This window comes from Platalea leucorodia (assembly GCF_965183815.1).
Source record: "Platalea leucorodia genome assembly, chromosome: 2".
Lineage (NCBI taxonomy): Eukaryota > Metazoa > Chordata > Aves > Pelecaniformes > Threskiornithidae > Platalea > Platalea leucorodia.
This window is the reverse complement of record NC_138824.1, coordinates 75888652-76032830: the sequence shown is the minus strand read 5'-3', so window position 1 is coordinate 76032830 and position 144179 is coordinate 75888652. Positions and strand designations below refer to the sequence as shown.

Here is a 144179-nt window from a genome sequence, read left to right as displayed (position 1 = left end):
GTCTCTCTCCCTGAAATTTTCAGTGGTGTGAGCTGTCTGCTATAGCTTGACACCTTATCAAGCGGATATGTTACTGCTGTTGTAAGAGCCATTCAAACACGTGTGGGCTGCTTTTACAGGGTGGCCAAATATTGCAACTGACAGTGGATCTTTGCAACACTTTTGTGGCTGCGCTTGAGGTAGCTGTCAGAACTAGCATTAAAGCTAGGTTAATGATTCTGCAAGAAAATAGCCAAAAGTCGCCAAAAATCAAAAATTATTTCTAAGCTACTATTAACAAGACTATAAGGAAATTCTTGCAGTAGAATTAACTTCCTGAAATAAACTTTGCATTCTTCAGCAATCTGAGGTCAGTTATAGTAATAAGAAAGCAGCACTGGAACTATCACAAGTATCCCTGAAGAAAAAATCTCCAAACAAGTTGAACTTTTAAACTGCTAAGTATTACTCACAATAAAATTGACTAATTCTGCCCAGCTGGAAGACTAGCTATGAAAGTGCATCTTTTGTTAATACTGTTCACTAAGGTTTTGTGGTTTTTTTCCTGTGTAACATTTAATATTAATCATATTTTCCATAATACCTATTTTAAACCTTACTCTCAATTAAAGACCTAGAGAAGATGGGTTAAAACAAAAAGTACTCCCAGGGCTTGCAAAATAGGGCTTTGTGGAATCATAAGGAAAACAGATAGATCTGACTGATATAGTCAGGAAAACAAAAAGCTTGGGAGTGCCTAGGTACTGCCACAAGACTGTGCTAAAAGGGTGCTTAGGATCAGACTTACTTAGCTAATCGCCAACGTAGTCTCGGGATCAGAGAGAAGCTGGACAACATTTAACAGTGCATTCAAAAAGCAGTTCGCTTGGAGATCTCAAACCAGAGCAGAATGAATCCGAAGGAAGGGTTTTTTTCCTGCTGGCATAGAGTGGGGTGGAGGCAGGAGGGCCAGCCTTACACCCTTGCAGTCTGTGGCTGCTGCAAGCCCTAGTGAAATGAGGCCCCTTGATGCCACCTTTGCAACAGCACATGGCTCCGTTTATCAATTAGGAGGTCTGTGCTCAAAATACAAAGTTTAATGCATGGAAGAGTTTCCTAAGAGCAGAAACACGTTCTAAACATGGACCCATTTCAAACAAAGAAACTGTGCGTATTAAAACACCGAAAAGATCATAGAATCGTAGAATCGTAGAATCATAGAACCGTTAAGGTTGGAAAAGACCCTTAAGATCACCAAGTCCAACCATTAACCTAAGACTGCCAAGTCCACCACTAAACCATGTCCCTAACAGATGAGTGGTCAAAGAACACTTTAGGCAGAAGGGCCTGTGCTGCTCCAACAAAACCATGAAAAATTAGAATGAAATGGAAGTGACGTTTTAGATATGAATCCCATCACCCTCTGATTGTATGATACATGCAGTTTGGATGTCAAACTCAGGAGATACTCCATTCCTCTTGACTTAAGCTCGGGGGGGGGGGGGGGGGGGCGGAAAAGAGGAGAGTGAAATTTAAGCCTATTTTGAGCAATATGCCCATCTGGGTTTAATTAGACCAAACTGCTATATAAATTCATCACTGCTGCTCTGCTTTCCTTCCTTCCTGCTGTCCTGTATCAGGCTCCCCATTCCTCTCTTCCTTTCTGTAGCACCCATTTCATTGAACTCCAGTGCTTGCTTTCTTCCTCGGATGCTTGGCTGTCTAAGGACTGGGAACATTTATGAACTTCTTGCTTTAAGAGCATGTCATCTGCTTGCTACCATTTTTCAAAAAAGCACATGACTGCCAGTTTCTCTTCATGACTATTCTTATTATTGCTTCTTTGTAGGCTTTTGCAAAGCAGTGTTCCCGTTCCTAAGTACCGTTAGTTAAACAAGACAAGCATAAGAAATTAATGCAAGAACTGAATGCCATTTGCAGACACGAGTGAGCCAAGACAAAGCATTCATTACATACCTTTCTTTAAAAGAGGGTTAAAATGAGCAAGGGAAAAGGAATACTTCAGAAACAAATTGTGAAACATAACTCTTCCAAGTAACCAAAAGAAAATATTTTCAGGCTTTAATCAATTCACTTTTCCATGGAGATACTAATTATCACTGTCCCTTCTTCCTATATCTCATTTTATATTAATGAGTTACCCTCAAACACCCAAAGACTGAATTCCTATGAGATCAAAACCTCAACCTAATGTGAGGATTTGGCCTATACTTTTAAGCCAGCATTATGGAGAACTTTTTGCATTTTTTACTTAGAGACCTTGTGAGCAATCAGTGCATCATGGACAGATTTGGTACTGGCAAAGCAGATACCCTAGTCTCTTCATATGCTTCTAAAGCATTTATCATGTCTTTGCTAATTCATAATCTTCTAGTAAGTGATTCTTACTAGTTTGTCTGACCTGGGTAACTTTAAATTGAGAGTTAACTAGCATAACAGTACTGAATTTGGGAACGTGTATGTGTGCATGTCATTACCTAGCATGCCCTTTCAGCTCATGTCTATAACCATTTTCCAGTAGTGCTCATGTTGTCAGAGAAAGCTGGAAAACATACTTGCAAAAATATGTGGAGAAATAAAAAAAGAGATGAAGTCTAAAAAGTGCCAGCTAATTCAAACTTTTAAAAAGTTTCGTTACACCAATACATAGAGCTGCTCCAAAAATAACACCTCATTTGACAGATATACATGCTGGACAGAAAACTGGGAAAGAGGAGCTCAGTCTAAACGCTTAATGCATCCCAGCTTGGCAGGTAGCACATGCCAGTTCTACAGGCTGTTCAGAGTTTTCTGTCTTGTGCTTGAGATGCATTTCCTCACACTCCTCTTTTCATGGACAAAATGACCTTGTCCTACTTTCAGTCTTTTCCATTACCATAAATAGATATTCATACACTTCACTTTTCCATTCCATTTTAACAAGACGAAGGTCAGATCTTTCTGACCATTGGAATGGGATATATTAACAACAACAACATACTAGTTCAGTCTGGTTCTGTCCTGCAGCTCTTCGATATAATATTCAGAGCTGAGAGATTTTTATGGGCAGAATATCCGTCATAGTAATGGGTATTCCACTACTGACATGACAACTGTCATTGTTTTCCCATAAAATGATAGACATCTGGCATAAGAAGGAAATGATCAGAAAGCACTTCAGATGGAATAAATATATTTTTTTAATCATCAGTTTTAAATCCAAAACCATGGTGGTGGTAGGTGGCGGATTTATAGTTTTTCTGTTGAAAAGGTAGCAATGGGAGGGGGTTTTAAACTATTTCATTCCTCCTACAGCTTTAGCTAGAAATGTAAGTAAGTCTAGCATGAAAATCTCCAGTTTGTAACATTTACTCCTGATGATTTGCTTAAAATAAGCTTATCTCATCTTTTTAAAGGCTGCTAAAGATTGCCCTGATAGAAAAAAAAAAATGAATAATAGCTCTCTAAGTGGTATTTTAAAGTAGGTAATTGATTTATGACAACACAATAGTCAAAATGTTGTTTCATTCATTGCACAGGTTTTCAAATTCTGCAGTGATCATTACATAAATCAGCAAATGCATGAAGAAAAAAATGTTGTCATCTTTAAAGAACATCTTATTTCTAGCTGTATAATTTCCCATTTTATTATAGAAAATCATACTGAATTGTTTGAGGTGTCTGAATTTTTTTGGTTAATACTGTTTTTTACCCAAGTATTTCCTAGAGTTTGATTAATATGCTAAATTAAGTGCTTCCATTTTCCTTGGACAAATCCACATTTATTGAAAAGCTAGAGAACATAAAAGTTTTTGGCTAAATCACTAAAGTATTTGATATTCCTGTGACAACATTTCCAAATTTGTATTTTTGCATTTTTTCTGTATTTATACTGACATGGCTTGGACAGATGTACTCTTTGCTGGGTGAAAATCTGTCTGGAAGGCTGGGCCCAAAGAGTTGTGGTGAATGGAGTTCAATCCAGTTGGCAGCCAGTCAGAAGTGGTGTTCCCCAGGGCTCAGTGTTGGGGCCAGGTCTGTTTAATATCTTTATCAATGATCTGGATGAGGGGATTGAGTGCACCCTCAGTAAGCTTGCAGGCAACACCAAGCGGGGCAGGAGTGTCGATCTGCTGGAGGGAAGGAAGGCCCTACAGAGGGATCTGGACAGGCTGGATCGATGGGCTGAGGCTGACTGTATGAGGTTCAACAAGGCTAAGTGCTGGGTCCTGCACTTGGGTCACAACAACCCCATGCAATGCTACAGGCTTGGGGAAGAGTGGCTGGGGAGATGCCTGGCAGAAAAGGACCTGGGGGTTGTTGGTCTTCAGCCAGCTGAATATGAGCCAGTGTGCCTAGGGTGGCCAAGACGACCAACAGCATCCTGGCTTGTATCAGGAATAGTGTGGCCAGCAGGACCAGGGTGGTGATAGTGCCCCTGTACTCGGCACTGGTGAGGCCGTACCTCGAGTACTGTGTTCAGTTTTGGGCCCCTCACTACATGAAGAACATTGAGGTGCTGGAGCGTGTCTAAAGAAGCACAACGAAGCTGGTGAAGGGTCTGGAGCACAAGTGTTATGAGGAGCGGCTGAGGGAGCTGGGGTTGTTTAGCCTGGAGAAAAGGAGGCTGAGGGGAGACCTTATTGTTTTCTACAACTACCTGAAAGGAGGTTGTAGCGAGGTGGGGGTCAGTCTCTTCTCCCAAGTAGCAAGCAATAGGACAAGAGGAAATGGCCTCAAGCTGCGCTAGGGGAGGTTTAGATTGGACATTAGGAAAAACTTCTTCACTGAAAGGGTGGTCAAGCATGGGAACAGGCTACCCAGGGAAACGGTTGAGTCCCCATCCTTGGGGGTATTTTAAAAATGTGTAGATGTGGCACTTATGGACACGGTTTAGTGGTGGACTTGGCAGTGTTAAGTTAATGGTTGGACTTGATGATCTTAAAGGTCTTTTCCAACCTAAACTATTCTATGATTCTGTTCTATGTTTTATTTCAGTACAACTTGACAGTGATCACCCATATTTCTGATATATTGTACTGACAGAAGAGTTGCCTTATTTATCCAATTAACTGAGTTCAAACTCTGATTTGGTTATCTTGAGCAGCTTACCTGAGTTGGAGGCATGAACGTTCATGTCTGATTCATAAACAAAATATTTTCACCTTCACTAGGACAAACTGCAAGACTTTTGCATCATGATGATGATTCTGATATTCTTATTTATAATGTTTTAGAAAAACAAGCAAAACAAACTACAATATGTCACAAATAAATGAAACAACATAAAATGCTTGTACCTGCCATACAATACCAGCATAGTCCTAGTACACTGAAAATCAGAAGACTTGATTTCTGCTTCAGATTTTTGCATCTGAGCCCTGTCTGCAAGAGAGACTTAGAAGGTTTGGGAGGCTCAAGTCAAATATTAGAATAAAAAATTTCATTCACGTGAATGAAATGTGCAGCATTGGAAGAGGATATCCGAAGAGACAGAGGAATCTCCAACACTGGTGATTTTCAAGATTTCATTAGACAAAGCTATGGCTAACCTCATGTAGTGCTGGAGCTAGGTTTGTGGTAGGTTGGACTAGGTGACCTCCAAGGTTTCGTTCCAACTGACTCTACAATTAATTGATTTCAGCAAGATCAGCTGCTCTTGCTCAAATGCATGTTGAAAGAACTGCAGGCGCACTTACAAAGTCTGATATCATACAACAGCTTACACTGATTTTCATGCAGATGCAATTTACAGCGACTATGTGCACTTTGTAGAACAATGTCCTTCCTCAAACTCCTGGCTGACCCCAGGCTTTTAATACCCAGTTCAGTTGATTAGATTCAAATAAGAACAATATTATGGCTTGCTATTCAGTTAGATGAAACACTATACGTGAATATTAATATTAGGTATTCTGCACTCCTTTTTGTATTTTACTCAAATACTTAAGTTGAATGAGATTTTTGTACTCTTGGCTAATGCAGCGGATTACAAATCCAAGTATAAAATACACATATGGCTAAGACACCAACAACATCTGATTAGATCATTAATATGGCTGTAGACAATAACAAGGCTTTTCAAACCAAATTACAAAGCACTGCTATCAATTATAGGATTTAAAATATAATGAATTCAACACTATTTTACCAAAGAGACAGGGGAAAAAAAAGGTGAAACTCATCATAACAGAGCTCTATTTTGAAACACATGCTTGCTTCCAGTTTCTTATACGATACAGGTTCAGGAAATTATTTTATGACCTAATTTCCCCCGACAGCATTTGTTCTGAGGCTGAGCCATAAGGAGCACTGCAGTGCCCCATACTTTGCTGATTGCAGCCCTGGTGCTCTGCAACTAATGGGGCCCAGATGGGGCCAAAAACAAACAAAATGAGCTGGGTGGGAAGGGACTGATTTACAGTCCTACTCATTCTCCTCCCCTTCCAAAATAAACAAACCTGAGAAAAGGCAAATCCACCCAGCTGTCAGAGGAATCTTCAGCCCACATGACATGTGTACACTCTTAGAGGTCTCAAAATGGAGCAAGAAAATGAGACCATCAGATGCGTTCTTCCTGACAGGGTAGGCTAATCTGTAACTACTATAACTGCTGTATCCTTTTTGGAGTCATTTCCTTGGAGGAACCTCTGGCCTAAGAGGGATAGTAAAGAGTCAGGTAAGCTATGTGTGGTATTTCAACCAAATGGTATGTATTTTCTGTGTATGGTAGGGCTTAGGCTCTCCAAGGACTATTGTATCTGAAAAGTCTGGTATAGCAGGAGGCCAGCCTGTTTGTGAGTGCCTGCCTGCTTATACAAACTATCTACATAAATATTTCATTCTAGGTGTATGATGAATTACCAGATAATGCATAAAACGAAGTATGTTTCCTTTAAAATAAATACATTCTAGAGGTACAAATAAATCTTTCATTCATGCATGAAATCTTTCACATATATTTTTTGCCCTTTCCACAACTGCTTTCTTTTTACACAAAAGAAAAATAGATTTTCTCACTGGTGGATAAGACTCTTTTGTGTAAGTCAATTTTTATAGGGTATGTTATTTCATCTGGCCTTCTTCATGTTTGTTGTAAAGTCTAGCAGTGATCCAAGAGCAATCTCATGCAGATAAAATTGTTTTATGAGGTAACAACACAGCATGATTACTTTACTACCACTCCACCTACAAATTAGGATATAGGATTAAATAGCATTTTAAAATTGGGCAGGATGGTAAGTAAAAAAGGATAGTGAGCTGTCTTGAGAAGAATTATACATATAATGTCATACCTCCTGACACCCCTTGGTTAATCATAATAAATATTGATCTTCAGTAATATTTCCAAGTTTTCAAAAAATGGTTATGATTTGGAAAGCAAATGCACATTTTAAATATTATTATAGTCTCAAAAGCAGAACTCTGAAAATGGTGCCATCGGACCTGCTATCTCCAATTCTGGCAGTATGTGGGAAAAAACATCTCTGAGGTTGCTGAAGCTGGGTATGTGGTAGGGTGGCTATGATTTCACCAACATAATGCCACACGGCTCTCGGGCAGTGATGGCTGTGAACCCCCAGCTCTAGGCTGAAGCTGGCCTCCTAATTGTTTGCAGAAACCACTGACATGTTAGACAAGTAAGAAGTGCTTGTGAATGCACGCTGGAGTGTCAACTTCAATGTGTTAACAACATTTAACTGTCTTTCATGCACAATGTAGTCTCATGTTGTTTATGTACTTTTGTGTACTGTCTTCATGTTGTTTTGTTCAACTTTTTGATCTACCCATGAGTCTTTGCAACAAGCAACAGGAATCAACCATGGCTTCATGGTAGTGTTCCAGCAAAGAAGTGTAAAGATACCGCAAGGGTATTCATATTGCCCTTCTGTGACAGTGGACTGACTGGTAACAGAAGACCAATTCCAGTGCAGGAAGAAAGAAAGGAAGGGAAGACTCGGTTCTCCAAGAACCTCTCCAATTCACCAAAATCATCCATTTGAGGATAGCATCTCGCATTGCTATACGCATAAAACAGCAGTGATTATTTCGTAACTTAACTGTGCATTCTTGTCACTAAATTAGAATATGAAATCTTAGGGTTTGTATTTCCCTACTCAGAGAAGGGGGAGATGCTCTCTAAATGAAAGAAAAAGCTTCACTGAAGGTAAGCCCTGCAGCACTGGTTCCCATCTAAGGTGCTACTAACCTCACCAGCCTGAGGCGGCTGACATGAAAAGTGGGACCTGAGCCAGCAACGTGGCAAGGTGACTGCTGCAGAGCCTGAGGAGTGACAGGAGTGACCTGGGGACTGGGGAGGAAAAGGGGTTGCATGTGAGGCTGAGAGGGGAGAGAAAGCCACAGCAGTGAGACCCACCTAACCTGGGAAGCACTGTGTTTCAGCCTAAAAGTGTGTACAGATTTACGTGGCACTTAGGGGCATGGTTTAGTGGTGGACTTAGTAGTGTTAGGTTAACAGTTGGAATCGATGATCTTAAGGGTCTTTTCCAACCTAAATGATTCTATGATTCTATGAACAAAATAATTAAAAGCAGATGTGTACATCTTATAAAAGAAGAGTGTAACATGTTGCATTTCTACTGACCTCTTGTTTCCTTTATTAATACCCTGTGACAGAAAATCACAGCTGTCCTCCAAATTTAAAACAGCAAGCCACCAGACTAAGAGTGACAAGTTATTTTCACTGCAGGAGCATCAGGGTTTTTACGCACATGTCCCATTCTGTGGGGGATCTTTAATAATCTTTAATTTACATTGACTACTTTGCAAATGAAGCCAGCTACAGGGTTTGATGGCTTCTCCTTGCCCTTCTACTGCTACCAGCAGCAGTCAGTGTAACATTTCATTTTGCCCTGAGCTGGTTTCATTTGTGGCACAAATGTGAAACAGTATTATTAAGGATGAGCGACCTAGCACGACACTGCTCATCAAAACATTTTCACACTCTATAGGCTATAAATCTATTGATGTTCCTGAGTTTTGTGAATGATTGCTGTGAAAGTGAAGAATGTCCACATAATTTTATTTGACATGTAAACTGCACTGTGTGTTCCAAATCTGTCATCGCAGTGCTGAAATCCATCCTTGACACTAATTTGTACAAACGGCAGGTCACTCGAGGAAGAAAATATTTTTTTCTGGAAAGCAGTGCAGTTTGGTTTTATAGGAGACAAATCGTTGAAGGGCTCTTTGCCAGTCATTAAGCTACGGCTGTCAGCTAGATCTGTTTCCCATGTAAATAAAACTCTCTCCACAGTGTAGTTTTCCTCCTGGAAGTGCTTTGTTTAAATACAAATGAATGCAAGCAGTGATCACATTTCTTTAAAGCAAAGAAGGAGAAGCTCATGAAGATTGACGGGGAGGAGGGTTGGCTTTCAAGAATTTTGAAGTTTCAGACAAACTTTTTAAAAGCATGAAACTTGGCTTTTTTATTTTCTTCTAATAGAATTTGGGGGTGAAATTTCATTGCTCTATTCATAGTATTCAGAAATAAACAAGCACTTAAAGATAAAGCCAATCCGAAACCTGGATACCTTCTGTATTTTTTTTTAAACATCAGCCCATGCCATGATTCATTTCCTTAGAAAGGGACTCTAGTAAAAATTAATGCTTTACATGTGGAATATAACAAAGAAAACACTGTACCTTAAATAATTTTTGAGGCACTGCATAATTCCAGGGATGCCAAACATTCACCACTCTCACTGATTTCAAAACCTCACAGCATTAGGCCCTGAGTATTTTAAAATGGGTCCTAAGCTATCCAATAGTTTCGTGTCCTTTTCTAATGAAAACCCAACTCACTTGTAAACCAACTTAGTGCCAAGGATATCAAAATCTGAATGAGTTCCTGTAAGATTTTTGCTCCAAAATGGAAAGAAATGTCTTTTCTGTCATCCACACCAAGGTTTTGAGTGGCAGTTCTCACAGCCTTAACCGTGAAAACAGTTGGAAAATCTGATTTCTATAATCCAAATATCTTTAACTCAGTCCCCAGGCACGCAAAGTGAGTTAATACAGTGAGCACCTCAGCACTGACTCTACCCTGAAGATTATTTTACTGTAATTATACAGTGATGGTGGAATGGAAAACAGGCCAGATAATAAGCAAAATTTTGAATCGTGCTCCCTGACACACACACACACACACACACACATACTTTAGGCTCCAGAATATCAAACCTTTGTGCCTAATATAGTTTAAAAAAGGCAAGCTGTCCCACGTAGCTCCTTTCATTTTGTTCATAAATAGAAGTATTGCATAGCTGGGTTATATGCACAATTATCTTTTAATTCTGAATTAAGATCATCCTTCATTAGCTGTAAGGCTGGGATGTCACTGAGACTCATGTTCATGTACCACCATACATGAAAAGGGACTTATTTTTCCAAGGGCTGTGCCTGTTGTTCGGCTCTTCCTGGGTGGCTGGGATAACAACAGGCATGGTCAAACAGAAATCCTAAATTTCTCACCCTTGCAAACTGCTTGAGTGCTTCCTCAGTTTGCTGCAAAACCTGCTTTTCATTGTGCTCTCACACCACGAAGTCAATAGGAAAAAGGTTTGAAAAGCAGACAGCATTGTTTCATCTTCAAAGACTCAGAAGACTTTTTTTTTTGGTAACTCCAAAACACCATTATGGGACACTGGACTCCTGCTGACACGGCAGATCTGCTTAGGTCAAACATGAAGGGACTGTGCTTGGCTGACAAAGCCAAGTAATAGTAACAGTAAAATTATTTGTTTATATTCACATTACTTGTTTAAATGTGTTTATTTGTGTACAGTTCTGCAAGTTGGATGGTAGTTATCTGTACTGAGGCTGAATCCTGACATCTCCTCTCTGTTTTTTCTGGCTTACAACTTCCCCAAACAAGTTCTTTTTTGACCTAATTTTTTACACAAATGTCAGTCAAAGGATACTTAGAAAGCAGAAGGAAAATTACTTTAAAAATCCCCAAGCATTGCATTCTTCTTCTGTATACAAGAAATTGCTATGGGATGTTATAAGTGGCTGCTGCCTTTGGCAACGCTGGAGCCTGGGAGCCCCTATCCTGCCCGGGGACCCAGGGTCTCTGCCCATGCTGAGGGACACAGCTGCTGCTTTTCCCTTTGCAGGTTCATCCAGTAGCGAAGCTGAGCGTGTATCCCAGAGGCACACAGACACCTTCCAGAGTCACATTTCACAGATCCCCTGAATACCGCCCCCCTGGTGCCCCTGCCTGGACCCAGGGCCTCTTGCTCGTCAGTGGGTCCAGCATGGAGTTTGCTGCGACTGGCACATGCACACCCCACGCACACTCAGTTTGGGAGAGATATGGACACTCACCCCCCAGCAGCTGGCACCAGGCACACGGGCTGAGACTGCAGCCCCACTCCAGCCACCAGCATGGAGCCCATCACTCGTCTCATTCACCTGGTCCCCCCATAGTTGTTTTTTGGGACGCACACTGTTCCTGCCCTACGAGCTGCGGTTGAGTCCCCCACCTGCTCCGGTTGGTGCCCTTGAGACCCCACAAGATGCGGCTGCTGAAATCACCAGCATGGGACATCTGCACCCCCATCTGACTCCAGTGGCTGGCCCCAAATCCACTCATGCCCCTCCAGCAGCCGTCACCTCATCCCTACAGCACTCACACCCGCATGGGACAGCGAGTGAGGAGGTGCAGGGAGAGTTACCACAGGATTTAAGAAGAAGACAGGCCAGACTGGGGTGGTGAGGCGCAGGCTGGGTCAGACAAGCCTGCTGACCAGCCATGGTCTGCAGACAGCCAGACCATCTTATGCACACCCCTGTCCCTTTCTTCTCCCTTTGCTCCTCCCCATCCCTTATGCACTCCCTCATCAGTTTTGCATAGTGCCACTGACACCCCACTCACCCCAAATATCTGGGACATCCAGCTTTGCATCCTTGTCAGTGGGAAAGCCTGCAATTTCTTGATGGCCCATCAGTCAGTGTGGCCGAAGAGGTTTGTTTCTTCCCACTGTCTCCATTATCTTTGTCATCCAGGCTCATGTCTCTGTATCATCTCATCACTTCCCCTTTACATGTTATCCCCTTTTCCATTGAAAAGGCCCTTGATCAGATCACCTTACTGAAGCTGGGGGTCTCGTCTCCCACGTGCCCTTGCAGAAGGAACATGGCAGAAACTGCTGAAACTTAGGCAACATTGAGTGCTGAAGTGGAAAATGGACCATCCCGGTAATACTGTTGAGATCTAAAAATCAAGGGACATTCAAATGCAAATGGTTGGAAAAAGTAGTTGGTGGGTTCTGGAAACTGAGATGTCTACAGGCAAGATTTCAGAAGTAGGGATGAAAGTGTTCCACTTGTGTGCTCCACCCAGTCAGAGCTGCTCATCTCTTTTTCATACAAAGTATTTTGTGTTTAATCATTACGTATCAGAAATAAATGCTTTAGAAATCACAATCTGTCAGCTGAGTTCCTGCATTTCCCATGATCAATTATGCTGGTATACAGATAATAAAGAAGAAAGTAGCACTTTCTCCTTAGGCCTATATTTGCAAACCAGACCACCATGTACTCTAATGGAAAAGAGATAAGAAGTCGACGATCTTGGACCTCCTGCACCTGTAAAGAAAACCAGTATTTCCCTAAGGAGAAGACAGAACTCTTGTTCCTCTTCCCCAAAATGTATGTTTTATTAATTTCTCCATTCACTTCTTAGCAGTTTAAGCGGTAAATAAAACTTAACATTTTTCAGCTCATCCAAGCAAATCTAAAACAGGGTTTCACTAATAGACAGCTTTTGGCATCCAACAAAGCCAAGAGGCCTTTTCATTGTGGTGTCATATTGAGCATAAAGTTATTCTTTAGAGTGTTAGCTTTGTTACAACGCAATCATCAATGTTTCGTTATGAAAAAACTGTCAGTGGAACCTCCCTGGGCAGAGCCCTCCTGATGTAAGGAAAGAGAGGTGAGAGTGTACCCAAAATTAAGAAGAAAAGGATGTGGGTGTTTTCATCACTACCTCAGCCAGCTAAAGAAAATCCTCTCTGTCTAATTTTAGTCATATTAGTCTAGCAATAAAGCTTTGGAAAATGAGCTTTGGAAAAGAAAATGTAACACATACCTCAGATGAAAACCTGTCCAATATTAGGAATAATGGGTCTTTCACTCATCAAAATAATAATGACAAAAAACCCAGATTAATTCCTCCAAAATATGATTGTTGAAATGTGGTGAAATAGGTAGTGACAGATCTCTAGTAGTCTTCCCTTCCTACTTCCCTACCTTGGAGCATCCTGATCCAAAGCAAGTTTGCCATTAAACTGCCTGTATCCCCTCCATTAATGCATGGTCATGAGCAGTAGCATTTGAGAGCCATCGGCAACTGGAAAAGTCTACCTTAAGGACTACTGTTTCCATTTGTGGAAAAGGCAGGGTTTGTTATCAGGTTCTCTGGTATCAGTACTCTTGGTTAAAACTGAATTTTACAGTTTATTCTTTTTAGTTCATAAAATTAACATTTTTCTTATCTGTAACTTTAACCAAAAGAATTTTCCCACTGCTGCTACTGCAAGGCTATTTGCAAGTGTCATGCAACAAGCCCATTCTTTATATATGACCCACACAGAGAAATGGAAGTGATTGATTGCTTTGAAATCCTAGAGCCTTCTAATGAAAAACCAGCAAGGGTCTTCTGCCAGACAACAAATTCCATGTTTCTCCTCCAGCTATTAGGGAACTTAGAGCTCCAGGGTTTCTTGCAAGGGCCAGACACAGGACTTGGGACCAGAATAATTAAACTTCTCAGAGAATTTACCAACATGCTCCCCCTGACCTTAGACTCCTAAGAATTAAAAAGAAAGTCTTGACAAATTTCCATCCAGTTGCCACAGGGCTGTCTTATGCTGGAATTCAATAGAGCCACTTTATTCTAAACAACAGCATTTAGAGACTGAGCAGAAAAGCAGGAGCACACTACAAACGAAGTGAGCTTATGCTCTATCTATTCTTCATGTCTGCCAGAGACAGCTCACTTTCTGATACCTTTCCAGTGAAAGGCCCGGCAGCTGAATAAGGCAGCTAAAGGTGTTTCTCCATTCAGACTGCCTCCCAAACAGTTTCTTCCTTTGTCTGCCTTAGACGTTCCTTTATTTCTTTTATCAGGAACGCCCCATAATATTCTGCTAAATAAGATCCATGCCCTCGTGCACTCTGCTGCTCATAGGCAAACTGACAGGTAGCTCACAGGCACTGGAGCAGATGGTTGAAAGCTGGAGGTGCAGCAACCCATGCTAAGCCTTTTCAGTCCTGAGATCTTGCAACACAGTCATGCTACCTCTCATGTTGCTCTGCCTTTAAGAAATTTCTCTTGAAGGAAACTATAGTGATGAAAGCTCTAAAATTTGCTTGTATCAACAAGCACTTAGAGGTGTATTTCAACTAAAAGGTGTGAACTTTTTTCTTCTAATCTTCACCTTAAGAACCTCAACTAGTTGCACATTCTTTTTCAGTTTTTTCAACAGTAGGAGCTACTTGTCTTGCAAAAGTTAAACACATACATTACAAAAATGTACTGTAGACTACGTATGTTTCATTAGTGCCACATATCCTTCTCATTCCAGATGAAGCACATATTCATATCTTTAAAAAGAATTAGTGAAATGAAAATTAATATACTGTGCCAATTACTGGTAAGAAAATGAAACTAATTGGACAGTCAAAAGCCACAATGTTTCAGTCCTTCAGTATCAATTAACTATGGAAATAATCAATATGCTGCTTCTAGGAAAAATCTATTTGCAAACAGTCATTGTGAATTAAACTAAGCTTTATGACACATAATTAACATTGTATTATAAAAATTCCCTTTTTCTGGCAATAAGTGAGTAATAAATCCAGAATCTTTCATATTAATGAGTCTAATTTAGGTCAACTGACTAGTCACAAAAAAGGTAACTGGTCACAAACCTAAAATTAGTTTATTAAATCCTTCCAGTGCTCTGTTTCAACCTTGCTATTTGTTTTCTGCTTCCAATTTATATACTGTTCTTTCTTTCTTCCTCTTTAATAAAGTAATTTCCAAGCAATGTGCTGGGCATGACAAAAGCACAAAATACACTCCCTGATCCAAAAGCCTTACAGTCAACAAAAGTTTATATAATATTCATTCATCATATTGCATTCATGTTCTCTGCTCTCCAGAAAAGAAACTTAGCATCTTGACAGAGTAATCTGAAGTAATCTAAAGGAGGAAAGAGTCAGAAATAAATTATTTTCTTCATTATCAGGTAATCATCTCTGTCTTGGATGTTAATCTTGCCTGTGAAGAATTCCAGTGTGAAGGACAGAAGCTTGCATATAGTGTAAGCTAATTTTAAAATAACACACACTGAACTCAAACTGGGTATAACCAAAGAACTTTAAAAAAAAATCCTTCCTATTCTACACAGGGAATGAAACAAATCTTTCAAAGATTTTCAAAACAGGAAAAACTCTCTCTCTCCCCTTCTTTTCACCTTTTTTTTCTCCCTTCACTCTCATATTAGCCACCACAAAAAAGTCAAGGCTTTATTCAGGATGTAGAATAGGTAAATTAAAAACCTGGTTCTTCCCAAATGGATTTCTTGGAAACTGATGTCTCCATGCTTGACTTCACTTTTGTGAGTCAAAAAATTAACACTGTAGTGTTGGGCAATTCTGTGAAAGTTATCTGGTGAAATTTTGCCTTTGCCTTCTAGTCCTGTGTGAAATACTGTAAACTCTTCGATGATCTCAGAGGTCCTTTCCAACCTTAACGATTCTATGATTCTATGACATTCACACACTTCCACTATCATTCTTACTATGCCAGAAGTGGAAAAATACTGTAATTTGGTTCTGGAAAAAAGATTTATAAAAAAGAAAGTTGTTAGTTTGTATGTACTTTTTTGTACTTTTAGGTAGAATAGGCCTGTCGATCTCTAAACGTCCTTGGCATATGATCATTTACACTCAATGGAAATCTGGCCTTTGGCTTTTAATTTCCACAGGGGCACAATAAATAGTACAGCATCATTGAGAAAAATAAAGATCAAACTAGTAGTCTTCCTAACCTACTGGAAATGATAATAATAAATCTGCAGTGACTTTAATATGTTTTATAGTAAGATAGAAAAATCCTATGGTTCCCTATAGGAAGGTGGGAAATAGGTTAATGGAATTGGAAGATAAAAAGAAGTGACTGGCTGGCTGGACAGTTACACAAACAATGACTGTAGATATGGTATTAAACAAATTAAGGCTTTTTTTTTTTGAAAGATATTGAGATGCTTAGCATGAACCACTTCCTATCAAGTAATAAAAGATACTGTATACCCCAGAACTGCTGAAGAAGATGCTCAGTATGTCTTTTTAGTTGGTTTACTGCTTCTGCTCTGGAAAATATTACTTGGAAAACCCAATCTCCAGACAGTTTGGAAACACAAGAATATTGGAAGGGAGGCAGAAGAGCAGGTCAGCTCTACGTGCTGAGTACATGCTAGAGTTTAATCATGCTCTGAGGTTTTGCCTCTGCTAACTGCAAGCAGCTGACTCTTCGGCAGCTCTTCTTTGAAAAGGGTCTTTAGTACCATAGCACCAGCAACAGAGTTGTTCATCGTGATCAAAACAGCAATAGTAAAAATTTGACTAAAGGTCACAAAGGAGACAAGTGCAGATCCTCTGTGCTGGTTGAGGAAAGGAAAAAGGAGGGAAAGTAAATTTGCTGTCACCTCTGTATAACTCGGTCAGAAAGTATTAAGTGACTTATCTCTAGCTTTACCTCTTGCACCTCTGTTTTAAATTGTTACATTTTTTAAAACTAATTTCAATATAATACTACATTGGCAGTGTCATAACACAGCTAGGATTTAGTCAAATTTTCCATTGTAAGGATTTATTTTCAGATGTCTAAACTAGAACTTAGTGGGGTGAAAAAACTTTCTGGGGCATAAAGGGATAAAATTCGACTTACAAACTCTTCAGTTCTGGAGAGCCTATTTTTTCCTAACTATTTCTTAAACGTAGAGACAGAAAAAATGAGTTTAAAGACTAGATAGACAGACAATTTATCATTCCACTGTCTCAACTGTGTTAACTCCTCCTGTCAAGTAAAAGCAATAGATTTTCGTATAATCAATAAGCACAGTTATTTGGCATATAGAGCATTTTTAATGTATTTTGGGCTCAGTTTTTTGAGGTAATGGAATTTGGGTTTCCCAGAGAGCTGGAGTGGGATCTGATCCAACACATTCAGATTCATTAGCCGTGATTTTGTATCCCAAGGTAACTCTTTGGAAGAAAACAAATACATCTGGATTTCACATAGATTGTAATGGAAAGCTGCAAAAGGAAATGCTAAAGCAACTGTTTCATTGCTAATGCAATAGACCCAAAGTCTAACCAAAGTCAAATAGAGTCTAATGCAACTTGAGGAATTTAGGTAACAACCAGACTGTCCAGAATATATTACAGTGAAAAGCTTATTATTCTTTTTTAAAATAATGCTACAGGTCATGAGATAATAAGAACCATATAGCCTTTTCCAGACACAGAACCTGTGTATCTTTTCTTTAAAAATAGCTTTTCTTTAAAAAATTTTCTTTAAAAATGTCTTTTTTTTTTTTCCCCACAGAACCACAGAGGAATCAAATGGAGTGAAAAATGCTTATTTTTTATCCAGAATTGCTCTATTCAAAGTTGAAAGTCAAAGTTTACAACCAACAAAACAGTAGCATCTCTGTGTGGAAAGGTCATGATGTTGTGCAGCCATGTATGAAATAAAAGCTTTTCAATGAATGATTCATAATTATCCAAATCTATAAGGTTTTCTGAGCAGACCTCAGAAGAAAAATAAATATGTCTATTTCTCTTTAGTGTTATTTTGTAAATGTGTGGCCTCTAAAGTCTGTCTCCAAGGGATGAAGTTTGAAGTACTTTTCCTTTAAATTAGCAGTGGTAAAATGGCCTTTTAATTCTTAGGGCAGGGGGAAAAATCACTCTTTCACTGTATAGCATTTATTGGCATACAGCTTTGGTAGTCAAAGTCTTCAGTTGCCTTGGATCAGGGGTAACACATCCCATTTTTAATTTGTAGGATCTATAGCCAGTATAGAGTCCAGGAATAACAGCTGCTACACAGGTGTGATAGGTGAGGAGCCTGGCCAGAGTTAGCCGTCTCACTGCCACCTGTGTCTTACAGGAGCAGGACTGATTTGGGCCTGACAGAGAGGATAGCTTTCCAGGACCTGGCAAAACCAGCACCCAGGCTCCCCGGGCTTGGCAGGAAACGTGCCGTAGCCCCTAGGCATTTATACACGTGTCAATGTGTGAGATCCACAAGGCCTTCTGGCACACACTCTTGTATTTTGGATCTTTTCCCTCCAAACAGGTAATATAGTCTAATTCCTCATCTTTGCCTGGCCGCAGTTCTATCATACAAGTGCATGGATAAAGAATAATACAGCATACTCAAGCAAACACAAGGTTAAACTCTCATTATAAAGTTGGAAATGGCTTAGAAAAAGAACACAAATTCCCTTAAAAACAGCTAGATTTATCTATGAAAATCCCATTTTTGGCTGTGTACCTTTCACTCAGGATATTTAAGAAATGCCTCAGCTGTTAGATCTGCAGAAACAGCTCATAGGGCAACATCCCCTTTCTGCTCAACAGACTTGAAACTTTTCAATTTCTAGATCAAAAGTTATACCTGGGAGGCAGAGACTTAGCGCCACTCCTTCACACTGCAACTTGCACAATCATTTTTCTGATCCACTCTCTCCCTTTTTCACTGTAACACAACATCTGTAACTGTGACTGTTGCCACCTCTGCATTAGCTTCTACATCAGCTGTTTATCAGCATCAGAGATCAGCCAATGCTGCAATTGGATTGTTTGTGGACTCATTTTACACGAGTACCAGTGAGCACGGGCATTCTTTTATCCCATCTATGATTACATTTACATTGATCTGCATTACATTAATAGGCAGAAGACATTAATATTCATCATAATAATATTAACAATTAATACCATTACAATGCAAATATAGCAAGGTTCACTACCTGTATCTATAGTATTTAATAAAATGAAATAAATTTCTGTTGCTTCTTTGTAGTTTGTAGTCTATTATTTACTATACTGATTTGTATATTGTGTAAAAGAGACTCTTCTTTTTCATGGGTTCTTCTTCTACACAATCTTCAAAGTCAGTTCTTAATGCTGAAAACTAAACTTCCCCAAAATAGTAATGAAGTAAATTAAGGAGTAAAGTCATATAGCATAGAATCATAGAATGGTTTGGATTGGAAGGGACCTTCAAAGATCATCTAGCCCAACACCCCTGCCATGGGCAGGGACATCTTTCACTAGATCAGGTTGCTCAAAGCACCATGCAACCTGACCTTGAACACTTCCAATGATGGGGCATCCACAACCTCTCTGGGCAACCTGTTCCAGTGCTTCACCACCCTCATATAAAAAATTTCTTCCTTATGTCCAATCTAAACTTACCCTTTTTCAGTTTTAAACTGTTGGCCCTTGTCCTGTCACTACAGGCCCTGGTAAAACGTCTCTCTCCACATTTCTTATAAGCCCCCTTTATGTATTGAAAGGCCACAATAAGGCCTCCCCAGAGCCTTCTCTTCTCCAACCCCAACTCTCTCAGCCTTTCTTCAGAGGAGAGGTGTTCAAGCCCTCTGACCAGTTTCATGGTCATTCTCTCACCCATTCTAACAGGTCCATGTATTTCTTGTCCTGGGGACCCCAGGTGGAGGTCTCACAAGAGTGGAGTAGAGGGGCCTATCACCTCCCTCGACCTGCTGGCCATGTTTCTTTTTATGCAGCCCAGGCTGCATGCATTGCTGGCTCATGTCCTATTTTTCATCCACCAGTACCCCCAAGTCCTTCTCCTCAGGGCTGCTCTCAACCCCTTCATCCCCTCATTGGGGATTGCCCTCACCCAGCTGCAGGACCTTGTACTTGGCCTTGTTGAATTCCACGAGGATCACATGGGCCCACTCCTCAATCCTATCAACATCATGATCCTTTATTTTATTGCTTCTTATCTGAGTTGTAGATACTTCACCGATCATCACAGGTACAGCATTCACTGGGCATTCTTAAAATAAAGCAGAACGATGATCCCCCTCCCTGGTCCCATGCTCTGATTTCACTGGCATCAGACAGTGCTAGAGCACATAAAACAGCAGGGAAGGACAAACAGTAAGCGTGTCCGTTCTCAAAATTACAGCATTTCTTTTTTGAGTATGATTTTTCCTCTGCCACAAGAGGTTACTAATTTGCTCCGGTACTGCTATGAGTAATTGTAGCCTTCTTTAGGTAGCATGTAATGTCCTTCAGCCATAGCCCCTCAGCACACAGGGGAGCTTCCTCTTGTTTGGGCTGAGGCTGCCTCTCACTCTCCAGGCCAAGGCCCAGGCTTTCAGAGCTCACTGTTTCCCTTCAGCAACTCTTCTCCAACAGCAACTCTATCTTCCAAACAGAGGAAAGCCCACAGCAAGGAGAGAGAACTTTTTCTACAAGGGAAATCTTTTAGTCATTCTCTGTACGCTTCCAGAATAAGGGTCCCTCTTTTTACTTTGCTTTGGAGAGACAAAGAAAAGAGAAAAATGGTGCAATGCTCTGTGCCTAAAAGCACATTAAGAATTGTTAAGCTGATTTTAAATCCATGGGAATGCATGTTAATTTGAAATTGACTGGGCATTTTTAGAGGTATCAAAACCCTTTTACTTTTCTGGCCAGTTACACACATTTGTAAAAACTAAAAGCACAAATTGCACATACATTTTTGCATGTGTCCTTCACCAAAGGAAGATCCACAAGTAGCTCCTTTCGGTACCTCTGGTAGCTGCTGTCAGTTGGTCTATGGAACAAGTTTCCTTCTGTTGTGTCATGCTGTAGAAACAGGACGCTCTGCAGATAGATAAATCTTCTCCCTTAAGTTTTTCAGTGCCGTGTACTTGGACATATGCTAGAGAAATTATTGTAATTTTTTGCTGCTAGGCAGTATTCACAGTTGACTTAAATTTTTAGCTCTGACTTTTTAATAGCTCTGAATATGACTTTAAAATATATGATAGTCTTAATAATATATTAGCTAACTTTTCACATGAGAATGGAAAGAACTTGCTGAGTCCTAGAGTCTGATTCTCTGTCTTTATAGGCAGATATGTGATACAATTCTTTTTAAAAATAAATAAAATTATCTAAATATATTTTTAAAGTACTCATAGGTCTCATTATTGTGGGAAGGTTGTTCTAGAAGCTACCCTCCTAAAGCCAGCTTGTAACTGTTCAGTCCTGGGACATCACTGACCTTAAATCAGAAATTCTTTTTCACTGTTTACCTACACGAAATATATATAGACAAGATTTATGAATGATGTCACTCTTTGTTTCATCATCTTCATTGTAAGTTCTAGAAGTTCAGCTGACCTAGTAATGAGTCCACCTCCTATCGCATATCATTTTCTGCCAATTTATAGATGGGAAGAGAAATGGTCTCCTCTGGACAGAGGAAACACAAAGTGCTGGTCATACATTACGGAATACAGCATATCACACTGATAAAGTTTCACAAACACAGAACCATAGAAGAGCCCGGGTTTGGAGAGGACGCTCCTTTGCCCTCCATGGATGCTTCTCATGGAACTCTGAGCATATTGAAGCTGGCTTTTCTAAAATCCAGGGACTTTGTCCTACTACTGGTCTTCAGAGTGCTCAGCAGGATCTTAAACTCCCCAATGTTGTAATCGCTGTATCCAAGGCTAACATTGGCAGTTATGTTGTCAAGTAAGTCTTCTTGGTTTGTGAGCAGTAAATTGAGCAATGTGTTGTTCCTTGTCGGCACGTCCAGCATCTGTAGCAGGAAGCAGTCCTCAATGCGTTCCAGGAACCTGACGGATGACTTGTGCACTACCGTGTCATTTTCCCAACAAGTGTCTGGGTAATTGAAGTCACCCATGAGGACCAGGTTCTGTCGGCCCAAGGCTTCCTTGAGCAGCCAATATAAGATTTTGTCAGCCTTGTCATCCTGATCCTGAACAAAAATATTTTCATTTAAAACTTCAACCACACTTTATCTATGGACAAACATTGCCCAGACATAAGCATTTCAGTTCTGAATAAATATTAAAATTACCTATCTCCCACTTTCATTATCTTCACATACCTTGCAGAGTAACAGAAAATAGTGGTTTGTGCAACTTGTTTGTGTTTTTCTATAGTTGCACAGAGATTCTGCATATGTCTAACTGCTATATGAAATAACTTATTGTAAACTTGAGATGTTTGATGCTTTGACTCTAGAGTTACTCATCACTTTATGTATTTTTTTAAGAGCTTAATGAAAACTCTGGTGTAGAAATAATGAATTACAGGAATTTAAATAAAAAAATCCTAGAGAACTGCATAGAGACACTCTCTGTAAGTTCAAATAATGAATGTGAACTGTTTATATAGTTATTTAATAACACAGACTGTTTTAATTCTCCTTAGGTAATCAATCTTGATTAGGTAATCTACCTTGATTATCATAAAATCTTTTTTTGTGCAACAACATTGCACAGATTAGGACAATGGGTTTCCTTTTAAGAAGCAAACTCCAGACGAGTTAAAACAGCTGTCATTCAAATATCCTTGTTCACTCTAAAGAATCCCAAAGCTATTTACAAATATTCCGTATGCAGGAAAGACTTCATCATTGATGCGTATTTTTCTGGGAATAAGGGAGGGTAGGAGTGTTGTAAAACAGGTTAAGACTTGCAGCAAAACAAGACAGCTGAGGTTAGAGGGGGAGAATGAAAGGCGTGCCCGTAAGATTACTAGGACTACCACAAATCCCCTTCCAAATGGGGATCGTACTGTGCACTTGTAGCGCGCAAGTGAAATGCTGAAGCATACTGCCCTCACTTTCCTGCACTTTGGTTTCATTGCTCAGTGAAACACCAGCCCAAATTCTGCTTTAGGGACTGCAGGAGAATTTAAACTGATTTGACTCCTACAGCCACTGTACATATATATCTCAGTGCACCATCATTTACAGTTATCCGTCAAGATTCAAAAAGGGAATAACACACAGCTTGTGAATAAATCATTAAATTCACATGAAAGACACTTTAAGAATATTAAGAAATATAGTCAATATTATGCATACTTGTCACCAGAACCTATTAGCCTACTATTGTCCATTAGATATTTCTATATTTTGTTGCTGTTGCATATTTGTCTGCGAGAGTCCAACAACATATTTACAATGTCATATTTAGATGTTGCACATACGCACACACACATATATGTATCTCCTCCCCTGACCTTCGTTCAGAGTTGTTGGGTCCACAGTCACAACACAAAGTACTACGTTGCCTGAGCTCTCCTGAGCTTTAGCTAAACGGCAGCATCTCAACCCTGTCCAAACTTCATCGCTGTGTTAGCAAAGATATTCTCGCCTGGGTGAAGAGGTGACCGTTTCCTTAGTCCTTTGTTACATCACTGGCCACAGCATCCAAAATTCAGAAGGCACACGTTCCGGGCATGTTAGCATTAACCAAGTTAGTTCACACACTCCAGCCTTGTTCTCTGAGCGGTTCAGCCCACAGCGAGCACCTTGAGCTGCTCACAAGTAAACCTTCTTCTGAACCACTGAAAGAAAAGACTTTATACACCTGCGGTCTCGTGCACTCTATTTTCTGTTTGTTTCTGCCTTTTACAGTCACCGTCGGGCTCCACACTCAGCATGCATGCAGAGATGGGGACACATGCAGGACTACAGCCCTTTCCTATTATTTTTTTACCTTTCAATGAGTTGAAGGACAGTATTTAATGTCTATTTAAAGCCTGTGATTTGAAAATATTATCCAGAACTACAAAGCATTTTACCACCACTGTCAGGACCCTGTGGGGGTCAGGGGCTCCCTGGGAGCAGTGGGGGCTCCCCATGGTGGGTCAGGGCAAGGCCTGGCAGCCAGGGCCCATCCCGGCCCCAGCCAGGTGCAGGGCAGCCAGGGGGCACTGGGGCAGCTCCAGCCCCAGGCATCAGGCACCTCCGTGGGGACAGACGAAGGCCAGACCAGGACATGGGCCCACGGGTGGGCCCGGGTCAGTGGGGCCCACGGCCAGGCAGGGCAGGGCTGTGGGGAGTTGGAGACGGGCCCTGCTGCGGCATCGCTGGGGCAGGGGCTGATGGCACCGGGGCGCTGACATGGGGTCCTGGGCCCTGAGCGGGGTTGGGGGGGAACCCTGGGGGCTGGGCAGGGACAGTCAGGGCAGTGGGGGCCCTCAGGGACATGGCAACCACAACATAGCCTTTGTTCAGAGGAAAAAAAAACTCTAATCTACTAACAGAGCTGCCTTTGCAAACTAGTTTTTCGTTGGTAGTTTTGGGAATCCTGATCCGCTGGCTGGGCATGCCCATGCCTAGGAGCGTACCTACTCACCCGGGTGCAGATAAGCCCTAACGCACCCTGCCCATCCCACGCTCCGAGGCTGTTGCACTTGCACCAGTTTTGATCCAAAGGCTGCACAGTTCAGCAGAGGTTTGTGACCGGCCAAAAAACTCATGTTGAAGGAGCACGGACCCGCCAGAGCCCAGCACCATGTCGAGGAAGCCATCTGCCTCCCATGTGGGTGTGTGGCAGCCTGGAGTGCAAGCAGGACAAGCTGGAGTTCGTCAAGCCCCACCTAAGCACACCTGACATAAATTATGGCCTGAAGTTGGATAGCTCAGCATTTAGCTGATTTTTAGATACTTCTGAGCTAATATATTTCAGAGACAAGCGCATTTTACTGAAGCTCGTTGTTTTAATTAGCATTACAAAAAGCAATTCTGTAACTGACAGAAGAATTGACAGCATAAGACTGCAATCCTTAACAACTCTTTTCCACATAGCCCCTGGCCACTAAATGTACACATCAGAAGTTGTAAGTATGTTGTAGCTCTGAAATCATAATGTTTGGCATTGATTTAGAAATGCCTCCTGCACATTAAAGGATATAGGGTTTTGCTACTTGCAAGTACTACATTCCCCTGTATTGTAGTCATAAATGGATCAAGTCATGCTTTGGCTTTTAATGGGTACATCTACTCTTTTGAAGCAATTCTCCCTGTACTTTCATGTACATGGCACATTTGTTTGTATCATGGAGTTAGTGGAGCTGGCATGCACAAACGATTTCTTTCAGGTGAAATTAAACTGAAAGATGAACTGCAGGACCACACCTAATGTACTCCAGCAGCTCCAGCATTCAGTCTCTGGGACCACTCTGAAGTTAGTCTGAAGTAAAAAAAAAAATCCCTCAAGTGTGTTGTGATGTTGCAGCACCAACTGCCTCAAGCTGCAGATCCAGCAAGCAGTGTGTGCACTGGTGCCTGCTCCTTGCTAATGCAGACTGAGCTTATACGACTTTATCGTTGGGGTTTTGACTAAATTTCACCCTTTACTTTAATGATGCAAAGATACTTTTCATACAGAAGCATGTAACGTGATATATTTAAAATGCATATTTCCACACAGGATATTGCAGGTTGTGTATAATTTTTTTCTCTTCCACCATGCTATATGCCATGTCATATGACTGTTTTAAAGAACACAATTCATGTCCTCTTATTTCCCATTTTAGGTCCCTGTCTGTATTTATTTTTTATCTCTTTCAGTATTCCTCATAGTATTTCTAGAATGACAAACAAGAAACCACCAAGCAACTACTATATTACTTTCATCAGTAAGGAAGCATGTAAAATTTGGTAGATAACTTCCTGAAGAAGGTGGGATGAACATTCTGTAAGCCCTTTGGCACCACAGACCGGTTGAGCTGAGAGTTTAGGGTGACGTAATACATTTTTCCATGTAAATGCACGGAAGAAAAAAACACAAAGGAATCTAGGTTTCATCCATGTTGTCACAAAGTCTGGTAAATGCATTAGCTAAGGGCAGTGATTAATTCAGCACTCATGTGAATGAAATGTGCTGTCAAAGTAATTTTTAGTCTTAGTCCAAGTATAACTTCATCATCAGCTGTTGGTAACATGTCACTTCCTAACTTTGGTTCTCATCCATATGCTCACTAACATATTAACTACTCTGCATTATCACAATAATGCATCTTTTAATACAAATGCATCAGTGTTTTCATAACACCACCAGAACATTTTCCAGTGGCAATGTACTTCTCTTCAGATATGATCTCATGACTAAATTATTTCTGACTTGCTGCCACATACACCCCTAGGTCATATTCTTAATGGGTGAACATAAATTCTACCGTATGGAGAGAAGTAAAATATGCCTAATAGGGAGGAAAACACATCCCTTGATGGGACTGAGGCAGGAAAAAGAAATGTTGCTCAATTACTGCCGTCTCTCCCCTGCCTCTCATTTGTCTTTGCTCTTTTTTCATTTAAGTGTATGTGACAGGCAAATGAAGTACAGCATTTCTAAGCAACACATATTGCACCAGCATATAGGAGGAACAAAATAAGGGACACCATTTCCATGATTGATACTTAAAAACAAGAGCTCAAAAAAGAGAACTAGTGTCATAGAACATGGAATGGGAGCCATTCCAGGTCTAACTTTCTTGAAAATAGGGAAGACAGTACACCCCAGTAAGGTTATCCTCGTAAGGCACAGAGGCGTCATCATGTTATCTGTCTCCATTAGCTTGGCTGAGAGACTGGTGACCACCTCCTTCCACCTTGTACCCGTTGCCAGTCTTCAAGAATCCTTGCAGAATGCACCTATTTGATTGTTAGGCTGCAAAGATATTTTGAAAACTTCAAATTCAGAGAGTAGCTGTTTCCAAACTGCAGGATAGCTCTCTGTGTGCTTGGTTCCAGCAAGAATACTGCTAATGCAGTGTAAGCACTTAAATGGCAAGAACAACCTTGCAATTTAATACATTCCCCTTGCTTTGCTACTAAGAACTCCTCTGGAGGTCAAAATTTTCCTTGGGGGGGGCGGGGGGGGAAACAATGAAACAACACAGGGATCCGAGAGCTACAGCTCAGTAGTGTTAATAAATAGCAAAGCACCTGGCAAAACATTGGCTGGAATACCGGAACCTGGTGTGTGTGTGGGAGCATTACTATTATTTTCTCACCAAGTTGTATTTCAAGACAATGTTTAAATCAATCAAACCATTTATATGATTTCCCAGCTAACTAGATCGTTGGCTGAGATTTCTGTGTAAATTTTGCTTCATAGCTTCATTGCTGTGATAGAAATTGCTGCTTCTAAAAGGGGAAGAAGCAGCATATGCAAGCATTGCTGCTATAAACAGCGTGGCAGAGGAACTGAAGGCTTGTTTTGAAACTATATAAAGCTTGTTTTGCCACATTAACACCAACTGGAGGTACAAAACCTCCTGACCTCTGACAACTGAACAGTTTATTCAGTCAGGTGCCTAAAAAGAATCAGACATTAAAATCTGCAAGCATTTAAATTTGAGGATTGTTTTGGGGTCTCTAATAATATCCTACCAGAAACTTGCAGTCACGTGAAATGCCTCAGCTATGTCAGATGAACCGTAATAGCTCACTGGCATCAGTCTGTGTTTCTGTTTGTGCACTCAGATATGCCTAAAGAATATACTGCATGAAACTCGCAGAAAGAAATGCTGGTTAGAGGAGTCAGAGTCTGGAGGAAAGCCAAGGAATTATTTTATCCACAGAAAGTTAGATTCCTAAGTAAAGTCGCAAAATCTGGGCAAATGTGGATTAGTATAAGAACTGGATTAGCATAAGAAATATGGAGTCCTTTTGTATGATGTCTTTACACCAGCACAATACATAAAGCTGTAACTGTGCTTGCATTTTATATCTGCAGATGGTTGAAAGGCAGAAAGGTTATGTCAATTTCTCTATTTACACATAGAAGTCTAGTACTTACATTGAAAATAAATGGAAGATTTAGACTTATAACCCCTGAAAAAAAAATTGAATTCCACAAAAAGATCTTATTAAGAAAGTCCTAGCCCCTCAGAAGTTAGGTATTCAGCAGTGCTGACTGCATCTTGTAAAACCTAAGGCAGAAGTGCTCTCTATAAAGTCAGTATATCCTGTTCTTGAGTGGCCCCTTAAAGCCATGGCCAAAATAATCTAAAGAAAGATAACTAATGTAACAGGATTTATAGTTCACATAAAGTCAGAGATGTACAGTTATAGGAGCCACTTGAAAGAAAAGATTCACTATGATTTTTCTACACTAGATTATTAAAAGTCATATATTATTATAAAAGAGAGAGCAAGAAAGAAATAAGAAATTTGTTTGAAACCAAAACTGCAGATATTTGTACTAATCTGCAGAATCGATCATGGGGAAGGGGTAGATTTTATGAATGGAGAACAAAATATACGATGTTTTAGTAGTGAACATTTTGTATTGGCATGAGAAATATGGCATAATTGTTTTCTCACATGCTCAGGAACAAGCCACAATTGACTTGACTGAAAAAAAAGTACAGTAAGTTGGAAGAACAAAATGAAAACTATTTCAGAAGAGCAGCAGTAGCTTTCAATTGCTCCCTGACTAGACAACACCTTTCCTTGTTATTTAGGCATTATTATAAGCTTGCCAAGGACAAACGGTCCAAGAAGGTCATTCCTTTTTTAAGGCCAGTTTGGCTTTTCTGCTGTACTGAACTGGTGGGTTTTATTTTATAATGAAAAGGAATCCTGCAAAACTGCTTAAAAACACTGGTTCCTGGTGTGTGCTTCAGTCTAGACTGTCTTGTCTACACTGAACTACTAGAATATGTTGGGTAACAGTCTTTTCAGAGACTCAGAGTTGTATGTCAATAGGGGCCATTACATCATCTAATCTGACCTGCAAGATAGCAAAAGACCTTACATTTCATCCACTTATTTCTGTATTAAGCCCAATAATGTATTTGGCTAAAACTTTTCTTCTAGAGAGGCATCCAAGCTTGAGCTGAACATGTTAAGAGAGAAGTCTATGCCTTCTTCAGTAGTTTGTTGCAATCTGAGATCAAAAATGGTGGCTTATTTCCTGTTGGCAGGGGTCTATCCAGATTCTGCTGTCAGCCACTGGTATGTGTTAAGTCTTTCACCATTACTATATTAGTGACTTTAGTATTCATTATTCCCTGCCCCCCCCCCCCCCCCCCCGAGAAACCTGCATATTCGTGAGAAATCACCTCTTGGTGCATTCTTTAATCAAGTCTTTTTAAGCCTCCCACTGTAAATTGTGTTCTGTGATCCTAAAATTATTTTTCTGTACCTCTTCCATTGTTTGAAAAGTCCTTTTGAGAAAGTAGATCTCAGAAGAACAGCTTTCTAGCACTCCACTACTCTTTCTTTGTGTGTATAAACTCAAAGACCACATAATTCTTTCTCTGTACTATCATTCTGGCAATTCATGCCAAGTTAAAAGGACACTATCACTAGCCCCTTTTCACAGCCACTCTTCCCAGGATATGCTCCCTACTTGATAGCTTGCCTTTCGCAGGCCAGCATGTGAATGCCCTGCCATTGTCGAAAGGACCCAGTTTATCAAGCAATCCAAATTCCAGTGTAGGACTGTCTTGTCTTGATTATTTAGTCTTCTTCAGTCCTTGGAGCAGATGTGTTCAGCATTATTTTTTTGCTCCATGTCACACAGTCAGTGTCGATTGTGCTAGATCTAAGGCAGATATTTATAAACACAAGTCTCAGAATAACATTTCCTCACAAACAACTGCCTTATTCATAATATGCCAGTTAGTCTATTCTTAACACATTTAATATATGCTTTGCTGGTATTGTGGAGTATTTACTTTTAAAATTAGAATTCATTCTATGTTATATAAAGGCTTTCAAAGCCATAGGTAGATTGTAATCCTGCAGTTACCATCACTTCCCAAACTAGTAACTGCAAAGGAAAACATCGGGTTTGTTTGACAGGTAATGTTAGCGTAGCTAGCCTAGGCTTGCTCAGGTCAATCTTCCTGTCCATTTTAAACATCACCACCACATCACCACTCTCCTACTTTTTTGAAACTTCCCTGGTATCATCAGTATTTATTTTAAAAGCATGGCATTAGGCAAAAGATTCCCTTTGCCACCTATTCAAGTATGTAGTCAATGCAGCATTCACTTCAAGACAGATAGAAGGTATGATGTCTCTGCACAATTATTTCATCCAGTTTGGGTAATAACTAAGCTGCCCATTCTGTAAAAAGGTCATAGATGAGCCGTGCTTGAGAGCTGTTGGTCCTCCAGCATCTCCCACTGTTTCTGTGTGTGCTCAGAAAAGGGCACTTCCCCCGCTACCACCACCCACAACTCACATGGATCAGTTCACCAGCTGCAGTACAGAGAATTAGAGGATGGGTCTTCTACAGGCCTAAGCCAACAAGAAGGATGAAGCCAAGAACATGCCACTAATGAGGAAACAGTAATTGAAGCAAAGACTAATATGCACTCTCTAAGCTGGATGCCAATCATTCAAATGGTGCCTGCAGTGAACACACACCCACAACAAGCACAGCATTGAGCAAATCCTCAGCTTTCTCTGGGTCCTTCTCCTTATCCACAGGCTCAGACTGCAAGGAAGCCAAAAAGACTCTTGCCTCCTTTCTCAAATAGCCTCTGTATCATGCTCCTTTGCTTCATTTCCAGCAGCATTAACAGACCCGGCACAGAACAACTGCTTTCCTCTGGCTCTGCTTCAGGAACAGGGCTGATGTCAGTGCAGCTGACCGGACCCAGCAGGTGGGAATAAACCTTTCCCCACAGCTGCGGTAGATTAAAGTCACCCTTTCTTCTCCAGAGCACCTAGAGCCAGGGCTATAAGTGCTAGGGCAATAGGCGGTGCTCCACACACAGAGGTTCGGGCTGTTAGACTTCCCCCTCCCACTCTTATCAAACAGCCTGTACCAAGGAGGAGGTTTAGATTAGATATTAGGAAAAATTTCGTTACCAGAAGGGTTGTCAAGCATTGGAACAGGCTGCCGAGGGAAGTGGTTGAGTCCCCATCCCTGGAGGTATTTAAAAGACGGGTAGATGTGGAGCTTAGGGACATGGTTTAGCGGTGGACTTGGCAGTGCTAGGTTAATGGTTGGACTTGATGATCTCAAAGGTCTTTTCCAAACTAAACGATCCTATGATTCTATGATAAGAAGTGAGGAACAAACAGGGTTCAGGCCATTCATTCACGCTGGGCTTGTGTCTGTTCCCATTTTGTTTTTCTTTGCCTCAGCCTGAGCTGAAGCAAAGCTGTTGATGTGTATGGCAGGAGGCAATGAGAGGTGACTGTTTCAAGGAGGAATTCTTTACAGCAGATGTTTTTTAAATAAAGTGGGTTTTTTTTTCATCTAATGCTTTTAGCAAACTCTAAGGAAGTCAAAATCTGTTCTGAATATATAAAAATTCAGCTTCATGAAAAGATGTATTTATCTTCTCATTCTCTTTTACTTTACACATAATTTGGGGGATTTTTTTTTCTATCTTTTCATTACAGGGGTGGTGCTAAAGCAGGATTCACTGGCTTCTAATGTTTCTTACCTAAGGAGTCAGATAGAAATTAATGACTTGTTGGAAGAGGAAAATTTAATTTTCTGACCAGATTTTTTACTCCACAGAAGCAAACAAATTAATGAGAGAAAACAGAAAAGAAAAAATCTCTCCAGTTATTGTATCTTATTGAAAGCTAATAAATGTCTCTCAAAAGCCTAATCGTTGATATCTATTCTTAATTTTTAGAGTAGGTTCTCATATCTGAGGCAGGTTGGGCTTCCCTGGAATCCCTAAATCCCCTGCAGAGTACTACCAGGGAATCCTACTACAAATTCTGTCCAAGAGGAGCACAGTGCTGCAAAACCCCAGTGACGATAGCGAGTGTCCTAGCACCAGGCAGCTGCGAGTGGTGTCACTGAGAAATGTAAAACAAAGCCTGTGGAACATCTAAAGTCTTTCTTTTGCAAGCGGTACAGCATTTCAAACTGCTTTAGGAAAGTGAATTAGTTTAGACAGAAAGTCAGGTGGGAATCTTAATTCTGCAAAATATATAACAACTCAAATTATAATATACCCAGTCCATCAGAACCAGTACCCTTCAGACTGATGAATGAACAGAAACATGTATAGGCTGAAATTAGAAGACGTTCATGTAGAACAAACCCTGACTCCAGGGATGCCACCTAAAGCTCTGTACACAATTTAGGAATCCATTAGAAAGCACCTGAGCTGTCTGCAATAAAATTTTTTGACCTGAGTTTTTTTTCAGTAGAGGACAAATTTTATTGTGTTATGTTAGAAGGGTCTTCTGAGTGGGAAAGGATATACATAACCATCCTCCATTTCATGCATTTTGTTTCTGCTGGATACGTTCAAAAGAAGTTGTCTTAGAATTGAATTGTCCAGTTTGTAATTTACAGATGCTTTAATTACAGTGCATAAACCTTCTGGTAAGTTTAACCAAGAAGCTGAGTTTAACCTTGAGATGCTGCAGTGATATACTACTCCACATACCATATTTTAATTATATCACTAGATGGTTAGAAAACAGCCTAATTGTATTTTAAACACCTACCTATTCCCAGATGCTGCATTCTTGCATACAGATAAATTCTCTCAGAGTATTTTAAAACACATCACAAAAATGGCTATCACAATCACAGAGTTTTGGATTGCAAAGCAGAGATACAGAGGACAAGTACTCATCAAAAATACCACCAGTCTTATGAAAGTAGGCTTATTAAAGTACTTGTGTACTTTAATATGTAGTTTAGGATACCTAATGCATAGCTAGACTTCAGCTTTCCAGCCTTAGAGAATATGTGGGCTCGATGTTGCAAACTTAACACTCAGGTTGAAGTGAACCCTGATATTCAAATACACTGGCAGAAGCCTCTTTGCAAGCAATCACGGTAATTATATGGTTTTGATTCACCTCTTGCCTGGGAGCTGTATTCTGTTAACTTTACTCCGTCTGAACAGCCGTGTTGAAAAGAACGATGGAGGAGCCTCTGGATCCTGAAAGCAACGAAGCAGAGTTATTTTCCTTGTAGATCAGGGCGTTTTTACTTGCTGGCCAATGCTGTATTTCTCTACCCTCTAGTGGTGAGAACACACTCTCAGAAAACAACTTCAGTAAGTTTTAAAAACATCACCAAGATTTTAGCCAGAAGATATTTAAGCATTTGGAAGTTCTTAATGAAAGATAAAATTACTTTTAATGTTAAAATGGGATACCAAAGCACTTAAGGCACCAAAATATAATAGGATTCCACAGGTACCAAAGTGTCCATGTTAACAAACCCAGCCTGGAATGAGAGCTGCAGTGAGTGGGAGCATGCATCACTAATACAAAATGGGCCATGACTCAAATAACTGCTCATTACTTATTTCGTACAGTATTTTAATGAAGAATCTCGGGCTGAAAGTGTAATGCATATGCAACATGTTGTTAGCAGAGGCAGAAAAAGTTAAGGTTTATGCAAAGCATGTGGCTTCTAACCAGATCATTTGAGCATGTGTTATAGTTCAACCCAATAAATGGAAAAATGCAACTTGATTTTTATATTAAAAAGCTTGTTTTCATGAAGATTATGTACAAGGCCTTTGTCCATTCATCAGACTGAAGAGTATTAGTTGTGGTGTACTGGGTATACTCTCATTGGATTTATTATATATTTTACATAATTTAAATCCCCACCTGACTTCCTGGCTAAACTAAGCCAACAAGCTGGGATAATTGAAATAACTGCCATGCACATGCTGTATACCCAAAATGTGTTAAAATACTTAAAATATATAGGAGCACACAAATAATTTTGTCTTAACTACTTCTCCCTTATTTTACCTTCTTCAGTTGTAGCCCTTTTAGATAATTTCTGCCTTAGAATTTATAGCATGTTGCAGTAAAGATAGAGTAAAGTTTAGCTGATTTTTAATACCAGAGCCTAAATAATGAATAATAAGACTTCCTTATTGGTCTGAGCATATGGAAGCTGTCAATACACTTTGGATCACAGTTGCTACATTAATGAATGCCTGAAACTTGCACATAAAAGTAATACAAACACTGTTCATATAATCTCTTCAGTACAGGAAATTGTTTGGCATATTACACAACTTGTAATTAGCATTTCTTCAGATACATTTTCCATACCTATTAATAAACTAGTTAGCTCTGTAGCATAACAAATATTCTCCTAATTACTGCATCTGGACCTCTTTTCACTGCTAATATTCTGCTTTTAATTTTGATGCATGCATAAACAAATAGAAAGACATGTACCATAATGAAATATATAGAAAAAATAATTCACTCTCATAAGCGCATAAGAAATGTAAACCAATTTAGAGTTGCTAAGATGTAATTTCCCTAATGCAGAGTCTGTAAAGGACAGAAGTGAATAGTTGTGTCATTCAAAATCCTATCACTGCTTTTAGTAACGAGGACAGCCTTCTGGGCGGTCTCCAGAAATGACATGGGGAACTGCAGACATCAGAGCTGAGTCTGCTGAAGTCAGAGTGACATTTCCAGTATTTTTAGGTCTGTCTAAAAGAATCATAGAATCGTTAAGGTTAGAAAAGACCCTTAAGATCATCGAGTCCAACTGTTAACCTAGCACTGCCAAGTCCACCACTAAACCATGTCCTCAAGCACCATGTCTACCCGTCTTTTAAATACCTCCAGGGATGGAGACTCAACCACTTCCCTGGGCAGCCTGTTCCAATGCCTGACCACCCTTTCAGTGAAGAAGTTTTTCGTAATAGCCAACCTAAACTTCCCCTGGCGCAGCTTGAGGCCGTTTCCTCTCGTCCTATTGCTTGCTACTTGGGAGAAGAGACTGACCCCCACCTCGCTACAACCTCCTTTCAGGTAGTTGTAGAAAGCAATAAGGTCTCCCCTCAGCCTCCTCTGCTCCAGGCTAAACAACCCCAGTTCCCTCAGCCGCTCCTCATAACACTTGTGCTCCAGACCCTTCACCAGCTTCGTTGTGCTTCTTTAGACACGCTCCAGCACCTCAATGTTCTTCATGTAGTGAGGGGCCCAAAACTGAACACAGTACTCGAGGTGCAGCCTCACCAGTGCCGAGTACAGGGGCACTATCACCACCCTGGTCCTGCTGGCCACACTATTCCTGATACAAGCCAGGATGCCATTGGCCCTCTTGGCCACCTGAGCACACTGCTGGCTCATGTTCAGGCGGCTGTCAACCAACACCCCCAGGTCCTTTTCTGCCAGGCAGCTCTCCAGCCACTCCTCCCCCAGTGTGTAGTGTTGCATGGGGTTGTTGTGACCCAAGTGCAGGACCCGGCACTCAGCCTTGTTGAACCTCATACAATCAGCCCCGGCCCAACAATCCAGCCTGTCCAGATCCCTCTGCAGGGCCTTCCTACCCTCCAGCAGATCGACACTTCCACCCAACTTGGTGTCATCTGCAAACTTACTGAGGGTGCACTCAATCCCCTCATCCAGATCATCGATAAAGATATTGAACAGGACCAGCCCCAACACTGAGCCCTGGGGAACACCACTCGTGACCAGCCGCCAGCTGGAGTTGTCTCCATTCACCACCACTCTCTGGGCTCAGCTGTCCAGCCAGTTTTTAACCCAGCGCAGAGTCCACTTATCCAAGCCGTGAGCAGCCAGCTTCTCCAGGACAATGCTGTTGGAGACCGTGTCAAAGGCCTTACTGAAGTCCAAGTAGACAACATCCACAGCCTTCCCCTCACCCACTAAGTGGGTCACTTTGTCATAGAAGGAGACCAGGTCAGTGAAACAGGACTTCCCTTTCATAAACCCATGTTGACTGGGCCTGATCCCCCGGTTGTCCCACACATGCCATGTAATGGCACCCAAGATGATCTGCTCCATGACCTTCCCCGGCACCGGGGTCGGGCTGACAGGCCTGTAGTTCCCCGGATCCTCCTTCCGACCCTTCTTGTAGAGGGGCGTCACATTTGCTAACTTCCAGTCAGCTGGGACCTCCCCGGTTGACCAGGACTGCTGATAAATGATGGAGAGTGGCTTGGCAAGCTCCTCTGCCAGCTCCCTCAGTATCCTCAGGTGGATCCTGTCTGGCCCCATGGACTTGTGAGCATTCAGGTGGAGGAGCAGGTCAGTGACTGCCACCTCTTTGAGAGCTGGGGCTTCATTCTGCATCCTATCCATCTCCCAGCTCAGGGGTCTGAAAATCCCAAGGATGACCAGTCTGACTATTAAAGACTGAGGCAAAGAAGGCATTAAGTACCTCAGCCTTCTCCTCATCCTTCGTGGCAATATTTCCCTCCACATCCAACAAAGGAGGAAGATTCTCCTTGTCCCTCCTTTTGTCGCTGATATATTTGTAAAAACATATTTTATTATCTTTAACAGCGGTGGCCAGTTTAAGTTATAGCTGGGCCTTTGCCTTTCTAATCTTCTCCCTGCATAGCCTCACAACATCCTTATAGTTCTCCTGAGTCACCCGCCCCTTCTTCCAAAGGCGGTAGGCTCTCCTTTTTTTCCTGAGTTCCAGCCAAAGCTCTCTGTTCAGCCAGGCCGGTCTTCTCCCCTGCCTGCTCATCTTATGGCACATGGGCACACCCTGCTCCTCTGCCTTTAAGACTTCCTTCTTGAATGACATCCAGCCTTCCTGGACTCCTTTGCCCTTCAGGACTGCCTCCCAAGGGACTTTGCTAACTAGACTCCTAAACAGGCCAAAGTCTGCTCTTCCAAAGTTCAGGGTAGTGGTTTTGCTGACCCTCTTCCTTCCTTCTCCAAGAATCAAAATCTCTTATCATTTCATGGTCGCTGAGCCCAAGACAGCCTCCGACCACCACATCGCCCACCAGGCCTTCTCTGTTCATAAACAGCAGGTCCAGTGGTGCACCTCCCCTGGTTGGCTCGCTTACCAGCTGCGTCAGGAAGTTATCTTCCACACACTCCAGGAACCTCCTGGACTGTTTCCTCTCTGCTGTGTTGTATTTCCAGCAGAGATCTGGGAAGTTGAAGTCTCCCATGAGAACAAGGGCTAGAGATTGTGAGACTTCAGCCAACCGCTTGGAGAATACTTCGTCTGTTTCCTCATCCTGGTTGGGTGGTCTATAACAGACTCCCACCAGGATATCTGCCTTATTAGCCTTCGCTCTGATCTTTACCCATAAGCACTCAACCTTATCATTACCGTCGTCGAGCTCTAGACAATCAAAACACTCTCTAATGTACAAGGCTACCCCACCACCTCTCCTTCCTTGCCTATCCATTCTAAAGAGCTTGTAGCCATCTGTTGCAGCACTCCAGTTGTGTGAGTCATCCCACCATTTTTTCGTGATGGCAACCACATCATAGTTTCCCTGCTGCGCAATGGCTTCCAGCTCCTCCTGTTTCTTGCCCATGCTGTGTGCATTGGTGTAAATGCACTTCAGTTGAGCTATTGATCCCTTCTCCAACACAGGCATGCCACCCCTGGGCTCATCCCTAGCAAGCCTGGTTTTATCCCCTTCCCCCTTTGCATCTGGTTTAAAGCTTTCTCAATGAGGCCTGCTAACTCCTGAGCCAGAATCCTTTTCCTCCTTTGCGACAGGTGAACCCCATATGTCTCCAGCAGGCCTGGTGCCATGTAAACTGCCCCATGATTCAAAAACCCAAAATTCCACCTCTGGCACCAGCCTCTGAGCCACGTGTTGATGAGGTGAGTCTTCCTGTTCCTTTCCATATGCCTCCCGGCTACTGACGGGATGGAGGAAAACACTACCTGCGCTCCTGATCCTTCAAGCAATTGCCCTAGTTCTCTAAAGTCCCTTTTGATCGTCTTTGTGCCTCTATCAGCTACCTCATCACTGCCAACCTGAACAACCACTAGTGGATAATAATCAGACAATTTTACCAGCCTAGGGAGCTTCCTGGGAATGTCTCTTATCCTTGCCCCAGGGAGGCAGCAGACTTCCCTATGGGATGGGTCCGGTCGGCATATCAGGCCCTCTGTTCCCCTCAGAAGGGAGTCGCCTATGACAATTACCCTTCTTTTTTTCTTACCAGTGGCCGTTGTAGTGCGTGGGGCTGATTGGTTCCCCCCAGTCAACCCCTTGGATGGATCCCTGTCTGTATCTTCATCCTCCTGGCCCTCGAGTTCCAGAGCCCATACCTGTTGTGTAAGGGCACCTGGGGGGCCAGGTAGCCCAGGAGAGGATTCGCCTGCTGCGCCGAGTGGGGATCTGCATCCATCCTCCTCTGTCTCTTGGGTCCCCTCCCTCCGCCTGGTGGCACAAGGGCAGGGGAGCCTCTCCTTCTCTTGATGCTTCCGTCTGGCATGCTCGTCTCAGGGATGGTAGGGAGTGGCTCCACCAGTCTATCTCCCTCTCGCACTCCGTGATACTTCTCAGTCTTGCAACTTCTTTCAGCTCTGCCACCATGCTGAGCAGATCCTCACCTCACGCAGGTGTTATCACGGCAGCCCTCCATCACCAGAGCAAGGCTCTGGCACTCCGTGCAGCCAGAGACCTGGGTGGCTGCATGTTTGAGTGGGAGCTCCGTCTGCGTCGCCACATCCCTTCTGGCGATGGCTCTTGTCCGAGCGGAAGCCATGGCTAAGTCTCTTCCAGGAGGGCGCAGACCACGAGGAGAACTCGCCAGCTGCCTGCTCGCTCTGCCTGCGCCAACTGCCACGCAAACTGCCGCGCCACGCCCTTTCTGCCGCGCCACGCCCTGTGTGCCCGTCCTGGCCACCACGCTCCTGGTCACTCGCGCTTCCCAGGGGCCTGTTTAAATCTCCCGCGGTTGCCCCAGCAACGCCCAAGCCCCCTCTGCCTCGCTCGCGAGAGCACCCGTATTTTCTTTGTGCGAGGGCCCAAACCTGAGCTTCAAACCTCAGCGCAATTCTCTTCCTTCTTAACCAGACTAGAAGAGAATGGATGAAGGCAGAGAGAGAAAAGAGAGATGTAACGCAGCCCCAGTGCTGACAGAGACAGAAGCCTGTGTCAGGAGACATAGCAGGGTCAGGTCCCAGGCATTTTAGGGAACACTGGGACAGCAGCCGCGTGGGCAGCCCAGGCTCCCTGAAACACCAAAGGGTCTCCCCACACAGGGGTATGTGTAGGAAGAGAGAGCTGGAGAAAAGTCAGGACTCTGCTCAGGGAGCACATGAATCTCCAGGTCTTCTGCAGGGAAGTGAGCATTCAGGATTAGTAAAGACTCTGAAACAAGGAGGCTTGGGTCAGGGTGTGCTGTGGGGCTGCGGTGGGGCAGGAGGGGAAAGGATTTGCAGGGGAAAGAAATCTGGGAATGAATGAAGAGCCTGGAGCCTCTCTGGGTCTTTGGTAAACTGGATGTAGATGTAGCCCATATTGCTGATGATCAAAAGCTAGGAGAACCCCTAGAGACAAACGTTGACTTTGGCAGCATCGCGGAAATAAGTACCTGGTGTTGCTGAGCGCTTATGGTTGGAGACCAGTTGAGTTATAAAGCTACAGGGGAAACTCGTGGTTTGTTTAATATTTTGAAACTGGCCAGTGCCTGTAACACAATATGGGAAGGAAGGAAGTCTGCAGTTTGTGGGAAATATGATCTGCTTCATTGGTAAACCCAAGCTGGTAAATTCCAGGATAAAATTAAAATTGGAGACTTTTAAATGAGTGCTATAGTTAGTAAATATGTGGCATGTAAAATACAAGGAAATTTTATTTGTTTTCTGTAGAAGTATTTTGCCAAATATTGTTCATTTTAAAAATGAAAGAAGGGAATTCTAGTTCTGCTTCTGAAAATCTGCTTAATACGATGCCAGCTGTAAAGTCACTACTTAAACTTCTGTAAGAAGAAAACGAAAGAGAATTCACAATTTCAAAGACATTTCTTAATGAGTCAATAGATATATATAGAAGGACCAAAAGATAAAACTTTCTAATTACATTTGTGGGTATATTCTGTAGTGGTGACCTTCCTCAAGCTACACTAGCAGTAGAATTTAATTCACTGGCCCTTAAAAAGGGGGGGTTACAGTACTTAATTACAAACCACAAAAAGCCAAGAGGGAGGGAATGGATAGGAAAATCAGACATATTAAAATAAAACGTACTCATGAGGGAAAAGGAATTAAACCTATAACTTCATAAACCGATAGGTAATTGGCATAGAAAGAGCAAAATATAGTACTCAGCATTTTTATAAGGCTACAGATGCTACAATATTTGGATTCCAGATCACAGCATGTAAGGTACAAGCAAAAATTCTGAGGGTATGTTGATATGTTTGTCTATTCACCTCCCCCTAAGCCTACAGATGTTGAAGTGAGATGTTAGAAGAAGATACAGCACATTCATGAGTGAAAAGCATGAGACCACATCCATTTTTGGAGCAATTAAATGGCACGGTGGAACATGGTATCAGCCAATCAGTTCTGCTGAATAAGCATTTTGTGCCAAAAGAAAAAAAAATCACTTCTAGCATTTTAGTTTGTTTTAGCCATTTCTTTCCAACAATACACTGGAAAAATGCATTTCACACCCTTGACCAACAGAAGACTGTAGTATAACCATTAAGAATGCCATTGATATAAAAACATTTCAGGCCTCCTAATCCATGCTTTTGTTCTACGTCACAGCAAAGCTGCTTCTTTGTGGCTTCATTAGGAATGTTCCCACCATTGATTTCTGGAGCAAAGTTGCATTCCCTGAGAGTGCAACCAATATCCCTATGATGAACCTCCACATCTCCTTTCTGCAGTGCTGGAGCCATTCAGGTGCTCAACTTTTGTAATTGCAACGGACGATTTATGTGACTTGTGATTTTTAAATAGGCAAGAGGATCTACTCTGAAGTCGATCCTCAGTTCTGAAAGACAAGTGCCCTTCTGCAAGCTTGTAATATAAAAATACTATTTAAAAGGTCTTTGATTTAACAAGAACTATTTTTAATGCTGTGTATTTATAGGTCAGTGTTCTCCTTTTGTCTCTCCATTGTTTTTTTCGGTGGTGATGGTTACAATTAGTAGGCTTGAAATGAAAATGCGTCATGGCTTTTGAAATGCTAAACTCAGAAACTGCAGCTTGTGGCCCTTGCCAGAAAAATACTGAAGATGATATTTTTAAGCTGACTTGTGAACTGTAGTAACAAGGAACAACATGTCTATAAATCTAGAATAGTAACCATTACCAAAATGTACTCCAGGGTTTCTTTTTGACTTTGCCATTGGGTCTGTTTGCAGACAAATATGAGTGTCGTTCTGTCCCCTGCAAGTCATATGCAATCTGTATGCAACACTTGCTCTATGGTATGGCTCCCAGCTTTTTAAGGAGTCTCAAGACCTTTTACCTTTTAAGATTCCATACCTCTGTGAATGCTGAATTATAGATTTCCTCTATCATAGGTTTAAATCATCACTTTCCAGTAGACAGAAAAATTGACATGAATATGAAATACTCAAAGTTGTTAGGCTGTTTATTTTACTAGAATTTATATAATATCCAATTATTCATACCCATTATTATTAATTGCTAATTAATAAGCAATAGAAACTACAGCCTCCCATACTTCATCTTGAAAAAATATATTAGCACAAAAGCATTCCTGACTTCATACTACTTGAGTTTATAAAAACATTGAAAATCTGTGACACCCTGTGAGTGCCTAGATAGTCTTTATTTAGTGACACTGATGGCTTGTGGTTTTTCACTATGTTATCTCATAAATTATCATGCTAGTAAAAATATTTTGCAAAATTCTCATAGTAATTTTTCTAGGTAGTCTCTGCCTATGTGAATGTATTTCGTCTTGGCATCAGAAAACAGTCTGAAATGAAATACTGTAGATTTTTAACAATCCCCTGTAGTTGGAATAGCACCCCACTGAGACTATAGCTCTTGGTATCTGCAAGAATGGCTGCAGTGCTGGAAAATTCATAAAGCAGAAGAACATGGGATCAGGTAATACCTTCAAATCCTCATGCACTATTGTGCTTTATCCCAGCCTCTTACAGATTTAAGCAGTTTTAAAGGGCAGGGTTTTTAAGAACATGCTAGATATATGCCTTGCTTCCACCAGCTATCAAAATAAAAATCTGCTTTGTGTATTTTATAGCCTGTCAGAAAAAATCCATGGGTTTTTCTTCCAGATCTTTCTACTTGGTGTTGATCTTATTACTTGTGAAACACTCTTGGTTTGTTTTGTTTTTTGATATTTTCAGCGTAAATTTTAGTCTAGCAGCCTCAACTGCCTAAAAACTGTTCTAAATCTATTTTACTCCTCTTTCCCATGAGAAAAAAAAAAATAAATATTTCAAATAAGCTCTATAAATTCTTGTATGTATTCATACACATTAAGCTATCACTACCTTCCCTGCAGTAGAAGGAAGAGAGGACAAAGAGACAACCTGCCTGTTGTTAAGCACTTAACTTGCATGTGGCTGTTCCTAAAAAGCAGTATCCATGCAGACTGCCGTGGATGCATGCATGGCCTGCATTGTCCGGAGAGGTCAACAGCGGGAGTGATGATGGGGTGCTTAGAGGAGGCGGGTGCCCCTCTAGAGCAGCATACAGAGAAGGGCCACCTCTGTGGGACAACACAAGGGATGTGCGCTCCTGAGTGGGAAGAAGCCAACAAAAAAAAAAAGCAGCTGTAAACCTGCACAAAAAAACTGCATGACCAAGGGCAGCAGAAGGGCTTCGGGAGTCTGAATTAAGCACCCTCTTGGGCAGGCAAGTGCAAGGAGAAAACTATTTCTTTTCCATTGAAGACCATCTACAGCAGTTTCTCCTGAGCTGGACAGAGTGGTCACGGCCCTTTTTGCATTTAACTACCTTGTAACAAGCTATAAGCTACTCTAAAGAGAGCTAACATCCACTTCTCTTGTAAAAGGTGGGATTCCTGAAAGGGAAATCCAGAGCTGTGGTTCCTGTTGTAAGTGCTCTTTATACACCTTATTCATGGCTTTTAATTAAAAAAAAAAAAAAAAAAATCCACCAAAAATGATTGGAGCAAGATCCAGAAAAAAAGGTTTCAATTTTTTAGGTAAGTTCCCATCCCACCCTGCTGAAGAGTTAGATCATGCCTACATGCAGGTTCCTGGCCCCTACTATTTATACTGGCCAAAGTAGGCTGTTATGCTTAGACAGCACAGCAAATTGTTTTTCAAAAATGGAAACACACACTGATTTTTAGATTTCCTTGAGAGGTTAGATGGCGTGTAAGTAATCTGAATCTATGAGACTTGTGAACAGCAGCCTTCTAAGTCGAGCCTTAGGCAGGAATTGGGGCATGTGAATTACTGCTTTAGCCCAGACCAGGAGTGCACTTTTGAAGTGACTCTCCCACTCACCCCCACTTACTGCACTTTGGCTAACGTTGCAGAGCACTCCTGGAGTGCACGAACCAGGTTCCTTCCCGGTGTCGCAAACCTGGATTACATGCTCCAGGACAACAGGTAAGGCTCTGCAACTGCGCTTGGGCATTCAGGCCTTGAAGACCTAGTGTAAATCAGAGTTCAAAGAAATAACACCATTTTACATCATTGAGCAATGACTTTTAGAAAGGTAGAGTGTGAATCAAATGTTCTCTGAAACGTAATAAGATTTCAAAAATAAATTAGTCGCTAGAGGGAGCCTCTTAATCATCATATCCTGGTATCAAACCACCACTAACTTGGGCCTTCAGCTCTTAGATGTTGAACTACTCTAATAGGGTCAGTGAGTGCTACTTCCTCCAGTACTCACTTAAAGTAAATGAGGGTAAAAGACAAGAGTATGCAAGGGTTCTGCAAAATGCCACATTCATTCCACATTCTGAACAAATACAGACTTTATAAAGATTCACCCATAGAAAAACAGGTAGAGCCAGTTAGTGCAGTGGCTGGGAACAGAATAAGCTTCGCCTAGACCTTTTGAAAATGCCATCTTTACATGGTATCAGTGAGAGGGCATTCACCTTTCCCTCCTTCAAAGATCAAACACCAAAATAAGCACAAACTGTCACTGTGAGAGGAAAGTCTTTAGACCACAAGCGCTACCTTGCCTCCTTTATCTTCATTATACCATAGCTGTGCCCAGGCGGTAATTCCCAGCAGCCAGATTTCAACAAGTGCTACTTACAGCAGTGATCTGGTCTAGCTCTCTCTGTGTTAGAAGGCGGCTACGTACAAAACAACAAAGACGTGTTCCTGCAATGTAACTGCAGACATGCCTTCAATTTTCTGCTATACTTTAAATTTAGTAAATAACATAGCAGTTATAGTTTGTGGTTCTCCATTACAAATACTACAGAATTTGCAGGAAGTCCTGGAAAAACACAAGGAGAATAGGAGAGCTGTGGAGGAGACCCCAGCTGCGAGAGGGGCTCTCCCAGTCAGCAGGGCCTGACTGGGATTGATTGCAACCTGGACAGAAAAAACCAGCACCTCAGAAGGTGCTTTCTTTTTAGAAAATGTACAGCAGCAGAGGGCATCAGACAACAAGAAATCCTATATATGTTAATGAATCCTGAAGCGCTAAAGGCACAGTGAAGGGGAACGGGAACTGAAAAGGTACAGATTGAGATGCTATAACATGGGTGGGGATAAGGAAGCAGGCCCTAAGAGAAGGAAAACCAGACACATCACTTCTCCTGTGTGTGTTGGCTGTAACCACTCAAGCATGGAAATGTTGGGGTGGGAGAAAGCAGGGGAGGGATCAGCTATGGTGCTCTAACTGGCCGCAGAGGTGCTGCACTAGCAAACCAACCTGAGCACTGCAACTGGTGATGAACCACCAACTCATAACAACATCTCCCTTCTCTTTTAAGATATTAAAACACAGCAAATTCTGACACTAAAGCAAGATTGCTGTTTGATAGTATCTTATGTTCTCCCAAAATTCTCAGTACAACAGAACTCAAACAAAAAAAATCAAGAAAGAAAGCATTAGCCAGCATGTAACCTTAATTTGTCTCTTTGAGTGATGACTAAGAAACAGGCAGCACTCAGAAGTGAAGCCGAATGACTCATTTTCCGCAAAAACAAATTCAGGTCTCTTGCCAGCATTTCCTCCCCACACCCTAAAACTGTTTCTCTCTGCGTGTGCAGAGATGATCTTGTCATTGCTGCAGGCACTCGGGGTTGCCATAAAGTGAAGATATTCACTCCATTTCTGTTTCTACAAACAAAGAATTGCTGCTTCATAGGTACAGCAATTTTCTGTTTTCCTTGGTGGAAACGAGGAGAGGTTTATGGGGAACTGTTATTTATAGTGCCTTTCATTGGAGCGTCTCAGACTTGAAGGAAGTCCTTCCCTTCCCTTGAGAAACTGCTGCTCAGATAGAAAGCATGTTAGCTACATTTCTGGTGTTCCCCAGCCCGACCCTCATCCGTGTATGAATGTCATCATTGTGCAAACAGCAGCGGGACGTGCAGCTTAAGGGACTCCGGGATAAGTTCGACCGTGCAGCCGCTTGCAAGCTCCGGTATAACATGGCTTTCCTGTGGCAAAGCGCGCATGAGCAGCTAGGGCAGATTTAAGGACTGCCTTCAGAAACAGATGTTAGACACTGTGGTGTAGCAGCAGTCATTGTGCTGAAAAATTTGGAACGGTTTTAAGTCGACTGAAAATAAGCTCACACTCCAGTCTATCAGCTGCCTGCTTTGAGCATAACTTGACGAGGTACTGTATTCCTCCCTTACTATGTTGGGAAATGCATAGGAAAATTTTAATGGGCATTTGGAAAATTTTTTTTTGCTTCTGTAGATAAAAATATCCGGAGGAAGTTTTTAAAAGGCACTTCCCTTTACAACAACATTATTCTTATACATGCTTGTGTACCAGGTGAGAGCAGTCAGCTGCAGGCAACTTGTTATCATGAGTCTGGCTTTTATTGTATCTATATCAAGACTACAAAATAGGAATTTTTAGAAGGCATTTTCACAGACTGAACAGTACCAATTTGAATGGAATTACCTGCAAGACCTTTCCCTGAGTGTTGCGAAACTGATGCCACAAATGGGTACTGTTTTTATGAAATATGTATCTGAGTGTATCTAAAATGATGAATATTTTCTCATATGCAAACTGGCTTGAATTGGGATTTCAGTATCTTGTGAGTATTTTGACAGGCAAGTAAAGACAGCTTACAAAAGTTCAATCAGTAAAGGAAAACAGTTAGTAAAATATGAAATATACACAAGCTATACCCCCCTGGATTATTAAAACGTGTGAAGAAAGAGATAAAAACTAAATTACTCTGGGGGGGTTAAATAATGGGCGAGGGATAAAGCTGAATTCAATTCAGGTAGCAAAGTGAACAGTCTGCTTGCAGCATGGCTTAAGTGCCACTTTGGGAAAAGTGGTCCCAAAGAGGTCCCCAAAAAGGCATCCTCCAAACCGCTGGTGGCTGAATCAGGCGGGTGCTTGCTGCTGCCCCAGCTGCCGGGGGCTGAGCAAGGAGCGGCACTGCAGTGCGGGGACCTGGGCCCCCGGCCCTCTCAGAAAGGGGAGGAACAGGGCAAGCTGCTTTCACTGTCCCTCTTGTTCCCACCCGAGCTGCTAAAATTTCCCTGGCCAGGCTCCCACCGCCTCTCACTAAGGAAATGCCTTGACAGGGATAATATCAGTCAGTGCAGTAACTGTTTTCTGTATATTGCCTGCTAGTTCACAGGCAGCTTCTGAGGAAACAGTCTTGAGCTCCAGCCTGTGCTTTGAATCAGTGTATCTCTACTGTGAAGTACAGGCAGTTAGTGACAGCTGATTACACAATTACATTTGAATATTTCCAACATCCATTTATTTCAGCTGTTTTGGAGGCAGATAGTATGTATATTTAAAAGACGTCTGAGGTGTCTTCCAATATCTTTTGTATACCTAATTAGGGTGCAGCAAAGGCACAAACCCAACTGCAAGAAGCTAAGTCTGAGTGTCTGTAGATAGCAATGCTCCATCAGCATTGGTGCTTGTAAATAAATGTCTGGAGCTGTTTGGATGCCAATTTCCTAAGCACAGAAGTTTAAGTTTTCCCATTGAGGCCTGTAGTGTTGATGAATAAAATGCAAGAACTATGGACATTAGCTAAGCTGCTAAATACTATCATTTCTGGAAAACAAAATGTGAAACCAACATAATTTATAAAATGGAGATGCTTGGTATAGTTCAACCAGACATGGGATAAATTTGAAAGGAGTCTGTTTTAAAGCCTTTGAACGAAGGTCATCTGGCCCTTACTTCAAAGCCTTTAAACAGTTTATCTTGTCCTGGCAGCGAAAGAGAAAGCCCCAGTGGAACCTTTGCAGAAAGATGTGCAGAGAGGGGGAAAAGAGCATCACACCCTGAAATCTGACACATACAAAGGCGGCAAAGGCTCAGCTCAGAGTCAAACACCAGGAGGTCACAAATTCAGTGTCTTCTAAGGAAGAGGATGACTAGAATTTCTACAACTAAAGATATTTCTTACAAGCCTGAAAGGAAACTTGGCACATTATGTGAAGAAGCAGCTGGCTGCTACTGTCTCTGTGATTACAGAAAAATAAATGATCTTGAGGACTGGATTATTAAAAAGCTCTTCTCTTCCTTTCTGAACAGTAAGTATTTTTCATATAGCTGAGTCACGTAACAAAAGAAAATTATTTTGCTATTTTAAAATAAACTTCTCTACACAAAAAGAAAATTTCCTCTAAGAATTGAAGAAGTGCTAGGAATAAAAATAACATCAATACCTTTACTCTTCTTCATTTAGGGTCTGATCTGAGCTGTAAATAAAACAGAGAGAATGTTGATAGGCTTAGGTTAAGTTTTTTATTTATTTTTATTGCAGTGATTACTAGAGAGATGCAAACATGACAAGGCGCTCTCTCTTGGTTTTGCAGGATCTGAACACTCCAAATGCAGAAATGATTTGGCAACTAACATCTTATTGGTAAGAAAAAAGTTCATTAATTATTGTTATATCATACTTAGATCTAAAGTGAGTGAAGTTTCATAATGACATAATACTGTATTATAAAAGAGTAGGGTTGTTTATCTATAAAACGTACTCACAATGTGATTTGTTTTTTTGTTTGTTTTTCTTGTTCTTAACTTTTTCACGACACAAAGGTCCTAGTCTGGGTGAGAAAGATGTCAGAGGAAGTTGATCCCATCCTCAGTTTCCCAGATCAACTTCTAAAAAACATCCCGAGCCACTAAAGCAAAATAACTTGCACGTCATCTGTCACGTGTAAATTCCCAAGATAGGAAGTTTGGAAACAATCAGAAAAGGAGATTTTAAAGTTACAGTCCTGACATTTTCCTTTTCACGATATCTGTTCGGGTCAATGATCAACATTTAATACACCCTCTCCATCTGGGCAGAGAGTGGCATGGTCTGCAGTCAAGCTCTCACAGGAGGGTCTTCAGCCGCATGGGGCAGGAGTGATGAATGGCCAGGTGTGGAGAACTGCTAGTGCAAAACAACGAGATGTCTCAAACAGCCTTGGTGCTCAATGGTTGCTAAAAGCACAATGTAAAGGCTGGGAGCCAGGACCAGGCAGTACCAGGACTGGAGGTGACGGAGGGAGTCCTGCGAAGGCAGGAGGGCCTTGTCTCGGCCCCATCCCCTGCAGTCTGTGAAGCCTCCTATTCCCCCACACACATACAGCCCGGGGGAGGGTCCTGGTATCACTTCTCTTGGTTTGACTGGTCGCCCCTCTTAATTTGACTGGTATCTCTACCACTTCTGGAACCGGGATGTCGATGCTTGACTGCTCCCTGATTTTTGAGAAGTTGAAGGAGTACAAGGCATGCCCTACTCCACCTGGAATAGCTTGGGCTCATGATAATTGGCATGACCCTGAGACAGTGGTGAATCGTAGTCACCCTTGCGAAACAGAAGGAGCGGCAAGCGGGTAAAGGAAAAGCTCTGGTGTGTGCTACATTAGGAGCTGCACAAAAGGAAAGGCATTTGGCAAGGCAGATGGAAGGAGAAACAATTAGGTCTTTGCAGAACCAATTAACAGGGGAACGTGAGAAAAATAAGAGTTCACAAAAACAGCTAGAGAGTTCACAAAAACAGCTAGCTGTGGAGCGCAACACCAGCCAGCAGGCTCACACGGCTCTAGCGGATGCATTGGACCGAGGGAAAATCTTCTTGTCTGAATTAGAATAATACGAGTGGGGGGTTTACGATCGAACAGATCATGACTCAATTCCGGATAGCAATCCAGGATTTTCGAGTTTGACAAACTTAGCCAAAAAGCCAGCGTCCAACTTAAGACCTCTATACCCGCTCAAGGAACTGGGAACTAGTCAAGAAATTTTTTACCCCAAAACTGAAAAGGAGCAGGCAATTGTGAGACCATTAATTAAAACGGAGACCACCGAAGGCCAAGGTGGAGGAGCTTCGCAAATCACCACCCGGATGGTGCTGTATTTGGCAACTGAACTAACAAAAATCCAGGAAAAATATACTAGGCAGGCTCAAGAATCTGAGACTGAGTATGTATGGAGGGTCTCATTGACCAGCAGAGACCAAGTTTTACTGTCAGAAGATGAGGTGCAGCGATACTGGGGGCCCGGTGTATTTTTAACCACTGATGATCAAAGAGAGCCGTGGTTGTTAACCCAATGAGCTGCGTGTTGGGCAGGAGACTTAGACCCTCTGGAAAGAGGAGACCTGGTGTGTTTTGAGACCCCCAATACAAATCATTTAACTGAAAGTTTACAAAATGTTGCCTGTCTCCAGTTGATGCATGACAGGCGTTTAGTCTCTCAACAGCCTCCCCCGATGTTGCTAAATGCACACCCTGACAGAATGACTCCCCTGATCCGGGGTCTTCCAGACTCACTGAAACTGTACGTGGTACAGCTGCAAGACTGTCTAAGGGACACGCTAGCCCCGAGGGGAGGGGGGAGGTGGAACCAACAACGAGGGGCCATGACTTGGGGGGAGGTAGCCCAGGAACTGAAAAATTATGGTAGGAGAATGGGTCTCACTGCGGGGCTATAAAATCAAGAACTGCTGTACAGAGAGTGGAACAGTGGGAAAATCGACCACCCCCTCGGGCCTCAGGGGCAAGGAGAAACCTGCTGTGGGCAGAGGGAATCAAAAAGGGGATTCCCTGGGAGTTAATGGATGGTATGCCTACTATAGCCTTAGAGAAGCTCATGCAAGCCTGGAAAGACAAACAGAAAGTACCCCTCCAAATTGACCAGCCCACTCGAGAGAGTATGAGGGCAGAGCCCCGACCTGATGACATTGTGGGAGTTGCCTCCAAGGCACCTTACGCCCCTGAAAAGGATTTGATTGATTTTGGGATGGGAAACTGGATGCGCCATCCCCAGTAAGTGAGCCGGGGGACGGCCAGAGGGTCCATTTGAGAAGGCTCACGGAAGATAACGAAGGGGACTTGTTAATCACTTTCCCCATCACTTCTCTTGGTTTGACTGGTCGCCCCTCTTAATTCAACTGGTATCTCTACCGTTCCTTGAACTGGGACGAGAGAAGGCTCCAGAGATCCAGAGACTGAAATGTATAAATAGGGACGGACTCCCTCTCTCTCTCCCCTCCCCGCCTCTCTCTCCACCAAATACCCCCGTTGCCAGGTCCAACGCTGGATCCAGGACCAGTGATTCTCTTCTTCTTTCCCCTTTCTCTCTCTCTCCCCCCTCTCTCTTTCACTTCTCCTAAGGTCATTAAGTTGTTAAAGTTGTTAAATTATAGTTAAGTACCGCACGGCCTACCTCAATTTTCCGTAAAGCCACATAGCTTAGCTGCATACCTTGGTTAGATATAATCGTGAGAGGGCTGGCGGGTATCAAATATTCATACTCAATATTTGTTTCTATAGAAGCTTTCCATTAAAGTTGGTGTTTGTCGTCTTCTGTGTTTCAGGACATCCCTGGTTGCACCCCTGATTCTTAGTCTGCTTCTGCAGCCACCGCTGGCACAGCTTTCCACCGTCACACAGCCAAACATTGTCCTGTTGATGGCTGACGACCTCGGCATAGGGGATGTAGGTTGCTATGGGAATGATACTATTAGGTAAGGAAACTGAGCATAACGGTGAACAGAGCTGGTGCGTTATTTAATATAAGAGTGCAATCCTCTACCCATCATCAGCTATTCGAGCTCTCTTCAAGTTCATTGCCTGCAGAAATGGCAGGATTTCCCATGGGTGCTATTAACAGTAAATGTAAAGCACTACCAGGATTCTCTCACAGCCTAGAGGGCATTCCCAGGGCCAGCTCTGCTATTCCAAGCTGCTTTACTGTGGGAATATGTCAACTGTTCTTGTGTATTCCTTAAGTGCCTGGCATTGAGAAGCGCTAAGCACTTACACATACCTGAAGACAGAAATGTTGTCCCATCTTTCAACATATCAGGCCTCATTATCTCATTTAACTCTGTTTTGCCATTCTTTCCCAGTTTCGTATCAAAATGCAGTATAAATCACTGCAATGAGCTATGCTGCTGAGAAATACTTCTCTTTTCAGACCCAAGGACATAGAATTTGCCTTCTTTTTGAAAACTGTGCCATGGTATTGCCTGCTGGCTTCCTACCAGCTTGTCACTTCTTTGAACAAAACCAAATTTGGTATGATCGCTTCCCTCATCCAGCAAAGTTCTCAGAATCTCACCCTGATCGGCACCAGCTGCCAAGTTTATAATAGGTAGCTGACGATTGTAGGTAGCTGATGGGGCTCTGCATGGCTGGGCCTCCACTTCAGCATAGCATCATCCCCAAGGCATAAGTCTTCTTTTCAAGAGCAGTGGGGTACATTTCTGCAAGGCCCTTCAGAGGACTTGGGAAACAAGCAGGAATGATTGGCTTGAAATTTATCCAGATAGCAATTGCTAATGAAGCAAGAAAAAAAAAAAAAGTATTTCCCCATCACTTCAGAAAATTAAAATAAAATTTAAAAAAAAAATTTCCTGGCCATCTTCAAATAGAAGAAACTTCCCAAAATAAAGGTAAGTATATTATTCCTCATCCCCATTCCCTTGAAGAGCCTCTGAGTGATATCTGACAGTGTTGGTTGCATTTTTAGGACCCCAAACATTGATCGCCTGGCAAAGGAAGGAGTAAAACTGACCCAACACATCGCTGCAGCTCCCCTTTGCACCCCCAGCAGAGCAGCTTTCCTCACTGGCAGATATCCCCTCCGATCAGGTTTGTCTTGCAAAACCAAGAAGCCTTTAAACATTGCTTTATTGATGAAGGGAACAATGTCATACAATGGGCACAAAAGAAATGAGGGTGTGCAAACAGAAGGGGTGCCACAGACATGTCATCCCTCACTGAGGCACACAAAGACACAGCAGCTAAGTCTAGTACCTTTGAGGTGGCATCTAGATTTATGGGGTACAATGAACTGCCCTGGGGCAGAAAAGAACCAGCTCTGCAGAGCAGCTTGCTGCCCCCCAGCTCACGACTTCCGTGGCATTTTGGTGCTCTACTGTACAGATTGCAGCCAGAATGGATTTAGTACAAATTGTTACATTCAAAAAAGTCATTACACAGAACATGAATAATAATAACACATTTCTAAAGTACTAGCTACATTAATTTCTGTGATGGGTGACTCCTCATCAGATATCAGAAACAACTCAGCCCTGCAGAGAGCAGAGGAGATCTATGCAGATGTGTGTCCGTTCCCTCTAGTCAAGGTGCAGAACGAGTCGTTTACAGGAAAGCTTTGTTACCTATGTGTCAGAATTAATCCGCCCTATGAAATAACAGTTTGACAGCTATATTATTTTCCCCAGTTCTGTTTTTGAAGAAAAAATACTATCCTGTCAAATTGCATCCCTGAGATGAAGAGGTATGAAAAACAAATAGCTCTACATGTTTCTAACAGCGACTCTCTAATGCTTGTTCTATTGCAAATGATCTTCAGGGCCTTCATTCCCGAGGCATTTTGAAGCTGACACGTTGTCCTGCTTTTATCATGACAGCTTCCACTGAGACAGATAGCTTGAAAACGCGCGTGAGCTTGTACAGACTCTCCCACTATAACTACAGGGCCAGACACATTCAACGCTTCCATGACAGATTGTATGTCACGTTACGTTGTATGATGAGGTTACGCCACTATATAATGCTAAATAACAGGGTGTAAACCTGCAGGTGAGGAGAAGATTATGGTGCTAGATAGCTACTCTGTGGGTTTCAGATGTTGGATGACAGCCATGCCACCGTGCAGGGAAATCTTGAGTTCCCAGGCAGCCTTATGCAAGCTGGAGTTTGAGGCTGTCAGCAGGCTGAAGTTTCCCTACCCTCCTCCCCACCCTCACACTCACACTAAGTAAGTGCACTTCATACAGCCTGGATGCCACTGTGAAATATAAAAACTCCTATGCAACTGTGCCATTCAGAATAAAATAAAATAGAATAGAATAGAATAGAATAGAATAAAATAAAATAAAATAAAATAAAATAAAATAAAATAAAATAAAATAAAATAAAATAAAATATCTCATTATGAAAGACAAAGAAGAATAGGTATTACACAATGGAGAGACTTAACTCTTTCTTATTCTTGTCCAGTGTCCTAGATTAATTTCCCCAAACAAACAGTATTAGGATAAACATTTAACACTATAATACCAATGAAACCAGGAAACAAGGGATTGTATTTGATAAAAGTACTCTACCAGTTATATTTACTAAGATTGTTTATTATTGTATTTTGTAGGGATGGATGCTATAAACAATTACCGTGTTATTTTTTGGAATGCCGGCTCAGGAGGGCTTCCTCCAAATGAAACCACTTTTGCCAAAATACTGCAGCAGCAAGGCTACAGCACAGGACTGATAGGTATGGGGACACTCCTGAAGATGGCCTAGAATGTGTTTTACCTGCACATCTCACTCAAACCATTTGTTTTAGTTAGCAACTGCTCAACCCTCAGTTGTAACGTTTTTATTTCCTGATTTAAGAATATCTTGTAAGAAGAAATCTTGACCAGAAAGAATCTCTCTTAAAAGAACAAGCATCTGATAAAAAGAATAATCCTTACTGTTGACCTTCTTTCAAGCACAGCTGTGGTTGTTAAAATATATAATGGAAAATATGTTAATATTTCTTTAATACTATTCTATCAAGTATATGATTATTTTTCCAATGTTATTGGAAAAGGGAACAGCTGCTACTTAAAACAACAGAACTAGTTCATAATATCACAGGATTTGGCCCTTCAAAAACAGAAACAAAGCAATTATTTCTTCTTTAGTTGCAGCTTGCTACTGTAGTTCACCAAGATTTCAGTACAGCCCACAAAACATTACCTCCTTCAGTATTAATAAGAATTCCATTTTACTTTATATTCTACAGGACTTTTTTTTTTGTAATACAGTTGTAACTTTTGGTCATGATCCAGCTGCACATAATTAATCTTAATTAATTAATTATATAATTAATAAATCTTCATCAATGACATAGCAGGATTGAGTGCATCCTCAGCAGCTTTGCAGATGACACCAAGCTGAGTGGTGCAGTTGACACGCCTGAGGGACGGGATGCCATCCAGAGGGACCTGGACAAGCTTAAGAAGTGGGCCTGTGTGAACGTCATGAGGTTCAACAAGGCCAAGTGCAAGGTCCTGCACCTGGGTCAGGGCAATCCCCAATGAGGGGATGAAGGGGTTGAGAGCAGCCCTGAGGAGAAGGACTTGGGGGTACTGGTACTGATAGACGAAAAGCTGGGCATGAGCCAGCCATGTGCTCTAGCAGCCCAGAAAGCCAACCATATCCTGAGCTGCACCAAAAGCAGCCTGGCCAGCAGGTCGAGGGAGGTGATTCTGCCCCTCTACTCTGCTCTGGTGTGACCCCACCTGCAGTGCTGCATCCAGCTCTGGGGTCCTCAGCACAGGAAGGACATGGACCTGTTGGAGAGGGTCCAGAGGAGGGACACAAAGATGATCAGAGGGATGGAGCACCTCTCCTATGAGAGAGCTGGGGTTGTTCAGCCTGGAGAAGAGAAGGCTCCAGGCAGACCTTATTGCAGCCTTTCAATACTCAAAGGGGGCTTATAAGAAAGATGGAGACAGACTTTTTAGCAGGATGTTTTCCGATAGGACAAGGGGTGATGGTTTTAAACTAAAAGAGGGTAGATTCAGAGTAGATATAAGGAAGAAATTTTTTACAAAGAAGGTAGCGAAACACTGGAACAAGTTGCCCAGAGAGGTGGTAGATGCCCCATCCTTTGAATCATTCAAGGACAGGCTAGATGGGGCTCTGAGCAGTCATCTGATCTAGTTGTAGATGTCCCTGCCAGTTGCAGGGGGGGTGGACTAGATGACCTTTAAAGGTCCCTTCCATCCCATAGCATTCTATGATTCTATGATAATTATTTATCTTAGGTATGTCACATAGTTCCACAGACTGATAAAACACAAACGTTCCTGAGCTGAATTTTCAGCTATTTGTCCTGTCTCATCTAAGCATCTAAATGTCAATATCCAAAATCTATGTCTGACACGTAAAAATATTGGCTGCACAAATAAATTGAATTTACTAATAAAAGTACCTGCAGGAATGGATTTGTATTCATTCAGCAGAATAAATCTAAACTATACAGGACAATACTAAATGAAGCTCTCCAAGCATTTTAAGTCCTATATTACTGAATGTTATTCTCCTGTTTGTTTTGAAGCTATATTATTTTAGTTATTTTAATCAGCTTATAAAAAAGCCCATGTCTATTAGCCACATGCTTCAGCTTGGCTTCAGCATGTAATCCCTAACAAAACAATCAGATTTGTCTCCACTTTGCCAAAGGAATTGCCCTGCAGGGAGATTGTGCTGCACCCCTCCTAGAAGCTAGCTAGCAAACTGGGCTGGAATTTTACCTGTGGGCACCTCAGCTAAAATCGCACCATAGAAAGCAACAGCATCACTTAGTTTAACTGTATTGACAGATTCTGATTAATTCCACCTTAGGGGATGATGGAAAGCACTAGTGATAAATGACACAAAAAAAACCCCATAAGAACAACTTACATTCAAGTCATGAAGCAAGAAATCTTACATACCCACATCACCACAGCTGAATGAGCACAAATAGACTCACCTGAATGGTTTGTGATTGTTTGGCTCTAAGCACAACCAGTTTAATTGCAGAGTTAAATCCTATTAATAACCTTCAGCTTGATGTGATAATGAGACCTTTTGTTGGGAAATGCTTTGCAGATTCTTTGTAGTCAGAAAGACCATGTTTTATAACATAAGCCCTCAAAGATTAATTTATCTTCATTACATACTTAGTTTATCTTCTGGAAATTCGAGTCTTTGGTAGCATGTCAGAAGGCTTTATCAACCTCAGCTGGAGATTTAGGTGTTGGAGTGCATCTGAAGTCCAAGGATGCTTTAGCTGCACCTGTATTTATGACCAATGCATCTATGTATTGATTATAAACCTGTTTCATTGTATCACTGGCTCTAAAGATGTCAAGAGGTAAACTGAGTAGAGATTGTAGCTGAACGCAATTCATGCGCCTAGAACAGAACCTTCATTCTTTCTTTATATTTATATTCAAAAAGCAGCAATTTTTTTCCTCTGAAGAAGTTTTTTTCTGCTCCTATTGTAATGCACAGTAATTCTACTGAAACCTACTGAGGGCTGGCTGCTAGTATACGTATTGGTAACATAGTGAACCATTTGTTAAGGATAATATCCTTCTGTAAGTACACAGTTCTTTACTCCACAATAAGAATTAGTTGCAAATTAGTTTTCAAGTAAAATTCTAAAAGTTCATTTTGATCTATAGATCTGGTATCCAAGGCCTGCATTACATCAGAGATCATAAAATGCAATTAAACTGCATCTCTGTGATGAGAGGTAGATTTTGGTCACTTGATTCAGATATTCACAAGCCTCGGTGTGTGAGCCAAATGCGCCAACTTGTTATGTCTCTGTGTAAGTGCCTAACCAGTCTGTTTGGATAGACTGGAGGGGAAGCAAAAGCATGGTTTTGATGTGCCATTCATCATAATAGCAGACAAATGTTCACAATAAAGAACAACTTGTATTGCAAAAGGTCAGGAGATGTTCCTTTTGATACATGGAGACTTCAGAATTTAAAAGAAGGCGTCTTTTACTTTTTAAATTTGATGAAATAATACAAATAAATGGCAAAAATACTTATAAAACAAGGCCTTTGATTCTCATCCAGTATACGAAGATACTATTATCAGCAAAGTTACTTACATATGTACAGCTTCATGAGAAATCCTGATCTCCTGAGCTCAAGTTCTTCTGGATCTGGTGGTTTGTCTGGCAAACCCACTGCAGAGCTGCCAGTTACTTGACTACGCCATCCATAGCTTCCCTTAACAGTCTGGCACCAACACGTCACTGAGTGTTGCCATAATCCTGACATCAAGCCGTTTAAAACTTTCCAGAAACAAGTCTGCATAGCATCTTGAAGGTAAAGAGACAACAGAACAATGTTATGTTGCCCTGTGCTTATGAAAGGATTTCCTCCTATTTCATACCTGACAGGTCTCCAGGAAGGCTTTACATTTTTGCTTGGTTCTGAAAACCTGAATTTTTCTCAATTTCTAGTTCCCTTTATAGTCCAGTTTTTTACATTTGATCAAAACTGCAGGGCATGTATATATACAGAGCACCAATAACTGTTGGAAATTTATAATTTGTAGAAATTTACTTTCATCAATCATACAATATATCCCATTATATCACTACATACTCAGTATACTTGTGTAGGACAAAGAAGTTATCACAAATAGGAAAAAACCCAACCATTTTTTGAGAAATGTTTTGTACAAGGAAAAGCCTGTTTTTAAATATTGTCTCTTTATATTTTAATAATCTATATTTTCAGGGAAGTGGCATCAAGGTGTTAACTGTGAATCCCGCAATGACCATTGTCATCACCCTTTAAACCACGGGTTTGACTATTTTTATGGGATGCCTTTTACGCTAATAAGTGACTGCCAACCAACAGAAACACCAGAGATGGACAGAGTCTTTAGAAGCAAACTCTGGCTTTACACTGAGATGATTAGCCTCGTTACTCTCACTGCTGCCCTAGGAAGACTGACTGGCTTGATTTCAGTCCGCTGGAAAACACTGGCCTGCCTTGCTGGGTTTAGTCTCCTGTTCTTTGTGTCCTGGTTCTCAAGTTACGGGTTTGTACGATACTGGAACTGCATTATGATGAGAAACCACGAAGTTACTGAGCAGCCAATGGTGACAGACAGGACTACGTCCCTTATCTTAAGAGAGTCCATTTCATTTATTGAAAGGTAAAGTGTGTTTCCTTTGACCACATTTTTTCTGCTCCTTGCATGTCTTGCAACTTTTAAACAGCATTTTCCCATGTGAAGTCTTTATAATATTATATAGGATCATAAGTACTATTATGCCTATTAATTATTAATAATATTAATAATGATATCACAGTATTAAACAAAAAAATTAGCTGCTGCTTAAGGATGTCTGTTATTCCTAGCTTCGCTAAAGTTGATAACATTTCCAAATTTCCACATGTTGGATTGAATATTTCTAGGCTGTTCTGAGGAAATACATATTTCTATCAATGAGACCAACATTGCAGCCTTAAGAGCTAGCAGCTGATGGCAGAAATGTGTGTGTGGGCTGGGGAAGGGGAAGTAGAGCTGTGAGGTAGCCTTATCGTATGGACTGACACGTGGGCAACAGCTGGCAGGAGATGAACCTGCTGCCTTCATCTCAGTAAGCGCTGTGGTGGTTTGCAATAGCAGGAAGTGGAGCTTCAATCTGAAACTTTTCCATGTATGATTCAGGGAATAAAGAGGGTCATTTTATACAGGCCAAACATTATTTTGTCAGTCAGATCCTAATCACTGGATTTTAATACCTTATGAAGTAAGATGTTTCTGAAGTGATTGTTGAAATATGTATACACACAAATCATATCATTTTCCATTACGACTGACCTCTGTATGTATTGAGCACCCTCCTCCCTAATAACAAAGTGTTGATTTCTGTTTTTTAGAAATAAGCACAAGTCATTCCTCCTCTTTCTTTCCTTTTTACACTCCCACACCCCTCTCCTCACCACACAGAAGTTTCTTGGGAGGAGCCGCCACGGTTTGTACGGAGACAATGTAGAGGAGATGGACTGGATGGTTGGTAAGTCATCATAGCAAATAACAATGCCTCCAACTACCTAATACCTAGGTCTGAATATACAATAAAAATGCAGTCATTTTTAAAAGAACAAGGAAGAGAATTAAAAGCAGGAAGGAAAAAAGTCCTAAGCTTTTCATGAACATCTGTCAGTCCTGTATGAGCACTGTTGGCTTATAGTGTTGGCTTTTTATTTTCTCCAGGACTGGACCAAATACATCTTTCTGCTCACTCAGGTTTTTTTGTCTAGTGTTTACCAGTTTTAACCATGTCCCATTGGCTCCTGTCAAGGACCTCTCCTGCTCTACTTACTAAATACTACATGAACTGAGAATTATTTAGTTTTCTCTGATTGTTGAAGATCAGGTAATTTCAGTCTCTTATGGTCATGCCTTATCTATTTCGAAGTAGGACACATCAGAAGGTGATAAAACTGATAAGCAAATTAATTCCAGGTGTAAACCAGCAGGTTATTTCTCTGTGACTGCTACACTCAGCAGAGTACTGAATATTTTTCAGCCCATTCACAAATCCAGAAATGTTCATAAATGTTAATTGATATATCCCCAGAAACTAGATTCATGTTATTTTTCAGCCTGTTTTCTGGAGAGGAAGGAGACTTATTTATCACCCAGTCATGGCAGAGCAAATGTAGCCACATTTGCAAAAGCGATAAGAACCAGGTATACATTCAGAAAGAATTGGTTTTCAAACCTACTTGTCAAGCAATTACACACCACAAATATAATTAAGAACATCAGAAACAGCTCAAGAATGACTTGTAATTAAAAAAGCCCTATATTATTAATGCATATTATATCCAGCCAGTAATTTAATGCAAATACTAACTGTGGTCTAGACTGTATAAGATAAGGATACACAACATTTTTTCTCATTTCTCATGATGGCCACCATGTGTGTAGAATCGAACTTTTGGGGGGCCTTGGATCATGCTTTCTTTCCGTATTTTTACAGCACACGGCACTTCTGCCCATAACAATACAGGCTTCTTGTCTGTGACTGTGGTTCTTGCACGCCTTTGTGATAACACTAATAACAGAGGGGTTACAGCACATCACAAATTTTCTGTGGTTTTACAGACAGTGAAATCACAGCTACAAATCTCGACCCAAAAAACTCTTCTTTTAAACAATGAGCAGCCCTATATAGATAAGAAATTACATTGATGAATGTTTACAAGTCAGAGGCTAAAATTTATGTAGTGTAAGTGGTATTTTTGCTTTTTAATACACACATATTCCTGTGTCTATAGGCCAGGTTCTAGATGCTATTGATAAGGAAGGCTTGAAAAATACTACACTAATTTACTTTGCCTCTGATCATGGTGGATGGCTGGAAAGAAAAGAAGGCAAAAGGCAGCTGGGTGGCTGGAATGGAAGATACAGAGGTAAGAGCTGTCAGGGACGGTGACAACCCAGTAAAGTACTCAGAACATCCCTAAAGCTTAGATAAGACTGTACGCCCAAGGAGTAACAGTGTTTTTTCACTTAGAAGCAAATTTGTCTCATTCTAATCAGGCATTTAAAAATCTAGAGAATTCTATCATGCTCATGTGTTCTTTATAAGCATGAACTCTCAAACTGGCATTTCCTCGTGAGGCAACTGATCACAAGTTAATTTTGATGAGGACTGTGTAACTTCTCATTAAATATTAGTTGCATCTTACATCTGAACCCTTGCTTTAACTACAACTGCTATGTTATAGGATTGTAAAAGAAAGAGGAGAACTAGGCTGGGATATCACTTTATGCCTGAAAATTTTATCTACACTGAATTTTGATGGGGCAATGTGTTTGTAAAACAACAGAAGGGAGTAAGTGTGTAAGGTCACTCGAGAGGTCTGATATAGTGAACACACTTTCACTGATGCTGAGGAGAAGGAGCTTAGTGGTATAACTAAAAGGGTAAGGAAGGCTCATAAAGGTAACATTAGACAGCTTATGATAATACAATAATATTTGTCCAAAATGTCTCTGTTTTAAATGTAACATTTATTTTAATGAAAATATATTATTTTTTTATGAAAGGTGGAAAAGCTATGGGAGGCTGGGAAGGAGGAATCCGAGTCCCAGGGATATTTAGATGGCCAGGAGTGTTACCTGCAGGCACAGTTATTGATGAACCTACAAGCCTTATGGACATTTATCCTACAGTAGTTCATCTGGCTGGAGGGGTGTTACCCCAGGACAGGTACAAACACAAGTGTCTTTATTCCTCCTTCTCTCCCAAGACAATGGAAAATCTGGTTTGGAAACACATTCTGAGTCTGACATTTTCTTTTTCACTCCTGCTCCTTTTCTAGACATATAAATGTTACCACAGCTCAGTGACCTCTTCTCTACATTTGAGATTCAGCATCTACCTGCAATCTTCCACAAGCATCTTCCTCATTCAGAGTTGCCAGTTCCAGCAAGAGGTGTGCAGAGGGAACGCAGTCCTGTACAGCTTACCCCAGTCTGATAGTCTCCGTTTTTTCTGCTAGGGTAATTGATGGCCGGGACCTGATGCCTTTACTGCGAGGAACAGTTGAGCACTCAGAGCACGAGTTCCTGTTTCATTACTGTGGCATTCACTTACATGCTGTGCGGTGGCACCAGAAGGACAGTGAGTACAGAACTTCTTTCCCAAGAATTAGGTTCAATTTACAGGAGGGCAGATTTGTCTCACACATTTTTTCCGGGTCTGTAGCTTTCCAAATAGTTCCAGGTGTAAGGTGGTAAAGAAGTTACTAGTATTGCCTGTATTGTATGGCACAAAGAGTTTGTTTGTGGCTCAAAGGCACGTGACATGCCGGACAGGCTACTGGAGCTCAGGATGGGTCTCACCCACCTCTCTGTCTGAATGCAAGGCCTGGGGAGTCCATGCCCTCCTTGTCTCATGGAGAAGTCCTTGCCTCAGTCCTTTGTCCTTCTGCTACCTTAACAAGGAAGCAAGCCATGGAAACCCCAAATCTTTTTTTTCATGTCTTCATAAAAAACAAAGTCAGGTATAACTGATACTTGCTGAAAATTTTGGAGAAATTTTCAAACGTCAGGAATTATTTTACATTATTGGTTTAATTCTCTGGCACTTAATTTTAAATGAAACTACAATACTATATCAACTAATAAGTGTAGAGCTGAAATGCAACCAGAAATGAACTCTAGAAAAACATTCTCTCTTCTAATGCTTTGTGATAACCACCAGTGTCATTGCAAGCCTTCTTCCTTTCCTGCCAGGTGGAGCCATCTGGAAGGCTCATTATGTGACCCCTGTCTTCCGTCCACTCGGGGCTGGGGCTTGTTATGATAGAGGATTTTGCCCATGTTTTGGGGAAGGTGTGACCCATCATGACCCTCCGTTGCTGTTTGATCTCTCACGAGACCCTTCGGAAGCCAAACCTCTGTCAGCTGACACGGAACCCCTCTTTGACACTGTAATACGGCAGATGGGAAGAGCCATAGAAGAGCATCGCAGGACGCTGACTCCAGTCCCAGAGCAGCTCTCCTTGTATAATGTCCTGTGGAAGCCGTGGCTGCAGCCGTGCTGTGGGACATTCCCATTCTGTTGGTGTGATAAGGAAGGTGATAATAAACTTGCCAACCTATAAAGGAAAGAACCCAAGTTACTTCCTCAAAAGTGTTGTGTTTTTAGATCAGGAGTGTTTTCTTTGGTGGTGTTGATTGGTGGTTTGTTGGTTTGTTTGTTGGTTTGTTTGTTTGTCTTAATGGAGCCTTTATATGAGAATTGTTCCAGTGAATGGCACAGTATTTGGTAAAGGTGGCTTTAGGCTGGACCCTTTCAGGGAGCGAGCAAGACAGAACAGCCTGAAGAGCATGTTTTCACTTGCATCTGTTGACAACTGCATGAATAGTTCAAATGCACTGAAGCAGGCCAAGATCAGAGCTGTACAAGTAATGATGTAAAATATGTTTCGTTGTTTATGAATCCATACTTAGAAGCTTTGCTTTGGTTTTTTGTTATGAATTTCTAAGTAATTCGTGGACTGAGGTCTCCCTTAATTTTGTTACCCTTACTGGTGATGCATAAGGTGCCACTATTAAAAATTTTTGCAGACTACTGCCTCCAAAATAATTCCAAAACAATTTTGCCCACAGTTCCTCACAGAATCTCCTTTAAAATAGCTTCCTTCCTTCCTTGTAGCTAGTCCCTCCAGCAGCAGTGGTGATGGCAGCTGATTAGCCTGGGGCTTCTGGATCAGGAGAAATTTCCCGGGTAAGGCATAAACCTTGGAAACGTGACAAGCTGGGTAACAGCTGTCTGTGCTTTCTGAGAAGGATGGGATTCCTCCGGTTGGAGTCAGCCTCTTTTGATGGAGAACACAAAAGGGAAAGGATTTTCCCTTTCCAAAGCTCCCATTGCACCCAGCTCCCTAAGCAGCACTGGCAAGGGCATAGTGGCATTGATGGTCACAGAAGCGCCACACTGCTAACCAGTTCAGTCATTTGGGCACAGGATTGCACGAGTTACCTTGCCGGCCATGTCTCAGTCATAACTGGTTCCTGCTAATAAATAGTATGTTCGGAAAAGACTGCTTGAAAGATGCCCAATACTAATTATGAAAATAAACAAACTCTAATTTACTATTAAAAAAAACCATGCAGAATTAAGGTATTTTTTGCTTCACAAGTTAAATTTTCATCCCACCAAACAGCTAGATTTACTTAGATCTATCTCCTTTGCTGCTGTATATTCAGTTCTTTCATTCTTTGTGTTAAAATGGTTGTTCCTGTTAAAGTGGCCCTGCAGGTAATGCTTTTCATTGTAGGGTACAATATATATCTGTTATATATTGTAGGGTACAATATATATCTGTTCACATAGACAAGTTTGCACTGGTATATCTGAATATGTAGGCATCTGAGAACATAATTTGCCCATTCAATTATTTCACAGTTTTTACTATTTTTCTAACTATTGTCCTAGCACCCATTTCAATTGTTCATCTCCTTTGATAAATGTTTGGCTTATTTTGGTTTTATTTTCCCCCTTGTTTCCCGCAATTCAGCCAGCAGGAAATCTGCAGGTAAACAAAGCCCTACACCTTAAAAGCAAAGTATGCTGTGACTTCATGCATGTCACAGATTCTAATAATTCACCCAGATGCTCCATCAGTGCTATTGATGAGAAAGGCACTCAGTCTTACTGTGAAAATTTCAAGAGATGAAGTGAATCCATCACTTCACATGTACTGGATTGTTGCCTAATTGCCTCCATTGTTAAGAGTGTGTGCTTTATTTCTCATTTGAATGCATTCTATTTCACTGGTTCTTTCTTGGCTAGATTTAAAGGTCTTTTCATATTCAATGTGCAGTGTTTTCTTTACATGAAATTACTGTAATCAGACTGGCATTTTTCAATTTTCTCAGTCATTTTCCAAGATCTCACTTCAATTCTTAAGCCAGTTTAGTATCTGGGATTTTATGTCCTCTCAATTTTTCAACACCTTTAAAAATATGTGGATATAATACCTGTTCATATGATTGAACCAATTTTTCTTGCATAGAAATACTTCATAGTACTGTAGGATATTCATTTGGAGCTAGAGGGTACAGGAAGATATCTGAGCTAGAATTTGTCCCGGATACTGGCGTTCACCCATGAAAGCACAGTTATCAGGCCCTGCTGATATGCAAAGTGCCATGGGATCAGCAAACATTCAGGGCTTGATAGCACAGACATTATGCATGGAACAGTTATGAGCAATAATAAAGACTGCCTTGACAAAACCATACTGTCTTTCTTTTTCTTTTGGGTAGTCAGCAGATGATGGTATTCTGCTTTCTTCTGCAGCTGAAGCAGAAAAACAACCTTTTTTCATTAGTTTAATTTCCTTTTTCTTTGGGAATTCTAACCTTACATTTGTCTATGTTAAGTAACAGGAGCAGAGCTGCCTGATGGAACAAATCATCTTGAGTGCCATTATGCAGCAAGTCCTGGGTCCTGGGCCTGGGCGGCTGGAGGAATCATAGAATCGTTAAGGTTGGAAAAGACCCTTAAGATCATCGAGTCCAACTGTTAACTGAGCACTGCCAAGTCCACCACTAAACCATGTCCTCAAGCACCACATCTACCCGTCTTTTAAATACCTCCAGGGATGGAGACTCAACCACTTCCCTGGGCAGCCTGTTCCAATGCTTGACCACCCTTTCGGTGAAGAAGTTTTTCCTAATAGCCAACCTAAACTTCCCCTGGCGCAGCTTGAGGCCATTTCCTCTTGTCCTATCGCTTGTTACTAGGGAGAAGAGACCGACCCCCACCTCGCTACAACATCCTTTCAGGTAGTTGTAGAGAGCAATAAGGTCTCCCCTCAGCCTCCTCCAGGCTAAACAGCCCCAGCTCCCTCAGCCACTCCTCATAAGACTTGTGCTCTAGACCCTTCACCAGCTTCGTTGCCCTTCTCCGGACACGCTCCAGCACCTCCATGTCCTTCTTGTAGTGAGGGGCCCAAAACTGAACACAGTACTCGAGGTGCGGCCTCACCAATGCTGAGTACAGGGGCACTATCACCACCCTGGTCCTGCTGGCCACACTACTCTTGATACAGGCCAGGATGCCATTGGCCTTCTTGGCCACCTGAGCACACTGCTGGCTCATGTTCAGGCGGCTGTCAACCAACACCCCCAGGTCCTTTTCTGCCAGGCAGCTCTCCAGCCACTCCTCCCCAAGCCTGTAGTGTTGCATGGGGTTGTTGTGACCCAAGTGCAAGACCCAGCACTGAGCCTTGTTGAACCTCATACAATCAGCCCCGGCCCAACGATCCAGCCTGTCCAGGTCCCTCTGTAGGGCCTTCCTACCCTCCAGCAGATCGACACTTCCACCCAACTTGGTGTCATCTGCAAACTTACTGAGGGTGCACTCAATCCCCTCATCCAGATCATCGATAAAGATATTGAACAGGATCGGCCCCAACACTGAGCCCTGGGGAACACCACTCGTGACCAGCCGCCAGCTGGAGTTGTCTCCATTCACCACCACTCTCTGGGCTCAGCCGTCTAGCCAGTTTTTAACCCAGCACAGAGTCCACTTATCCAAGCCGTGAGCAGCCAGCTTCTCCAGGACAATGCTGTTGGAGACCGTGTCAAAGGCCTTACTGAAGTCCAAGTAGACAACATCCACAGCCTTCCCCTCACCCACTAAGTGGGTCACTTTGTCATAGAAGGAGACCAGGTCAGTGAAACAGGACTTCCCTTTCATAAACCCATGTTGACTGGGCCTGATCCCCCGGTTGTCCCACACATGCCATGTAATGGCACCCAAGATGATCTGCTCCATGACCTTCCCCGGCACCAAGGTCAGGCTGACAGGCCTGTAGTTCCCCGGATCCTCCTTCCGACCCTTCTTGTAGAGGGGCGTCACATTTGCTAACTTCCAGTCAGCTGGGACCTCCCCGGTTGACCAGGACTGCTGATAAATGATGGAAAGTGGCTTGGCCAGCTCCTCTGCCAGCTCCCTCAGTATCCTCGGGTGGATCCCGTCTGGCCCCATGGACTTGTGAGCATTCAGGTGGAGGAGCAGGTCAGTGACTGCCAGCTTTTCGACAACTGGGGCTTCATTCTGCATCCTATCTCCATCTCCCAGCTCAGGGGTCTGAAAATCCCAAGGATGACCAGTCTGACTATTAAAGACTGAGGCAAAGAAGGCATTAAGTACCTCAGCCTTCTCCTCATCCTTCGTGGCAATATTTCCCTCCACATCCAACAAAGGAGGGAGATTCTGCCTGGCCCTCCTTTTGTCGCTGATATATTTGGAGAAATATTTTTTGTTATCTTTAATGGCGGTGGCCAGTTTAAGTTCTAGCTGGGCCTTTGCCTTTCTAATCTTCTCCCTGCATAACCTCACAACATCCTTGTAGTCCTCCTGAGTCACCTGCCCCTTCTTCCAAAGGCGGTAGGCTCTCCTTTTTTTCCTGAGTTCCAGCCAAAGCTCTCTGTCTCTTTTAGTTATATTACCATAGTAGTATTATAAAAGAAGTCATTTTATGTATCTTATAAATTGTTATATTAAGTAACTAAGACAAATATGTCACATATTTTGTAAATACTTTAAAACATTGGGTGAATATAAGATCTATAAAACATGAAAGCAATATGGCTTATAGGTGGTTTTCTGCTTCCCTTTCATAGTCTTTTTGTATCACCAGCAGCATAAACTGATGTTTTGTGCACTCTCTCTGTGAAATGGAGAACACCAGGGGAACAGCTGGGTTGTATCAGAGTGCCACGTCAGGTTCTCAACGCCACCCCAGGTAAAATTTAGTGCAGAGGAACACTGAGTTTTCTCTTCTCCATGCGGACAGATCTCCTGCCTCAGCAGAGAAGCCAGGAAGGACAAACTAAAGGCCTCTTCCATGTTTCCCTGCCTCAGTCAAATTACAGGAAGGGACCTTAAAGATCATCTGGTTCCAACCCCCCTGCCATGAGCAGGGACACCTTCCACTAGGTCAGGTTACTCAAAGCCCCATCCTACTTGGCCTCGAACACTTCCCAGGAAGGGGCATCCACAGCTTCTCTGGGCAACCTGTTCCAGTGCCTCACCAGTTACCAACTCATTTTCTTGGCCAAGTACTATGAACTGCTTTATTACTATCTTATCAGAAATAGAATAAGAATTTCTTGTTGTCTTAGAAAGACCAATGATGCTTAACCCCAGGTGGGGCATTTGAACCCTTGGCTGTGAGCTAACCAGGTAGTAGAAAGTAATCCAGGTAATAAATAAATAATGCGGGGGGGGAAGAGGGGGGCAAGAGAGTGATAAAAAGATAAATGCTCTCTTCAGTCCTCAGTAAAGTAAGCTCAACAGACTCTTCATATATGTAAAATAGATCATATGATTTCTGCTAGTCTCAGGAATTTATAGGCTGGGTCCTCATATACACAACACTGCTTCCCTGAGTCACACCATCCATCATGACATAATGGGGGAAGACGGGGCATCATATGTCTTGTATAAACTAGCACATTTTCATTAGATAGAAACACCAGCAGTGAATACTACTGCTCCCAAGCTCTACGCTGCGCAAGGTTACCTTCATTCTCAGTAACACTAGATTTGCTGTTAACAACCCTGGATTACAGGTCCTTGGAGCAAAGACCCTTTGAAACTTTGCAAAGTGCATCAACAAAATTGGTGCCAGAATGAAACAGTCACATGAAAAGGAGAAGAAAAAAAAAATTAATTATGCTCCAGATGAAACACTTGCATTGGGGCTGGTAAAAGGTTGACTAAGTAGCCTCCAAGGATAGAGAATGCCTCTGAGATTTTGTCCTGTTTTGTAAGTGTTGCAGTGGCCCTTTAGACTATATAACTCCCAGCTTTAGTCTATTTATGATAGTTTGGATAAACAGCTCATGAGAAACTTTCTTCAGCCAAATGAAAATAGTTCATTGAAAGCTCTGCAGGGTGCTGCACGTCCCTGCACTGACAGGCACACTGCTCTGGGAGCCTCTCCTCTATTGAGATGGAAATTTTTTCCTCATTGCAAAAAATGTGCATTCCATTTCCATATCAGAGAACTAACTGAGACCATGTGTCCCCAATCTGGTCTGTGTTGCCTCTCCTTTCCTCATTTATTTCCTTCTGAAAGTCTTCATGAAACTGGGGCCAGGCCCTGCATCTGACTAGTTTTCAAGGAATCACCAATAACTCACTGAAGCTCTTGCTCTTGTTCCAGCTCTAAGAAACTCCTCATGTCCCTTGTGATGGGTTCCTGCTCTCTCTGCAGGACACCCAATGGTGATTCATGAAGGGAGAGAGGATTAATTGCTGTCTTGCTGGCACAGTCAGTCACAGCAAGAGAAGGCCAGATAGCCTACCTGTTGAAGATAGCCATAGTCTCTGCTGATGTGCAGTCTTCAAAAATACAAACAAACAAAAAGACTGAAATGTGAATAAATGTGAATATTATTTCCTGTAACAGATTACTCCCATTCAGAAACATGAAATCACTTAGCCCTACAGGTAACTGAACTAATCCACGCAGACTCACGCATGTTCCTTTCAGGCAGAATCACAGGCAGGATGGCTGGCTAGCAGACCCATTATTGTTAGCTGTGTATCAAATTTTATTCATCCCATAAAATAGCCATCGGTTTGAGTACTATATAATTTTCTGAAATTCCTTCTTTCAAGAAAAGCTATCCGGTCAAACTGAACTCCTCAGGAAGCTCCGAAAAACAGATAACTATACACGCCTCTACCAGAAGCTGCCTAGTGCCTGGTACCACAATGGTTTCAATGTGTACGTTCTTGGAGGAACGAAGCAGATACTTCCCTCCACTCCCATGCTGAGAGCTCCCACTGACATCAGCTGAAGATGCCAGTGACAGCCAGGCAGCTGGCCAGTGTTTTCTGCCACCAGATCTTTTGCGTGCTTCTTAAAATACCTTATTTAGTAACATCTCACTGCTGTTCAATGAAAGACATCTCATCTAGTATTCTTGTATAAACACACATGCATAAGTTCAGTTTTCAAAAGATATCTTCAGGTTAGCTATACAGAATTAAATCTGTGTAACTATATCCCATTACACCGTTTGTAGATTTAGCCCTTCAGGAAAAGAAATACCAGTGGAAGGTTCTTCAGGAGTTGTAGGACATTAGTACAAGACGAGGATTGGAAACGTTCTGTCAAATACTAATCAGTTTGTCCACATTTCTTTTTTTCCACCTGATTGAAGCACTATTATTTCAGTGCAAATTATTTGCTAAGACTGACTTTTACTGCTTAGTCACAATACAGTTTTCATCTAGACGCATTTATACTGGTCATAGCCTAAGATGATGTAGATGATAGTGTTCAAGACTGGATTTCAAGAGCATCTTACAAAACCCCTAAAATCTAAATTTGGATACTGAAAATGTTTTCAAACACAGTAGCAACCAGCATTTGAGCAAATTAAGCTGTTGAAAGTCTAATGATCTCTCTTCATTTAAAAATTAGTCATAAAATATTTGTCTGTTTTACTGAAAAGGAGATCTTTGAAGCTTAAAGAAGAAGAAAAGAATTACTGCCTTTTTTTTAAGTTGTATTGAATCTTCTTTTTTGCTTTAGAATACTAGGAATATTTTTAAGCTGGTTTTGAACTCTCCTGAACACACATTGGTCAAGTGCTTCTGTTTGACTTCAGCATGTAATCACCAAGAAGATCACATAGTTTTCAGTATTTCACGCTAAGTGTTCTGCTGGGGAGACCATGATGCAACATTCTGAGAATCTGGTTGGCCCCATGGATTAACAGTTTTGTCCCTGAATATACATGTTGGTATCTGTGATGTCTACGCTTCAGCGCTATCTGAAGCAAGACTGCCGGTTTCTGTTAAATAGCATGTTCTGTTAAATATTATGTCTTCATTCCAAACGCTAATGTTGCCCTGAATTTTCCACGATCATTAGCTCTTTTCAGGCACTGAAAAGTTTTGCAAACTCACATTTTGGAAAAAAAATGTCCACATTACACTTAAATAAATATTTATTTTTGCTCAGGAAACCAAAACTTTTTAAAGGATTGCAGCCAAAGACAGGAGCAGACCAGCCTCCCAGAACAGCACATCCTATTAGCAAGTATTTCATGCTCACTTCAGTCATGGGCCCACCAAATTAGTTGCATCTGATTGTACTTTACTTGAGTTTCTGACCCACATAAGAACTACAGGGAGGCTTTTTCTATTCTCTGCCCGGCACTTCCCAGCAGGAAGGAGTCATCATAACTTCCAGTCTTCCCACTTCTGGCAGTACTGCTTAGGGCAGGTGCCACACTGATTTCTGCAAGGGATCAAAATCTTACCTGCTGTGGAAATCACACGTCTCTGAAGTTTTAAACTTTTCGCCTTTGTCTTCCAGTCACATTTCAAGAAATGTTATCACAGCATCTGTAATCATAGTGGAAAAACCAACACAGATCTGCTGAGGAGCAGAGACTGATTTTTTATTCTAATAACTGTACAATTAATAATATAATTGTCATATTTTGACTATAACAAATAAATTTGGTTTAAAGTACCTAAGATCTTAAATAAGTGTCTTCTTTAAGTGCAATGACTGTTTAGTTGTTACAATATGCAAGAGCACCAAGACAAGTATACTCAGTAGGCTCTGATTTTAAATAGTGCTAGATGGGACTCTTCAAATATTGATACAACTGATAGACAAATGTCATTTTAACCTTATTACTAACTGTGAGTTTTCGATATCCAGAAGAGCACTGACTGTTGATGAACTTTTTCAAATATAAAAAAATGTTTATGAATTTTAATTTTTAACACTTAGGGGCACAGCTCATTCTCTGACTCTGCACTGTGTGACAGGGTCTTGGTCTGAAATTGGGTCTCTATACATGGCAGCAAAGACACTGCTAACAAGAGGCTCCCTCACAAAGTGCTCTTTCTTGGCACTTGCAGGTTTTTTCTGTGATTGAAAATAAAGCTCTTGCAAACGCCGATGTTTAGGCCCTGTGCAACTGGCCCATCCATTAAGTTTGGATGACTGGGGGGGGGCTGAATTTAAAGCTGGTCTTTGGTTATTTCTGTATCTTGGGGATCCACATGTCACTCAGAGCAATTGTGTCACTCAGCTTGCCAAAAAGATTGACTTGAAGGACTAACAATAAACAGCCTTATTGTAAATCCCAAGCTAAAGATATCAAAGTCACAAAAATGCCAAAATAACCTATAAAGACAAGATGAATAACACTGGAGAAAAAACACAAATAGAAAAATGTACCTTAAGTTAAAAAATGCACTTTTCAGTTCTGTGGGGGAAAAAAAAGAACAGATATGTATAATGTAAGCTAACTAAAACTGGTTATATCAGCAAAAAGAGATAGTAAAATATTTGCACAAAATTAACATGTCGAAATAGCAAGTATCTTAAAAAATCATATTCAATCTATATGAAAGAATTTGAGAAATCAAGAAAAAAATTCATAATCAGGAGATACTGCAGTTGCTTTATTTCACCATATATCAGTCTTTCTCTGGAGGCCAAACTGAAGATGCTGTTGACAAGGAGGGTTTTACGAACATCTCATTACCTTACTCTGCTTCTGATTATGGCAGGTGGTCAGAGAGACAAGGTGGAAGAGCCTTTCTGGCTCGAGAGAGTGACATTTCCACAGGTGTGAGAGTTGGGAGTGGTATGATCAGATCTGCACGGGAGTAAAAGGGCCAAAACCAGACCCCTACTTTCTTCACCATGTCTTTGCAGACAGGTGGATTTTTTCCTTCAGTCTTGGTTTGTAACCCAGAAAATTTCTGCTGCTTCCTGAGTTGTACCATTTCCACTTAGTTCTTTCCAAGTCCCTCAAAAAATGTCTTTAGTATTTCTGAAGCTTTCCTTTAATATCTGTTCCTTGATGCATGTAAGCCTCCTTCCATGAGTGTCCCTGTCCCAATTTGATCTGAAGGCTCCTTCCTTGCACTCTCATTTCTTTGCCCCACTCCATGAGCTTCTCCCAGCTTCAACTAGTTCTACCAATTACTTCTTTGGGCAAAAGTTCTAGTTCTTGAGGATAATGGTGCAATTGCTGCTGCTATATCCAGATAAATAATTAAGTCCCTAATGTTCTCCTTGAGACTCACGCACTGCACCCACTGATGATGCTATGAATCTCATTGTATCCATGCGTTGTATTTATCAAGGTCTAGTAAATACATTCTGATTGTTTTCTCCACCTTGCTATGGTATTTTGTATTAATATTTATTTTGGCCTCTGAGCAATAATATGTCTACACCAAGAACCTCTAGCCTTTTTTCTGTCTTTTTGAATAAAGCCCTTATTCAGTGGATTACAGCATGACACATTTGCACCCTGTTTTTAAACCACCATAAGCACATGTAGCCAGTCAAAAGAGGGGTCCGGATCCCCCATGGGCCTGTGAAGTAGCATGGCAGGCCAGACTGTGCAACCCCGTCAGTACTGAGGCTCACACAGAAGAGTGCTCACAGGCAGAGGAACTGTAATAACATGAGGGGAAATTAGACAGGCTGCTAGAGTTGGTACACATACACCAACGTGACACTATGATGGTTGATTTTCTTTGATCTCAAGGGGACTAATTGGCTTGCCTTCTGCATTAGTCATGGCCATCCTGCTTCCATCCATAGGGTGGTTCTCCATACAGCATGATGTTACCTACAGTCTCACTGCCCATGATTTGTGATCTTCCACTCAGTTACCGCTAAAGCTCTTCCTATTGCCCTTGGCTGTTACAGGAGCTGTGTTTCCAGCTTCTGCTTCAAAACAGTTCTTCTTTATTCAGCTCTTGTCACCCGCAGCAGGCAGGGAAGCCCTCCCCTGCGGCAGGCGGGATGAAATGCCTTTGACCAGATTTTTAAAGGCGACCGACACCCACCAATTACTCTGATACGAACATACAAGATGTGCTTTTGAAAACCCCTCTTTAGAAGCAGAGATCAGAAAGCCTGAGACGAAGAGGAAAGTGAGAACACAGCTCCTGCAGTGAGTGAGCAAGTATGGAGTAAGTAAATGATCGGCTTTTTTATTAAAAAAAAATACTACTACTACTAATAATAAATTTTTAAAACCCCTCGCCTGCGTTTTTCCCTCGGGGAGAAGTTTTTCCTCCCTCCCTTACACAAAGCCGACACGTCTTTCGAGCAGGGGGTGAGTTTGCCGCTGCTCGCCGCCGAGCCCCGATACCCGGGGGCCGCGCTGCCGGCGGGGCCGGGGCCGGGGCCGGGGCGGGGGCGGGGACATTCCCGGCGGCACCGAGCCCGTGTCCCGCGAGGCGTTTTTGGGAAGCTGTGCTGAACAGTGAACTTTGCCCCGCAGAGCTGTGCTTTCCTGGGACGGCGCCCTACCTCTGCTCTTGCTCGCACCTTCCCCTGCTGGCCTCCGCCTTGCCGCGGAGCCGATCCGCCCGATCACAGCTGGCAAACACAACGTGTGAGCGGGGTTACAGTGTGCCGGGGGGGGGGGGGGGTGGTGGTGTTACAATAATTAACAATCTCTGTTTTCCTTCCCTCATTGGTGTTTCAAACCACACTCCAGTTTTTGGAGGGTTAGGTGGTGAATGGCAGGTGTTCTGCTTTTATTATTATTATTATTGCTAGAGTTGCTGTGGCTTTACGATTGCATACAGAAAGCGTAATTTCCCTCCAGGTTGCTCCCCTGTGATCTTCACTGTTTCTCTAGCAGCCGTGCTCCTGGTTGCCGCTCTTTCTATCTCGTTTGTCTGCCCTGTTTCTGTCTCCAATGTTCCACCCTTGTGCGCTGCTCTTGTCCCTGCTGTAAGGAAAGCAGCATGTTCCTAGCTGAGTAGTTTGAAGCCAGAAGGCACGGTTAGATCATTTAGACCAGGGAGTGCTAATCACAATGTGAAAATGCATGAGCTAATTCAAAGCCTAGGGCCAGGCCATCCCTTTCCCCTGTTGCTCTGAAGGCAGGTGCTGCTCTGCCGCAGCAAGGCCAGAACAGGGTAGCCATAATAGACTAAAAAATTTAGAATCATAGAATCATTCAGGTTGGAAAAGACCTCAGAGATCGTTGAGTCCAACCGTTAACCTAACTGCCAGGTCTAGCTCTAAACCATGTCCCTAAGCACCACATCCACACGTTTTCTGAACACGTCCAGGGACTGTAATTGCACCACTTCCCTGGGCAGGCTGTTCCAATGCCTAACCACTCTCTCCGTAAAGAAATTTTTCCTAATATCCAATCTAAACTTCCCCTGGTGCAGCTTGAGGCCACTTCCTCTCGTCCCGGAGAGGTTTTAGGTTACTTTTTACATTGCAATTTAGGTTGCTTGCTATGAGTTTTGGTTACTGACAATACACAATGCGAAGTGGTAATACAATGCTATTAATCACGGTAACAGCTAACAACTATTGATATTACCCAGGTCAGTAAGAACTATACCCCCCGCAGCAAGCACTGTTGCAGATGATTCCCTGAGAGTGCAGAACGGACAGGAAGAAAGACCACTGAGCATCTCCTGATTTTTGGCTTCTGCCTTTCTTGCAAGATCATCCCTTGTTTTATGGTTGATGAACAGCACCTGTTTCTGGCTCACCAGCTGTAAGCTCTGAGCAAGTGACTACGTTCACACCAGCTGGGAGCTTTTTCTTCCTTGTTTTGCTCATTCCCTGCTTGTTGCTGCTCCCTTACTGAACATCCAGATGCCTAGAAGCTATGGGAGAGAGGGAGGAAAGGGACAACAAGGTGGAACGGCGTGTTGCATATGGTATGTTGTATGTGTTTCTTCCGGAGCCATAATGCAAGCTGAAGTTAGCATTTTTAATTACATTCTAATATACTGTTGTGTAGTATATTTTTATAGAAGGCAGAAAGCGAGTGTTTATTTTTGGCTAACAGCTAAACAGCAATATACCTCCACATGTTACTTGAAAGTGTTTGTCCTAATACTTATAATTCACTTTTGTTACATTTAAATAAGTGGTAAAGGGTTTGGGGTTTTGTTTTGGTTTTGCATCCGTGTGCAAATAATTTTTCAGTATCTGAAGTCAGATAAAGAAAACAAGAAAGTAACTTCTTTTGCTGTGTCCCGATTACTGACTTTTAGCTTAGCTGACAAGAGCTTATTCCAAATTTTTCTGTTGGAGCTGTATCTCTCAACATTTTTAAGAATGAGAAGTTCCTTTCAATTCTGGTGGATTCCCAGAGTGAGTGGTGGTATTGCCAGTCTTCTAGGGATGAGGGTGAAACATGAGATGTGCCTGGCTTCAATACATATTTTGGCCATGGGCAGATATTTTTGAAGTGAAGGTTTGTCTTTTTTCTTCTCTGTAGGGCTTCAAGAACGATAGACTCTAACTTTGGAATATATTCAACAAGTGAAATATCTGGAGGATGGGGGAACTGCCTGGAGCTAAGCTGCAGTCGGGGAAGAGGGGGCTAATTTTCTAGCAGTTTCAGGCTTGCGGCTTGCTTTCTGTAAAACAGACCTGACAAAAAAACCTGAGGTCTGCACAAGGCAGTTGGCTAGAAAAAGCTATATAACACTATTTGGAGTTGATACAAATCTATTTGAGTTGAGTCAAGTCCACCTAATTCAGCCACTTAACCAAGCAAAAGCTTCTTTTGCTAAATCTCTTCAAGTGGCTGTTGAGGCAGCTGCAGGCTCTGTGGCATTCCTAGCAGGTTGAATGAATTGTATTGTAAGTCAGTTAAGTCTTTGTTAATGGCTGACAAATTTGGAGAAAGAAGTGGCAGGGCAGTCGTGTAGTATCAGCTGCAGAAGACAGTAAATTTTGGATAAGGTTTACAGACAATTAAAATGGTTTAACTAAGGGGAACATGGCCACACAAAGTTGTGCTGGCCAGTTCCTGCTGTTCATCGTGCTGCACGATTTGGCCTTATTTTGCAGATATGTTTAGACTGAATTATTATAGAGTCCTATGACTTTTTATGTGGAGGTACTAGGCTGAATAACTGATGCTGTGTACTTCTGGTTGTAAATAAAGTAATAATGTTTTTAGTTAATAGTGACATTTGAGAACCCTTCAGTTGAAATTGAGTAGTAACATCAGTGGTAAATTGCAAGACTTGTACTTGCTATCAGCTTGAAAATAACCAGCTCTATTAGACTTTGGGAAATCCACAGTTGCTTCCAGTGATTCTTTGTCTGGGGAGACTTCTGTTGAGAATAACTTAATATCACCACATATATTTGGAGTCTCCTTTGTCTGTGCAAGGACTAATCAATCTATAGAATTAGTATTTTAAGGTTACTTTGGGCTTATATGAACCTGAATTTATATAGTGGAGAGGCTTATTAGTATGAGAACTAAAAGCAATCTTGAAATAAAGAAAGAATGGTGTGATGAGAAGCAGCTTTTTCAAGTCAAGGGCCGTTTTCTTCAGGTTATTTGAACTCTTTAGGTAAGAGTCATAAAATTAGCTTTAATTGAACTCTAGGTAGCTTAGAAAAAGATGTCTCATGAAGTGGCTGCTGGGGAAAATACTATGGAGTTTATATCACATTGTTGCTCTGATCATGTTTACTGTGAACTGTTAAATTTCAGCTCACTGCCCATTATGGGGAGTCCCATAACTTGTGTTTCTTTACAATACTTTTCTTTCTTCCACTTAAGGTACGCAATAATGATTATATTGCAGTCTACTTGGAAATAAGATTGAATAATAAATCGCCTTGCTTGCAGAAAATGCATGCTTTATTTGTCTGACTTCACCTTCCAAACACTGACTCTGTCTCAGCAAAATTGATGAGCTAAGACCTGTGTCTTTTCCCCATGAATTTATGCACTAATTAATCTTTTACTGTCTTGTTCTTGACTGAGCTCTTGTTCTCTCAAAATAAAACATCTTTTCCCACTCTTGAATCCTTTATATGTGGTTTTCTGCCCCCTCTCCCGTTCTCAAACTTCACTTTGAAAATAGTCTGCTTTTGGTCAGTACACAGTTTGATCCCATCAGTACTTGTGTCTTTGAGGTAAAATAATCTCACTAGTTCCTCTTTTGTAAAGAGATATAAGGATTGATTTGGTTCCTTTTTTCCTCCAACATCGCACTGGTGACTGTGCTCCATTTCTTGCTTACTATAAGCTTAACTTATTTTCAGGATCGCTGCCTACCAGGAGATGACTGCACCGTTACCTTGCACAGCCATTGCTGCCATTCTATTCAGGTGAACAGATTTCTGGCTCCTCCCTGCATGTATTTGTTTCTACTTCACAGAATTAAAATTGCATTGTTTGAATTGACCCACCTTTTTTCCCCAAGCAACCCTGGGCTCAAATGAATCACTTTTCTTGATGCTTCATTTGCTTTAAGCCTTTGTTGTTCCCTTCCTTACCCCCGTGTAAGAAATTCAACTCCATTAAAAATCATGTCATCATTGTTCTCTCCCCACCTGCCCCTTTTTTTTTTTTTTTTAATTCCTCCCTGACTGTGAGCCCCATGCTGTTCTAAAGTTGTATTTCTCTTTGTACAAGCCCTTAGAGAAGTAGTCTAAGGTGCCAGGCTCTTACAGGGGTGTAACTTCCCTGTGAAATCTTGTAGGAGGAGCGGATTTCCTGAACAGAAGGATGCTCTAATCTCATAATGCTGTAATTCTCTAGGTATGCACTAAGCACAGCAGCATCACCTTAGAAAATAATTCTAAGGCAAGTACAGGTGCCAAGTTTTATAGTTTAGTAGGTTTTTTTTCAACACCTGATTGCCTGTGCCAATGGTTTCTAACCTGTCCTCAGAAGATCATTGTCAATAAAGCTATGGGAGCTCAACTATGGTGTAAATCCATATTAAGTCTTGCAAATAAAAGTTATGTAAATAGTGTCCTGTATTTTCCTAATGTTTTGCACTTACCTGATTCATTAAGCAAATGTTGTAAGATTACTTAGTAATACTAGCTGCCAAATGATTTTTAGGGCCATCTTAACTGCATACTTATTTAATGTCTTCATGTTTTTAAATAATGAGATCTGTCTCCCAAGTGGAAGTCTCTGGCTATGCCTTTAAGATTATCATTTCCAGAATAACTTTCTACGTAATTCTGAATATATACACACATATGTATCTATATGCATGTTTTAAGTTCTACTTTCTTTGAACTTAAGTTCTACTTTCTTTCAAGATTTATTGGTGTTTAGTAAGTAGGCAGTTCTTGCACTCTTCCTCCATGTATTGCTGAAAGACGATCACTTTGGGCTCTAAGCATGATTATTTTATAATGTACAGTAATGCTACATAACAACTTAGGATACAGACTTGGAACTCTAAATGGTAGGTTACCTGAGATGGAATTTGTCCTTGACCCTATCTTAATCCACAAGCAGGATTACCACAGGGATCAGGAAATATCCAGCATTTAACACCACAAGAAAACAAAGTGCTAGGATGGGGCTACAGACATGCGTAAAAGCAGATTTCATCATTTGCCCCCCCCCTTTTTTTTTTTCTTTTCTTTTTTTTAATGTAACAGAGGTGGGGAGCACTACTCTTGTCCCCAGCTTGGAAAGAAGAATGCCCAAGTGACTGAAATGGGCTGTTGAGGGTTGGTTATTTCCAGGGTCCTATGGAGACCTTCCCCCTGCAGCTCTAACTGAACTTATAAGCGCTCTGAAAGGATTCATTGTACTAATACAATGCCCTGTAACTCTTGGGAGATACAACATTGGCAAACAGAAAACTCTTCTTTCCTTAAAATGAGTAATCCAAGTATAGAGATCAAAATGCCCACAGTGCTTCTAAAGCAAGGTTTCACCAACTCTGTAAATCACTGTTGTAACTTAGTTGTAGAATGTACAAAAAAAAAACCAGCTGGAACTTTGCTCTTGGATGATTAAATCTCCATAGCCACTGGTTACTTATTTACAACTGGGAGTTCACAGTCATGTTTACAGAAAGTCCTGTGTGCTGTGTTTGCCTGTTAGAGGTGATGGTTACTTGTTCATTCAAAAACATGGTTTTGTATATGAGATCTTCACACCAAAACTGCAGACCCTGGAATGATTTGCAAGTGCTTTCTCAGTCTGTGCTAGAGAGTTGCAGCTGCCCTATGTCCTGCAAAATTAGGACATATTGCAGTGATAACTCTGTCCAAGTGAAAAATCAATCCAGGATTAGGTTTTAAGACTATTGATCAGCAATACTTACTTGGAGGAACACATAGCTTCAAATGTTCTAGGCATATTTATATAAAAACTATGGTATGTATGTGTAAAAATGTAAAGTCTGTTTTCTGCAGATATTAAATATAGTTAATGCTGGTACGGGGCCTGGTTGGCATCTTAGAATGGTAGTGGAGGAGATGGCTTCAAGTTCAAGTGTTCTTGAGTTGGAGGGGAGAGTTTGTTCAGGTTTTTCCACGTCCCTTCCAAATATAATTAAAACTGCTTTATTCACTGGAGACAAGATATTCAGAAAACGTCAGAGTGACTTTGGAACATAACCTGAATTTTCATAGAATTTGTGAAACTTAGAAACACTGATTTTTCTCAGCTCTTTGAAGTTTTTGATACATTTTGAAATCTATGCAACTGATTCAAGATGAAAATTCCTGGGCCAAATGAATAAGATGACAGCCTTCACTTATGTCCTTGCTTCTTGGGATGTAGAAAGGCTACTGCAGCCTCTCTGACTAGAGTGATCTAGGTAGTAGAGATGGAAGAAATGGAACTAGTAAAACCCTGTCCTCCTTCCCACTGAAAGTGGGGCTGGGAAATGAAGTTTCCCACTGTTTTGTGTTTCATGCTTCAGATCCGTTGCCAGAGGGCTCCCATCATTCTCCAACCCTTACAAGTCACGTATGTAAAAAGTTATTTTGTTGTGTTTCAGGAGGTACCTCCTAACGGCACTGACTTCATGTTTATTCTGGAACATGCTTGGCTTGAGTGCAGCTATGGACTCTAAACCCAATATACTTCTGTTTCTGGCTGATGATCTTGGCATCGGAGATATAGGTTGTTATGGGAACAATACTATAAGGTAAAAGATTTCTCAGTACAATATATTTAGCACTATAGAACACCTATCCTGGTTAATTAGGCCGAATTATAAAATAAGAAATGTTCTTAATCTCTTAATTCAAGGCTCTAGTGATTGCGTATTTAAGTACTTGTATATATGCACATAGGTTTGGGGCCTCAGTAAGCAGTGTGCAGTGAAAGAAAAAGAAAAAGATACCGTATTTTCATTTTGGTTTTTAAATTCTTTCTGGGAATTCCTCCCACCTCTCCTCCATGTGCTAACTCTCCAGCCACTTGTTTTATTATTAGAGTTACTGTTCTCTCTCCTTCTCATGCATTAATTTCTTCATTCCTTTTCATGCATAGTTAAACCTTACTCTATCCACCCAGTGCTTTTCTAGAATCCCTCATCCACTTGCTTGCCATCTCCTCCAAAACACTCTGATCCAGACTCATGTGGACTGACCCACATATTCATTACGTGATTATGTGCCTTCAAAACTAGTGATTACATTCCTTCAAAACTAAAAAGGCAAAGCAGAACTGAATGGGCACTGGGAGCACATCTTGCGAGCCTCCACTCATGTCTTCCAAGTGGAGCACAGACATTTTGTTGGCATGCTCTGGGTGCATCTCCCCCACATGATGTTGGTGGGGTTGTGCAGAGAAATGGCAACGCACTTGTGGAACTCCGTTGTCCTCCTCTGCTGGTGGTGAAGACGGGGCAGGCCTCTCTCACTCTTCGTGGTGTTGTAGCCCATTCTGCTGGGAGAGCTAGGCTCCCATACAAATGTAACTATGTAAAGATATCACTGTATTATGAAATAAATAGCACATGTTAAAAATGTGGAAGAGAAAGTCTTGGTTCCAAGAGCTCCAGTCACCCTGAGAGATTCTCTGGCTCAATGAACTCTGACATTTAAGGTCCATATGTGCTGGCAAAAGTGATCTGTTGGAAGTATCGGAATAGAAAAATATCAGCCTATCTTAGACAGGCCTTTCCACTTCAGTTTTATTTTCAAACTAAACAGTACCAACAACACCTAGGTTTCTTTTCAGCGTTGCCAAATGCACTCTATGGCTGTGTCCCAAGAATGGATTCTCCAGCGGCTACAACCCACTTCACCTGCTGTATCAAACTTGTTACTACATCAGTCCTGGAGAATGTAAAGGAATTTTTTTTTTTCTAAGGAACTGTTCAAAAGCTCTAGTTCTTCTTGGCGACTTATTAAAATAAGTTTCAGATTACCTTGCTTCTATTGAACTTGAAACTTTTTTAGGACCCCGAACATTGACCGCCTGGCAAGAGAAGGAGTGAAACTTACTCAGCACATTGCTGCAGCTCCGCTTTGCACTCCGAGCAGAGCAGCTTTTCTCACTGGCAGATACCCCATTAGATCAGGTTGGGCCCACTTTTGAATTACAAATTTCTGTGTATGGTGCTGAGGTACTACAATAGCCAATAATTATTGCAACAGGAGAATTCAGTTATTTCCTCAACCTGAGACAGAAGATACACTGCTGTCTCCCATTTTAGATGAAGAGCAGAGAGACTAAATTATCACAATTCCTCTGAAAGGCAGAAAATAAAACCTATTATATACTGTCACCAGTGATTTATTTCAGTTTGATGGTAAAACTGGTGCCAAGCAGTATTTGTTTTGAAATATAACTCTTGACTACCTGAAGTACTTAGACGCGCTGATGTGACTGCCTACAAGATGTGCTCGGTTTTACATCTTGTGAGGAACTCTGCTGGCTTCAGGTTGAGCTCCTGATGCAGAGGTTGGCAGGAGCAGCCCAGCCTCTGCCAGCAGAGAGCAAAAGGCCCGCAGGAATGACCAGAGCTGTTTCTGTCAGGGATGGCGTCCAGCAACAGGTACCGAGCGCTGCAGTGGAACGCTGGGTCAGGAGGGCTCCCTGCTAATGAAACTACTTTTGCCAGGCTGCTACAGCAACAAGGCTATACCACTGGACTGATAGGTAAGAGGAAATGTTTTAGCATGACCCTGAAGAACGGATGAGTTACATGAGGGAATTTAGGGATTGTATTCACCCAAACTGGTCAGTTAGTCACAGATACAAATCCTCTCCAAAAGGTTGAGGAGGAAATACCCTCTTATTTGCAAGACAACTAAAAATACTGCAGTCTAAAGAGTTTTAAGAAAATGTTAATGCCTGTACAGGGCATTCCTGAAACAGGAAGAAATAAAAACTGTCTCATGATTATAATGGGTGAGCATTTATTTTACTTGGCCTAAGATTTTTCAAAGGTTGGTCCACTGTGAGAGTTTTGTTAATGTAGAGATTTTTTCCAAACAAAACAATGTCTTTCAAAGTATATACAAAGTATTTCATCTGCCTTTAGGAGGCAAGAGTCAGAGAAACAAAAGAGGAGAGGGAAAGAAAGGAACAAAGTTTGTACCCACAGAGGAGAAGATGGAGTGCAAGTGTCTCACAGATGAGGTTGTGAGATCCCAAAGAGGCACGATATAGTGGCTGTTCCCTCAGATGAAGCCAAAATGCAAAGGAGCACCTTCCTGTCTGTGACTTTGGCCAGACCTCAGCAGCTTCAAGGTTCATCATTCTTTTGCCAAATATCTCTAAAATGAACTGGCGAAGTCTCTCTTTTCCCTTCCATTTGCTTTTATTGCTGTCAAGTGACAGGCACTCCCGCAATGGATCCCTTCACAGAAATGGGTGGGTAGGGTAAGCACTGTGTCCCTTAAAGCCAGGGGGTTTGGGGCCAGCTGTGCCAAATTCATTGTCATCTCCAAGTGCTAGAAATAGATGTGGCTGCATTGAATCACGAGGTAATGAACTGTAGTCTTCCTGGCCGAGTCTGTAATTACTTGGCAGTCACATAACTCAGCAAATCTCAGGGTCCTTTGATCCAGCACATTTTCTAAGCAGACAACAGCTTCTGTCTACTTGCTTTATTTTGGGCAGGGGCAGAGTCAAAGGTTGGTTTACAGCCTTTTCTCGTTTTCATATGGAGTCAGGACACGCCTGAGAAATCATCTTCCTGAGTCTGGTGATCAAGATATCTGTTAACATTGACCAAAAGTTTACTGGATCTTCTAGTAAATTTGTAACATCATGTTAAAATGAAGTTGCAAGTAAACAACTGAAAGTTAGGAAGGGAATGTATTAAAGTTGCCAGCAACTTAGAGTACCTTAATTCCTTGATCCTCACTGAAAGGTAATGAAATCCCAGTCTTATGTGACCCTTAGCTGAGTAGCTGAGCATCTTGCAAATTTCTCCATTTATCACGTGTCCATGTGGGGATTGCCTGTTATGGTATGACATTCACCTGATTTCACCCAGCACCCTTGTGCACAAAGAGAATGCATCAGTACTCTGTTGAAAAATGAGTGACTCGCCTAATTCCCAAACAGATGCTGATGATGTTACCTTGTTTGAGTTGTCTACCTTAATGTTCTAATTTCTTTCATGCTTTAAAACCTTCAGGGAAGTGGCATCAAGGTGTAAACTGTGAATCCTTCAATGATCATTGTCATCATCCTCTAAATCATGGGTTTGACTACTTTTATGGTATGCCTTTCACACTTCTAAACAACTGTCAAGAAAACAAACCTCCAGAGCTGGATGTAGCCCTGCAAGCTAAGCTTTGGCTTTACAGTCAGATAATTGCCCTTGCTGTGCTCACTCTTACTGCTGGAAAACTGACTGGTTTGATTTCCATCCGCTGGAAAATAATTGCCTGTTTTACCTTGGCGGGTGGCCTTTTCTTCATTTCGTGGTACTCCAGTTATGGCTTTGTGCAGTATTGGAACTGTATCCTGATGAGGAACCACGATGTCACTGAGCAGCCAATGAAGTTAGAGAGGACTGCTTCCCTCATGCTGAAGGAGGCAGTGTCATTTATCAACAGGTAAATGATTGTTTGTAGTTTTCTTTAAAGGGGCCAGGATGTTCTGGGCACTTGGAACAGAGTATTATTCTCCAGTAACTATAGCTGTGTCATGATAACTGCTTTGAAACTCATATCCAATGCACTTAAAATTCAATTGCAACTGTCTCATATTGGAAGCTACAGTAAATGAGATATATTTTAACCAAATGATACATGACCATCTCACTATGCCCTGTAATCTGTAATTAATATATTTGCTCCAAGACTAACCAGCTAATTTTTACACTTTACTCTACAAGCCTCATTTGTGCTCTTTTTCATAAACCCTACAAAACACCTAGATAAAACGTGTGTGATGCACAAAAGTATTTCATGTGAAAATTTCAAAACACTTTAAATCTATTTTTATGGATTGAGAAGGAAGCCAAGATCATTCATTTTCTAGATTCAAGTTCTGCCTGCACAGCCTTCTATAATATTTCTGTGCATCAAGTGTCTTTCTGTAAAACAGGGAAAGTAACTATTCTTTTCTTAAAGTTTGTGAAAACAAATACACTGAAAATTTTAAGTGGCCATCTTAGAAAAGTCACATGAATTTTAGAGTAAATATGAGACTGTATCCAGCTGCATTTAATTAAAAAGGCATCAGAGTTAGGCATCTGATTCATTTAAGCACTGTGCAAATGCTATGCCTGTTTACACATTGGAATTTGAAAATAATCTGGCTGAAAAGCACCTTTCTTGCCCACATTTCATGTAAAAAGAAAACTGTCAACTGTGATCAAGGGGGATGCACTAGATGTGAGTATGGTCTAGACCCAATGTGTGTGTCTGTGCATGGATGAATATGAAACCTTTCAAAATATTCCAAACATATAACAAAAATTATTTTTATTTTTGGTTTGTTTTTAAGAAACAGGCATGGACCATTCCTCCTCTTTGTTTCCTTTTTACATGTTCACACCCCCCTCTTTACCACAGCAAAATTTCTTGGGAAGAGCCGTCATGGTTTATATGGAGACAATGTAGAAGAAATGGACTGGATGGTGGGTAAGTATCCTTCAGGAAGGATTTGTTTCAGACACATACACCTGTGTATTTTAAAGCAGGAAAACTAATAAGGCCAAAATACCTACAGAAATCTAAGCTATTAAAAACTTCTTATAGGGCATTGCAAAAGATTATTATTGAAACATTAGAAATACGGCTTGATCTCTCTAATTGGTTAATAGAAACCTTGCTGTCTCTTTTCTTAAATTTAAGGCAAAATTCTGGATTCGCTTGACAAAGAAGGTTTGAAAAATCATACATTCACATACTTTGCCTCTGATCATGGAGGACACTTGGAGGCTCAGGATGGATCTGCCCAGTTAGGTGGCTGGAATGGTATTTATAAAGGTAGGAGAAACACTATAACTTTCCATGAATATTAAAATCAGACACATAATGCATTTGCCTGACTGAAGCTATCAAGGCTGGAATGAGTTGCATTTTTAGCTTGAAATATAGGTGACATACAGAGGTGCTTTAATCTTAGTCACCTTTTCTTTCAGTAAAGTGCAAGCATTATTACACGTCCTTGACAAAGGTATTGTCTAGCTTGATACCTGTAAATTATTTGGTGTTCTCAAGTGAAAGGAACTGGAAAAAAATGTGATAATTCCCTATACTGAATACTCTCTCTCTCTCTCTCTCCCTCTCCCTCTCTCTCTCTCTCTCTCTCTCTCTCTCTCTCTCTCTCACTTTTTATCCTCTCTCCCCAACAGGACTGTTTCCTGATTTGCTTGTTTCTTTTTCTCATGTTCCAGAAATCATTGCTGCCCAGCTACTCAATACAGAATAGAGTAAGCACACATTGTGTCATGACTTGCAGCAACAACTTATTTCCCGTATGTTTTTATATTCCACCCAAAATCAGTGATTGGCATAAAATCCAAATGGCCTTGATGGTCTAAGAAGAGCTCGCTCTTTACCTCCTGCTTCTCCCTTTCTGCCGTGAATCATTCTTCAACCTACTGAGCAGCACAGTGGCTTTTTTCAAGCCAAAAGAATATACATTCATTGCATTTTCTCCCACCTACCCAAACAGCCCTGTGTCATCAGACCACCTCATCCCGTGACGCATCATGAACATGTGACAATGTGTGTCAGGATTTAGGCTCTATTATCACCAATAAACCATCCACCTCTTGCCCAAACTTTTGATGTTTTTATTTTCCTAAACAGGGTTTCTTCCATTTCGGAACCTTTTTGAGCTGCTCCACAGGGCACAGCAGAGATCAAAGACGTGGAATTTTGGCTCCCACGAGGTGGATGCTGTGCTGCTAAGCAATGGAGGTTGCTGGCCCTTATGAAGGGGAAGGGCTGTCAGTTAGCCTGTTCACCCTCCATCTCACTCCCTGCTTTTGCTTAGAGAAAGTGCTTCTCTTTGTGGATGATAAGACTGATTCATAAGCCTGATGGGATCTAACAAAGAATGGTTTTTTCCATATTGAATATATGAATTAAAACAGGTTTCTTCTTTGGGAGTTAAGTAAATATTGTCTTCATACACCCAGCATCAGGATGCTTCATTAGGTTAGTTTCTGTTAGTAGCAAGTTGAGAAAAGATGTTTTCCTGTCATTTGAAGTAAAGTGTATATGGTACAATTTCATAGGTTTGGATTTTTTCTTCTGAGTTAAGAGATGTTGCATTAAGCATTGGGAGAGTCAGGTCCAAATCTCAATTTCAGAAAAGGAAGAGATGCATAAGGCATACGGAAGTATAAGTATTAAGGACACATATTTTGAAGGGAATCCATGGCTATAAAGAGAAGAATTTTTTTTTCTGTTTATTAAAATAGGATACTAATTAGTAAGTCTTGTGTAGGTTTAAAGAGAATATCATGATTTCTTCAGTTTTGTGAGTTCTTCAATTTCCAGTTCCTCCTCCTTTTTCTCTTGCTGGGAAGCTCTTCAATAACACTGGTGAATACAGGCAACCCGTGAAATGGAGGATAACGGAAGGGTGAAGCTGTTTTACTGTTGCTGAACATAGGTTTTCAAAGGTAGATTTGTTATTCCTACCCTCACCTGTGGTTGAAGTTAAAATAGAGATTGCCTCTCCCTGTCTTTCTAAGTTTGGATGAGTTATATGTCACATTTTGAGGCCTTTCTAAAGTATGTGTAGTCCAATCCAAATGAAGAGTTGAATCTGTTGGATAAGCAGTGTATTACTGCATCTTTTTCTGTGGATTCAAATGCAACAAGCCAATGAAGAGGTTTCTGTTTGCCTCTGAACTGCCATATATTGATTCTTTTCACTGCAGGTGGAAAAGGCATGGGAGGCTGGGAAGGAGGGATCCGCGTGCCAGGAGTATTTAGGTGGCCAGGAGTGTTACCTGCAGGCAGAGTTATTGATGAACCTACAAGTCTTATGGATATTTATCCCACAGTTGTTCATCTGGCTGGAGGAGTATTGCCACAGGACAGGTATGGAGATGTTTTCAACAGGAGAGATTGATAGGAGAGCTAACTACTAACAGTTTACGGTGTTTCTTATCATCCTTGGAGATCCCACAAATATTGCTTAGCCCCAAGCCTGGTCTGAGATTTTAAACTAGTGAGCAAACTCTCCCAGATATGCCCATAGGCGTGCTCATGGCCAGAGGAGTTCTTCCTGCCAAAGACTAGGTGCTAGTTTCAAACCCAGGTTCAGCCTCATTCAGGAAAGAATTGGTGGCTGAGGTTGTTTTGGTACTAACTGACTTGACTTATGGACACTTACAAATACCTCCTAAAGTCATTAAACCCATCCTTGCTCAACAGATTTCTTTCAGCTCCTTTGAAAATTGCTGCAATGTAAACAATTATGAGATTGGTATTGATTTCCTGAATAAATTACTTTTTTCCGCTAGACCAAGCTCTAAATATTGCTAAATGGAATGAGTTGACCCAGCTATTAAAAAAAAAAAAAAATTATCTAGGGACTTATATATTGGCTTGGCAGTCTGTTGGCTGCTGTAAATCTATGACAAAATTATTCTATATGCTGTCTCAAGCACTAGTGCAGCCAATGCAAAGGCAGTGATAAGTATGCAGTTCACTGTCAGGTTTGCCCCCGCCTGAATACGCTTCTACCTGTTACATTAGGGTGATTGATGGACGAAACTTGGTGCCTTTACTGCAAGGAAGAGCTCAAAAGTCAGAGCATGAGTTCCTGTTTCACTACTGTGGGTCCTACTTGCATGCAGCGCGGTGGCACCAAAAGGACAGTAAGTATAAATGTTTTTTCCGTGGTAACTGCAAAACATGAGTTTTCTCCTCTTGATAGCCATCTTGCTACTTCCATCATGCAATAAATTTGTGGTGTTTAGCAGTACTGATCTCTGAGATTCTTGAAATTGTTGTGAATGACTTACTAGTGACTCTGGCTAGCCGGACATGTCTTATGGCAAAGAAATATTTGCAAGTAACAAACCTAATAGGAAGTGGGGTGGGAATACAGGCTGTCTACTACTACATTGGAAATTTACTGTGGTTTTCTTCTTCTAGTGTTTTCCGTTTCCGTCTTCAGAGTCAGTAATCCACACAGAGAATTTGATTTGTGGTGATGGGGGTGCCAGGGTGTGTGAGAGGAGGTCTCCTTAGTAAATAGTTGTACTCCTGTTGCTTGAAGGCACTTTCCATTTTCCTCCATTGTCTTGTAGTTGTGCCATAAGATTTCTTTCCTGCCAGGTGGAGCCATCTGGAAGGCTCATTATGTGACCCCTGTCTTTCATCCACCTGGGGCTGGGGCTTGTTATGATAGAGGATTTTGCCCATGTTTTGGGGAAGGTGTGACCCATCATGACCCTCCGTTGCTGTTTGATCTCTCACGAGACCCTTCGGAAGCCAAACCTCTGTCAGCTGACACGGAACCCCTCTTTGACACTGTAATACGGCAGATGGGAAGAGCCATAGAAGAGCATCGCAGGACGCTGACTCCAGTCCCAGAGCAGCTCTCCTTGTACAACATCATGTGGAAGCCATGGTTGCAGCCGTGCTGTGGGACGTTCCCATTCTGTCAGTGTGATAAGGAAGGTGACAGCACACAAAGTTCGTGAGATGGATGTCTACTAACATGTCCTGTGGCAATGAGTCCTCTGCTGACAAAGCTTTTGGAAAATAACTGTGTCCTTTCTCTCTATGGGAAGCAAAGTGGATGAAAATAAAGAAAAGGAATGTTGATCAGAGATTTTTCCCCTTCATTCTTCACCAGTAGCCAAAGGTCTAAGGAAATCCTCTCTGGTGTGGTAAAGGGCTTGAATGGAGACTGGTCTCGCAGGTTTGCATGTAAGAGACTGCTGTAGCAGTATATGCCTAAACTCTGCCTAATTTATGCCTGCTCAAGGAAGACAATTGGAGAACTCTGCAGAGAACCTAGCGTATGGTGCTGAGCAGGCAGCAGTAAGAAATACTAGACTTACACAGAACTCTAGGTGTTCACAGTTGTGCCCTTGTAGTCCACAAATCATGGTCGTACTCTATCCAAACATAACAGTTGCTTCCTATACTTCTCTGTTATCTCTGCAATAATCTCATTGAGATGTTCAGCAACACCTGAGACGGAGTGAATCTGGTTTAATGAGGGATTGTCCTCAAGTTGTGAGTAGCTTTTTGAACAGATCTGCAGCTTTAGCTGGGTAACAATAATATATTTCACAAACAGTTTGAAGTACAAAATGTTGAAGTCCAGTATAACTCAGCAACAGTTAGAAAAGAGAGAGAAGCATTTTGCTCTTCAGAAAGAGATCCTGGTGCATAATAATTTGGCAAACAGCAATTTTATTGAATATAAGATGCCAATAAAAAATGTTTTGGATTAATAGCTTGCACTGTTTCAGTGTCAGTTCCAGAAAAACAAGGTTCATTTGAGAGTCATATTAGAATTAAGGCTCAAAAATATCTGGTAGCAGTATACATAGGTTTACAAACTACAACTTGTAAAAAGAGGTGTTGCCAATACTAGTTAAAAAAACAAACAAACAAACAAAACCAACCCAAACAAACAAAGAAAACAAAAATCCTGCAGTGGTGTGACCCTAGCCAGACTTTCTAAGGAGATGGGACTTTGCACTGAAGTTTGCAGTGAAATTGCAGGGATTTCAGGGCTTTGAATTGTATTAACAACTGCGCTTTTTGCAGGAGTGGATGAAGTCAGAGTTTATTATAAGCATGCTGCTAGAACTCTAAAGAACTTGGGGGCTGAAGTGAGTAAATGGAAACAGATTACTTTAGTTTGATTTCTGTTGTCGTTGTCATCCTGTTGTCATCTCCCCCAAGGAATACCCCTGCAAATGTTTTGCTTGCTCAGCCAGTTTAGTGGATTAACAACTTTCTCTTTCTCTCCTAGTCTTTTTTCATAAGTGTGACACAGAAACAATTTTACAAATTTCTGTTTGTGTCATTTCAATGTTTATGTTCTTTGCTACTATAAGTTCACTCTGAACACTTGTCAAAGGTAGAAGGGACTATACGAATGTCAGTGTTTGCTTTTAGAACTCAGACGTGCAAAAAGCCAGACAGTGGCAATATAAAGCACACAATGACTCAAAAACTGAGTTTTTGCTGGCAGAGAATTTGCCTGTATGCAGCAGTGAGTAAACAGCAGCTTCCTGCGCTCAGGCGCAGTGAAAAAACAGTTAGCTGAAGAGAAGGAAATACTGCAGGGCTCGAAATGCAGAGATAAAGATCATCTCCTTTCTGCTTCATTGTTACAAAGCTTTTTTTTTTTTTTAAGAAAAAGTCTTAATTTAAAGCTTAGTTCTGTTGAAGACAATAAATAATCACAGCTGTTACATCTGTATTGGGTCATTAATGTGGTGGTGAGGAACAGGATGCAAGGTCTGTGCTAGCAGAACACCTCCACTATTACCAGATAGAGTTTTGTTATTAGGGAAAAATGTAAAGGAGTGACATTTCAGGCGCGTTTGGGGTTTCGTTTCGTTTTTTGAGGCATGCCAGCAGCAGCATGGGCACATCATCAGTAGTGATCGCATGGTGAGAAAGATGTAAACAGTCCAGAAAGGCTAAAAGAAAAGTTTAGTCATAATTTGGACCAAAGACAGGTGGAAATTAATACTTATGTTATTGGCAACTTTTAAAGATCCATCTTTCCCAAGGCATGACATAATTTTTGAGAAATATAATTTTTTCGAGAGAAATCTTTGCACCAGAAGCATCACAAGCTGTTAAGTAGTCATACAAAATAAGCAATATAGTCATATCTATAGGTATGAGTAAAAGTATCCCAATTTGAAAACTTGTATCTTATAAACTTGTGTCTTATAAAAATAACTGAGTATAGTCATAAGTGCAAGGAGGTCAACAAATTAAAAAAACTGCTTCCAACCACGATTATCCCTGCTATGTATTACACAAATCTGATAGTTTAGGCTGCGTCATCTTTCCACCTCACTGACTCCTACTGACTTCTCTAGAATGCAGTGTTAAATTCAGCATTCACTGTATTCAAGTAACTTGGAGAACTGAAATGTCAACAAACGAATAGATGAGAGCTCTGCGTAATTGCTTGAGACCTTTTGAAGGGTAAAGTGTATTATAACAGAGTTAAGTTCTGAAAGAAGGGGTGGGGTGGGGCAATACTAAACTTTCAGTTCTTGGGGGTGGGGGAAGAAAGTGCAATTAATATCTTCAGCACAGGTAGGTCCACCTTTCCTGAAAATTCAATGAAGAAGAGAAGACAACATGACAGAAGAAAAGGGGGAGGACAAGCTAGTCCTGTTATCCTGCCTGGAAGGCTGGAAAAGTAGGGTGGGAGAAACAAAACCCCAGGGCTCCGAGTGCTGTGTTGTTATTATTTATAGCATCTCTTTTGAGGCACTGAAATAGAGCAGTGACAGGCTTTGTACAAATCTGCAAAGAATTAAGTGGATAGGGAATCTAGCAAAGGCAGTAGCCATGTTGTGCCAGTAGTTCAAGAATAAGGACTTTGTACTCCCTGGAATTCATGTAAAGCCTGCACGGCGGTTCCAGTTTGCTGGCGGTTGCTGGCGGGGATCCCAGGCGGTTTCTGTGCTGGAGACTGGGGGAAGGGAGAGTAAGAGGAAAAAGAGCAAGTCCCAGCCCGCTTCCTCCCACGCACTTCTTAAAGGATCAGGACTGCTCAGCACACCAAGGAGCAAGAGGGATTTCAGAGTAAGAAGAATAATTGAGACAAGGGTTTGTTTTCCACATTGTTAAAAGGGGTTGGCCTTTTTTTATTAGTCTTGATCATTTATTGTGGCATACTGACTTACAGAGGGAATTACTGTCTGATGTTTTCTCAGATTTCTGTAAGTGACTCTGCTGATTTCTAGAGGCTGATGTTAGATTTATGGATTAAGTCAGGATTTTTATTTAACAGCTAAGGAAACTGGACAAGCCCTGGGGCCCAGTACTGGGTTCATGACACTCCTAGTGGTGTCAGTGCGAGCTCTTCTTTCAGAAGGAATTGGCCCCTAACAGAAAAAGGTGAATATGCGTATTTAAATTGTTGTGTTTTTTCTTTTTTTTTTTTTTTAAACAAGTTTGCTATTTCTTCTCATCCTTTAGTAAGGTTAGTGTTCCGAAAATGGCTTGCCGTAAATCAGGAAGCACTAATTTTAATCACGCCACTGCCAGTGGTATTAAGACCCAAATATCTTTTAATACCGCCACTGCACCTCCCTGGTTTGAAATTCACAGCTTTCCTGAGGGGCTGTACAAAGTCTCTGTCTAAATACCAATGTGCCTGCCATCACCAGCTGGCTGTGCTGTATGAACCTGTGGGGAGAAAGCAGAAGGTAGCAGAGCTGTTGTACCAGCTTGGAAAGCTTACAATGCCCGCAGGAAATCAAGGGATTTCTTAGATGTCCAGATCTGTCTGGTTCCTTTGTTCCACTACAGCTCACAAGGGCTGTGACAACCCTCACCTACTCAGCATAGTCTGAGAACATTTTCATTGCAATAGTTTTGGCTTAATCTCATACCCCGAGCCCTTTAAACACAACACTGCTACCAGTTGCTGGGAAGGCAGAGCTCTGCCTCCATTGTTAAAGCACCGTAAAGGTGTTCCCGTTATAGATAAGAACCAGTTCTTCCTTCTCACAGGTTAATGCCTTCGTGCACTTGCCTAATCGTCGCCTGAGCTCTGTCCTATGGGGCCAGAGTTCATGGGGCTTTGGGGGAACTGCTGCCAGGCTGTGATTCTGAGGCACCACTAGCACACAAATAAAATAATTGAGCTCCAAGTAGTGAGTCCTTTGCTTCACATTAATACAGCCTGTTTTTTAAAGCATGATACTAGGCTTCTGGCATCTGCATTCACAGCAAGGTCCTGCTTCAAACAGCCAGTGCCTTGGGTCAGAGGGATCTTGCAGCTTCCCCGTTAATCTCCAACTCAGACGGTGCGCAGGGAGGATGGGCTCTTGGTACTATCTTTCAGGACCTTGCCAATAGAGAGGTGGAAGAGTCATCAACCCTATGGAAAATTCCATATCTAATAGAGATCAAGCTTTTTTTTTTCTTTTTATTTTCCATATTGTCTCAGCTATAGCCAAACAAGCACCTAGATGTTACTAGGAAAAATCGTCAAGGGACCCCAGGTTCTGACTCTTCTTGTAGTATTTTCCTGATCAGAATAAAGCATCTACAATTTTTTTATCCTATGGCTCATTCTTTGAAATGCATAGGGCAGGATTATACTCTGCTCTGGCCAGTTTAGTATTCCTCAGGCATTCAAGATAACTGTAACACTCTTATGTACCAAAAAGGCAGAAAAAAGTTCTCTCAGAAAATGCTATTTTTTTCCACTTAAGAACATGCTGATTTTGGGGGAAAAAACAAAACAAAACAAAACAAACAAAACATACATGTCTTTCATTAGTCAAGGTGGAACTTTTCAATTCTCTGTGTTTAGAAGTGACTTTATGTTAACAAACGTGCTTTTAGGTGTTATAGAAAGTAAATGTTCTTCTTAGCTTAAATCTGTTCCTTAATAGAGCTGACATCATCTTTGCTCTTGTACTGGTTTGAAATGGAAAGAAACATGGAGAAGCAGGGATTTCGCATGGATGGGATATTTCAGATTTTTATCTCTTTTCACAGTGAAGGAATGAATGTCATCTCTAATTTACTTCAGCGTACCGCATGAAGATAAGCATATGCCAGTCCCTGTGGAGCCGGTTTATCAAGTACTTCTGCATGACTGTCTGCACGGTTCCAGTGCAACATTTTCTGCAGATCCTTTAGTCTGTGGCCATTGACAAGGAAAAGGAGTGTATTTCCCAAGCCATTCTTTGTCCAAAGTGACTAGTTGTGCTCCCTATTTCAGCAAGCATAGGAAATTGCTTCCACTCATAAAATTTGCCTTGCCAGACAGAAATAAATATTTAGAAATTGAAGGCTTATTTCTAGGTTTTTGAAGTCCGGGGTGAGTTCATAGAGTTGGCAGGTAGAAAAACTGGCTTGTTAAATTTATAAATGGCATTAAGTTTTGAAGTCTTTTAAGGAAATAACCATAATGATATTCATGTTTCTGGACAGTTCTTAGTAACATTCAGACAGAAACACCTCCTTGAATGTACTAGATGGCATCCAAACCTAAAAATGTTTTAGTGCCTTCCCTAAGAATTACACTGCAATATTACTTTCCAGGATGGTTTTTCTTTGAGGCATTTTTTGTAATTTCAAAACTCACAGTAAGGATTAGATTATTTTCCTGGAACTTAAAGATAATTTGAGGTTATGTAAAGAGTGAGATACTAGTTTTACTTATCATTACCTCCTGTTTGTAAAATGGTGAAGACGTTCCTTTCAGTGAACACGAACAGTTCTGTGTATGTATTGAGTAACTGACACCTTTAACACTTCTTTAAAGCCATGGGCATTTAGCCTTCTTGCCAAACACTCACAAGTCCCCCTGAAGTTACTGGCAGCTGGGAACAGGCCAGATCTTGCAAAACGGCATGCTGTGCTATCTGACCTGACCTGGCCTCAGAAGTGCCCCTTCTGCCTTGTGGTGTCAGTTCAATAGGGCTCTGCAAGCACACGTTCAGGAATGTGGGGCCTGCGTAATCAAGCCCTAGTAGTTCAGTCCACCTCTGTTGCAGCCAGCCGCCCGCAGTGCCAGTATGATTGTGGCAATGCAGGGCAGTTAATGACCAGCCTCACAGACAAGATCACCAGAGCTACAGGGCTCTGATTTTTTTTTTTTTTTTTTTGTTATTGTTTTCTTTTTATACCAGAATTTCTAACCAACTATGTACCTGTTTCATAGATGGGGACGCGATGAAGTTTACCAGGGAAAACAATGGTAAGAAAAGACATTCACTGAGGGTCTTTTCTGGTTTTTATATGTTGTGCTTAATTAAACAGTTCTCTCATTTATTTATATATTTATTTTAGAAACTCATTTTGAGTCTGAGAGCAGTTAATACAGATTTAGAACTATTGGTCTTTCAAGGCCTTTCATCCTACTTTTATAGGACATGGAGGTTTAGGAGTATATATAATATATGGTGTAGTATATTTACTATGCATTTATCATATTGCAGTATCTATTAACGAACTAGCAGTCAGCAGATATGTTCTAGCATATGTATTTTACTTCAGGTGAACATCTGTAAGGTGCCTCTTGCAAACACCTTGAGCAACTAAGACATGTGCTGATGAGATATTCTTAGGGTCTTGTAGGAAGTTAAGCCCATTGCTGCAACCTTGAAGGAGCACTTTCCAGATGCAGTGTGTAGCACTGGGTGCAGTGGATGCAATAGTTAAGGCATTGCAATCATAACCAGCGTGCCTCCACACCAACCACCTCCATGCTCCTGTCCCACTCATTCCAGGAGCCTTAACAGCAGTGTCCTACACCCCTGCACAAGGGGTGCCTCGGGAGGCTTGCAAGCATCCAACCGCTCATCCTACTGTAAACATCTGCTGAGATCAGTGCAAATCTCAATCAAGAAATGCACACACAAAATTCCTGTGTGAATTAAAAAAAATATTACTGGTTTTAGAAAACTCAAGAACTTTTGTAAATATTCAGGAGCTCCATCTGCTGGCAGTATTTGGTAGCTGTTTGCATCTATACTGAGGCCTCATAGAACTTTAATGATAGTTTAAAGTCTATTGTAAAGCTTACAACTGTTTTTATAATATTACCGTGTTACTTTTAATTTCAGGAGCTGCCTAAACGTTTGGCTAATTTTATACTTCTTTCCAAGAGCCTGTGTATCAAATCCTTCAAAACCCAATTTTTTACTGATATTGGCTGATGATCTTGGTGTTGGAGATGTGGGTTGCTATGGCAATGATACAATAAGGTAAGGATGTATTCTGTGAAATAAATTATCCCTTCCTGGTGAATTTCAGTGGAAAAAAACACTGGTAACAGTACTAGAAAATTCATTATTAATGGGTTATTTTATCTAGATACACTTCTTTTCAAACCATGTACAAAATAAACGTTCTACAGTAATTCCTACTGAGTAATAATTATACAGGCATGCTTGAGCGACTTTATTGGACTTCTGATTTTCAGTATATACAGCCAGAGCTTTGCAAATGTGTCCATGCACTGTAATTGTCAGGCATGTGTATAATTTACAAGTTTCCACAACTCCAGGGTTGAAATGTCAAGGACCGGGATTAGGATTTAATATCACCTAATAACTAATGATTGTATATATATCCTGTGTTTTCTCTAGCCCATTACAGTCTTGGAAATTGTGTTGTCCTGTATCTATTAGTGGAATCTTTTTCACTATGCTGCATGAGCTTTTGATATGGGATAGACCTGAAATACCTTTTCTATATTTTTCTTCTTTTTAGTTATTAATAAAACCAAATGTATCATGGAAAATTAATTTCTAAGGAGTCAAGGTATCCAAAAAAATATATAACACAGAGCTTTCCTAGTTGAGTTGTAGGTAAACAGAGAGTTTTATGAATTTGACGGTGATGTCCTCGACAAAACTAGGAGGAGCAGGATACCACGAACTTCTGTGTAATCCGTTTTTATCAGAGATGGTATTTTTATCTTTAGGACCCCTAACATTGATGGCCTGGCAAAGGAAGGAGTGAGACTTACTCAGCACATTGCTGCAGCTGCTGTCTGTACTCCAAGCAGAGCAGCTTTCCTGACTGGCAGATACCCCATCAGATCAGGTTGGGCCTCTCTCTAACGGTTCACTGCAGTCTGTCTAGCTATTACTGCTATTAAAATTCTCCTTAAATAAACCATTTTAAAGACTAGTTAATCTAAGGATTTGGGGTCTCAGCGAGATGGGCAAAAATAAAGATAACTGGATTTAGCAATTAATTTCTATGGGAAAATCCCCACATAAAGCACATTTAATGTGGCTAAATGATAACACAGAAATGGATCCAAACAGCACAAACCACCCAGACGTAGAAACATGAAGAAGAAAATTGTGCAAATACTGTATGTTCAGTGGTATTAAGATCATATTAAGTGTAATATTTTGAATATCCTGCTAAAGTTTTTCATAGTGAAATGTGTCAGACTGTGGAATAGTTCTCAACAGTAACATTTTAAAACAGATTTACTTCAGCCACGTAAATTCACGACAGAAAACTCAGGCCACTGCATATGGCAGTAATAATCAGTGTAGCTCCTCTGATGCGATTCTGACTTGCTGAAGGAGAAATGTAATCACGAACTGTACATTTCAGAAGTGTGCACCCCTGACTCTGTAAGCCTTTTGTTCTATATAAAACCTCTTTTCCTCCCCCCCCCTTTTCTTTTTTTAACATTAAATTTTGATAGAAGTTTTGTTGTAAGATGTTGCCTAATGTCCAAACATAGGCACCTTAGTACCATTTGTAGATACCCAGCATAGCTGAGGCATCTGCATTGGACTAGCAGATAATGACATGGGACTTGGAAGAGACATCATTCTAGGGCGTCAATCAGAATATGCCAGGGCATACTAAATGGCTTATAAAAAGGCACTAGGCTTAGGCAACTGAGTCTCATTCATTAGAAAGAACAATCTGAGAAGACTGAAAATCTGAAATATGGCTTGTTTTATTTTAAAGACTCTCATTCCTCTCTAGGCATGGCATCAGCTACTCAGCGGCAGGTTCTCTTTTGGAATGGGTGTTCTGGTGGGCTCCCACCAAATGAAACTACTTTTGCCAGAATACTGCACCAGCAAGGTTATTCTACAGCACTTGTAGGTATGAGACATAGCAACTTGCCACCTTTTCATTGTTTGTTATTCAAATGAGGCTGCTTCTGTAAATATTTTTCTTTGCCAAAATATCTAGGATCAGTTAAACCAGAGATTCTTGTATGCGTAAGTTTCAAAATCAGCAGGGTTTAGAGAATGCCATCCACAAGCCCCTATGTCAGCACAGCGTATCTGATAAATCCAAAATGAGGATGTATGGAATACACAGATGTAGACTGCAAACAGAAGTAAATGCAAAGGAAAGAATCTTCTTTGCCCAGTACAGATTGCTTTAGGAAGAACCAATAGAGATATTCACTGATTTATTCGAGCAGAAAAATGTTGTCTGCCAGTCAGTACCAAGGCACCACAGTGGTCTCAATTATATCTGGTGGCTAGATTTTTGTTATTTATGCATCCTGCTTATTATTACAGTTAAGACTTTAGAAGTATCTTATTTTCTGCAAAAAGAAACTCTACCAAAAAAGCTGAAAGAGTCCTATTGACTTCAGTGGGTTTTGGATCAGAATACACATCCAAAAAAGAAAATTCTATTAACTCTTTGCTAATTTTGCCTGAACAGCAATTAAAGGCTGTGTCTTTCAAGCACCTCTCATTTTTAAACTCTTCAACTCTTTTTGATGTAGTCAAAGGTGTCACGTGCTTAATTGTAATCACAGATTTTCACACCTCGGCTCCAGCACACCGAGGTGTCATTTAGTTCCTAAGTTGAAGTGAGTCTTAGCGATGTACTGACTTCACACATGCCCGTGCAAAGGGGTGAACTTTCCCTAGCTCACTGCAGTCTGGTATAGCTTATACAGTAAACAACATTCATATACATGAGCACAGAGCTGGTTAGCAGTTCTCAGAAGTTATTTGTCCAGCTAATAGCCCCTAAGTCCATGGTTATAGACTGTTTGTCCTTCAATGTCAGGATAATTACACTGCTCTGTAATATGACTTCATTAAGGTTCATTATCAGCATATGATATTCTCGTACGTCCAATTGTACTGGATAATTGAAATGGCCTATTTTTGCTACTCACTTTAGGATGAATATAGACACATAGAGCCAGTATGTACACCTTCTTCCTGAAATTTGTTCTTGGACTGTGAAGGTCACATGGAACTTGTGTGTAAATTAGTTCATATTTTTGCACTTAGCTGTTTCTTTTGGCACAAGGGTTCCTCCAGTTTCTCCCCATTAGGCTACCCATTAACGAATGGCTACTTCATCATGTGAAAAATAACAAGCACCAGCTATTGCAACCCTATTTGTTCTTATTTAGGGAGGTGTCTGAGCTGGACCATTGCCCTACATGGAATTTTAACAGATAGGTGAGGAAAACCTGCTGTTTTAGGCAGATAAAGTGCCAACTCACAACTGCTCCCTGAGAGCCTGTCCCCATTCCACACCAGCTCCTCCCTTGGCTGCACCTTAACTGAGGAGTTAGGAAATTAGAAATTAGATACTAAAAATACAGGCAGACACTCCCAAGAGTAATGATGTTGGATTTAAGATCTTTGTTTTATATTTTCAGGGAAGTGGCATATGGGTGTGAACTGCAAATCCCACCGTGATCACTGCCACCATCCTTTAAATCATGGCTTTGATTATTTTTACGGCATGCCTTTTACCCTTTTGAATGAGTGTCAAGGCACAAATGACCCTGAACTGGCCAAGTCTTTGCAAGATACATATTGGCTTTACACACAGATGATCATCCTTGCAGTGCTTACTCTTTTGATTGGAAAACTTGCCAACTTATTCTCAGTAAAATGGAAAATAATCATATGTCTGGTCATCTGTGGTCTCCTGTATTTCATCTCCTGGTACTCCAGCTATGGTTTCACCAAGTACTGGAACTGTATCCTGATGAGAAACCATGATATCACTGAACAACCGATGAATCTAGAAAAAACTACTTCTAATATGCTGAAGGAGGCAGTTTCATTCATTGTAAGGTAACCGACAGAAGTTGTATCACATTTTAAGGATTTTTAAAAACAATGTGAGTATTGTGTCATACACCACTAGGTTAGACAGCTGGCATGCTGACCTACCCATCCTGATGCTGGCCAGTAATTTGTTGTTTTCTGGCATCGCCCTACCTGTCAGCATCCAACTGCTGTCCTTCATCTTATACATAGCTTGTCAGCTCCTCAGGAAAAGGAAGATTATTTTTTTGTGTTTATGTTTTGTTCACCTAATACAAAGGGGTCCTGGCCAAGGACTGAGCCTTCTGCTAGTATGAACAGAAAAATTATCTTAGCCTGATGAATGGGCTGTCATAGAAAGTGTCATATGAAGTTGATATTTTACAAACAGGAGGGTGATAGTGAGTTTTGTTTTGTTCTCCAAGGATGTTCTTCATTTACAATACTATCAATAGCCTCAACTGGCATTGAACAAGCCACTAAGTCTTTAAAAGTATTCATGTGTCAAGTCTGGGCATATCCTGAATCAGATTATACTATTTCTGTCAGGGTTTTTTTAAGGGAAATTGGGGGTAACATAAATCTCTTCTGTAAAACTTTGAGCATAGATAATCTCAGGTTCTTAGGACATCCTGCCTGGCCTGATGTTAAAGGGAAATGGTTCCTCTGCAGGTGCAGTGACATTATCTGCCTCTTCCATGAGGGTGTCTCAGATGCTCAGTGACATCCATGTTAATTTTACACAAGCGAGTCCTATTCTCCTTGCCTCTGAGAGTGTGTCAGTCTTTTGGCTGTGAACTTTCCTAGTTATTTATTTAATGTGCTACGCATGTCTAGTTTGGAACCAGAAAAAGAAAGGACCCATTACTATTTTGGTCTTAATACAGAACCAAAATCTTTGAGGGGTGTTTTAATCCTCTCTGTCTCCCAAAACCTCAAAAATGCAAAGATGTCAAAATAAAAAAAAAATTATTTTAGACCCCACTAATAATTTTTATTGAGATAGTCACTACCATGTCACTGTTATATTTTGGGCTGAGTGACAGTTTGCAGAGAAATGATTATTGTTTTCTTTTATTTCAGAAACAAGCATAGACCGTTTCTTCTCTTTGTTTCCCTTTTACATGTCCACACCCCTCTCGTTACCACAGAGAAGTTTCGGGGAAGAAGCAGACATGGTCTATATGGAGATAATGTAGAAGAGATGGACTGGATGGTGGGTAAGTGCTCATCTTGAAGAAAATCCTTAATTTATTTCAATATGTGGAAAGGAAATTAAAGGGGTGGTCACAGAACTCCCTTTTTGCATATTACAAAAATCAGTGGACTTGTCTTGGATACACAGTTAGCTCCAGAGATTGCCATTCCATTACCACACCTCTTCTTTTCTTAAGGTGAAAGCCTAGACTTTTCTTGTGAGGATTTGTTCTTTTTATTTTTTTTAATTGACACCTTCTGTGCTGCAGTGTTAAATGCAGTCAAATAATCAAATATGTGCTTGATCATGTGGTTAATCAAAATGTATGACATTTCTCCAGCTCTGTCTAGTCTCAGAAGATATAACTGGTGCTGCTGCTGAATATTCCTTTATACGGTGGTTGGTCTGTGTACTTGTTTGTTTTTATCAAAGAATAATCATTGGAGCAGAAACCAGAACTCCTTCCTAGCCAAAAGGCCAAGTTAAAAAGCTACGGAGTTTCACTTAATAAATTGTGTCAAGTCAGTATATCGTGAAGACTCACTTAGTTCAAAGCCTTACTTAGTAGTTCCCTTCTGCTTCAGTGGGAGGGAGGTAGCTCCTGTTTGTATTTAGTCAAAAGTGAAGACCCTATTGACAAAGTATTCATCTCCTGTCTAGGCCAAGATTCAGTCCCTGAACCCTTTTTTCCTCCAATAACCATGTTTACAAAATTATATTTTGAGGGGAGCCCCATTGCTTCTAATGGGCAGGCTGAGAACTTCTGTGAGATCCAGTTGAACCAGAGGACTCTGCCATGCTCATCTTGCAGGTTTTTGGCACCCGTCACCATCAGGCACAGCTACGCAAGCAGAGCTGGATAGCAGAAGTCTGATGGTGTAAGGAACATGCCTTGTATAGGCCAAACAGGATGGCAGCCAGTGAGGAGAGAAGTTTCCAGGGTTGGACAGCTAAGAAAGAGATTTGGGGTCTAATTCAGAACCAAGATGCCTAGACTCAATCTAAACTCTTTTTGGGGGCAGGTGTCTATTTTTAGGTAAGGTCAATAAGTAGTTTGACCAAGGAGACACAGGAAGTCTATAAAGGTTAAGAGATTGAGCAAAAGCCAATCACTAGCTTATGCTTTTTCTTTGCATACTTCAGCTTTTGCTGGTGCTTCTGTAGCTATGGAAGCTGTTCTTGGTGAATATGTTTGATGCAATAGGTAATGAGGATAAGCAATCAAAGATAAATCATATTCTGTATAAACATTTGATGCTATTAGTACCAAAAACATTCCTTATGAATTTAGGTTTGAATTGCACTCTGTGGAGTTTTCCCACTGACATCAGGAGAAGATTTTGGTTGACAGTGTGCAGCCTAATCTCAGGGTCCCTGTTCGGTTCCTGGTGAGAGACAGCAGTTTTCTATGATTAGGAACCTAGCAGCACTATTACTTAAGCTTTCCAAGATGCCTGAGGCTACACAATGGAGACAATCCTTGACTCAGAGAACTCACAGCATAAAGCGGACAAAGTATTCTGAGTAGCTTGAATAAAAGGATCATTCATTGAACTTATTTTCCAATTTTTTTTTTTTTCCTGTTTTTATAGACACCACAAACAAATTTTGGACACATTCAGCAGATTTCCATTGGGCTCTTATTATGTCTGTAATGCAGGATTAGTCTTTGCATTGCTTGTGGTAGCTCATAACAGAACTCATTCAGGTAAACGGAAAGACTTGATCTTCACTGAATTTTGAGTCAAGGCCTAAAAAATCTGACTGCATCTCCAGACATAATTATGATTTTTTGCTTTGTTTATAGGCAGGCTTCTGGATGTTATTGACAAAGAAGGCTTGAAGAATACCACATTCATTTATTTTGCATCTGATCACGGAGGATTCTTGGAGGCTCACAGAGGAAATGCTCAGTTGGGTGGATGGAATGGGATCTATAAAGGTAAAATTTTGGTAGTGTGCACATGCATAAGACTTCCTCTTAAAAAGAAAATGACAGGATAAAATACATTCAGACAGACTGTATTTACTAAACTGGGATGATGATTTTGGATTGTAGGGCTGGAGTAAATTAAGGGCATCAGCTATTCATCTTTCAGCCCCCAGACAGGATCACTTTCACCAAAGCTACTCCTGACAGCTGTATTGTCTAACCTGTTCTTAAAGACCTTCAGTGATTTCCCAGATAATCCAGTTTCCATTGTCTATGCTACTGGATGTTTTTTCCTGGTACCTACCGTGGATTTCCTTGCTGCAGTTTAAGCAATAGATCCTGCCCTATCCACCAATATACAGAGAAGAGACTCTTCCTTTCCTCCTTGCAACAGCCTGTTGTTGCAAGGTTGTAATGTATTTCAATGCTGTTATGTTCCCCCTTGTTCATCCTTTCTTTAGACCCCAGTGTGCTTGTACCCCTTCTAGTTCCATGTTGTCTTTAAATATTGTAAGCATATTACCTAATGCATAACTCAAAGCAGTACTTGAAAATGTTATAGCGTCATAGAACTATAGAATACCTCAAGTTAGAAGGGACCCATAAGGATCATCGAGTCCAACCCCCTGCTCCTCACAGGACTACCTAAAGCTAAACCATAGGACTAAGAGCGTTGCCCAGATGCTCCTTGAACTCTGACAGGCTTGGTGTTGTGACTACTTCCCCTGGGGAGCCTGTTCCAGTGACCGACCACCCTCTCAGTGAAGAACCTTTTCCTAACATCCAACCTGAACTTCCCCTGACGCAGATCCAGAACACACTGTTTGGAGTCTCACTTGAAACATCTTTCTGTTTTTCACATTAGACAATTATCTGTGTCAACACTGGCAGATATCATGATGACTATTTTCTTGCTATAGTTTTCCAGTTTCTCATCTATCATATAGATGTTTCATCTAGACTCTCTTTCTGTGACTGGCTTGCGACACAGTATCAAAAGCTCTGTGGAAATGAAGATCTATGGTATCTCTTGCATGTGCTCCCTCTGGACTACCAAGCTCAAAAAGCCGCTGTGACAGCTTGCGCAGCTTGGAACTTATTGTATAATGAAGCCTGAAAACTGATCCCATCACTTATTTTCCTACAGAAGAAGATTTGGGTGCCTTGATCTTGCTCAGCACCAAAATGCACATTGTCTAGTAGTAAGTTACTCGATGAGCCACACAAGCAATGTTTGATACAGCTGGGATCTCATCCAGAAACAGTCCTAAATGCTAAATTAGCCTTCAGGTCTGGATACGAAGTTTCCATACCAGCAACAGATGCAGAAAGGCCAGTCGGCTCACTTGAATAGCTCAGAACCTAACCGAGGGAATTCACGTCTACTAGCCTAACACAAGTATATTAGTAACAGGAGAGTCTGGAGAGGAAAGGTGAATGTGATTAGACAGGGATTTTAGTACGAGAGGACAATGATGAAATGCCTGCTTAGAGAGAAGACAAGAGGAGACAGAATATCAGTTTAGACATTAATAACAGAAAGGCATTCCCATTTATGTCCGCATACAGCAGAACAGAGGACATCCAGTGAAACTAACTAGCAATGACTCAAAAAAGATTAAAAAATTTAGTTTAATTCATAAATATCTGTAGAACTCACTGCTGCTATTGCTAACAGGATATTAAAAACAAGAAGATAAATAAGCCATCCATACGAATAATGAGAATAGCCACTAGCAAATAACACAGCATGAGATACCGTTATCTTACATAGCACAAAGGTTATTGCACAAGCAGCTGGACTTGCCCTGTTTATAAACCATCATGCCACCTTGTCAGCCTTTAAAACCAAGCTCTGGGAGCCTTGCCTCTCAGCTGTAGCTATGCACACACCTCCTCCATAGCAAAGTCTGGCATTACTTGGCAAAGCAGGAGGCTAGTATAAACCACCATTCAGCTGCTGATTTATTACCTGACTAATAAGCCCATTTCAAGTTTTGTTTGCCAATTTTCCTACAACACTTTCCATCAATGACTTGTCATTTCTGCCCTTGATAGGAGGAATAACAGAGCAAAGGTCATATAGGTACCTGAGCTTTTTGCAATTTTTTTTTTTTTCATAACTGGACCCTCAACTTGGAGTTCTGGCTTTAAACCACATTGTTTCATTAATATCCCCATCCTTGACATCTATAATTCATATCTGTAATTAATGAATGGTTCTCACTTTGAAATACTATTCAAAGCAATATTTTGACTTACAAGAGAGCCAATTGCATGGTGGAACTAGAGGACTAGAGAAACGCAAGCGAAACCAAGTTAACAAAGACTCTTTGGATTACCTCAAGACAACTTCAACAGAAATGTAGGTGGAAAGTCTTCATCGCTGCAACATATTCAGAGTACTCCCCTATTTGCTGTACAGGTTCCACTCTCTTTCATTTGGGACCACCTCAGAGCATCCCTGGAACTGTAAACTCCTGGAGGGCAATCACATGTTATCCTAATTCCCCTTACTGCTCTCCAGGACTGCAAATCATTTTGTAATGTTCCTGCTGCCTCTGATTGCGAACTCTCTGACAACCAAGCTTGCCCTGCGTTAATCCTTCTTCCTCAGGCACCAAGTGGGGCTGCAACCTCTCATAGACTCCAAGTCAGATTTTGCTTTTTATTAATAACAGACTTTTTTCTTGTGTGTATTATTAGGGAGTGTGGAGATTATTCTCAGACATGACATTCAATTAAGATTATTGGTCAGAACGTCTTCTCAGGTGTCAAAGGGTGGAATTGTTCCTCTTCTGCCAAAAATACTGCTTAGTAGTGAGTTGCCATATGTGCCACCCAAGAAAGCAGCGTAAAATAGAGAGGTTAATAATACTTATTTTTGAAGAATGGAATTTGCACTGTAGTCATTCTAGTGTTCTCCAGGATTTAGTGTGTTTTCATTAAAGTTATTTTTAATATTCTGAAAGTTTTAAAAGCTTTTATTTTATATCCATAATAAATGTCTAATATCTTTCATTCTTTTATCTTTTTTTGGTACTTTTTTCTCCCCTCTAACAGGTGGAAAAGGAATGGGAGGCTGGGAAGGAGGGATCCGTGTCCCAGGAATAGTTAGATGGCCAGGAGTGTTGCCTGCAGGGAGAGTTATCAATGAACTGACAAGCCTTATGGACATTTTCCCAACAGTGGTTCACCTCGCTGGAGGGGCAGTGCCTCAGGACAGGTACAAAAGTGGCTACATAAACCATATTTGCTCCCCTTTCTTGGTTTAGATAGATGCTGACTATATGTGTCATGCATCCTAACAGCCACAGGTTAAAATCTGTTTGTTTCTTAACCAGGCAATTCTCTAGCTTGCTTTCTGTGTAGCTTTCCCCATCCTGTCTGCAGACGCGCGGATATTCACAAAGCTGGTTGGTCCTGTCAGAGTACTAGGACGGGCCCTTTCCAAGACTGGGAAGCCTGGTTCTTTGTGAGTAGGGAAGGTGGAGCAAATGGCACATGGCCTGCATTTGGCTGCCAGTACCGGAGAAATAGCTTCCTCGATAGCAAACAATTTGTAGCATCTATGTTAGACTCCTCTAAAGAACACAAGAAAGCATGGGTGGCTGAGCCATTTGAACAAAAAGCATAAAAGTACTGGCGGGGTGTAACTAAACCAACTGTTAGTCAATTTTTTTTTTTTTTTTTTTTTTTTTTTTAATGAAGCCTTGAGCTCACAGAGCTATCAGTGACTTCCATCTCAGGGAGCAAAATTAAAAGCTGTGAACCATGCCTTCACTATGGTTATCACTTACTCCCAGGAAATTTACAGTAATGGTGACTTATCTCCCCAGGCAGGATGTGTGAACTAGCTGTAATTGCAAAAAATGCTAGTAACTGCTAATCACTGGTCTCCACCCATCCACACAATTAAAAATCTCAGGGCTCATTAGCTAAACAGTAGCTTGGTTTAGAAATTATACTTGAAATCCTAATGCTGCATACATGGGGAGTGAGTACTGCTCATGCTCCAGCTGCAGATTGAAATTCTTAAACAGTCTGGTGACTCCCATCCTCTCCATCAGGGTAATTGACGGGCGCACCTTGCTGCCTTTGCTGCGGGGGACGGTTCAGCACTCCGAGCATGAGTTCATGTTTCACTACTGCGGTGTGTTTCTGCATGCAGTGCGGTGGCACCAAAAGGACAGTGAGTATAAACACCCCCCTCCTGCATATCACAGATGATGTAATGACCCCTAGCTTCCAATAGAGTATCACGTAAAAACATATGTACATATATCTGGGGTAAGTTTATTACCTCAAACGCTCACTTCTTCTGCAAGGTGCGGAATGGCTTTGTTGTTAGCTCTCCTGCCTTGCCTGAGATGAAGTTTCACTTCCTGGGTAGCATAGCTTCAAGAATCTCCCTGTCGTTGCAGTGTTTCTGTCGCTTTTGCTGCAAAAGCATTTGGGATCAGCTTTAATGTAAGGTTGAAGAAAAAGGAACTGCTCACCTAAGGTCTTTATCTTAAGCAGTAGTTTGTTTTTTTTCAATAGCCCTATCTTGTTTCATTTTTCAGCTGTGGCATTAGGCAAGCTGACTGCAGCTGTAATGCTTTCCTGAGCTTTCAACAAGCACCCGATCTTTGCTGATGTCACCCTCCATTACAGTGTAAAACAGAATGGGCCAGTGACTGGTGGCTGTGTCCTTATTCCTGCTCAGAATGGAGGATGGCATCAGTGTGACCAGACACAGGTGCCTGGATCTGGGCTTGTTGTTCTATAGTCACTGAAGAGATGCAGATGTTTACAGGTTGTGATTTACCTCCTCCTGATTAGCACATCTGGGCTAGATCAGTCAGGCCTGTTTCTCTCCACTGACTAACAAGGGACCTGAGACTGACCATATCAGATATAAAAATCACCCTCATATTAAAGCCAGTTGGGATGAATTGCACCTTATGTGACTGGATGATGTGACAGCAAGTGTAAAGTTGATTAATTTGTGGTGATGCTGTACTTTTTTTTTTTTTTTTTCTTCTTCTTCATTCTGCACAGCTGGAGAAATGCAGTAGGCTATGCCTATGCATCTTCCCATCCTTTAGAAACTTGAATGAGCCCCTTTAATTTTTGTTTTGCTTTCCTTATCTGTGAAGTGAGAGAGGAATTACGGAGTTCTTGAGAGACTGCAATTAGATAATAGTTACAAATGCTGGGGCATTCCACCATCAGCAGCTGTTCACATTCAGCTGGTACGTTGACAAGGAGCAGGCTGTTCGAAGAGCACTTTGAGTGCTGACCGTGGGATGAGAGAACCTTAGGCAGCCCAGGAGGAAACCCTTCTTAAATCACAGTGTTAACTGGGCGATCTTTCTAATGCCTATTTACATTTTCTTTATGATATTTTCTGATACAATGACAGTATCAATTATAGATAGTATCAAGCCAAGAATCTACTTACTCAGTGAAAACATCAAGACTACAAAACTTGTACTAGCAAATATTTCAAAAAGGACTTCTCTGTTCCCCTAAATACACACACAAGAATATCAGGATAATGGCTGAGAACTTTGCTGTCTGTCTTGTTGGCATGAATAAATACATACCAGAGTTGCAACACCAAAGTTTTAGTCATGCTGCCAGTTTAACCTTGAGGTCCGTGCCCTTGTCACACCACGTTTGACAGAAGCATGGCTCCGGGCAGGAAGTCACTGCGCTCGGCTGACAGGAAACATGGAGGAAAGGGACTAAGGACTAAATGTGAGGATGTGATGCCAGGTGCTGTGGTGGAATTTTATTTTTAGGTTCTTAATCCCCAAAGATAAACCTGGATATGCCATTAAAGGAAAAATGTGTAAGCTATACAAGCCATACAGTACCTGAGGAGCTAATACCTTCAGGGTGAGATCCAAACTAACCCAGACACTGCTCAAGCAGCTGTATGGTAGAAAATTCTAAGTACAAGGGTGTTTCATAAGTCTGGTTCTTCCATGGAGTGGAGCATCTTCAAGCCCTCCAGGGAAGGGTTGGGTTTTGGTTTTGGGTTTGTGGTTTTGTTTTTTTTTTTCCTCTTGGGAATCCTCATTCTCTATTTTCTCTGGAGAGAAGATGCTGATAACATTTTTGTCTAAGAACTAGGAAAGGGATTGTTTATTTAAAAAAAACCAAACCAAACCAAAACCAAAACCAGCAGCCACTGCTGCTGTTCTGCCTTGCAGCTGAGCGGTAAGGCCTTCACCACCCTACCGGGCTGCCGCAGTTGGGCAGCACTGCTGAAGAGCTGGTGCTCGGGGCAGCTTCAAGCAGGCGGGCCTGCTCTCGGCAGCTCACTCTGCCTTGCTGCTTCCCCTGAGCTGGGGGTTTGGATGACCTGATACCCCCATGGCTATGAAACAAGATTAACATGATGAAAATAGAGAAAAAGCAGTGGAGGAGGGACTGGTGCGCTCCTTACCTGGTAAGTGCTGACCGCTTAGGCCAGCGATGGAGGGAAATGCCTGGCAGGGGAACGCTGCAGGCGTGGTGTTCTGCAGCACCCACCCCACAGAACACTCCGCTCCCCCCGGCCTCGCCTTCCCCTCGCACCGGGTGGCGGCAGGAGGCCCGGCTCTGGGCCGCACCGCCGCAGAGCCGGGCCCGGGCCGCCCTCTCCTCAGCCGGCGGAGCGGAGCCGGCAGGGGAAGGCGCCGCCAGGGGGCAGCGCGGCACCGCCAACCGCAGCAACCGCCGCAACCGCCGCAACGGCCGCCTCGCTGCCCGCAGGCGGCAGCAGCGCCCGCGCTCGGGGGGCGGCAGGGCGCCATCAGACGCGAATTAATGCTTCAGACGGGGCGGCTGTAAAAAATGAAGCAATTAAATCTCCCTGGCGCTTCGGCGCAGCTAGCTGCTCCGCTTTTCTTTTTCACATCTGGAGGTGCCCTGTGTGCAAAGCCACCCACGTCTGTGGGCGTGCAAGAGGGAGCGTGGCCAGGCCGCCGCAGGCTGAGGGCTGCTGCCCCGGCTCCCCGGGAGGCGTGGGGCAGCCCCGGGCCCAGCCGGGCTCACGGCGCCAGGAGCCCTCGCCGGGCCCTGCCCTGTGCAGGGGCTTCATTTCCAAAGCGTTGTCACCGCTGGTGCCCACCTGAGCCCCACCCTGAGCTCCAGGCCTGAGGTTTGAGCCAAGACACACCAGCGGAGCATGGCCGTGCCCAGGGAGCCCTGTGCTGTTGTGCATGGAGCCCACAGCAGCCTACGCCTGGCAGAAACATGAGAGTCACCGCTTGGAACCTCTCTCCCCTTGTGTCCAATACTCAGCAGACCAGGGAGTTAGAGACTGACGATGAGAGCACAGCTCTTAGAGCTGCCCCTCGAGATGTGAGAGGTCAGTTCACCTGACACAGACTGGTGCCAAGCCGGCGCCACACCAGAACTGCCAGTAGCTCCAGGCTTGATCACACCTAACTCCGAGCCCATTCAGCTGTTCGCATCACCTAAAGCAGAACAGCAGTCAGAAACTCAAATCTCCTATGCTTCTAAATCCATTGCTTTTCTTTGCGATCTCTCTTCATTTCTTTGTAACGCGTATTTTTTCTGGACAGAGAAAGTTTCTGGGCAGAGAGAGCTTTGTCTGACTGCAGTGACTCCTGGAGGAAATTCCTGCTAGAAGAGTCATGCCACACTTCCCTAGTGAAAGGCCAAATACATACTCCATCAAGGGATGCGTTTGAAGAATTGCTTTTCAGGTTAAAGGACTGCTCTTCTCCTCACCTAGCTTTCACCTCTTCTCCTAGGCTGTGTAAGGTGTGGCTACGTTACAATTTCCATTCAGACCAGAAGCATGCTTTTGAAGCAAACCCCTCTTGAGCATACCCACTCACTGTGCTTTGGGTTGCGTTGTGGAATGGGCTTAGAGGTCATGACTTTAGTTTAGATGAAACTAAAGTGTAAAATAGGCTACGGGATCATACCTAATATGCTCTAATCACTAGAAGACGTTGTGTAGTTGGGACCAGACAAGAGTTAGCCCCCAGACAAACACAGCATGGATGTCAAGCCATCAATAACTGTTCTGCTCTACAGATCAATTTCTAATGGGCCACCCTACCTGTAACATAAACACAGATGAAATACGCAGATGCAAGCTGTATTTTGTGTTCCTATGAAGCCACACGCACAGCTAGATCTCCTGTGCATGCCCTTCCCCAATTTTTCCCCACTGAGCCACAGCCACTCATGGCAAGGGGGTTGAAAACGATGCGATGTTCTGCATTTGAAAGACTGGCTAATCAAGTATCACTGTGGGGCTCAACTTTCAGCCAAGCCAGAAATTCTGATTCTTTGCTCCAACTGCCATTACAGACTTTTTAGAGTCTGTTTTAGCTCATTTACAAGTATATCACATTTGTGTTACATACTTATTGTCTGTTTACTTCTATCATCTGTTGGACAGGCTAGAAATGAAGCCATTGTGTCTTGATGTCACCCAGGCAGGACCCATCAATTAAGCCCTTCACTGAAGCCAGAAGAAGCCTTTGTCTCTATGTTAAAGAGTCCTTTCCTCTACCACAGCACAATAAGGCTTATTAGTGACAGTCCGTTTATTTCTGCTCATTAAACTGATTGATTGTTACCAGATGGGTTTGAGAGATGTTTGGATTGAAGAAGCAGGTTTCCTTTCCCTTGCATATATTATATTAACATGTTGCTCTAAAATTCACACGCATCCTTCACATTCTGTCAGAGCTACTTCAGTAGCAAATTGCATATCCCTCTTTGCCTCTTGGAGATGACTGAAACCCCTGCTGCTTCCATCAGCACTGATTTCTTCCATCAGCACTGATTTCTACTGATTTTTTTTTTTTTTTTTGGATCCCTCTGTAACCCAGCTGTCTACTCAGCTCACCAAGACAGGTTAATTACAATCAGCCTCACTGTATCCTTCTGAATGAACTAAAAAGGACCTGGCTCTCTCCCACTCTGCAACTCCAGTAATTATTTGCAGCTGTGAAAAGTGGATGTTAAAATTTTGCAGAATCAGAACAATTCTCCTCACTCTACACTCACTTCTCTAAACTGCCCTATAGGGTGTAAGTTAGGGGGAGTTCAGCTCAACTATTTATGGAAAAGAGTGACTACTTTGTTTTTTCTGAAAACTGATCACATAAATTCCTACCTATAGCTAGAGAAGTCTACCTGTCCATCTCATATTTATCTATTAAGTGGTCATTTTAGCAATATCACAATAGCACTCTGACTAGAGCCAGCTGATCAGAAAAACGTGTGTGGCCATGAGAGCACTTATTTCACTCCTTCTAACAAGTATCTATGCTACCTGACCAACAGACGTAAGACCCAGATCCCATGCTCGGGGAACCCTGACATGACAGAGGATGCTTGCGTCTTTGTCATGAGGCAAATGCTCTTAGTCACAAGACAGGGAAAAGTAGAAGAACATGGAGCACATCCCAGCCAGCAGCACAGCACGCACCCAACCACAGCTAAGGAATACCTGTCCTTTGTAAGCCATAGGGAAATGAGCCCATTTCCTTTAAGAAATCCACCTTCTGCATCCTTGTTCTCACTATTTCAGAAATGCAGATATCTAAAATCTGTAACGTTTCTAGATGTATAATGCCAAAACATTTGAGAACCATTGAGACATCATCTCTCCACAGAAGTGCAGAAGTGTAGCTTAGCAGGACATGGAAACCATGGGGTGGAAATAAATACATAGCCAGCCAGCAACTGGAGATTTTAAGCTAAAAGATTATCATCTGAGCCTTAATATCTGTTACTTGTTCTCCCTCACCTTTTAAGAAGTTTTTAAATTTTATTTATTAACAAAATATGTTCTAGCAGTGGTGACATGACAGAGACAGAAGAATAAAACTGCAGACTCCCAGTGACGAAGAACAGCTCCAGGGACAATAGAAGGAAGGAAAGTTCAGCTGATTCCATTGAACCAAAAAGATAATGCCACGTAGGGACAATGCAGTTGTCAGCTCAATGCATTGCAGAAGTGGCTCCAAGAGTTGAATGTCCCCTTTCTTCTCCTCTCCCTTTTTCATACTATCATCTAATTGCTGTCTTCCTGTTGGGCACAATCCTTGCCTCTCAGTTCAGTGTAGTGCTTTCTAAACGTGGGGTGAGGGATAGGGGAGAATGGAGGAGGGAGAAGGAAGGAAAATCTGTTGAACTGCATTCAGATTTAGTCCTAGTCATTTATCATTTCTTCATTAAAAGTTACAGTCCTGCACTTACTTACCCAGCAGTCAGTACAAGATCTTGATAAAGTACAAGCTCTAAAGCTGCAAACTAGTTGCCTTCATCATGTTAACTTAAAAACTAGACTCCAGATTTTACTGTTTTCATGGCCTGCAATTACCACCCTATTTGAAAGCATGCTGGAAAGTGAGCATGGAAATGGGCTGTGATCAGTTTCTGCCCAGGTGCTCTTCTTGGCTCAGATGTACAGAGCCAACAGAAGAACCACCTACCAGTACCTCCACCCAGAAACTGGGGGCTACGTTCCTTGTTCCCGCCCCCCCCCCCCCCAAGAGGCACGTAGAGTTTTAAAGGGATGCAAGAAAGTGGCAGAGACTCCCTCTGCACCCAAAATATTAGACCTAACCATCCACATAGTGTATACGGCCCTGGATGTACCCAGAGCCCAGGTGGGCCTGTGAGCCACAAAAACATTCTGAATCCCTGCCAGCTCCCAAAAGAGCCTTTCCCCATATGTGACAACCACGACATAAGCCTGCCCTTGGAACGACAAAGCAGGTCACGTAAAATGTGAACCAATCTTTCAGGGACCTCCCCTGACTCCTGCTGCCATTAAGCTGTCCAAATGTGCTTCTTCTGTGGCAGGCGGCACCACATGGAAAGCTCATTATGCTACTCCAGTATTCCAGCCAGAAGCCTCTGGGGCCTGTTTTGGAAGAGGAATTTGCCCATGTTTTGGGGATGGCGTAACCCATCATGACCCTCCGCTGCTGTTTGATCTCTCGCAAGATCCTTCTGAGGCAAATCCTCTATCAGCTGATACTGAGCCCTTGTTCGACACTGTAACGAAGAGAATAGGAAAAGCTGTAGAAGAGCATCGCAAGACGCTGACTCCAGTCCCACAACAGCTGTCTCCTTACAATAATATATGGAAGCCGTGGCTGCAGCCATGCTGTGGCACATTCCCGTTCTGTTGGTGTGATGAAGAAAACAACAAAGCTGATGGCATACTTTAATACCAAAATCAAAGTACAGTTAGCTTAAAATAGGTAACAGTTTTCACAGTCACATGACTACAGTCATAGAGAGATACGGGTCAATTACACTGGAATAACTGAAAGGGACATTATTGGTGCTTTTTATTCAACCTTTTCTCTTACCCACAGATGTTCAATAAGCCTATAGTTTAAAAAAAAAACTGAAAATGCTTCAAACATATCCCACCTATGGGTCACCTGTATAATCTATCCCTCAAGTGCGTAATTCTGGATCAAATACCCAAATAAATGAAACAAAATTTCTTTCCTTACTGATTTTAAATTCAAATTCAAATAAATTATGAACAATAAGAGAGCAAACTTTAATTGCAGCTGTTTGTACAGGTAATATCCTCGTTAAGGCACCAGACTGAGCCCAAGAGAGGATCTCTATTCAGGCCTTCTCTCTTTAATGAAAAAAATGTCCTGTGTTTAAAAGCACAATTGCACATTTAATTTGGAAACATACCAAATCACATTGGCCTTCAAGAAATAAACACCTACTAATTTACAGCAATTTTTTGACTCATCTGTACATTCATTTATCTATCATGTAAGAATTCCCAGGAAAAACTGAACTGACAAGTATGTTTTAAAAATTAGGTAGCTAAAGTTATCATCCCAAGTTCAGCAGCGAAGTATCTAGCTATTCTGAAATGCTAAACCACAGCAATTCCTACTGACATGCATTTTCCACGTTAAATGATCTTACTTGCGAGAGCACTGAAAATCATCACCCAGCTGCCTCGACAAGATAGGTCCCAAATTTCATGATCTGCGAGACCAATTCATAAGCTGCATGCCCCACTTCAGTGATAATGCTCCTGATTTCATAAGAGTGCTATTATGCCCCATGAAAAATGTGCTTTGTTTTGTGAGCCAGCATTTTGTTTTCAGTAAGAGGTGTTAAAAAATTCACTGCACACACTAATCACTTCAGTGTACAGGTCATCTTCTCCAAGCCAAACAAGTGTCAGCACTCTGTACAGTCATTAGGGAAAGGGAAGGAATTAAAAATATCTAATCCTCTCCTGCTGCCCTCAGGTTAAATGAATTCATCTCTCAATATATAATCCTAGCCATGCTCTTGCAGGGTTTTTGTGTCAAATCCGATTTTTAAGCGGAGGTTCCTGCTTTTTCTGCTTCAAAAAAAGTAGATTGTGTGCCAGAGGCTCAGATTCAAACTTCTGAGCCTTCCTGGACACTGTATATTCACTCCTACCATACAGCTAAAAGTCACCAAGATTTTAAAAGTAACAAGGGACAGTAAGAGCAGCAAAGCAGGTGCTTCAGCTGGCTTGTTTCCTTAAAGCGAGCTGCCCCGCAGAACCACACCAGTGCAGCTCTCCTCAGTACCAAGGTTGTCCGTGTGTCACTTTTCTGCCGTTTAGAAGCGGGAGGAGATGAGCAGGCCCACCGCAGCCCTCGCGGCTCCTGAGCGGCAACAGCAAATCCCAGCCCTTTCGCCAGCCTCGCAACAAAAGCGAGTGTGTGCCCGGGCTACGCGCCTTTCGCAGTGTTTTCAGGCAAGCTCCTGACTTTTACACCCCCAATGTGGTGCGTCACTGGTGTGGTAAGTCGCTATGTTATTTTGCTCTAAACAGCATAGGTTGTAACCATGATGCAGCACCGAGCACAGGTCTCCAAAAAGCTGACCGGGCGTTTCCTCAGGTTATTTCCTGTTTTACCTTTCCTCTAAAAGGTCACCAAGCAAGTTACGTGGAAATTATTCCACATAAATCAAAGGGCTAATCTGACAATGAACTGATAGGACACATCAACGTCAGACTTGACAGAAGTATCTAAAAATACATTTGTTCTTACTGCTTGATAGCATTTAAATCCACATCAGCATTGCTAAGAACTTGTCAGATTTGACATTTTTCTGTGGCTGACAGGGACTGAAACCAGAGCAGCTGAATTTCCCTGGATTCATGCAGAAATAAAAGAGCATAAAAGACCATCCATTTTAAAGCCAGTTTGTCCAATTCAGAGATGGAGGAGAAATCTTATTGCTCAGTGGGGAACAAAGCCAAAAGCTGTTCTCTAGAGTCAAGCCGTTCAGTTCAGTAACATCGACACTGGCAGTTAAGCATGAGGGTAAGCTTTTTCTCAGTTCACCTCTCTGCCCTCCCCACCCCGCTTATACACAGGAATGCACCCAGTCACAGAGGAGGCCATGGTTAGAGCATTTACCGGGGGATGGGAAGGGGCTCAAGCACCCACGCAGCACGTAAGCATAGGTCCAAGCTCCTGCTGACGGGCTGGGAAGCCCAGTACATCATCAAAAACCCTGAACTCCATCTCCAAGCATAGCATGAACGCTTTCGACCCAAGTTTAAAGCCAGGCTAAGAGCTAGAAACGTGAGCAGAGTGCATTTGGATTGGCTTATACCACGGCCATCATGCAAGCCTGCCCTTCACCTCACAGGAAAAAAAAAAAAAAAAAAAAATCACCCCGTATAAAAGTAAACATTAAACATTTGTGCAACACCTCACTCCTCTGAAAGGTAAATTTGCTAAACTGCCATATAGAGTCAGACACTAAGAACTCACGAGAATTTATCTATCTGCTGTCTTCCTGACATCCAAACACAGATAATTTCTTCTTGGCTGGCATCTGTGGCAAGCCAGAGGGGCTGTCGGGCAGGAGGGGAGGAAACAGGCCTGGCAGCACAGAGTAACTGGCTTTTGTCAAGTAACTGTTAAGAGACCTCAGGCAGGCACAGGGAAATGGGCTCTCCCCACGCAGGGAGGGAGGAAGGGTGCAAAGAGTGCGCACAGAGGTAATCTGTAGATAACAAGGAAAACAAAGTGATAGGAAATCACTGAATAGAATTTACATCACTTCAAAGAAAAACACTGTGGAGGGAGAGATAAGAAAGAATGCCCTAAACAGACTATTTTCATTCCTAAATTCCTTTCACTGTCTAAAGCTAAAGGTATCTTAAAAGATGTAAATTTTGAGGAGACAGCGGTAAGCCGGGAAAGGAGGTAAATTATTTTACCTGTTTTCTGCAGATCCTAGCCATGGAGTGGTTGCTGATCTCTTCGTCTGTATACACTCTAGCCAGAGCCTGCAAGCTCTGCACCAGCTATTGTTCTGATCTCCTGGGAAATGTATATGCCCCATAAAGCAGGTGAACCCAATATCACACTTAGGAGTTGGCCTGGTGCACGCTTCCACATAAAATGCATTAATAAGTAAAAAGCTATTACAAAAACTGTTTGCATTTGAATAATACTGAAAGAAATAAACTCTTAAGTCAGTTACCTACGTTTGTTTGAAAAATCATCTATAATGATCTTTTGCAAAATATACGAATATAAGAATAAAAGCTAAATTATATGCTTTCTCCCTTCTTTTCTCACGGTGTCTCCCTTCATACAAGGGAGCAAGCACCACATAAAATGGCCTATTGGGAAAACCTGAGACAACTGGCAAATCTCCAAGCCAGTGTTAACCATAGGAGAATGTGCCTACACATGGTTAAATATAGACACCGTGGAGAGGGAAGCATTACTCCGTAACAGGTGAAGTTTGTTTATACTGAAAGAGCTGTGGCTGAACTGTATAAATGTTTGACGTTGATGTTGTATGAAGCTGACCTCCATCTAAATAGTTGGATCGTTATTAAATGACATTTGGAATTGCTGCATTGGACTGACTCAACAAAGTAATTGTTGAGCCTCACAGGACTGAGACAGTAAGCTTCTAAGAGACCTCACTTCACCGTGTTTAAATACCAGACACGTCGCCTTGCACTCTGCTGGGACCCAAGGGAATGCCAGCACATGGATCACAAGATCCCATCATTTGAGGATGCAAAATAATTGTGTAACAGATAAACTGAGAAAAGCAACTTGAGCTCAAAGTTTATCCAGCTTGAAATTCCTGGGGACTCCGAGTATATCTGAGAAGCATTTAAATAAGTGACCAAAAAAGGAGGAGTAAATATCAAAAAAAACTTTTGCTCACTGTCAGACTGTAGGTTAAAATACACACACACATATATAGTGTGAATAAAATATTGGAGGATTTTTGTAGAATGCTTTGATTATAATGTTACATCTAAACAGCTCTGTAAAAATCAGATTTATTAAAAACTTAGTTTCTCTTTGAATTACCATACTACTGCATTACTAAGATACTTTGAAAGCAAGAAAAAATATATTAAAAAACCCACCCCACATTTCTGAGATAACTGGGGATATTACAGGTTCCAAATGACTCTGGTTCTGTTCTGCCATTTGTCTAAAAGCTGTAAGTGAAAGGTTTGGAAACACGAAGAATTCAAGGAGGTTTTAAAAAAAAGTCTTTAAACTAAGCAAAACATACAACAGGTACCCACCCATCAAATGCCATCAGTTTTGTTCCAAGTATTTAATACTATGAGGCTTTCAAAAATCACAGTTCTCTAAAATAAATCACCTGTTTCTGACATTACACATTTAAAGGAAAATCATGTATAGTTATCATGGTTCAGAACCCTGTACAGTACTATAAAAGAGAACAAACACTTTTCCAAGGCAGTTAACATCATGCCATCCTGAAGTGGGAAAAGTATTAAACTAATCACAAGTCAGCAGCTGGCTCTCCTGAATTTTAATTTTTTTCCCTCCAGTTTGTTGAAGTTGAAAGGGTTCTGACAACAGTCAAAGTAACATTCAGGAAAAATGCTTGCAACTGTATTTTTTCTTTTATTCATAGTATATCATTGTCAGTCTTCTAACAATTAGTTTTTATAATGTTTAAAGTCAGTTATATCTCTTTTTTTTTTTAAACTACTTTTGCTATAATTATGGTATGCTGTTATTACAAGTTGAAAGTTTATACCAGGATGCCACGTAGTGCTTGTCACCCCTTTTGCCTGTCAGCACCAACAAAACTATTATGAGCCAGCCAACTTAGATGAACAGAATTTCAGCTGAAGTGTTTTGCAACCAATGGACTGAAAATGCAGACGGTTTCAATGTCTAGTATTAACTGTCGTGTATTTTTGCAGGCTATTTAAGAACTGACTGCCGTGCATTTAATCTCATTTATAGGGCTGATTTAAAAAAAAAAAAAAAAACAAACAAAAAAACCCCCACGTTTTCCATACACTGACCTAAATACCTTTACACAAAGGTAAAAATATGAGAGATGTGAACTAAGAAAACAGACCAGTCTCATGTTATTTTCAAAGTCATATGAATTAAAACAGTTTAGATGATTGGCAAAACAACAGAATCAGACCCATTAAGGAATAAATAGGCATGCTGCAGACTTGCTTCTGTTGAACAAGTAGACATTTTCAGGAGCATGTAAATGTTAAAAATCCAGGAGGATCCAAACATAGACCCACCATCAGTGAAGGAGGAGTTAGTATGTGAATTATTACAGGAGCTTGGCCCCTACAAATCCATGGGCCCTGACGCCCCCCACACGAGGGTGTTGAGACAGCTGGCTGATGTCATTGCGGCCACTCTCCATGATCTTCGAGAAGTCGTGGAGATCAGGGGATGTCCCAGAGGACTGGAGGCAGGTGAATGTTACCCCTATCTACAAGAAGGGCTCAAGGGAGGATCCGGGTAATTATAGGCCCATCAGTCTTACCTCAGTCCCTGGGAAAGTTATGGAACGGATCCTCCTGGGGGCCATCACGAGTCAAACGAAGCATGTGACTGGGAAAAGCCAACACTTCATAAAAGGCTTCATAAAATGGCTTCATAAAAGGCAGATCGTGCCTGACAAATCTGGTGGCCTTCTATGATAAAGTGACCTGCTCGGCTGACACGGGGCGAGCGGTCGACGCTGTCTAGCTGGACTTCTCCAAGGCTTTCAATACGGTGCCCCACAGCCTCCTCCTGGAGAAATTGATGCGCTATGGCCTGGACAAGTGGTCTGTGTGGTGGGTGAGGAATTGGCTGACGGGCCGCACCCAAAGGGTGGTGGTAAATGGCTCTTTTTCAAACTGGCAACCCGTCACAAGCAGGGTCCACCAAGGATCAATATTGGGCCCAATGCTGTTCAGTATCTTCAGTATGTTCATAAGTGATCTGGATAATGGGATCAGGTGTAGCCCGATGAAGTCTGCAGATGACACCAAACTGAGTGGGGAAGTAGACACTCTGGAAGGGAGAGCCACCCTGCAGGAAGATCTGGATAGGCTGGAAGAGTGGGCTAACAAGAACCTTATGAAGTTTAACAAGGACAAGTGTAAGGTCTTGCACCTGGGAAAACAGAATCCAGGAGTGCAGCACAGACTGGGAACCACCTGGCTGGAGAGCAGCTCCGGGGAAAGGGACCTGGGGGTCCTGGTGGACAGGAAGCTCAACAGGAGTGAGCAGTGTGCTGCTGCGGCCAAGAAGGTCGATAGGATGCTGGGTTGCATCAAAAAGGGCATTGCCAGCAGAGATAAAGAAGTCATTATCCCTCTCTACTCAGCGCTTGTCAGGCCACACCTGGAACACTGTGTACAGTTCTGGTCCCCGCTCTACAAAAAAGATGTGGACAGGCTGGAGGGGGTCCAGAGAAGGGCCACCAAGATGATCAGGGGTCTGGGAAGCCTGCTGTATGAGGACACACTGAGAGAGCTGGGCTTGTTCAGCCTTGAGAAAAGGAGGCTTAGAGGTGATCTCATCACCATGTGCCAGTACTTAAAGGGGAGCTACAACGAAGATGAAGACTCCCTTTTTACAAGGAGTCACATGGTGAGGACAAGGGGTAACGGGTACAAGTTACTCCCAGGGAGATTCCAATGGGACACGAGAGGAAAATTTTTCACAATGAGAACAGTCAACCATTGGAATAATCTCCCCAGGGAAGTGGCTGACTCCGCTACGCTGAACACGTTCAAGACTCAGCTGGACATGGTGCTGGGACATCTCGTCTAGACTGTGCTAGAAAGGTTGGACCAGATGATCCCTGAGGTCCCTTCCAACCTGGTATTCTATGATTCTATGATTGTTATCAAGCCACCTGCTACTAACCCAGCCTCCCATCCATGGACAGAAAAAAAATCAAGGTAAAAAAAATAAGTAAGCATTTTTTCAAATACCAGCCTTACAAAACTACTGATGTGAGCTGACTGGAGAGACAAAGAAAACTACTTCTTTCACAAGAACAACCCGATTGGAAAGGTCCTCACAAGACACCAGGCAGTAAGTAAAGTGGTATTTCAAGAACAACAATCCCCTTTTCCTGTACGCTAGGAAAGTACATTAACCCACATGTCTAAAATTTTCAAGAATTTTCCTTGTAACACACCCACACTATCTCCAGTTTATACATGAAGAGCACCCAATAAAATTGTTGCATGGCAAATAAAATTACCCTCTAAGTCTAGCTGTGAATAACTCTAAGCACATGACAGAACAAGAATCAGCACGTTTTGTTTTACAAAAAAAGCCATCCTCTTTAAATACAGAGTCTGCCACAGCACTAGGTCAGAGTCCAGCCTTTCAAAATCCTTACAGCTGCTTCTCAGGTCATTAGGGCTTAAACAATACTGACAAAACTCCCAGTCACACACACACATGGACCGGCCAGTAAAAGATCTTCAGTGGGTCTCATTTTACTGCGCCATTTTTTCCCCTTCACATTTCATTGAAGTTATTATTCTACAGTGCCTTCCAAACTGCCAGAGTGAAGATATGTCTTGTTTAGGGAGGAATGGTACTGCCAAAAAGCCTACATTTCTTAACTTTCTTTACCCTAAAAATACCTGGGGCTGCACCACACTTGAAGGTGGAAAAAATTCTAGGTGAAGTTTGCCAAGTTTTTTTTCCAAGTTCTGTTTCAACTTAGCAAACCTCAACCGTGTGGTTCATGGCAACATGCTGCCCGTAACACGCCCCAGACCCGCTTGTGGCCCCAAGATTTCAGAATGATGGCCGTAAGAGCAAAGAATACTGCCCAAAGCACAGCACTTGCAAATTCTGGATTCACTCACAAAGATTCTCCTTTCTCACACTCTGGTGGCAACAGTACTGTGCTAAAATCCACTACGACACTACATTACTTGTACTAGTTCAACATTTTTTGTGTGAAGACAGTACACAAAAACTCAGGCAGGGTTTTTAACCACAGCTGTACTTTTCCATGAAATACAATAAACCAACTACTGTTGTGCTAATTCAAGACATCCTAGACCTTATAATTATGTATATCTGTAGAAATAGTTATAAATCACACCTTTTAATTCGGCTCAGCAGGTAGTGCTAATGTCTCAAAAGCTTTTTAATAAAATTAAAAAAAAAAAAAAAAAAAACAAAAAAACACATATTAAAGTAACTAGTCAGTCACAAATAATAGTCCCTGGCACAACATAAACAACCTGTAACTCTGCATCATCTGATAAGCACATGACTTCACATGTCCTTTCCATTTCTATTTTATTTCCATGACATTCATGTACTACATTTCTTTGCAAAACATTGTATAATCCACACACAGTACCATTTTACATAGTAGCACTTTCAAATGTATTCCATAACAGCTCCTTTTATTACATTCATATGCCTAGTTTAAAACCTTTCAGTTACTGTTGTCACATCAGTAGTTTTTCTCCCATAATCTAATTCATGTGTCCAGTAAGATCTAGTAGCTACTGTAAAAAGTCCAGCTGCATGAAGCATGAGTTCACATTGTTGACTACAGTTTTACATAGTCTTCAAAAGCTGTCTGAATTACATTAGCAATAATGCTTATAAAACAGACAACCTTCTCAGAAGTGCACAAGTTCACTAAGAAAGAGGGACAATCAGCAATCAAATGCCACATGAGTAAGAGTACACTGCAGCTGCTGTAGTCTCCACATAGCGCCGCACTGGGCCGCACACAGCAAGAGGCAGAACGCACCTACCTGCATTAAGATGCAAAGGTGACCTACCCAGGAGAGGCAGGCTATCAAGGGTCCCTTTATGATCAATGGAGAAATTGAGAAGAATCATCTTCTGGACATCTCTCTCTCTGACTTCAGAGACCTTAAACATCTAACTTGAACTAGAAGCTTGAATTCAGCAGACCCACCAAAGAGACTGCCACTTTAAGAGTGCTTAGAATAAATGAGAAATAAAGAACTAGATGAAATCAAAAATACTCCACTGAAGTAAAAGCAAATCCGCTATTGTGAATATTAGAAATTAATTCTAAAATACTTAAAGATAATTTTTCTTCCTTTAAGGGACCTTTTGACTCTTTCCTTCCTGTCTTAATTTGTGCAAGTTATTCCCTGCCCCCCCCCGCTCCCCGCTCCCCCCCCCCCCCCCCGTCCTTTTTAATGGAGGAAAAAGAAACAAAAATTCCTTCCCTCCTACCCTGCCTTTTTCTCCACTAGCATCTATGGCAATCTCTTTCTCTGATGCATAACGTTACATCATTGCTTTTTAAACAGCATTCCCAAGTTATTTCATTAGGTATATCTGTACCAAAATTGGTGACATATTAAGACTGAAACATGTTTCAAGTCCTGCATCAGCACTGCAGAATTCTTATTCCAATATTGATTTGCATTATAACTGTGTCAAATCTGTTATCATATTAGCATGCCTGTCAAGCTTCTTTCTTTCAAAGTGTTTCTTTTTCTTTGTTTGTTAAGACAAATTTGCTGAGATTAGTCAAATTTGAATACCCAAATTCACAAAGCAATCCCCCGTAAGTATACTTAATATAATGGAGCCTCATCAGTAGATTTTTCTGGAACTACACTCACAGATTTATTAGTTCCCACACACAGCTATTGTTTAAAAGATCTTCAAAGGGCCTGTTTACTAAAACAAGTGCCAATTGTGTTTTCGGTTGCACTCAAACTGCCTGCAATATGGCGCAGCCATGCTAAATGAGAAGAATGCCTTTGTCAACTGCAGTTTGAAGTACTGTAAACAAATTGATATAAAGCACCAGAAGATTTATGCCATAGTGTCAGCATTTCTTCCTCTGACTACACACCTCTGAATATGCAAGTAAAGATAACAATATTTAAAAAAACCAACAGTATCCTATAGCAACAATATAAAAGGTTAACATACATTATCAGTCTGTCTGAAGAGTTTTAGACCACTCTTCATCACGCTGGTAACAAAGCTGAGCAGCTCGCTATAAATAGGGAGAACATCCACTAGTGATCTCAGACAAAGTCTGAATTTCCTCTAATCCTACGTATACTTAAAAGTTTTGTCGCAGACTCCTGTGAGGCCAAGATTTCATCTCCTCACTTTCTTCTCCTATGTCTACACTATGGTTGCTGTTGAAAGTGTTAACTTGGTTTAAAGAACAAGGTTTTCATTTAAATAGTTTTATAGCATCTTCTAAAAGGTAAAGTACTTTTGAAATAATTTCGCCTTGTGAAATAATCTCAACTTCCAACATGTTTCACTCTCACGACTATTTCTGCAGAATGCTATGGGGAGGAGCACGAAAGAGTGATAAATATGAGAGTTTGAACTCAGAGGGTATCATTCATTATACTTCAGAAGGCACTATGGGAGAACAATGAAGATGAGACACATAACAATAAAGATGAGGCACACTTAACAGTTGTAAAACAAGAGTCTGTATCTGTTAATCTTCCCTCAAAATATATGAGGATCTATATCTACCTCTAACTTCGGTGTCGAATAAACTATGGAGATAGCCAAGTATTCAAGGACTGCATTTATAGAAGAAACATAGATCATGATGGCCATTACAGTACACTCCATCTTAATGTAAAAATGCATCCAATTTCTTTTTGATATGTTCAAAAGCATCTTTCCCCATATAGTCCATACGCCCTTCCTCCCATTTTCTCCGTTCATCTTCTGGACTTGGTTCTTCTGGTTTGAAGTGAATAGACAGCTCTGAAACAGAATGTGCAACCTCGTTCTATGGGAAGAAGCAGAACAGTGGGAAAACAGTCATTTGGTTGTTCTCATTTCGGTGCTGTGAAGTTAAACCGTAAATGTCAAACTTCTGCTCTGTACGGTCCCAGTTAAAACAATAAAACAAACACTATTCAAACATTCATTCGTGTTTTGATAACGTGATCTGATTTTCCCATGCTTTTACTACTTGTCGTAGCATCTTTGAACATACCAAACATTTACTTTACTTGTCTCAACTCAGACTTTGGCATACTCAGTAACAACACAATGAGAATATTACAAATACAGCCTGCTTAGAGTAGAATATTTCCTACGATAAAGTGTAACCATGTATCTGTACAAATTTTGTCTTCAACAGGCTTCCATGTGAACATAACTTCCTAGAATTTTTGGTCATTTGTTTTATCTAATCTCCATCAAGACCAGTATTATTTAGCAGATTGAGACACATTACCCATATAAATTAATTTAAAAGATTGACACTATTCATTATACCAGTAACTAGTTCATTTTGAATGATGGTCCAAAATTGTGAATCCTGGTTCAAGACCAAGTTATCATAGCTGCACAAATGCAAGACACATGATTAATGATAATTCAACCACATAAACCAAAAACTGTGTCCATGATTGACCCATGACAGTAAAACTGGAACATCCCAACAATTATAACCAGTAATAAAGATGAAATATAACAAGGACTAATCAAGGCAGCTATTGAAAACCTGCTTTCACTACTACACCAAGGCAAACAACTCATCTCATGTTATAAACAAAATTTATATCGGCCAGGATGGCCTTCCAGCGAAGCTCTCACAAATTCAATACAAAAATGTTTCAGAATAGAACTTAATGGGCAGGAATCAGTAGCTTAAACTGCCTAAATGCAGTTTACTGTCTAAATCCATTACATCTGCCGATTTGGGGCAGATAAGGCCCAGGACTTGTGCAAGACCTGCACCTGCAGACCAGGTAAGGTATTTCAAACAGCCAACGTGACACTATAGGCTTAGGCAACTGCATCCTTCATATGTGTCACTACCTGACTCCCACTCTGAACATGACTTGAAACATGAATAAATACTCTGAAGAGCACGCTTGCTCCCTATACATGCGAATATTCAACAATACTTGGTATTTATTTTTCAGGCTTTGTATACATGTGACTGCAGTAATGCATGAAGATTCCTTTCTTTACCATTGGCAAGCCTTATCCACAGTTTTAGATGCCATAAGCAAGACGACAGGAATCATCATGTTTTTAGAAATGAAGAGTTTTACCTAGGGCCCAAACACCCCTGGCTGCACAGGAGCTACAGTTTCACCCATAGTTTTGTTTCTCAGTCTTAAAGTATTTCACTGTAGAGCTTCACAATCATACAAAAGGCCTCATTAGGAAAATGGCTGTGTTGTGTACCTTACAAGATACAACTCCTTGACAGTCTGTCAGCCCCATCAACGCCAAGTCCGGCACTGCTGTCACACTGCCCACAGATAAATGCAGTGCAAGATCACAAAGGAAAGCCTAGTAGCTTAGGCTTCATGCCTGACTCACTGTACATTCATTTTCCACTTGCTTGGAAACATCACTTCAGCAAATAAAAAACAAAACAAAACAAAAAACAAAACAAGAAAAAAACCAAACAGCTTTGCTTGTATTAGTATTGGAGAACTACAGTTAACACCATGCATTTATTACTTGCGGGCTAGCACAGGAAAATATACATTTAAAAACTAGAAGTACAACTGATAGAAAGGGATCACACCCCAGTATTGGAAGCAGTTAAGGAATTAGATATAGCTAAAAGATTCAATAATTTATTTGCACGTTGCATCATAATTAGTTGAGATTCCCCAAAATTACGTTGGCAGCAAAGACATGCATGCAATTATCAAGAGATGTACAATGCAGAAAGCTACATGTACCAGTTCTGAGGTTTCCTGAAACGCAGGATGAAACACAAGTTGTTCTGAAGGTCTGTCAGGCTCAGAGAGATGGACGTTAGAACCGCTTTGTTCAACTTCACATACAGGTTGCTAAAATACAGCCACTGAGGTTTTATTAGGAGAATATTTTTTCATAGTTTTCTTATCATGAGAATTCATACAATACAAATTGATTTCAGTCTTGGAGTAGAGGAAAGTAGGGGATGGGAGGAAAAGGAACGAAACACATTATCACCAAGAACAAAATTCATCTCGCCCAGTTTTAGCTATCAAAATGGCATTGAATCTAAGCTCCTACAATAATCAATCTAGGATAAGTACCTCCAGAGGGCAGCTCATCTTATCCTAAAATAGGTTTAAGAGTGGCTGTCATTCTTCAGTGACTACAGAAACAGCCTGGAAAGCCAGCTTCCAGTAGATGCCTACCATCCATGAGGCCAAACTTTAACGAGAAAAATCTCATTGTAGGATAATAGCTTGCTCTATAACTCATGAGCTTTTTGTATGTATAAAATGAGAAGAGAACAATGAATTGCAGAACAGAGGTAAATAGACTGCCCAAAAAATACTGCCCCAAATATCTGCCTTTGCCAGAGAGCAAAGCATAAATGAGTAGACAGACCCCATTCTGAAGTCTCTTCCACCAAAACCACAACAATCCCACAAGACTACTGAAGCTAACCAACAAAAAGTGGAATGATGGTGTTCCTAAGTAAGGAGATAATCAGGCTATTAATTTCTAATTAATGTGACCTTCTCATAAACCAATCATAGTAATGAAAAAATTAAAGAAATTTAAATTTGAATGACACTAATTTACATGAACATTATGATTTTTTTTTTACCCCAAACAAATATCTTGAAAATGTGTCCCTATTTGGTTTGAGCATTTCCAATGGAGTCAGATGCATGCGGCACACAAGATAACACATCCTTTGTAAATAAATTATTCTTAAATTATAGAGCTCGAAGGTTTGCAATTTTCTTTCAGCCCCTCCACACTCAGGGTGGAAAAGCAAGGAAGACTACAGTTTTACTTTATGGAGTAACTGTAGTCTAAAGGGTGAAGCACTGAACATAATAAAGACTGTCTTCTTACTGGAGAGTAGTCCACAAGTTACAATAGCAGATGACATTAGAACATTAATTTTATTTTCTCCCAATTGTACCTTGCTGTAGCATGGTTTATCGTACAACACGTAATGACTTACAGCTGCAGAAACATTGTGCTATTATGTCCACCTTAATTCCTGCATAAAATAAGGGGAGTCAGTGCAACAGAAACACCCACATACAAGAAGAGTGACAAAAGAACCAGGACCCCTGCAATGTTCATCAGTGGATTCTTTTAAGACACTCCTTGTTGCCCAAATCACAGAAATTTGGGGAACAGTTTTCCAAGTCAACACTTCTGGGAAAAAACCCAATAATTTCTACAGAGGAATGATAGAAAGGATTCTATTTTTAAATATATTAGTTCACAAGAGTATTAATATTCAAATGATTAGTTTGGTAACAAATTTTTTTTATATTACACTTTATTAAGTACCTAACAACTTTCAATAAGCAATCTCTTTGTAAAATTCAACGCAAACTCTTTCAACCTCCAGACACGTCATGCATGCATGACTAAAGAAAATAAATATTCTTTAGACTATTTCTGATGCTAGCAAGAAAATTCAATAGCTACAGCTAAATTGAAGAACATATAGTCTCCCAGATCAGAAGCATAATTAAAAAAAAAATCTCATTTTAGTATATCATTTTACTTTGTTACTGCATATAGTAATATACAATATACTTACAGCTTTGAAAGTGAGTTCCTCGGGTGAACATGTTGTGGGATATATTTCATATGTCTGCTCTGGAAGCACAGGCATTTGCAGCGAATTGGCCACAGAAGGACTGACCTTTTTCAGTGTAATTTCAACTCCATTGAAAGTGTGCTAACAAAAACAAAGAACATCTCACCACTTAAATGCAATTTTGCAGGAAATTAATATCTTATTTGCAACAGTTTCACTTCCTTACAGGGATCTCGGCATTAAAGGAATAAGTTAATAAATTCAAAAATGTTTGTGGTCCCAGATTCAAAACATGTTGCAATTTAGATTTTTGCACTCATGAGTATGTCAGCCTCTGTGACACAGCATCATCAGGAGGTAACTCTAACACGTATTTCCACCTTCATGTTACCATGGCTGAATATTTCTTTACTGCGCAATTTCTTAAAAATTAAAGCATGTTAAAGTATGAGATCAAAAACTACCCATTCCTTCCTCTTCTTTCCAATTCGTCATGAAGTTAACAAACCAAATTCCGCTCTGGGGCTTTGATGGTAATTGTCCAACTGATCTAATGGGACTATGCAATTAGTTCAATGACGGTAATAGTCTAATATTAAAAAAAACATTAAGAAAGTATCTACATATCCATAAAAGTGATCTAAATCGTCATGTCTGGGTACAAAATTAAAAATTGTACTTCTACTCATTATTTTATGCTGCTGGTCTCCAAGAAATCATTTATTTATCAACAGGTTTTTTTTATTCTATTTATGGAAATCATACATTGCTGCACTTCCTTTGAAGAAAAAAAAAAAAAACCACAAACAAGTGTAAAGAGCTCAGTAAATGCTTGATGACATAGGAGTACTGAATGTAACATCCTAAACATAATTAACACTGCCTTTGCAAATCTGATTGATTTGTTATGACCCTCATAAAACAAGTTATAATGCAGTTCTGAAAAGGAAAATTTTGCTATAGCTCCAGGGCTAGTTTGATAGTCTACACCAACCTAGCTTCAAAAAGTCAAAAGTCTGTTTCATAGCCAAATTATCACCTTCTCTGGCTAATCTGTATCATACTTTGTGTTTAATTTGCAGAATCTGTACACATACATTCCCATACAAACTATTCACCAATTAAGAAGGGGGCTGGGAGAAATCTTCAGAAAGCCAATAGTACAAAAAATCCTTTCTAAACTGCTAGTTTAGATGCTTCTGGAAGCAATCACTGCTACTACCAATCAACAGATATTATGTTTTTTCATGTAATTCCTTCCTCTAGCAAAGACATAATTTTCAGAATTTTTCTTGTGATCCTAGCATATTCCCACTAACTCTTTATTAGTTACCTTGCATTCCTCAGATTCTGATTCTTCCATCTTTTGAAGTTTTTCTAACAAAGGCAATATACTGGCACTGTATATATTCCACCAGAGGGCAAGAAACGACAGCTGATGAAAAGATCCAGACGTGGTGCCATCCTGCATAACTCTCTTTGTTTGAAGGTTGTATTTGTAGTTCCAGGGCTTTGTTGCTCCCAAGAAGTGAACAACTTTGGCATCTCTACCAAAACTGTAGAGATTAAACATACAGGTCTATGCATTAAATATTTTTTTAGCCTACACAAACTGCTAAAGAAACATGCTTACTCTCACTGGTGAGGTAATTTCAACATTTTGCAACACCAACACTTTCAACATGAGTATATATATTAATATTTTTTTCTATCTTATTAGCTTAAGGTATCTCGTTTAGCATACAGAAAACAAAAGGCTTCATTGCCATTTTCTTTCAGCTGCTGGTTCTAGTAGAAAAGTTCGTGACGGAACATGACAGGCTCATGCAGTACCATTTCCAGTCCTCCTGCATGCTCTGTTCACATACAAATAAATACCACTTCAAACATTGAATCAACAAAATTGGTTATTACTGATCCCATATTAAAAATTACTAATAAATACATCATCCTAAGTTCACCTTCCAGTAAGTGTTTTGTGCAACTGCAACAATAATTCATGACACCCTAAATCCAACTTGCCTTCTGCCAGAAGTTTCTCTAACTGCATTGTCTGAAGTCATATTAATTACTAGCACAAATTTTGTGTCACAGAAGAACCTAAGAATTTGTTTAAAAAAATAAGAAAAAAACCCATAACTGTTTCCCATAGAATTGACTGGGAAAAAAGGGAACAACTTTCAAAGTAAAGCTGTCAGAACCCAATGCTAAAGTAATCTACATCTTTTCAAACATGAGAAAAGCTTCTCTGAAACAACATATGAGACAGTGTAGCCAGCTCTGGGACTCTCTCTGTGTCCAGACACAAGACATTCACATAGCATTTACGCTTCTACTGCATGATTTTTACATAACATCATTTGTGACTACTGTAATTTATAATTAACAGAATGTGCCATTATTCTCTCTTATAATAGAATGTTTGTTAACAAACTACAGGGGTTTACAGTCAGTCAAAAGTGTTACTACTTACTGATTGAAAGCAGGAACGTAGGTGTATACAGCACTGCTGCTTAAGTTATAGAGGAAAGGTAAGTGTTTGCCAATATCTGCTGTTGCCCAGTTGCTGAAGAAGCTATTCAACAAGCCTTGATCACCTCCTAAAGAATATATAAAACAGTTTTACCATAATTATGCATACTCTCAAATTTATGTCAAAATTTCACGTCCAAGGATGGGAGCGAGACTGGTGTGTTCATGGGACTGCAACTTGGATTTGACAATATGGCCACGTGAGCAGGTACAAGTGAATAATACCTGGTCCGCTCCGATGCAAGCTCAGTGTAAATGGAGTCCTATTGCAATATATGAAGAAGGGAGTAGGAAAGAGTTTTGGTCTCCCTCAGAGCAGAAGACTGGAGATCAGCTGTATTTCTCTTTCCTAAACCAGACAGCAAAATTAAAACTTACTGAGCAAGACTCAGACACAATGTTACTTCATCGCACTTTCTGGGAAACACAGTCCACAATAAGTCAACGGGTCTTAAGTACAGGGTAAGAGGCGAAGGTCTGCACCTTAAATTTTGGGGGGGACGCAATTACATAAAGCCCAGAGAACTCCTGCCTTCCTCCATTCCTTCCCTTCAGATACCATGAAAGTTATGGAAAAACACCTTACTGAGAAGGAATCTAATGTCTTGCACTTCATCCCTTATGCTTTGCCCCTTACCATCAAAGCTGCCATGTTCAGCAGCAAACTGGAGCAGTAGGTTGTAAGTTTTCAAAGAAGGTCGGAACACAAATACACCACTATTAAAGCAGTCAGGCCAGCCAGAATCAGGAGCTGCTGAAAACTCTTCTCGATCAAACAATTCATCAACATTGCAAAGCACCTTAGAGACAGTAGGAAAAAAGAAAAATTGTTAGAGCAAATGTTTTTCTAAAGCATGAGTAGCTAAATTAGTACCAATGGAGTAAATTGCTAGTTTGGCCAAATGCTTGCAGAGCGTAAGAGCAGTGGCAATGCAAGATATGCTAGGGGTCAGAAGCTCTATTTTTAATATAACAAGGTAACATTAATTGTGGTTCTCCATGACTTCTCTGATAAAAGCACAAACCCTCCGAAATTACTTCATGAGCCTCAGAGACCTTCCAGAAGGTCCCTTTAAATATTATACCATACCTCCATTTTAAAACTGGCCTGCCTTCCTGACCAGAATAAGTCCAAACGCAAGTGTATGACAGAGATCTATTTTAAACATCTGTCAGAAGCCCATTTGCATAGAGTGTGTTTGTGATATCTTTTAAGGACAGTCCTCAGGCTACTCTCAAAACAGCATTTATTGCTATGCAGCCAGCAAAACTGCGAGCATTGCCAAAACATGCCAGCTGGAGCTCCTGCGACTTTGTGACCACCAGCAAATCTGGTCACTTCACAGGCCAGCAGGCTGCCTGGTAAGGAAGCATCCCACACTCAGAGTAGCTCTTTAAGACAGACACAAACGTTTCCACAGCTCCTGGTCTACTCACCAAAGTGTCTGCATCCATGAAGACACATTTGCTATAATGAGTAAGAGTCCAACAGCGAAGCTTAGTGAAGGTTACACCCAGTTCTGGCCTCTGCATCAGAGCCAAACGGACTGAGTCAGCACTGTCAAGCGCATCCACCTCAATTACTTCGTCAAACACGCTGCGGAGGACAGACCTACCAGAGCAAGAAAGAGAAGTGGAGAGAAAGAAGGGAATTTAGCGAGGTTCATCAGAGTTCACTTCTGGCATGAAAACAGTGACACACAGCACAGCATTTTTTATGACAATAACAAAGGCTAGATTGATTGGTTTGAGTGAGAAGTCAAAAGTGAAAAGTCCTTGTAAACAGTCTGCTGAAGTGGCAGCTATTGAGCCATAAACCATCACCTCTTCCACTACGGGGCCAACACATCCCAAAAGCAACAGATGCCGTATGGAGGAGAAACCAATCCTTATTTTAGTTACTTAATCTCCTGTAGAAACACCAACAGAAATTAAAGCAGCTTTCATCCTGCACAATTGTCTCTGAAGAACAGCACCATACTGTGTTCCCTATGCACTGCACAGGATGTGGCATGCACTGTCAGCACAGTCATTTGCACCTATTATGCCCAACTAAACGCAGCTTCAAAACTGCACCTTTTTAAACAGGCAATATATACTTGCTCACTGCTACCAATCATCTCAAATGAGACTTTAAGGAAGACATCTTTTTTCCTATGCGTATCTTTTATGAGAATTTTATAGGAAATACCAAAGTAGGTAACTTTCCTTCAAGGAATAAGAAAAAAGTGCTTCAAACACAGCTTATTTATTCACATTACACTATTAACTACAAAGTCCTGGATGTCATACAAACACAGAAAAAGAAAAGCCTGTGCCGATTATCTAGATTTCTGAGCCATCAGCTTTTGCTTGACTGATCTTCAAGGGACAGGAGTTAACTGGGGAAAAAATTAAGAGTAGGTACAGATTTTTAGATGCATACTTCAGCGATGTACTTTTTTTTTTAAATGCTATCCTTGAGTTAAAAATACATTATAAAGGTTTTTCCCCCCACTGAATGGGGATGAAAAAACTGACGGACTTAGTATCCACCGAGGTGTCAAATGTACACAGTATTCCCTCAGAAAGGTTACAGTGTTCTGACAAAATCCATACTTCAAAAAACATGTAAAAACAGATTTCTGTACATCTAACCACAGCAAAAATGGGAAAATACATTTCTTGTGCCAGATGCACTGCAAATACTTTCACAAGGCACACAGAAATCAGAAGCTTGCACACTTCCTAAGCCATAGCAGAACTAAGAGTTTAAGTAGCTATGACATGTCATGTTCCTTTTAATAAGCAACACAGTCCTCCAAATAACAGGGCTTGAGTTCAACAGATCTAATGAGATTTCTGTATATGCAATTCTATAGTGCCTGTAGCATCACAACCCAAATTGGAAAGTGATTTAAAAAAAAAAAAGGCAAAAATAAATTCATTTCTCATCATGGTAGCCATGCACCAATATTTTAAGAAGATTAGTCATCTGAAACTCAGCACCTAAGGTTGTTGGAGAGTGCTGATGTCACAGCTCATCATGTATCTTGCTCTTTCTAAAAGAGAAACACTTGGGGAAAAAACAGCAATGCCTTTATTTCAGCTCAAAAGCAAGACAGTAAAACCTTAGTTCCTAAACTTTCAGCTTATGTTCCCAATTATGGGCTTAAGACAACTTCCAGCCACAAGTTCTACTTTTTGCAAGTGAATTCTTATTAGGCTTACGATTTTATCATGGATGCTATTGGGGACTTGTCTCAGAAATTGCTAGCCAAGGGGGAACTTCTAGACATAATGCTGTGAAATCCACAGGAAGCCTATTAAAATCTTTCATGCTGTTGTTTATTCTTCCATATTATCAACCTCCAAAAACACATGAATCCTTACCTCATCCCACTGGAAACCTCTGGTGTAATTAGTACTGCCAATTTTCTAGATGTCGTATGGTTCCTCAATGACTGTCCGAGAACCAGAGCGCCTTGACAGTACACATCATCGGTAGCAAGGGTCACAAAGGCTTGATCTGTTACTGTGAGCAAATATTCAGAAGAGTCACTTTACAGCTTCAACGTAAGCTCTTTTGGCAGGTTCCTACAATCTCCTTCCTCCAACTAACCAACAGGCTGCAGCTTACAGCAACCTGCAGTTCCTGTGATAAGCTCTTTTCTTTCCCAAGCTCCCCCAAAAGACACAATTGAATAGAAAATCCAGTGAACATGACTGCAGAAAGTATGTTTCTGAATTTTGTTATTTTTTGTTTGCCTGCTTTATGTACTAACAGGTATGAAGTTTTTGGACTAACCTTAAACAAATAATTCCCCAAGTCTTATTGTTTAAATATAATGTCAATCAGAAAAGCCGATCTGTAAATATTTAGATTTTGCATTTAACTAACATAGTATAATACAACCAATAAGGAAAATGTTCCTGTTTATACAGTGCCAAAAGCTAAGGAAAAAAACAGGATGTTAAGTAGTAGCCAGAAATGTCCTTCTTTTCATGACCTCACTGAATCAACCTAACAGGCTTTGCTCTGTCCTCTTTGTACAGGAGTAACTGGTTCTGGCTAGAAGCTAAGGATCCCTACCTCAAGTAACTCCAAGAAAATTAGGAATGTTTCTCATTGTCAAGAAACACATTGGAAAAAACTTACAATAAAAAAGAAAGCAAGCTACGCTCCTGCACAATAGCAGACATAATGTATTTTGTAGAGATAGCAGGCCCGTGGCAGTATCACCAGGGGCTGCTTCTTCAGCTCTGCCCTCTGACAGAACCACCATTATCAGGGTTCTGCTGGGGAGAGCCAGAACCTATGATTCAGCAAGGTGAACAGCATCCTCAGAGCAGAAGGAAGACCTCAGCTTTCTAGGCTGCAAGATTAACCAGAACAAGATGAGCAGGTCACACAGATGAGGGGAATTCCACTGAGCTCTACAGAGCTTCAATAAATACTTGTGTTGAGCTACTTGTTTGAAACAGCCATCATCTTAACAGGCAAACAATTATGTTAAATAAATTAAAACAACCAAACAATAACAACAACGAAAACACCCTGTCATACAGTTTCCAGGCTCTGTGAGAGAGACAAGGAAAGAATCTCACAAAACTAGTTGCAGAGAACCCAACAAATGACCCCACGGCTGCCTCAGCCAGAGGCTGCCACAACGAATGAGTTCAAACCTCTAACCTAACATCAAGGTATGCAACGAAGCATGGCTGGTGCCTGTGACAAGCTCTCAGGTACTAAGTACTTTCATTTTTCCACGTCCTCCACATCCAGAGTGAAGCACAGACCCACTGGTGTGCTGTCTTCTTCCCTCCTTTTTGCCCTCCCTCCCACTCATCTCCAGCCAGATCTGAATTTGAATCAAGCATATACACTTCACGTTTGCTGACACTGCAACAGATCCCTGCACCTCAGGAGAACCCCAGCAGTGTTAAACTTGGCCAAAAAAACTGAATCATGCACCCAAACTTAAAACAGTTTGCAGATCCCTCAGCTAAGCAAACTCCAATAACATTTTTAATCACGATTTCCAGAAGAAGAAAATGAAAAAAGAAGTTTTCAAATCTCCCATTATCATAACAGCTCGAGCAAGTTATGGGTGTTCCAGAAAACGATGAATAAGGAGTTGCTTACATGGAGTGGTTTAAAAGGACAGTTGTGCAAGTAAACTGCTCCTACTGACATTTTCCAAAAGGTTAAATGAGTAAATACAAGCATACATAAAAACCAAAACAAAACACCACTGAAGGCTACTCTAGCAATAAAATTATTCTCAAGAGACACAAAGAGTCAGCAAAAAAAAGCGCTTTTGTGTCAGGCAACAGGCATCTTTAGCCAAATAAAGGTAATAAAACAACTACTGAGAGGAACATGGGGAGTAAGGTAATAAAAAAAGCAAACTGCGGAATGAGTGGGAGTTTCAATCTTAAAATACTGTTTTAAATAACAACCACAAAACTGAACATAATCTTCTTATTGCTTCTGCAAATTCTTTTAGCTACAGAAGCTGAATCTTTACATAAGTAATACATCTAAAAATACACAAGCTAACTCATTAAATAGTTCAGCAAGTTGGTATGGCAAATTACCACATCCTACATACGCTTTCATGCCCTGTACCTTTCGAGCTAAAGTTGTGGTCATAACCATAAGGAAGCAAACTGCCAAACAAATACAGCTTCTAAGAAACTCTTGCTAATACGTCACACAGAAAAGAAACCAATTCTCTCTTTTGAGAATCAGATGTAGGATAAATATTATAGCCTTCTTAACGGAGTGAATCATTACAGAGATAATTAAATAGATAACCAAACTATTGACTGAAAACATGCAGCATTAAAGTATTTCTGGTGCAAAGAGAGAAACATGTCCTAGCTATTTTAAAATCGTACAAGGGCATCACTAATCCATTAAGGATCCACAGGGAGTTCAAAATCAAAAGATTATATCATTACTTGTTCTTTCATCCAATCCTCATTTTCAAGGAATAAGTGTTACTTGACTTGCCTCATTTAGAAAGTTCTTTGGAACTCTGTCCCTGTAAGTAAACATTTTATTTTTATAACTGAAAACTAAGGATCAGATTTTCATATAAGCTTGTGAAAGTAAACCTTTACCTGAAGATTCCCATTTAACTGAAATCAAGGACAATGCTGCATTAAATCTATTGTACAGAGGGTTTCACTCACTGACTTTAAGATGCAAAAGATTTGATCTTTTAAGTTTGAAGGCCAAGGGTGTAGGTATTTAAAATTCATTGAAACTGCATTTTTTTAAAGTGTCAAGTGCAGCTTTATGCATAGCTTTCAATTTTTTGTGCTGAATGACAATAGGATTTTTCATGGAAAACACCTAGTGTGAACAGTATTAAGTTTTCAAGCAAATTGTTTTCAAGCTGTGGAACCCTATGGCTAATACCATTGACTCTCAGTGAATTATAAGAAAAGTAAGCATATGATTAGAATCTCATTAAAAACATGATGTATGAATTTATAAATCTGCTCGTTTCTCTTGTCTGGAATACCACACAACACATGGAGATGCAAATTTAGAAATCGTTATTGTCAGCAATGGCTCCTCAGTTTTAATACCTAACAATAGTCTCTCAGAACAAACCAAGCTAATAACTTTGGTGTGTTATTTTAGAGCCCACTCTGCAGCTACAGAGAGCAACACAGAAAAGACAGCAAAAGTAATGTGAGTCACTACAGTCACGGTGATTTTATGTGAAAAATTGCAGTGTTTTAGCCAAGATCACGAACTCCTTATGCTACTTACTCATAGCAGTAGTACCTCTGACAATGCTGCCAGAGGCAAAATTCTTCAACAGGCCTGAAAACCAATTACAGGGCAGCTAAAAGCCTTACTTAGAATCCACACCAGCAAGCAGACAGGGTGGTGCTCACTTTGATGTTCAAAGAAAAAAAGAGAGAGAATGAAGAAACACCAGGGACCCTCTGAGAATCAGGAGTGACTCATAACAAGCAGCACTGAATGAACCACATGCACCTGACAGCTTCAAGACAAGATTAAGTAGGGTGGGTTTTTTCCCATAACCCACTAGACATAGCTTTTTAAACATATTTCAGTCTTTCTCCTGATAGGCAGAGAAAGGACAAATGTGGTCTACCTGTGGCTCCTAGGGTAACAACTCAAACTTGCCAAGTTGTCCACTCCAAAATTGCCATAGGAGACCAGAGACTCACGTGCTACAATTTTCCTACAAGCATATTCTAAATAACACATTGCTGTCTTATGCATAAAAATAAGAGTACATAAACCAATAGCTAAAAGCCTCCAACAGGCTGGTTAGGTCCCTGCTATGCGCTGCCATTCATACGAACCAACGCTGTGTCATTGCTTTCTTAAATTCCTCCCTGGTACCATCTGTTGCTCTTTTGTCACCTCCCTGCTTCTACTTCAGACACAACCTGCAGGACGGGCAGGCTGCAGTCTGGACCCGCGCCCGCTGAGCCCAAAGCATCTTTCTGAAATCCCGAGCGACAATGACTTAACACAGCCCCAACTCACATCACGTTTTCTAACAAGAATTTAGTTACCCTCCCCCACACACATAGGTCCCTATGCATCCTCCTCCAGAAGCATGTCTCAGCGAAGATGTGTTAGACTATGGCAAAGATAAAGAAAGCCACAGGCCTTCTCACTTCTCTGACCTAGCACAAGTGTATCAGAAGCGCTTGGAACAGAAAGCTCTGCTCCAGCTGACACACAGAACCTTAACAGCAGTCAAGAAGTATTTTGTTTTAAGTAGGTAAAATGAATAATGATGTCAGACAATAACCTATGTCAGAGCACCATCAGAAATTATTATTCAAGTTTTCAGCAAAGATGCAGTTCCTGCCATAAGTAATCAAATGACAGCTGGCAATTTTAGTTCCCATGCTTCCTCGCTCTGGGTCCAACAGTAGAAACATTTACATTACTGATGAAGGTGACACAACCAACACTTTACACAGACCTTTTCATAACCGAATAGAAATTGACATTTGATGGCATGAAATATTTCTCTCGGTCTAACAAAGTTCTGCCTGATCCAAAACCAGACCGTCTCTTATCCTTTATTGAAACAATACTGAATTTTAGTAGACAGGATTATGACTCTTATCCTCGAAGGCTACAAAAGAGGACTTATTTCTCATTTTTTTGTATTTTTTGCTATATATTTTTCAGTCAAGAACAGTTACATTCTGCTTCAAGACCCTGCAATTTTGTTATTCAACAGATAGGAAGTGATCTCCATGAAAAATCAAATGCAACAATGTTATAATATGCAAATAGGCATAATGCATAGCATCCAAAACTAGTCCCAATCTAGTAACATACCAGTTTGAAAAAAAATTAGTAGTAATTGCTTAAGCAATCCAAAGACAGCAGAGGACTTGATACATTAAATTAGATGTCTTTCCACCCTCCTTTCAAAAAAAAAAAACAAAAAACAAAACCAACAAATGAAACAAAACCACAGTCCTCTAATCCTTTAATTTGCAGACTCCCTTTTTGCATCTTCCTGCAGCACTGATGTGCACATACATGAATTCAAACTCGGGGATCCACCAGGCCGAATGGTCAAGGAGGTAGTCTGCAACACCCTTCAAATGGTTCAAAAAAACCAACTTTGGGGGGCTGCCGCCCAACCTTTTCCTCAGTTTTGAGAGCACATTCAATAAATGAAACAGCACCTGCACCCACCCCAGGCCATTAGCCCTAAACCAGTCCCTCACGGCTTTAAGGACAACTTTGAACAAACGACTGCCGCTGGTGTGCAGGAAGGGACCCAAGAAAGGTTTCTCTGCATCGGCCCCAGGCTGAGGGAGCCCACCCCGGCCCGTCACCCTGCAGATCCCCCAGGAAAGCGCACAGAGGCCTGGGTAGGCCAATCTGTACCGACAAGCAGAACACATAAATGAGTTTAGCTCTTTCATCCCACCAGCCAGATGGTTTAAATCCTAATCTGAGCCTGCTAATTACAGCACAGGACTCTGCTGATAACGAAACTGGTACCAGAGACCCTCGCCCGCACCGGGGGGCGAGGAGGGAGAAGGCCCCGGGGGGAACCGGCCTGTGCAGCCCTGCAGACCCCGAGAGGCAACACCGGCGAAGCGGGGTGCTGCCACACGCGACGGCGGCCCCTCAGGCAGAGCCCGGCGGCGGGGCCGCGCTACTCACCGGACATTCTGCGGCGGGCGGGGGCCCGCCGGGCAGGGGCACGGCCCCGGCCCAGGCCCAGGCCCGGGGCGCCCACCTCCGCCGCCGCCTCACCTGCTCGCGGCAGGGCCGGTAAATCGCGGAATGGGATTAGCCTCTTTCCTGCTGAAGACAGTCGCAGGTGAATTATATTCGCACGGACTCCTGCGCAGCAGCAGAGAAACGGCATTAGCGGCAGACACCACTTGGGAGGGTTGGCACGGCACGGCACGGCACGACCCGACCCGACCCACCCCGCCCCCCGTTCCCGGCGCTGACTTTCCTGCACGGGGCGTTCTCCTCTCGCCCCCTGCTCCGCCGTGCGCCCCCGCAGCGCCCTGCCCCCGAGGCAGCGCTAAGCCCGGAGCTCGGCCCCCGCAACCGCCCTCTGACGGGGGCCCCGCACCTGCCCGCTGCCCCGCGCTCGCCCGCCCGCTCGCCCGGCGCCCCCACGCCCGGCGCCCCCCACGCCCCCACGCGCGGCGGCGGCACCACGGCGCCTCCTGGCGGCGCGGCGCGACGCTCCCGCCCCATTGGCCGCCGCGCGGCAGCGCCCAAGCGGCCCGCCCGGCGCGGGCGGCAGCGCCCCGGGGAGCCCTGCCGTCATGGCGGGGGGTGGCGGCCCCGCCGCCCCTCGCCGTCCCTGCTCTTCCCTCCCGTCCCCTGCGCGCTGCTCTCGGGGGCGGTGGGTGCCAGCGGCACCTCCGGAGAGCCTCCCTGCGGCGCCTCCTCTCGGGCCCGCCCCCGGCGGGCTGCCTGCGCGCGGCCCGGGGGCGCTGGGGAAGGAGAGGGACCCCCTCACCCCCACCCCCGCGCCGTTCCCCGGGCGAGGGGCGCCGGCCCGCGCGGGGCTGCGCGGTGGCCGTGGCCGGCGCCGAGGAGAAGCGCAGTCCCTGTGGGAGGCAGGGAGCGCCCCGCACCGTGGCTGCGCACCCGCGGGGCTGCGGCCTGCGGCCTGCGGGGTCCGGAGGGCCGGGGCGGGAGGGTGACGAGACGGGGGCGTGAGGGCCGCGTCCCGCCAGCCGCGCTCTTTCGATTGCAACACAGCCCCCCCACCATGCACCCTGCTGTGCAGAGACGGAGAGGAAGAAAGACAAGCTGGGGGAGACTGTACCGTGCAGCCCTCGGAGGAAGACATCGGTGTCTTTGGTGGTGAAGATTGCACAGGGTGGAAAAAAGATGTTGGAGCACGGACACGATGACACCAGCGTGGCGTACAGCAGGCCAGATACATTGGATTTCACCGTGAGCTAAGGGACCTTAGCTTCTCTGGGGCCATCATAACCCCGACGGGTACACACAGTCTGATAACTTGTCACCCAGCTAAATAATAAATGTTTTCAGAGAGCTTGTGCTATTCAGAGTGCTGTATATATTTCCACAAATATATATATAAATGCACATATGTTCACCCAGTGTGTTTTTGCCAGTAGCTTAGAAGTGAGGTGACCGTTAACACGTAATTCAGCCACACAGCGTCTCTGCAAGGTAGTTTTAGGCTGGAGGCATTTTTACATCAAACTGTTCTGTGAACATGAGTAACTACTTAGCAGAGGACAACGATTTAAGGCAGCGTGCCACCGAAGAAAGCGCACATACCGCTCAACTATTTAAACCTTTATTTCCAACAGCTTGCAAGTGATGAGTGTTGCCGCTCCAAGCTGCGGCATTTGTTTTCTCACATACTGAGAGTATCCTAAAGGTCCACCGGGCAAGAGGATGTCCTTGCTCTGGTCATGGCAAAAGGTGTTTAAGGAAGGAAGGACATAAGTGCATAGGAAATCAATCTTCACTTATCCTGCAGAAACAAAATTATCGGGAAATGCATTCACCATCTCCTTATACAGACGGGTCAACTAAACAATATACTTAGGAGTAGCAAGATCACTATTGTAGATAATTTTGCTGTCAGATCTATTTCAGTTGGGAGACTTTATAATCAACAAGAATATTTTCTTCGTAATAGAAGTGATGTCTACATTTAGATGACTTTCTGTTTTACTTGTGTGCCAGCAGATTTTAAATGTCAGAGCCAATAATACAAGTTAGAGTTCTGATGGTCTAACAAACAGCCATTTTATATTCCTTCCTTCTCCTCCAGATTTAAATAACAGCTTCCCTACATAAACCCCCAAATATCTGAAAAAACAATAATAATTATTATTATTACAATAATTATAAAATTATCATCATTATCATACTAGTTAAAAGGGCAATTAACACTGAAAAGCGTGCCTGCACACTGGTATATTGATTATATGTTGATGTAATTAGACCAAAGAGCTTCAGAGGGTTAAACACTTGGGCGGGCGAGTTTACCAACTCAGGTTCATGGGTTTTGCTCAAATTCTCCATCATGAAATCCGCTTTTTGGCTAATAATATTCACACAAGTAAGAAATTCTTTTGAAAATACTATGAACAAATTTAAATAAATTGTAATAATACTTCAAAAGCAAAAATGTTAATAATGCACATAGATCCTTCTCTGGACGCTGCTCCTGAAAAAAAAAACCATTCTTAAACTGTTTTCTTTTTTTCCCCTAAAGTCTTTAATTTGAAGCATTTCTTTCTCTTCCCTAGCAGGACATAGACAAATTTGTATATAAAAGGTATCAGTCGGCATATATCCCAGAAAGTAACAAGAAAAAAACAACCAAAACTCAGATCATCTTAGATAAAACATAGTATGTGTTTATTGAAAATTTTCAAGAGAAAGAAGCAAAATATATATTTTCATTACTAAACAAACAACTGAAGTGGTAACCACAAAACATTTTAACATTTCATTATTCAAAACCTTGTCTACCTGGCAAAATATATATCAATCTGTTTTAACTATTAGCATGGCAAGTTAGTATTTTTAAGGAAATATCAAGCGTCCTTGAAAACCATATTAAAAATGTTATCATTCCTAAGTTGAAAGTGATAGCCACAAAGGTGCTCATTTGTTTGTGTGTTGTCAAGATGTTTCCGTATTTAAACTGATGTACATTATAATTTCTTACTTTCAGGATCAAAATAAAGATTATGGTAATTTTCTCAGCAACTGGTATATAT

The 144179-nt window shown here is 41.5% G+C and overlaps 4 protein-coding genes across 4 annotated transcripts; 3 read left to right on the top strand and 1 right to left on the bottom strand.

The window, feature by feature from the left end:
• Window positions 1-47709: 47709 nt before the first annotated feature.
• On the top strand, window positions 47710-63003 carry LOC309600881 (arylsulfatase D-like). Its single transcript, XM_082333508.1, has 10 exons — window positions 47710-47797; window positions 50750-50899; window positions 51907-52028; window positions 53554-53676; window positions 57704-58127; window positions 58859-58995; window positions 60266-60400; window positions 61041-61203; window positions 61496-61617; window positions 62232-63003. Exons 1-10 carry the CDS (start codon window positions 47718-47720, stop codon window positions 62600-62602), a joined length of 1827 nt encoding a protein of 608 aa, XP_082189634.1. The 5' UTR covers window positions 47710-47717; the 3' UTR covers window positions 62603-63003.
• Window positions 63004-73486: 10483 nt separating this feature from the next.
• Window positions 73487-89414, top strand: LOC309602618 (arylsulfatase D-like; the record flags this gene model as incomplete). Its single annotated transcript, XM_082336299.1, has 11 exons — window positions 73487-73491; window positions 77576-77641; window positions 80293-80442; window positions 81704-81825; window positions 82284-82406; window positions 83896-84319; window positions 85215-85351; window positions 85565-85699; window positions 87610-87772; window positions 88433-88554; window positions 89018-89414. The coding sequence occupies 11 exons, from the start codon at window positions 73487-73489 to the stop codon at window positions 89383-89385; spliced, it is 1815 nt and encodes a 604-aa protein (XP_082192425.1). The 3' UTR covers window positions 89386-89414.
• A 6148-nt stretch (window positions 89415-95562) lies between these two features.
• Window positions 95563-114772, top strand: LOC309600870 (arylsulfatase H-like; the record flags this gene model as incomplete). The annotated part of the gene is made up of 10 exons (XM_082333498.1): window positions 95563-95615; window positions 96484-96624; window positions 97347-97468; window positions 98381-98503; window positions 100041-100464; window positions 101521-101661; window positions 103447-103577; window positions 106632-106794; window positions 107639-107760; window positions 114402-114772. 10 exons carry the CDS (start codon window positions 95563-95565, stop codon window positions 114770-114772), a joined length of 1791 nt encoding a protein of 596 aa, XP_082189624.1.
• Window positions 114773-125480: 10708 nt separating this feature from the next.
• GYG2 (glycogenin 2) lies at window positions 125481-141204 on the bottom strand (the record flags this gene model as incomplete). The annotated part of the gene is made up of 9 exons (XM_082333692.1): window positions 141103-141204; window positions 135297-135438; window positions 133362-133536; window positions 132562-132724; window positions 131866-131992; window positions 130726-130948; window positions 129393-129533; window positions 127567-127677; window positions 125481-125642 (listed from the first exon to the last, which is right to left on the bottom strand). Exons 1-9 carry the CDS (start codon window positions 141107-141109, stop codon window positions 125481-125483), a joined length of 1251 nt encoding a protein of 416 aa, XP_082189818.1. The 5' UTR covers window positions 141110-141204.
• Window positions 141205-144179: the final 2975 nt, after the last annotated feature.

Coding starts and splice junctions, on each gene's coding strand:
- LOC309600881 (XM_082333508.1), top strand. CDS start 47,718: ATGACAAGGCGCTCTCTCTTGGTTTTGCAGGATCTGAACACTCCAAAT. Junction 50,900..51,906: donor TATGGGAATGATACTATTAG/GTAAGGAAACTG, acceptor TTGCATTTTTAG/GACCCCAAACATTGATCGCC. Junction 61,618..62,231: donor GCGGTGGCACCAGAAGGACA/GTGAGTACAGAA, acceptor CTTTCCTGCCAG/GTGGAGCCATCTGGAAGGCT.